Raw genomic sequence first — 144,179 nt, 5'->3', positions numbered from 1 at the left:
AGCCTGGAGGAACGGTGGACGAAGCCCAAGAAAAAGGGATAGATGAGAAGTTAGATCGTTTGGGAATCAAAATGTAGGTGTTACCCTGGTAATAGCCCTGAGCCTCCAAGAGAGCACGTGCCACCCAACACAAGGAAATTGTGGGCTTTGGAGGAGTTTGACGACGTCGACTCAGTTGCCGATGCAACGGCTTTGAGGGTGGTGAAGGTGGAAATGGAGGTGGTGAGGGGAGGCGAGGTCGCCACTGGAAGTGAGGAAACTTCATAGGCGTGGGTTTTGAGGCGCGACTAACAGGAGTAGCATGGTGATGTTGGGCTTGCAGCAACTGATGAAATAAGGAACTACCGGACTGAGAAGGGGTGGGAAGAGGAATTGGCATTGGCCCCGCAGAAAGATCCCCTTTACTGAAAGCAGAAACTACATGGGCACCTGGAAATTGCAATGTAATGCGCTGATCAACATAGTTGATAGTGCATGGAACCTGATACTTGAAAGGTCGGCCCAAGAGAAGTTCCTTGCCCACATCTTCGCGGTTCGGAAGAACATAAAAAAGAAGAGGGATGCTCTCAGTTGCAATAGTAAGCAAAAGCTTACATTTACCCAAGAGCGAGTAAGGTTGGCCACCATAGGGGTTAAGCTTAGTGTGAGTGGGTGTCAAGGTGGGTTGGCCCAAATCCATCCAGAGGTTATATAGAAGGGTGTTGAAGTCAGAACCTTCATCAATGAGAGCGTCAATAGTGACCTGCTTGGCAGCAGTCAACTGGATTCGAAGGAAAGCCGGGGGAATGACAAGGTCATCCTCAGGGTCAAGTAAAGAAATGGAAACAGCTCGTACATTAAAAAATGAAGAGGAATTCTGTGTGGTGCTAGATGAAGCCAACTTATGAGCATCTGCCTTCTGCTCAAGTTGCTCATACCAGGTTTGTTCAGCCACCATGACCGCACTGACAAGAACATCAGGAGGGTGCATGGGGCGTTCATGAAAATAATGGTTTGGGGGGTAATACTTCTTAATGCGGCTGCCATTGAAATGTCCTATGCCTTCCCCCTCTAGGGTTTCAAGCTCAACATTGCCCGTCCTGCTAATTTGATGAACGCGATACGATCCTAGGCCGCGAAGTTTCAATTTCTGTTTATGGCCCTTAAGTGAATACAAGAGCACCAGGTCACCTTTATCAAAGGAACGTTGTTGCACATGTCGATCAAACCAGGCCTTACGTCGGGCCTTTTCAGCAAGGAGAGCATGTGTGGCCAAAAGGCGAGTTTCGGTGAGACGTTCCAACTCCACAAGGCGGTTGGTCCAAGCACCAGTGCCTTCCCAATGCTCCTGTACTGCAATGCGAAGACTGGGGATGAGAAACTCAACTGGCATAACAGCGTCAGTACCATAGGTGAGTCGAAATGGAGTCTAGCCAGTTGCAGTCTTGAAGGCAGTGCGATAAGCCCAAAGGGCAGCCATAAGCTTATTATCCCAATCAGAGCGTGAAGCAGAAACAGTCTTGGTCAACACATTAAGCAAAATCTTGTTGGAGGACTCAGCCCGGCCATTTGCCTGAGGATAATATGGAGATGACTTGCGGTGGATAATAAGAAAGGTGGAGAGCAAATGCTCAATGACTTCATTCAAAAAGTGAGTCCCCTGATCACTAACCAACTCAATCGGGCAGCCAAAGCGAGAGATCACCTGTTCCCACAAGAATTTAGCTGTTGTACGAGCATCATTCTGACGGGTGGCACGTGCCTCAGCCCATTTTGTCATATAGTCTGTTGCGACTATGATGTAGCGTGCTTGTGAATATTGAGCAGCTGGAGTGATAGGTCCTACAAAGTCAATCCCCCATTTTTCAAAAGGTTGTCTAGCAATGATAGGTGAAAAGTACCTGAAGGGTTCTCTCAATATTGGTCAAATACACACATTCTCTTCATCGCTTCCATTTTTAAAGAAAAACACACGAAGTATGAAATCAAGCTTTCTTCCTTTCAAATACAATGTGCATGGGGACAAGCAATTCCGCCAAGTATCACAACCGGGTCATGATGACAATATGGCAAGTAAGGACGGCACTTGATACCAATACTTAAAGCAAGAGGTTCAAATTTAGAATGTGAGTAAAACAAGTAGGAGTGAAGCTTAAGGCATAGGTTAAGAGACTATGGGTGGGAATGTCAGTGAGAGTTAAGAGAGGATGAGTGAGTAGGGATGAGTGAGAGATGAGTGTGGAGAAGTGGGGGATTAGTGAGAGAGGAGTATGAGTGAGAGATGAGTGTGGAGAAGTAAGTGGGGGATTAGTGAGAGAGGAGTATGAGTGAGGGGTGATTGGTGCAAGTGATAATTAGGGTTTGTGAGGGATTAGGGTTGGGGTGGTACTAGTGAGTGATAAGAGGTGGTGCGAATGAGTATGACCTAGGTGGTGCGAATGAGTATGACCTAGGTGGTGCGAATGCAAATGAGGTGGTGCGAATGCGAATGAGGTGGTGCGAATGAGTGTGACCTAGGTGGTGCAAATGAGGTGGTGCGAATGCAAATGACCTAGGTGGTGCGAATGAGTGTGACCTAGGTGGTGCGAATGAGTATGACCTAGGTGGCGCGAATGCGAATGACCTAGGTGGTGCGAATGAGGTGGTGCGAATGAGTGTGAGCTAGGTGGTGCGAATGAGGTGGCGCAAATGAGTATGACCTAGGTGGTGCGAATGAGGTGGCATGAATGAGTATGACCTAGGTGGTGCGAATGAGGTGGTGCGAATGAGTGTGACCTAGGTGGTGCGAATGAGGTGGTGCGAATGCGAATGACCTAGGTGGTGCGAATGAGTATGACCTAGGTGGTGCAAATGAGGTGGTGCGAATGAGTATGACCTAGGTGGTGCGAATGAGGTGGTGCGAATGAGTATGACCTAGGTGGTGCGACTGAGGTGGTGCGAATGCGAATGACCTAGGTGGTGCGAATGAGTATGACCTAGTGCAAATGAGGTGGTGCGAGTTGTAAGATTGTGCAAACCCTAGGCGGTTCAAGGATGGTGGTGCGAGTAAGTGAGGTGGTGCGAGTTGATGTGTTAGAGCAAGGGTGAGAAAAAAAAAGAGAATATATATATATATATATATATACATATCTCTCTCTCTCTTTCCTATTCCCCTACCGACCCTTCTGGCCGACTTCCCTACTTATTCTCGTTAATCCGCTTCTCCTTCTCAACTGCTTCCACTTCCCTTCTCTCCTAGTCTTCTTCCTCAACTTCTCATATTCTCCTACGCTTCCTCTTCTTCGTACTCTTATCTTCTGCTATCCCCTTCTTCTTATTCTTCTTATTCACCTTCTTCCACTTCTCTTATTCTTCTTCCTCACTCCTTCTTACTTTCTTCTTCTCTTGTTTTTCTATCCTCCTCTTCTTCTTCTTCTTCTATCGTTCTTCTATCTCAATCCTTGCATCTTCTTCTTCTTCTTCTTCTTCTTCTTCTTCTTCTTCTTGTATTCTTCTTCTCTTCTTCTTACTCTTCTTCTTCTAGCTCTCTTCCTCACTACCTCTTGCCCTTCCTTTTTCTCTATTTCACCCTTTTTTTCATCTATCTCTTCTTCTTCCCAACCATCTTCTATCTACTTCTTCTTGGCCTTCTTTGCTTTCTCCTTCCTCTACCTCACAAGCCAAGAACTTTAGAAGACGAGTACAAAGGCAAGCAGTATATTTGGTTAGATCTCAACCATAAACATGTATGTAACCAATGACAAAAGCAAGAACGATGAACCCTCATCTCCCAACGTTCCCACACAAGATGTCCAACAACAAGAAGAGCGCTTTGAGTTTTGAGTTTTGAGTTTTGAGTTTTATATTTTCTTGTGTTTTTGTGTTTTTGAGTTTATGGTTTGTGTTTTCTTCTATTCTACCCTATTCCAATCTCAATCCAACAAACCGCTTCCTTCCGATTTGGCCCTTCCTAACCTAGCCGCATGGGTTTCGGAAGCTAGCCACAAACGCGGACGATCGGAACCACATCGATCCTATCCACGCCCATGCACAAGCCTCCTATTCCGCCACACGGTGGGAGTGTGAGAACCTCGGCGGTTGCACCATCCTAGGTCCCGGCAACGGAACCAAAATGTTGAGGCAAATGCACCAACAGTCGGGACTTTGGACGGACTTCTATTCTTTCAGAAGCCGCAACTCACATTGGCGACAATCTCTCACCTTGTCTCTCACGCTCCGCTCTAACTAACCAAGCATTCTCCTCTCCAACCCAAGGAAGCAAGAACACAAGACTAGCTCGAGTTGTAGTGAACTCACCTAACTTACCTTTCAAAGGCTCGAAGATAGTTCCACGACCACGATCAACACGATCTGATGCCGTCGCTCCTTCGCATCCACCACCAAGCACACCAACGAGTCGAAGAGCTAGTAGAGATGACGAGAAAAGCAAGAAGATGACGAAGAGCTTCACCTTCCCTCAGTTCCTCATTCAACACACCTCTCACTCTCTCCCTCTCAGTCACTCTCAACACAATGGAAGCAAGATGATAGAATAGAAAGATTGAATGGTTGCACTAACAGAGCTTCTGCAGCATGAATGTGCCAAAGGGGGTGAATACAACTGAGACCTCCCACCCTTATATAGACATAGAATTAGGGTTAGGGTTTGCGCCCCTTTTGCATTTAGGGTTAGGTTTAGGGTTTGCGCCCCTTTTGTGTTTAGGGTTAGGGTTAGGGTTTGCGCCCTCTTTGTGTTTAGGGTTTCCACAACTGTGAATTAGGGTTTGCACCCTCTTTGGGCATCCTACCCACATAGTGGGCTTTAGGCCAGTCAATCCTTGAAACATGCTTGAACCTTAGCCTAAATAGACCAAGCCTACACTATTCTAATCACAATTACATGTGCGCAACCCACGCAACACATGCGGGTGCGACAAATACAACTATGTGTGATAAATACAATGTGCACGAGAGTGGGCCCGGCTCTCACAAAATAATACAACCATGATAGTCTGATGATGTCCATGAGTAAAAACTAATACACAAGTGCCCAAAGTAATACAATGAAGCTCCACAAAATAGTAATCCACCAAAAAATAGTATCCAGCACTTGCACTTTCTGCAGCCTTCTCAAAATATCGTTAACAGAAGGCATAATTTAAATATAAGGGAATAGAAAAAGAGAATCTTGGCAAGATGGTTGGTCATGTAAAAAAAGGGGATGAGCACCCAAAGGGATAAGGGCATGTATAAAAGCCAAAAAGTGAATAGAGAGACTCATTCATGGCTTGTGGCAAAAGTGTCTCTCCTTTTTCTTCTTCTTCTTCTTCTTCTTCTTCTTCTTCTTCTTCTTCTTCTTCTTGCTGCTTGATTGCTTGCTTGTGCTTGTGCTTGTGCTTGAGAGAGGAAGTGTGAGAGAAGCTCTCCATCTTCTCATCTCTTCTTCTCTTCTCTTTTCTTCTCTTGTCTCGCGCACGCTGCTATGGAGCATGGATCTTGAAGGAGGAGGATTGAGCTTGCTTGAGCTTGCATCTCAGATCGTGGAGCTACCAGTGTGCTTGAGAGAGGAGGATACTCGATCGAGCATTAAGATAAGCTCACTACACTCGTAGGCTTGAGAGTACATATGGCTATGTGAGAGATAGCCATTAGCATTCAACTTGAAACACTTGAGCAATAAGTGGTCCATGGGTCGTGGCGATCGAGCGAAGGCTCCCACATTTTGGTTCCATTGTCATGACCAACAAATTTGAGCCTTGAGTGCCTACGTACTCTGAATTGAGCATTGGAGGGTTTTTCCCAAACCAATGCTTGAGCTAGATAGGTAGGAAGGAAGGGTGTTTGATCTTCATTGCAAGTAATTGTTTTGGATTTTTGAAGTTTGGATGAGTTAGTCTGATTAGCATGAGGATTTGCTTGTGTTTTCTAGGTATTTGTAGGCATTTAGGTAGGAAAAATAGGGGAAGAAAAAGAAAACCACAATAGGTGTTTGTGTAATAGCAAGCTTAAATTGAAGGAAAGTGGGGTTGTAATTCGGGAAAGAAGAGGAAAAGGCATCCAAGGAGTGTTGGAGAGGGAAAGAAAAAGAAAACCACAACAAGGTTTTATGTATAAAGAAAAAGGCATCCAAGGAGTTTTGGAGAGGGGGTCTAAAACCCTGAGGAAGGGTGAAGAGAGCTCATTTTCAATTTCAGGGCTGAGAGAGAGAGAGAGAGAGAGAGTGTGTGTGTGTGTGTGTGTGTGTGTGTGTGTGTGTGGCAAGTGCTAAGATTAGTTTGACCTCTTGCATTTCTATTTCCTGCCTTAGCCTTTGAGATTGTTGCTCCTAGTTGTACGCAGATATGCCTTGCAGCACCTTCTTGGCCAATCTTTGCTCTTCCTCAAGGTCAACTATGATATCCTTAGCTAGCCTACCATGATGCTCCATTGTTGGTTTGTAAATCGTATCGAATTAATCATTTGTTGGATATTGATGATGATTGGGAACTCTCCCAAGTTGAGCCGATCATTTTCATGATTGGAGCTTGGTCCTAACATCTTGTTGACCTCTTGATCCACCAGATTATCGATCAAACTGATCAACTGAGGTAAGGTTCTGTCCCTAAATCACACCGGTCTTCTCACTCTCCAAAAGGCTTGCTTTTGATACCTCATATCCTTGGCCACGCATTTGAGATGTGAGGGTCTTCTCCTATTAGTGGGTTCATTCAAAGTTCACTTATCTTGTTGTGAGTTCCCTGTTAGTTCAACCAGTCCTAAAATTTAAGTGCACTCAAGTGTTTCTGGCATGCTTCTTTTCATACATAGTGTGAAATTAGGCTTTCTGCTTTCTAAGTATACTTCAAGTGATTGTTCAGGCACTGTGTGACTATGACAAAGACAACGTGGTGCAACACACTTTTCTAGTTTGCCGCTCCCTCATGTGGTGGTCACTCTAGCAAATTGTTTAGTTGGGTCCTTTAAAGTGTTTCAGATGGATGGTCTAGGAGGCTTTGTTTGAGGCCACTTCCTAGGCGATTGAGTCATAGTCTTTATAGTCTGGAGGCTCTATGATCCGTTTGATATGTGTGGATGCCTATATGGGCCTTGCCTTACTTTGGGTTGAGCTCTACATGGCTTGGAATGTGCTGGATTGGTCAATCTTCAAGTTCAAGTTAGTGTGTATGATTATCAGAGGTTTGATTCCTAGAATTGAGTAGTCCAATTTTGGGTATGTCCAACTAAGAAAATAGGATGGTCTGAGTCCAAGTCTAGTATCCAAATCGATTGTCTGAATCGAACAGTCTGAGTTTAGTCATCTGAATCTGGTTGTCCAAGTCCGAGTCTATCCACCAACAACTCGAACCAAACTAATGGTGTCTGATCAGGTTAAGATTGTAGGTGTTCAAGTGGCCAAATCAGACTGTTCAAGTCCGATTGGTCCAACTCTGGGAATTGGACTCTATGACATGCATCTAATTCTGGCGGCACAAATAGCCCACGAGACAAGCTTTCAATTTGATCGACCTTCATGGTTGATGCCAAGTGCTAAGAACTTCTAGAATTAATGATTAGATGCTAAGAAAGTTTTATGTACCTAGGGTAGTCAGAAAATTCCAAATAGGACGGCACCCAATGCGGAGAGGGCACGACCGCTAGAAGCCGATCTCACATTGAGCAAGATTCTCATGAGAAGAGACTTATAGGCCAACTGAAAAGTAGAGTGGAGTGGCCCTAGAAACTTCGTTGTTTTGCTAGTGAGACTAGGAATCACTCCAAATTCAAGGAACCAACCAAAGATACACATAGTTTCCAAGCAACTCAACAAGTATCACCTCACAGTGACCCATATAGCTTCGTAGAGCAATTTGAGTAGGTGTGCAAGGTGAAGGGCCTAATAGACCCTACTCAACATGCACAATCCTTTAGTCTTTATCTCAAAGATAAAGGATGGATGTGGTACACTAGTCTAGATGATGCAAAATACAACACTCACAATACTCTAAATAGCCTCTTCATCAAGAGATTCTTTGAGGTAGGGTACTCGGATAACCTCATGGTTCGACTAGTCAGAAGGACAAGGAGGACATTAGAGATTATGTCACTCATGTGCGGAGTCTCTTTAAGAGAATCCTAGCCACATAGTGACTTAGTGAGGGAGAAATCTACATCATATTCATAATGAAATAAGGAGTGAAGAGATCTACAAGGCCTTGGTAGGCAACTCAAACTTGCAAAGGGATGTGCTAGCTAGGGTCTTTGAAGAAGCCATACACGTAGATGACCTACTCAAGGAGAGGAGTGTCAAATGCCTTATACAAAAATTGACATATCTAGTTAGAAAAATTGTGCCTTAGTCACAGCCTTAGACCATGAAGTAAGCCACAAAGAGAAACGATAAGTAGAGCCTCTCTTGTAAGATACTTATAGCCCTCTAATATGGTTGCATAATCCACTCAAAAGACAGTCACAAAACATAAAGGCATACATAGTAAGTATGATGGAAAAAAGAACAAAATCTGACATTGGTACAAAAGAGTGTCTCACGAGCTATGAGGCTCATGAGCATCATGAGAGTCAGTGATAGATTGCTCTTGCTTATGTGATACAAGAGGTAAAACATCCATGTCGTGAATTTTGTCCACTGTAAGCTCCCTAATCTTTACCTATTCATTGATGTCATGCAATATATCATTGATATCTGCCTTGACAACATCAACATCTGAAAATTGATTTTTAGCATGATCAATATGCTTAATACTCTACAAACTAGTAACCATTTCCACAAGTCCATGATACTCAACCTGCATCATCCCATCAATTTTCTCCTTAAGAACATTATTTTCATGAATAAGTACTTCCATATTTTCAAATACAAATGACTGCTACAACACTACATAAGGCCAAGCAATAACCTATGACATCCTATCAGCAATAGCAACCCACTGATCATGCATCACACAAATCAAAGTAGCCCTCATAGTAGCCAAATCCTACTCCATGAACACAGAACCATCCAAATCCACTTCCATATCATGCAAAAGTTGTTTCTCAACCTTAAGTAAAGGTTGCAACTAAGCATCTAAAAGAATCTTGTCAAAGTTTGGCATTCTCTTGAGCTACTAAATCAAGCTCATTCTGAAATTTTTCCTGCATATTTGCTATCCATTGCTTAAAAGCAGCCAAGGATGCCTTACATTTAGACAACATATCACCATATTCATCAATTTGACTCCACAAGGCATCCACTTCACTAGCATGCAATTCTTTCTTTTTTTTCATCTCAATAAGCATTGCATCCCTCTTAGATTTCATGCATGTCAACTATTATTGCAAAGACTTCCAATTTAACAGCACCACTTGCATGCATATCAACCATAAACCTATGTAATCTTGACATAAGCAAACAAGCCTCCTCAAGATTTTGAGGCACATAACTTGTTGCAATAACTTTCCTATCATAAGGCATACCATCTCCTTACTGTATAGAATTAGATTGCTTGGACATATTCTCCAATTTTCCCTTAAAGAATCTAACTTTCTTTTATGTACCTGTTATGAACACATCCTCATGAACTAGACGATGCTTAGCATCCTCATTCAGCCATTCAAAAAAATCCAAAGACATAGCACTACCCATAACTGAACATTTGATACATCATGTGAAGAAAAACCCATAGACAATGGAGCAAGAAGGCATTGTTCTTGATCCTTTTGCTATGGATAGTAATGATTCATGTCTCCTAATGAGGTTTTGTTGCTTATTTCCTTTAGTAGATTATCCATCCTTATGGTCTCATCGAACATGTTAGCCAAGGCATCTTGCTGCGGACTTGAATTGCTTGCCAATGCCTTATATGGTTGTTTGTTTTTATCATGTTGATAAACACTGTTGACACTGCTTTAGCTATATGTCTCTCAAGTGCAGGGATTCTTTTATAAGGACTCCTCACATGGGTGATGTAGTCTTGAATCTCCTCCTTGTCTTTCTATCTCACATTCATGAGCTTGACAATCATGTTATCAAAGTACCCTATCTCTAAGAAGCACTTGATGAATAAGTTCTTAAGCATATCAAAGTTGTTTTTCTCAATGTCATCGAGGCTTGTGAACCAAGTCCAACCTTTTTCCCCAAGACACAACCCAAAAGCTTGCACTCTCTTATCTACATCCATGAGGTTGTTTGCATCACAGACTTGTTCAAACTTCTCAACAAAGCTATAAGGGTCATCTCCTGCCCTATACTTGTCCACTTGTTTTATGACTATCAATATTTTTGTCTAGCTCCTAATCCTGGGTGCTTCCCCTAAGTCAGCACTCAGAAGTGTCATAGCTAGTGCACTGCTACCCTTTTCTATTGATGTACAATCTAGCAAGAGCTTAGATGGGCTAAGGTCTACATTAGATGTTCTTGCTTCTCTTGTCTCTTCTCCTACAATGGTTCTTCTTGCCAGATCCAAGATGCGCTGGTGGATTTAGTTCAATCTCCTTCCTTCACTTATCTACCCATTGGTTGCATGTGAATCTTGCAACTTACCTAATGAGGTCCCTTTTGAGTTTCCTTTTCACCTCTATGTTTGCTATGATTTCTTCTACCTCTCTTCCTCTCTGTTCAATAGGAGTATGTTGGTCATAGAGTGACACTAACTACTGAATATCGATTGGAAAGTCCATTGTATCAAACTCCAACGAGTCATTATTTAAGCTTGTTCTTGCCATGGTTTCTGGGTGTTCTTGCATGATAAGCATTTCAATGAGGCTAATGAGCCTAGATAAGGTGCTAGGGGTTCCTATGGGAATTATTTGCAAGCTCGAAATACTCTCTACTTCCGGTCAATGAGGTGTGGCATTAGCACCTGCAAGGGCTTTCACCTTGTAAGCCTTGCAACCCTCTCAATGGCTAGAATGGCACTCTGAGTCTCTTTTTCTTTTTTATGGTAGTTCTCTTCAAGGTTTGGATGTGTACACTAACCTTCTCTCTTTTAACAATCCCTTCACTTAGGTTCCTTGTTTCAATCTTACTTTGTTACCCACATCGATTGCAAGGTCTATGTCAAGGACGTGTAACCCCTCAATGGCTTTATAGTCTTTTAATCATTAGGAAGTTCTTGGTGCCTCTTGTCATATTTTTCCCTATGAAGGTACACTTTCCTATCTCCTTCTCACTTCTCAAGTTGTGGATTCTTTTGTCTCTTACCCTAATCAATATCCTCTTCTTACACATGGCTATACTTCCTTTCTTTCCTCAAGGTCGCAATATTGTAGACTGTCCTTGTTGCTTACTCTAATGTGTGCATGGTATCACTAATTAATTTGATGTTGTTCATAGTTTTGTTTAGCTTGTACCTTCCTTACTACTCACTCGGGTTGGCAACCCTCCCCCTATGGTGTCCTTGTCAAGATTCCCATGGTTGCAACCAATGGGAATCTTTCAATTGAAGTTACCTAGAGACGGTTATGACAGTGATATTGATATCCTTCTCACAATGTTGGTATTGGGCTCCAGTGCAATGTGCTCAATCTCTCCCTTCCAACAAAAGTATCCTCAAGTCACTATTATGCTACCTGAGCGCAATGAGTGAGGCTCTACTCTTATGGTTCTTCCTCTAGCCAAGGTGCTTCTAATACCCATGAGGGTGTGAACTAGTCTTTAGGGTGTTGTGATAGCTATTTTCAATTGCCGAGCCCCTCTAAACACAACTGCCCTTTATTTGAAAAGTCACATGCCGTGTGGCCCCGAATCGATCCTAGACCCCACTTGTTGTGGGACGAAGTCCTTGGTAGTGTGTGAAGTCCTATCAAACTTCAATCACGTTTGACCTAATCCCTAGCTTGGCACTTAAGCTATTTTAACTTTCTAGTAGTGTGGTTTGCAAGCATCAAGGTGTTGGCAATGTTGGTCAAATGGTTTGAGTTACCATCGTGCACACTAATGTTGTGGATCCCTGCTAGGTTTTGTAGTGATCAGTGTAGTGTCGGTGTCCTTGCTTTCCTAGGACTTCTTAGAAGTCACACTTATGAGGCAATACAAGGGCTATTCAAGGTAATTGGCCAAGGTCTAAATTACAACTTGGGTCACTTCCCACACCTAAGACACTCACAATGAGATGTTTTAATGTTTACTCCCCAACACAGTTAACTTGTTTCGCAAAAAAGAAAATCTCTACTAACTAAGTGGAGATGGAGATATCTTGGAAATGTAAGTGTGATTACCTTAGTCCTACGTCACGACTCTTGATTCACCCCACCAGTTTTGTGGTCGTGGTTGCTTCTCCTGGAGGTGCTCACAATTTTCTTCCCAACACTACGGTTTGAGCCAAGCCCTCCATCTAATATGATGATGCTTCCAAATTTTGATTTTGTGTTCTAATGTCTTTGGGGTAAACATTAAGGCTCCCTTAGTGTGCTTTAACAATGCACAAGCCTTTATCACAACCTTCTAGAAACTTCCTTATAAAGAAGTGCTTCTATGTGACACTACTTAAAACAATGGGTTAATATCTAGGGTCACTCTTGGATCGTTGAGTCAATGCTATGCTTGGATCACTAGACAATTACCTGAGGTATTGGGTGATATGAATTGAACCATTGGAGCACTATGAATAAGAGCATTGGTTGCTCATAGTCAACTTATCATGCTATTAATCGGAGCATTGTCTTATCATTACCACTTACTCGAATCATTCGAATCATTGCATTATCATATCATCTCACTCAGATCATGACTCAAAGCGATGATTTACTCAAAACATTGGCTATCATTACTCTCATGAATCGAAGCAATGGATGATGAATCTTTTGGCTCAATCCTTGATTATTGCAAGTCAACAAGTTGACATGTTGAGGCAATATCATTCGATGCACTTGGAATGATACAAATTACTAATTGATTAAGCTTAATGATCATCCCAAGATCATAGCAACTGTGCATATGGAGAGAGGCTATTCTTGCTCTTCAAGGTAATTAGCCGCCTTTGACTCAGACCAATGAGTTGATCTCCAAGCTTAAATCATTGATTTGATGTGTTCATCCCGCACTCGGAGCAATATAATTTGATTGTGTGAAGAGGTCCAACCCAAGTTTAAATTCAAAGGTCACATATATATGGTTGGAAACCTTATTGTAAATCATTCCTATGACTAATGCAAAGAAAGATTATCTCCTTCTTCTCCACTATCTTTGCTTCCATCTCTATGTTGTCATCTCACGCTTGCAAAAGTTCTGAGAGATAGGAGAGCTTGTGAGCTTGCTCTCGGTCCTTTGCTGCATTACTCCATCGCTTCCCCTCACCTTCTTGGGACCTTCCCAATTTGCAGGGTGGAAAAGTAGAGAATGTATTGTAAAGACAAAGAGCTAGAGGGGGTTTGGGAGAGGGAGAGAGAGAGAGAGAGAGGAGGAGGAAAACTCACAAGAGCTTGGAGGAATAAGTGACAAAGGCTGTATCCTTGCACTCGAAGAATAAAGGGCAAGAAGTGTAGAGCTTATCACAGTGTGCATCGATGGAGTCATCAGAGCTTGGGATCTCACATAGATTTCTAGACTACACGAGGTGAGTTCTCTTGCAACGATTAATATTCTCGAGTTGCCTTCTTGCTTGATAGGCTGCAAATCTGTATTCATGGCACATTGACAAAGTGAGATGAGATGGTAGGAAACCTCACAGGGTAAGAGACTGTGAGTGAAATTGACTTGAGGGATCACATGATTTATATGTATCATTCCATCTAGATTCGACATGTAGATGAAGTTGTCCTACACAATTCTTCCTATGCTAGGCAACACATAAAAAATAGTTGATAGAGTTTCAATATTGACATTCAAGAAAATTTGACATTTCCCCAACAATGTGTAAGGACTTCCTTTGTATGGATTCACTTTTGCAATTGTCAAAGTTAGCTGAGGTTTCCCAATGCTCATCTTGTCATTATATGTTATAGTGTTACAATTAGCACCTTCATCCATTTATTGCCATCAGTGTGACCCTCAAATAAGAGGTGGGTACAGGATCTTCATCTTTTGGTCTAGCTCATTTATTCTAACAATGCTTATGGCAATAGGAAATAGTGTCATTGGGAATTCATGCAAGTGATGTGCTAGTGGATAATATTTTTTTATTAGACTCCCATTGAAGAAGTCTATATCTTTGTTGTCCAATATTTTGAGCTTGACATTGTTGGTTCTAGTAATTGCATGCACTTGAAAAGGGCCAAGCCTCTAAATTTCATATTCTACCTATGCCCTTTGATTAACTGAAGTAATACAAGGTCTCCTTCCTCAAATTCTTGTTGGTTGACATGTCCATCAACCTAGGCCTTTCATCGTGCTTTTTTGCAGACAAGAGCATGTGTTTCCAACAATCTAGTTTGAAGTAATCATTTTGATTCCTTCAAGTAGTTGGTCCAAGAATCTTGGCCTTCCCAAATCTCTTGCATAGTCACTTGCAAGCTTGGGACAAAGAATTTTATAAATGCTCCCATAAGAATTTGATTGTATTAACCTTTGTTCCATTGGCTAGCCTAACATTATGCAATTTTCATAGGTGGATTTCCCTAAGCCTACAAAACTACATGGCTAAGGATACTAACCCCTACTCCTATGTCCACAATCCTGTTTTTAGTAGAATCCCCAATGCAATGATAGAATGGACTATATGTATCTCCATTTCCTCCCATAAGGCATTTACTTTGCAAATTTCCAATAGTGGGGTTTTAGGGTTAGACTAGGTATGTGTGTGTCAATGCTATGGTCTTGTGGGGTTGGTACCTCTAGCTCCATTAGTCCTTTTATCCACTTTTCAATGCATTCCAAAGTGAAAGACTCTGCGTCAACAGCTGTCTTAGTGGTAGGGAGATTGACATTGAGGTCCTAGTAGCTAGCAAGCCAACACTCAATTTCTCCTACTTGTATCCCTCAATATTATATTTCCAATGGTCATGTCATGGTTGATGTTCAGTTATAGCACCACTTGCCTCTAGAGGAGATGCATCAGACATGTGGTTTTTCTCTAGCCCCATATAGATAGGATAAGTGGGTGGACTCACTGTCAACAAGTCATGCAACTCCTCTTCCACTATGGGTTCAACATCTTGGCTATGCGCTTGAGCCTCCTTCTCACCTTATTAATGATAACCAATTGTTTCTTGGCATCGGGGTATTCTCCAACTTTGGAACTCCCCTCTCATTCATTTTCGGAGCAAACATATAGAAACTTATTTTTCTTTCATTAACATTGTGGCATTGTCAATCTTAAGCATTAGTTTCACTTAAGCTCTCTTCCTTCTTTTCTTTCAGTTCTTTTTGCCTATTCATGAGGCATCCAAATTACTAGGTCCATGCACTAAAAAATCAACATGTTTCACTTAGGCCCTCATTATTACATTTAAGAGAATTGTTGTGGCCTCAGCATCGAATGTTTGACACTAAAGAGTCTAAGTGGCACATATGGTATGATTGTCAGATGAGCTAGTGGAGGGTCTTCCCCTATGACAATTTGCATATGGGTGTATGACACACATTTTGGACATCTCAAGTTGGTTTTATATTTATTTGGTTGTTCTCTTCTTGGACATCTAGATTATATATGTCTAGGTGACCATGCGTCCAACAAGTTAGATGTTCCTGCAGTGGATTTCCCTCCATGCCTTGACCTCATCCCTTGCCCAAATCCAAGAATGGAATTGGTCTAAAATCCATCAAGATTGGGCATCCTTCTTTACCGTAAGTGACGTAAGGATTCACACAAGGTTTTTGTTCTAGTTGCTCTTCCATGAAGAGCACAAGAGAATCACATAGTGGATGGGTGACTATGGGTCCATGTGGTCTATGCATTCCTATCGCTGCCCTAAGAGATAGTGGATCATTGCTTGTTAGGTGCCAATAGAGTGAGCATAGCTCCTCTTCCATAGTTGAACTACCTATTAATGGGATAGTACAGTTGTGGGATAAAGCTGTGGATATGGAAGTCTCCTCAACAATTGGTAATGGCCTCATGGCCAACCCTTCTACAATTTGTGCAGTCTCATGGGCCATTGTAGTGCATTTTGAATTTTTGCAAGGTCCAACTTAATGTCTATATTCTTTCCCTTATCATGTATATTTGCTAGAGGCTCATCACTACAAATATTGGATCTCTTTCTATGGATAATAATGCTACCTGTGTGGGTAAGGTAATAGATCCATCTTCTATACTAGAAAGTAAGAGGTAGTATTTACCTTGGAATGCTATATGATAAGGTAATAGGATCCTATAAACATTTACAAAGAAAAAAACCTCCCTTATATACTTTATCCACTAACTTCCAATCTTCTCCAAAGATTTTAATTAATGTGTTGGATGAAATTTTCCTACACAGTGACATTGTTTTTGTTCTTCGCAATCCTAATCCTTGAAAGATTGACCCAAAAGCATAAATTGGAATGAACCAAGATAAACTAGCTCTCCTTGATAGCCTCCCAAACTTCATTGTAGTTTGAATATCTTTAATAATCTTTTACTTGAAGCCCTAGATGGTTTCATCATTGGGATTATCCCAATTGGTCAATCAATCGAGACAGTGACAAAAGTGCTTCCAACCTTCCAAATGGAACTGCATTTGCTGAAACAACATAATGTGTAAATAAGAAATATAAATTATTTTCAATGACAAAGGATGATAGACTATCATGGTAAATAAGGTTGCCAAATTCAACATGCATGATACTGAATGTACTTTTAAGTAACTCTAGTGGCTACCGTACCATACTTATTGATGGAAACACATCTACACAAAGTACTCACAATTAGCCTACAAGCTCACTAGAATAATATAAATTAAATTAGAAACACATATCAAATGTTAATCTTAATTGAAAGGTAAATTTAGATGCCTTATAGTGAGGTGGGAAGTGTTGTTACATGCCTAGGGAGGTTAGTCATAAATATATGTATGTATCACGTGGGTTCAACCTAAGAGATTTTTTAAATGCTATTTTTACACATTTTTTACACACGCAAGGGTCCCATATAAAGGGATTACTTACAATTTGAATAGAAAAGGGTTATGTTTTATTAAGAAAATATTCACAAATAAGGATATTTATAAATAGGCCTTGAACGCACGTGATATCGAGGGTCAACATATTGTGAACTACCCGGTGTTACATGAAAGGCACCAAGTGAAGATCGTTGGTAGAATACATGTGTTGAATGTTTGCATACAATTTTTTATCATGTAACTTAAACTCTAGAATTCATCCCTTCCAATGAAAGCTCACAGTTTCTCTTTTCCATTTGTTAATCTTGTGAGAGGACCTTTACAAGAGGGAAGTATTGTTATCAAATCGTGGAGCTTGTAGGTTGTTGGAAATCACATATTATTGTCTCTTATATTGTAGCATATATAGGCCTATATAGAGAGACAACCACCTAGAAGAAGCCATGGAAGAATAAGTCTAAGGTTTTGATGAGAATTGAGATTGGAATACAGTAGGGATAATGCAAAAAGAAGTTTGGAGGAGCTAAGGTACCAAAATAATGAGAGCTACGATATGAATGCACATAAGACAAAAACTTTTAAAATATCTCTAATTTGAAATTAAAACTGAAAGTATTTTAGTTTTTCTAATTTTGAGATGACTTTAAGAGACCCCACTTTTCAAAAGTCACATCAAGGTGTTGAAAGCAAGAAAAATGATCCAAAAAATATCGCAAGAAAAATGATCCAAAAAATATCATTATCAAGCACAAATCCTTTAGTTGGAATTATCTACTGAGGATAATTTTGGAGACCCATTTTTACCTTTTTGCTAGTGTTAAAAAACGTTTGGCCAAATTAATAGAGAGTAAATGTTTCATAAGACCACACATGGCAATATCCTATTGGTCTATATTTTCTAATCTTGTCATCAAACACTAATTAAAAGACGTGTTTTTCCTTCTAATGACTCTTTCTTTGAGGATAAGTTTTGCCATATGGCTTCCTTTGAACACTCTCTTTAATATTGAGCTTGGCCACATAACCAAGCTCATTTCAAGACTCTCACTTTGTGACCTTGCTTTGAGGTTCAGCTTAGAATTTTGACTAAGGTCATTACACTTTTTTCTCTCAAATCGAGCTTAGCCAACTTGGCTCCATGGTCTAACTCAATTAATATTTCTTTGAGATTAAGATCCACAAGTGTCTCCTAGATGTTGGGCTTGGCCCCATGGCCAAGATTGTTTCAACCCTCTCTTTGAAATCTCTTTACAGTTGAGCTTGGCTAATCTCATTTGAACTAGTTTCAACTCCCTCTTGGAGATCTCTTTGAGTAATGAACTTGGTCATGTGCCCAAGCTCATTTGAACTTTCTCATTGAGATTGAGCTTGGAGATATACCCAAGCTCATTTCTAGACTCTAACTTTTAAATCATTCTTGTGGTGGCCATATGGCATAGGGTTGAGCCAACTTTGTCTTTGAGGCTGGGTGTAGCCATGTGGCCAAGGTACTTTTCAAGGCTCTCTTGGAGATCTCACTGAGGTTGAGCTTGTTGGCCAAGCTCATTAAAAATCTCTCCTTACATTTGACTAGTAGTTTGGCCTTATGGGAAATATAGTTTCAACTCTCTCTTTGATATATATCTAGGGTTGAGCTTGACCATATGCCTAATCTCCTTGATTGGGCACAACCCTATGGGAAAGATAGTTTCAACTCTATCTTTGATATATATTTAAGTTGGGCTTAAACATGTGCCTAGTCTCACATGAATGCTCTTTTTGAGACTAAGATATACTCAACCTCATTTCACAACTCTCACTTTGAGATCTCGCTTTGAGGTTGAGATTGGACTAGTGACCAAGCTTATTATAATTTTATCTTCAAGATTGATCTTATCCCCTCTAAGCTGCTAGAGCTTTGTCTCTATGTCCAAGCTCAATTAAGATCTCTCTGAGATTAGGATTGGCCATAGGGTCACAAAGCTCACTTACAATATCTTTACAATTGAGCTTGGGAATAAGCCCAAGCACAATAAATTTTTCTATTTTGTTGGGTACGGCCCTATCGTTAAGATAGTTTCAAGTCTCTCTTTGAGTTTGAGCTTGGCCATGTGCCAATGCCCTCATGTATGCTCTCCTTGAGGCTGGGCTTGGCCATATATGCAAGCTCATTTTAACACTCTCACTTTGAGATATCACTTTGAGTTTGAGCTTGGCCATGTGCCAATGCCCTCATGTATGCTCTCCTTGAGGCTAGGCTTGGCCATATATACAAGCTCATTTGAACACTCTCACTTTGAGATATCACTTTGAGGTTGAACTTGGACTTGTGGCCAAGCATATTATAGTTCCATCTCTAAGATTGAGCCTAGCCACACCAAGCTCTCCTTGAGATCAAACTTGGATCAATGGTCAAGATCAATAAAGATCTCTCTATTATTAAGATTGGAAGTCAAGGCATAAGGCTCAATCATACTCTCTTTACAATTAATCTTGGTGGGCACTAGTCTAAGCTTAATCAATTTTCTATATTATTAGGGATGGTGGACCTCTTGCATAGATAATTTTTAGTATTTCTTTAAGATCTATTTGAGGGCTTAGCAATGTAATCTCACTTGAATGCTCTCCTTGAGGTTGTACTTTGGCCTATGACTAGGATATTTTCATTCTCCTTCAAAATCTCTTTGAGATTGAGCTTGGCCATGTACCCAAGCTCATTTCAACTCTCTCCTTAAGGTTGGGCTTGGCTCTATGGCACCAAAATAGTTTCAACTCTCTCTTTGATATCTATTTGAGATTGAGATTGGCCATGTACCCAAGCACATTTGAACTCACTCCTGAAGATTGTGACCTTGGCCATGTATACAAGCTCATTTCTGGACTCACTTTTAGATGGGGCTTGACCACAAGGCTAAGCTCATTTTAGCTCCGTCTTTGAGGTTGAGGTTGGCCAAGATCAATCAATCCCTCTTTAAGAGTAAACACTGCCCTATGGCCAAGATGGTTTCAACTCTCAACCAAACTCTCTTTAAGATTGGACATGACCCTATGGCCAAGATAGTTTCAACTCTCTCTCTAAGATCTCTCTATGGTGGCTAAGCTTGACCATATGCCCTAGCTCATGTAAAATTATACAACACAATGAATATAATTTGAGCAAGGAGTAGAGAATACACATCAAATATGAGAAGAACAATGACTTATTTAGTTCCAAACAAATTAATATAAAGATGTCTCTATTCATTGGTTCCCTTCCATTATGAAGCTTAGATGGTGATCTAGATAACTAATATGCGAAGAGCTTAAGGCTAGCTAGAAGAACTCTAACTGGTGAAAGATAGATTGATAATGACTTTGAGGGATCTTCCTTTTATAGCTCGAGAAGGTAGTTTAGCCAGCATGTTAAACAATATTATGAACCTTCCCTAGTCGGCTAGAGTATATTCTAAGGAATATTTCCTTTACTATCACACCAACAACATCACCCTTGGATCCCCATGAGGGGGTGCTAGTAGTCCCCCCTAAGACCCCTAGCCAGGGGTTGCTTTTGTGGTCCTTGAACCCCAAAATAAGGGTCCTTGATAACCTCCACACCTTGCAACTCAATGTAGTGTATCTCAAGTTGCTACTAGCTTAACTACTCTATCTAACTAAATGCTAGACCCACAAAGGTTACCTTTTTAGCCACATAGACCCATCAAACATACAAGTCATGATCTAACCAATTTTTTTGGGCTCACACATGGATTCTCCTCATAATGATGGCCTTATAACTTTGGGTACCATGGATCATCGGTGGCACCTTACAAGGGTGGGGCATTAAGCATATCTAACACCCCCCCTCAATGTCCACATATAGGTGAACTACATCCTCAACCCAATGTTCAATCTCTAAAGATGAACTTGAAGGAGATCCTTTGTAAGAGATTTAGTAAAGATATCTAGTCCACTCTCCTCTGTTCGAATAATAGACAAGTCCTATTATCCCATCCTTGATTAAATTATGCACATAGTGATACTAAATTTCAATGTGTTTGGTGCATGCATGAAACACTAGATTTTTGGCAATATTGATGAAACCTTAATTGTCACATCTTAGCAATATTTGATATTTATCCTATACTTTCATATATTATACAATCCCCCTTACCCATACTACTTCACATGTAGTAATTAAAAAAGTATCCAAAATTTGACTTCATGGAGAACCAATGTCACTTGCCTACTCTGAGCCATAGTTTTGCACAAGAGAGCTTCCAAAATAGTATGTGTTACCATATTGAAGAGTTCCCTTCATTAACAAGTATCTAAGCACCTACACCCAAGCTTTCCAAATGACTTTCTTGTGGTTTATTTGAGAACTTGATCAAAACCCTAACAATAAAACTAATATCTAGCTTGGTGTTGCATAAATAGATGAGACGGTTAACTAACATCTTGTATCTTTCAATATCTACTTATGCTAATGTATCCTCAATGGAAAACTTCCCATTAACCTCTATAGGTGTAGCTATCTCCTTGCACTCGATCATGCCAAATTCTTTCAAGATCTCCCATATAAATTTCTCCTAAGAGATGTCAATCCCCAAAAAATAGTGTAGCAAGTGTAAGCCTATCATTTTAAAGTTGGATCTCAATGCCTTTAAAGTCTGATTGATCATATATAAGTTAATATCTAAGGCACATCTATCGAATTTTAAGCTTAAATATAACTTATATATATGCTAATACCATACTCTAGGGGCTTGTTTCAGCCCATACAGTGCCTTTTTTAGCTTATAAACTTTGTTCTCAGAATGGGGGGTTTTAAAACCTAATGGTTAAGCACATATACCTCCTCCTTAAGGTCACCATTTAATAATGATTAATTAACATCCATTTGGTAAGCTAACCACTTCTTGTGATTGACCATTGTAAGCACTTTGCGAATATTGGCCATTCTGGTAGTTGGATCAAATGATTCTTGAAAATCAAATCCTTCAACCTATGAAAATCCATGTGCAACTTGTCTAGCATTGCACTTTTTTGCTACAATCAACCTTATAATTTACCTTTCAAACCCACTTGATGCCAATAAACTTCCTCTTTTCTAGCCTATCCACTAGCTTCTAAGTGTCATTGTTCATTATGTTGTCATGCTCAACTTACATAGCACTTTGTATACTAGATTGACAAGTGCTTCCAAGTTTGCTAGCTTTTTTACTTCTCTCATAATCTTAGCAATCAAGGCCATCTTGACTATGTGAGAAAAAATATTCCTTTGCTCCTCTTTTCTCTGAGACCTCCTTGATCCATCTACAATTTCCTCAATAGATTATTATGATCATTGAGTTGCTTCACCCATAGTAGCAATGGTTTTTCCGGTGGGCTCGAATGTTACTTTCTTCTCCAACTTTAAGACGCAACTCCTCCTCCATTACCAGTGCACAAAATTCATCAAATGTAAAAGGTTGGGATCTCACCTAAGTGTTTAGGACAATTATTACACCAATCCATCAAGCTTTGGTTGACAAATCCAAAGATACCTTTGAGCTAGCTCCTAATCTTTTGTATTCCAACACAACTGTTTGGTTATATAGATTCTTGATTCAAGTGCCAAATACTTCAGCAATCTCTCCTATAGAAAACTTCTTCCTTGCTAGTTGATTCTCTAGGTCTTGAATAATTATTTGAATTCATTTTTTTTACTAACTCCTCAATACATTCCAAGCCTTTGATACATGTTAAAATACTATCAAAATAGTTTGTAACTAAGGCGTATAACACATCTGTATTCCTTTGTTTCTAAGCCCATAAAATATCTACATTTGGAGGAATCATAACACTCGAATTTTATATATCGAGGATGGGTTGTGGTTCTAGGTTAGTCCCTAGCACTCTCTCTATAAGCTTATAAGAATCAAGAATAGTTGTAATTATACCATTTAATGCCTTTGTTGAAGATTGGTGGATGATTTATCAATGTTTGAATTATTGGTACCATAGTACCACTACCTCACGCACTAAGTATGCTTCCAAATGATGACATTGCTCCTCTTTACTATTGATACCCTTATCTCTCTGTCTCCTCTACTCCTTTAGAGTCCCCTAGTCTCTTTCCCATGTAGAAATTAAACAGTGCGTTGAAATCGAAGCAAGGAATGGAGAATACACAACAAATATTGGAAGAATAAAAACTTCTTTGATTCCAAATAAACTAATACAAAGATAACTATGTTCACCCATGCACTTCCACTATGAAACTTAAATAGCAATCTAGATAGATGATAGGTGAGAAACTTAAGGCTAATTGGAAGAACTATGACTATGTAATGTCCCCATTACTTAGTTTATTTTAATGTGCATATACATTCCAAAGAAAATTGATTTATGTTGCACATTTTAAAAAAATTAGCTCTAATTATAAAATTGACTCTCATTATAAAGATAATAATATTTATTAATGAGGTATTATATACCAGTTCATGGAAGAAAGACTTGGGAGACCCTCCTAAGACTAGTTTATTAAAACTATTTTTATAGTATAGAACAACAAAAAGAACTAGCTTAGTGGATAGTCACTTGGCAGTTAAGTGCACTTGGGTGACAACACTACTGGGATGGGTGACCTCCCAGGAAGATTAGTTGCCAAGTATGCCAAGGCCAAGATGCCAAGGTCTATGCCTTGGTCGCCGCCTTGGTCGTAAGCCTTGGAGTGATGACCACTTGATGATGCACCACGCAGTGCTCGCCCATATATTCATTTATCTTCACGCTACAAAAATGGAGCTCCCTCTCTAACATCATCAATGATGTCATCAGAAGTGCTAAAAGAAAGTGTTCTCTCTTTGTCATCGATGATGTCATAGAAAGATGCTAAAAAGCAAGCATCCTCTCTTTTAGCCCCCTGCAAAACTATAAATTGAGGGCTTGGGAATGACCAGGAGGAGAAATAAGAGCAATCTTGATGAGGATGAGATGCTGATCAAGAAGGAGGAGACTCTATTCCATGAGACGAAGAGACATCATTCCATTCAACCCAAGAAAGGGGATACATTGAAAGTCTCTCATCCTCTTCTACTCTAATCCAAGAAGAGAAGACACTGAAGAACTTTATCATATTCTATCAATCTACTTAGAAGCCATACCTCTACTCTCACCCCTATTCCGTCTACTAGAGAGAGAGAAGTATTGCTCTCCACAAGGCAAGAAGAACAATCCGTGAGGCCTACATTATTGCATCCCGCAATAGCCATCATCATCATCGAGAGTCTTACAACCTTCCCAACCGATATTACTGCTATGTTCTTCTTCTTCTAGAAATCATATTTCTGTCTCATGGCCCTGAAGAAAAAGAATTCAAAAGTGGAAATCACGATGTTATATGAGCGGTGAACGAGAACTAGCCTCTCTCACAACCCGATAACAAGATGTAAAGGAGTGCCGGTTAAAGTATTTGACCTTGTCGAATGCACTACTCAACTTGGAAAATTTAAATATTTGACAAAACTCACAACCACACAAGACAACTCACAAAGAAAATATCCAAAATTTTGACAACAACCAAATAAATTATATTCTCATACCTTGATAGCCTCGATCTGAAGCTTGGCACCACAAAGTCTAACTTCTTCCTTTTCCACAATAGCACGTCCAAAGATCTCTCGCATGCGACCCTCCTCTCACATCACTCACAAGATGATAAGAAGATACAAGGGAAGGGCCCCTAACTCTCCACTCTCCTCCCCTTTTATAGTTTTTCCATCCTCTCTTACGTTGAAGAAGTGTTTGCTTTTCCCAAAAAGCCTTAGGCTTTTTACAAGGTGGAACGTTAACACGCTAAGGCACACTATTTTTTTAAACTTTGAAAGTTTAAGCTTTATAAAATAGCCTTTAAAGCTATTAAAACTCCATGCTTTGCTCTCTTTTTTTTACGCGTTTGTTTTGGCTCATGAGATGGTTCATCTTTTTTTTTTTAAAACTAAAACTTTGACAAACAAGGTGTCCTCCACTACGGCTACCTTTTTCCCCTTTCACTCTGTCTAATCTCTTCGTCTTTTTCTGTCGCTTTTCTTCTCTGTTCTGTCTCTAAAGACTCAGAGCACCAATTTCCATGCTCAAAGTATCGATTCGGCAAGGTTTACTAGTAACTCGCCTCAGATGGCTGAACTTGGTGCCAGCGAGGTCCACAGAGGAATCAGGAAGCCTCTTCCGCTTGGACGAGGTCTCCATATATCTCTCTCTCTCTCATCAGCACTCCAGCTTCCACATCAAACGCTTAATCTTCTTCATCAGTAAGTGTTTGCAAGTCTCTTCTTCTCAGGTTCTTCTCCGTCGAGAACGAAGATACAAATAAATCGTGGAACTATTCTTCTCATCAACATCATCTCGAACGTCTTCACGACAAGATTCTGTCGCATCTTCTTCTTCTTCTCTTCAGTCCGCAGATCTCTGTTACTCCAAACTTCTCTTCTTCTGTTTATGCTCTCTATTACTCTTGCCTGTTGAAGGCCACATAAATTTGCACCTGCACCACGACTGAAAATGCATCACCTTCAAGTTCTCCATACTCTGCTTGCAGAAAATCTAAGCTCATTATCTTTCTTTTCTCTATCCTTCAACTCCTTCTGCCTCAATCTCGTCTATCGTCTTCTTTCTTGAAGTTGTTCCCGCTTTTTCTGAGCAGCTTCTTTTTCTTCAACAAGTTCTCTTTGATATTGCAATGCTTCAGCATTCTTGTCGTCCATCCACATTTGCACTAGTCTGAGCTCTAGAAGAAATCCCAAAGAAGCAACAAGATTATTTGGTTCCATCCCAAACCTTCTTGGTTCCCCATCAAATATACTCCGCTACAATGAAGGCGAGTTTAGGCAACTAAGCAGATTCTTCTCACTTGCTTCATCGAGAATCTGGAACAACTTTTCTGATTGCAGGGGAAATGTAGACGGCTTGTTTTGTACTATCTCAAGAAGTGCTTGCGCTATATGTGACTGAGATGAAGCCAGTTTGCCAGGTTGCTTCAAATGAGCTAAAAGGCTTTGAACTATAGAATCTGCAGAGAGATCCTTGTCCAAAAAAAAACTACAATATGCTGCTTGTGCATCCTCCTCGACTACTATTGATGCTTCGTACTATTGTATCTCAAAACTAAATCCCCTTTTTTTATATTTTTTATTTTTTATTTTTTATTTAATCTCTTGTAAAAAAAATTCTTGAGTTTTTTCATATTGATCACACACTTCCTATCTGTTTAATTGTGCTTCTTGTAATTGTATCAACCTTTTTGTGAAATAATTTTTTTCCACTCCTTCAGTCAACTTTTCAATCATCCTTAAGGCCGGTATTTCTACCTCTATAGGTAATAAGGCTTCCTTTCCATAAACCAGTTTAAAGGGAGAATACCCCCTACTTTCTTTTCTTGCTAAACGATATGCCCACAAAGCACTTGGCAATTCAATATCCCATGTTTGTGGATGATCCTTTGTCATTTTAGACAGCATTCTTATTAACTCCCCGTTAAATCGCTCGTTGAGACCATTACATTGAGGATAGTATGGTGAAGCAAATCTTTTTGTTATTTTCATTTTCTCACAAAGATAGTCTATTAATTCTCCCTTAAAACCTGATCCTCTATCTAACAAAATCTCTAAAGGTGTTCCAAATTTACAACATATATCTTCATAAATAAATTTTCCCACATCTATGGCTCTAATGTTTTTTACAGCCTTAGCTTCTGCCCATCGAGAAAGATAATCAACGACTGTCAAAATATATATTTTTCCTCGTGAAGTATGGGGTAATGGACCAATTGCATCAATTCCCCATTTTTCAAAAATGTCATATGCAAGAATTGTTTTTCTTGTTTCCGGTTTCAATATCCTCTTACTCATTCTTTGACATTCATGACAGGATTTGCACCAATGATTAACATCTTTTTGAATGCTTGGCCACATATATCCTTCAGTTAAAATCTTTTGTAAAGTTATTTTATAAGAATAATGTCCTCCACAAGCCCCCTCATGATTTGTTTCTAAAATGTAATATATTTCTTCCTTCCAAGGTACTCTTCTTAAAATTAAATCCACTCCTTTTGCATAAAGAACATCGTTCACCATTTTATATCTTCCAACTCTTCTTAAAAACCCATACTTTTTGTTTTTTTGAATACTTGAAGGTACTTTTCCTGTTAACTAAAATTCTTCTTCCAGGTCAAGAGCTTCTCTTCCCCTATAGAGAGGAAGATCTGCTTTCATTACAAACACTTGACAAATTGCTAATTGGGCTGCATTGTGAGCTTCCTGATTTTCTTCCTTGGAAATATGTTTCAAACTCCAGGCTTCAAACTGCTTTAGATCTCTTCGAATTCTATTACACAATCTCTTCAATTTGGGATTTTTTATCTGCCAAACTCCGAGTATTTGCTTTACTAATAGTAAAGCATCACCTCTAATTATCAACCTTCGAATTCCCATTCTTTGACAAAGCATAATGGCTGCTTGTAAGCTTGCATACTCAGCTTCATTATTACTTGTTGCCTCAAGTTTAACTGTTTCTTTTCTTATTGAATTTCCTTGAGGATCATAAACTACTATTCCTCCTGAAGATGCTTGGTGTGCCTTACGATATGATCCATCAAAATACATCAAAAATGAGTTTTCTATTTCTGGTTTTTCTTCTTCTTTCTCTCCAAATTTTCCTTTAAGTAAAAAAGAACTTCCTCTATAGGTTAAAAGGTCTGCTATTGTAGGCCTAGTTGAATCCTCAACCTGGAATTTATATTGAAATTCTTCTAGTTCAACTATCCATTTCATTACTCTTCTTGATAAGTTTGAGTTATTCACCAACTGTGGTAATAGTGTATAGCTTGTTAAAATAGTAAAGGATTTTGGTAGTAAATATCTCCTAAACTTTCTACAAGCAAATATTACACTTAACATTACCAGCTCTATTTCTGTATATGTTTTTTCTATTTGCAACTTTACTCGACTTGCGAAATAGATAGGTCTCATATATCTAGAATTCCTTCCTTGTTGCATTAGAACTGCTCCAATAGCATCTTCCCCAACTAAATGATTCACAAAAAACTCCTTTTCCCAATCAGGTGCTTGAACTGATGATGCATGACTCACAGTTTCCTTCACTTGTTGAAACACTTCTTCACCCTCTTTAGTCCACTCTAAAGGATCCTTCTTGGCTACCATCTATAATGGATAAAGTAACTGAGATGCCTAAGGAATGAATCTTGATAGGTATCTTACCTTATGAATGAATGTCATAAGTTCTTTGGTATCTATAGGTGATACTAAGGTTACTAGGGCTTCTACTTTTTCAGGATCAGGTTCTATTCCATTTTCTGAAACTACATGACCCAGAAGTTTCACTTTTGGTTGAGCTATTTTACATTTTTTTGGATTGAGTTGACAACTGTAACTATCCAATCTTTCAAATACTTTCCCAAGCTTTTCACAATGTTCTAATCTTGTACTATGGACACAAATATCATCAATGAAGTCTCTAACAAACTTTCCTAGGTAAGGTGCTAGCACTCTATTTATCCTCCCTTGATACTAGGCTGGTCCATTACTAGGTCCAAAAGGTAAAACTCTATAGCAAAAACAACCCCATGGTGTTATGAAAGTCATTTTCTTTTGATCTTCTGGAGCAATGGGTAATTGAAAATATCTAGAATATCCATCACAAACACTATACCTTTCAAAACCTGCGACGACTGAATCTAAGATTTCTTCTACGAATGGCAGCGGATAATGATTCCTTTTTGTGACAGCATTTAGAGGCTTATAATTAACACAAATTCTCCAACCTCCCATTTTCTTTGATGCTATAACTATTGTGCTTTCCCATTCTGAATCTTCTACAGCGGATAATGATCCCTTTTTGTGACAGCATTTAGAGGCTTATAATTAATAGAAATTCTCCAACCTCCCGTTTTCTTTGATGCTATAACTATTGTGCTTTCCCATTCTGAATCTTCTACAGGATAAATAAACCCGGCCTGCAACAATTTATCTACTTCTTCTTTCAAAACTGATATTTGTTCTGAAGTTAGGGGTTTTAACTTTTGACATACTGGCTTGGCATCTTCTTTCAATTCTATTTTTAGCCCTTCCCCTTTCATTCCTCTGATTTCTAAGTATGAAGTTGCGAAAAGATTGGGATATTTATTTATAAGTGAATGATATTGTTTTCTTTCTCCATCCGTCAAATCTTGACTTAACATTTTTTCCAGAAACTCTCTTTTTTCTATTGAAACTTGTGGTGATTCCATTAATTTTTCTAATTCCTCTAATTTTCCTTCTTCATCATCTTTAAAAAACCCATCTTTTTTATTTCCTTTGGTTTTAACATTTATGTTTTGGACTTTTTTTTAATTTTCTTCTTTTGAAGTTGATCCTTCATCTTTTAACAGGAACAAGAGTCCTTTTTCTTTAGAAGGAAGATTTAAATTAGGACTTTTTTTGTTTCTTGATACCCTTGTAACTATTGATGGTTATATATGAGTTATTGACCTTATTCTGTTTCCTAGAGATATTTCCTTCTTTTTTAATTATTTTTTTCAATTATTATAGATGAAATTTCTGGATCTGAATCACTTTCTGAACTACCCTCCTAAGTTTCATCTTCTTCTTCTGTACTATCACTTTCCTCTTCTTCTTCCTCGCTAGTATCCTCATTCTCTAATTCCTTTCTCGAGGCCATATCAAACTTCTTTGCTACTCCTCTACGGTCATAAATTGTTAATATTCCTTTCCCCCAGTCTTGTATTGCTCCTGCTTTCCTAAGCCAGGGTCTACCCAGAATAAGCGGAAACGCTCCTAACCCTGCTGGCATAACATGACAAGTAATTTTCATGGCAACTCTATAAACCTTGATCTCAAGACTTTGAATTCTTCCTATGCATTTCACTTTAGCATGATTTGCAAGCCTAATTCTAAAACTAGATCCTGCCACTATTCGAAGTCCAAACTGTTCTACACATGCTTGGGTAATCACACTAACTTGTGCTCCTCCATCTATATATGCCTCTCCTATATTTTGGTTTTTGTACCAAGCATCTACTACATGACAAATATCCGGTAACTCCTCTACACTTAAAACTCTTACAGTACCTTTTTTCCTTTCTCTCCCTTTCAGATTTACTAATTTCTTCCATTGTCCTCTCGTCCTAGGGCACAAATCCATCAACTGAGCAAAAGATATATCAGCTTTCCTACCCATCATATCTTTATTTAGATCATAGTCACTTTCTCCTTCTCCCAAAGGAATATCAGTAGTATGATAATGTTTTCTAGGTGCTCTCATTTTATTTTCTTCTTTTCTCTCTTTCTTTTCTCCTCTCTTTGTTTTTCTCCCTCTTTCCTCACCAGCCTTACTAGTTTCAGGTTCATCTCTCTCAGCATCTCTTCTTCTTTTAATTGCAGGCATAACATCAACAGTTTTATTTTCTTCTTCTTTTTTATTTTCTAAAAGAATACAATTTATGGCACTTTTTCCTTTCTCTTCCTCCTTTAACTTAGATTCTTGAGAAGTAGAATCATTTTTTATTTCTATCCCAAAATCATTTTGTCTGTTAGGCAAATTTTGAGGTAAAGGATACATGTCCCCCCTTGCCCTAGGTGGATATGGACAGTTTGTACTTATATGACCTATCTCTCCACATGAATAACAAGTTGCCATTGGTCTACGAAAATATCCTCTACCATTTCCTCCTCTTCCCCCTCTCAAATTTTCTTGATTTGGTTGTCCTATTAGTCCTCCATTACCTCTTCCTAAGGGTCGACCTCTCAATGCTCCTAGCCTCATGTTTTGCATTTGTCCAGATAATTGATCTTCAACTTCTGGTGCTAGTTGAGTATTTTGTTTAGCTAAAACTTGAAAATTATGTTCCTCCCTTTACCAAGTTTGGTCCCTATTTTCTATAGGTGTTCTAAATGACTCTCTTTTTTTAATTTTCTCAAATTTTCTTTCTTTTTCTATAGCAATCATTACAACTTCATCAAAAGTACTAGGTTCTTTAATTTCCAATTTTGTCCTCGCATCTCCTTGTAATTTTTCAATAAAATTTTTAATTTTTAACATTTCTGGAGCTCTCTCTCCTAGGCCTAAAGATACATTCCAACGATCCCAAAGTCTAGCATACTCTATGGCAAAAAATTCTATGGTTTGGTCTTCTCTCTTTTGGCATGTCTCTATTTTTCGCCAAAGGTCATGTGAAGTCTCAGTTTCTTTAAAACGGTCAAGAAATGCTTGTTTAATTGCTTTATATTCCATAGGAACAGGAGGATTTCTTAGTCTAAGGGTCTTTTCATAATCTTCAAACCAGTTGCAACCTTCATCTAACAATTAAAATTTCAAAATTTGAAGTTTCAGTGCTGAGTCATTCATTCGTTGGATAATACATCCAAGCTCTAATTTCTCGAGGAATCGCTGAGGATCTTCTCATTTTTTACCATAAAATTCAAGAAAAGAACTTGCCATTTAAAAATGATTAAAAACAAGCAAACAATCCACAAATCTTGAATAAAGTCAAAATTTTGGCACTCCTCAGTGGGGGCACCAAAAAAGAGATGTTACATGAGCGGTGAACGAGAACTAGCCTCTCTCACAACCCGATAACAAGATGTAAAGGAGTGTCGGTTAAAGTATTTGACCTTGTCGAATACACTACTCAACTTGGAAATTTTAAATATTTGACAAAACTCACAACCACACAAGACAACTCACAAAGAAAATATCCAAATTTTTGACAACAACCAAATAAATTATATTCTCATATCTTGATAGCCTCGATCTGAAGCTTGGCACCACAAAGTCTAACTTCTTCCTTTTCTACAATAGCACGTCCAAAGATCTCTCGCATGCGAACCTCCTCTCACATCACTCACAAGATGATAAGAAGATACAAGGGAAGGGCCCCTAGCTCTCCACTCTCCTCCCCTTTTATAGTTTTTCCATCCTCTCTTACGTTGAAGAAGTGTTTGCTTTTCCCAAAAAGCCTTAGGCTTTTTACAAGGTGGAACGTTAACACGCTAAGGCACACTATTTTTTTAAACTTTGAAAGTTTAAGCTTTATAAAATAGCCTTTAAAGCTATTAAAACTCCATGCTTTGCTTTTTTTTAAAAACGCGTTTGTTTTGGCTCATGAGATGGTTCATCTTTTTTTTTTTAAACTGAAACTTTGACAAACAAGGTGTCCTCCACTATGGCTACCTTTTTCCCCTTTCCCTCTGTCTAATCTCTTCGTCTTTCTTTGTCGCTCTTCTTCTCTGTTCTGTCTCTAAAGACTCAGAGCACCAGTCTCCATGCTCAGAGTATCGATTCGGCAAGGTTTACTAGTAACTCGCCTCAGATGGCTGAACTTGGTGCCAACGAGGTCCACAGAGGAATCAGGAAGCCTCTTCCGCTTGGACGAGGTCTCCATATCTCTCTCTCTCTCTCTCATCAGCACTCCAGCTTCCACATCAAATGCTTAATCTTCTTCATCAGTAAGTGTTTGCAGGTCTCTTCTTCTCAGGTTCTTCTCCGTCGAGAACGAAGATACAAATAAATCGTCGATCTATTCTTCTCATCAACATCGTCTCGAACGTCTTCACAACAAGATTCTGTCGCATCTTCTTCTTCTTCTCTTCAGTCCGCAGATTTGCTTGCGCTATCGCTGAACCTCCTTTATTCTCACAAAAAAACGTAGAGAACGACACAAACCGCCCGTTTCTTCCCTGCATCGTCGTCTCCGAAGGTCCTCGCCATAAGCAAGAATTTTGCTGCCGTCTATCAGAAAGATCAAGCAACATATCATCTCTCTCTTTGCAAACTCCAAACTTCTCTTCTTCTGTTTATGCTCTCTGTTACTCTTGCCTATTGAAGGCCACATAAATTTGCACCTGCACCACGACTAAAAATGCATCACCTTCAAGTTCTCCATACTCTGCTTGCAGAAAATCTAAGCTTATTATCTTTCTTTTCTCTATCCTTCAACTCCTTCTGCCTCAATCTCGTCTGTCGTCTTCTTTCTTGAAGTTGTTCCCGCTTTTTCTGAGCAGCTTCTTTTTCTTCAACAAGTTCTCTTTGATATTGCAATGCTTCAGCATTCTTGTCGTCCATCCACATTTGCACTAGTCTGAGCTCTAGAAGAAATCCCAAAGAAGCAACAAGATTATTTGGTTCCATCCCAAACCTTCCTGGTTCCCCATCGAATATACTCCGCTACAATGAAGGCGAGTTTAGGCAACTAAGCAGATTCTTCTCACTTGCTTCATCGAGAATCTGGAACAACTTTTCTGATTGCAGGGGAAATGTAGACGGCTTGTTTTGTACTATATCAAGAAGTGCTTGCGCTACGTGTGACTGAGATGAAGCCAGTTTGCCAGGTTGCTTCAAATGAGCTAAAAGGCTTTGAACTATAGAATCTGCAGAGAGATCCTTGTCCAAAAAAAAACTACAATATGCTACTTGTGCATCCTCCTCGACTACTATTGATGCTTTGTAGTTTCTCTCTTTAACCCCTTCCTCTTGTTGTTGTAAAAGGAGTAAGCCTTCTTCTTCTTTAGATCATCATCCTTTTCATCAAAGATAGCACTACTAGGAATAACACCATCCAGCAAAAAGAACACAGAATTGTGAGAGCTTTTGCACGGATCTCCATCCAGACTTCCTCACAGATGTAGATAGTTGCTCTTATTCTGTAAGTCTTATCAACGAGATATTGATTGAGCTTAGGCTTTGAGTCGCCCTTCAAAGTGACAGACTAATTCTCTAGAGCTATCCTAATGAGCCGGTTCCTTTGAATCTCTGAGAGGGTAATGGTTTTTCCGTTCCCAAAATTCCTATTTAAACCTGAGCAACTGCATTCTTCTGAATGCTAGGAGCGAAACCATTCTTGGAATTTTATTTTCATGAAATGTGCCCTAACATAAATATGATTTGGAAGGGACTTCGTGCTCAACCATACATGATTTGATAAAAAAATGCAATTGATCTATGATATTCAATCAATCAATCCATGCTACACACAAAAATAATGTATTCATTGAAGAATCGTGCCTAGCCTATCTAAATGTGATCGCGCGTCATGAAAAATGCAAACAAAATTACTTATTAATTTAAAATTCATTATTCTCACCTCTCAACTCTCATAAGAAGATATGATATGCTCCGCTCCACCCACCCATAATCTCACATCACTCTAGAAAATGGTGGTTCTCAAGATGTTGACCAAACATGAACAACCCTTCTCACAATTGATGGCGTCCTTCACGACCCTCGAACTCTCCCAACCACCTTACCCTCTCAACCAGAGGTTCATAACTTTGTGATGAACATCCCAAATGGTGCATGCAAGAAACGTGCGTGCTCAATGATAGGTGCTCTCTCATGTGCGCGTGCATCTAAAATTTACTGCATATAGTTGCAGCGGACCTCATGCTGTGCTAGTGCTCAATGATGGTGCAAAATGTTCATAATCCCAACCCATGGCATGGGAGTATTTGATAAGGACAGGAGATGACCCCGGAGTGCAGTGCATCAATAAGTGCAGCGTGAAGTGCTTGTGAACCCATAATCCCTGTCATGTGCATGAGTCACAACAAGAATACATACCTAGCTCCTCAAAGTTAGGTAGCTAATAACGAACTCCAACTTTATCCTGTTCAAAAAATACCAAACTCAACCAAGGCTATCAAGTTTCACACTCAACAAATCAAACAAAATGACAGAAACAAATCCTAAGCTAGACAAACACAATAAATCAAATTACAAAACAACAAAACAAACTGTCACACAATAACTAAACTAGCAAAAAATCAAACCTAACTACAATTTGACTAGGGGATTTCAGTTTTCAGAAAAATGCTTGACAACGAATGACCCTACTAATGTGGAAGAAATATTTGGAGTTGTGAGCACAGGAGTCACAACGAAGTCACGGGCGTGGATAATAACCCTTTACCAACCGTGATACCATGGGTTTTTCTAAAAATTTCTATCCAAATTCAATAGAAATAAGATAAGTCTCTTGAGAAATACTATGATATTTGAGTGGTCACTTAGTAAATTATTAGAACATCTTATAGGCTAGAAACTGTTAGGGGAACTATGAAAACCTAGAACTCAAGAGAAATCATGAGGAATTTTAATGTTAACCCCATAGAAAAGAAGACTAGTGAATTCAATACGAATTTACTAAGAATGAAACCTTGAAGAAGCTAGCCTAGGATATAGTTTTAATCTAGAAGCTTTGATAGAAGATTTTTTTTAAAAACCAAAAATAACTCTAAGTTAAAGAAACTGACTTAAAGCCAAGAATTACAAGAATAAACCTTAATCTGGAAAGTTAGAGACCCCAAAGTCTAGATACTCTTAGTTAAATTCCAAGGGAAAGAGTTCATTATGTGAAATTCAAGTGTCGATTGCTCTTAGATTAATCATCACTTGAAAGTTGCATGATTGATTGAAGTCATAACTGCTTGAAGACATCAATCTTGCTTGTGATTTTCTAAATTAGATCCTGATTGAATTAAGTATTGGAATAGATAAAAATTGAGGAGCCCTATACCTCCCCCAAGGATAGGTGCTGAATCCCCATACCAAGAGGGGATGTTTTTACTGCTGTGAAAGTATGGACCCAGCTTCGATGGTGAGAGGTCTCCCAATAGGCATCGTATTAAGTAGGAGGTGGATAGGGTGCCAAGGGGGCTCTGGCTAGTAAATCCTTTACGCACCTAGGAACTACTTGGTCCCCTATATGGCCCAAGTTCTACTTGGGACACCTAAAAACACTAGCTATAGGTGGATTTGATCTTGGTGATGTGCAGATGCGCCAGATGAGGCAGCACATGAAATTGTAAATTTTCTCATGTATGGGCGAGAGAACACACATTATGGAACATGATCAATGAATTTGTTTTATTTTGATTGTATGTCTGTGAGTAAATTATGTAAACGAACAATTGTGCATAAAAGGATCATATTATGAACCTTTCCTAATCCCTAATAACTTGCATACCCCATAACTTGATGCAATATGCCTCAAGTTGCTACCAACTTAACTACTCTATCTAACCCAAAATTATATAATATGGTTCATAATATGGTCAGAGAAGTCCATAAAACTACCTTCTTAGGCTGTAAAAGGAACCCCCCTGTAATGCTATCATCAATCTATCTTTCACCTAATCACAACTTTTCTATCTAGCCTTAAGATCATTGTCTATTATCTCTCAGAATTGCCATCTAAACCTCATTGTAGAAGCATATAAGTGGACAAAGCAATCTTTGTATCAATTTGTTTAGAATTAAATAAGTTTTTCTTCTTCTCATATCTATCGTGCATTTTTTACTCCTTGCTTAGATTTTGCTACGCATGTAATTTTTACATGGTATCAAATTTTAAGGGGCTCTAACGAGTGAAGAGTACATGAAAGGAAAGGGCTTCAATAACAAAGGTAAGTAATGTCATCATCCAAAAGCGAAAGTGGTGTGTAATATCACCAATTCAAAGACTAATGATTCGTCCACCAACCTTCAATAAAGACAGGGTACATGGTACAAACTACCCTTTTTGAAAGTTTAAAATTACAATTTTGATTCTTAGGAGCTTCTTAAGACAGTATTGGGGGCTAATCCAAAACCACAACCTATCCTCGACCCATCAAATTTGAGTATTATGATTCCTCCGAATGCAAATGTTCTATAGCTTGGAAACCAAGGAATGCCGATGCATTGTGTACCTTAGTTATGAGCTATTCCAATAGTATTTTGACCTCAATTTAGTATACAAGCAAGGTATTAGTACTTGCAATGTACTAAGGAGTGAATAGGAAATGCAACACCAAACAAGGATTCTGAACCTAGAGAATCAAATAGCAACGAATAAGCTTATTAAAAGAGAGAGAGATGAAGTATTCATCCCTCATACTAAGAATTTATGAGCAAAAATGGTTGGCATTGGGATACAAAAGACTAGCAAGGAGCTAGCTTGGAGGTGTCTTTGAACTTGTCCACCAAAGTTCAATGGACTAGTAACTACCTTGAGCACTCAGACCCTAAGGTTTGACATTTGAGGGATTAATGCACTACTAATGGAGGAGGAGTTGTAGCTTAAAATGTAAAAAGAAAAAGGTGATTCCTCTACCAATGGTGATAAAAAGAAAAATGGTAGTAGGAAAAAGTTTCAAGGAGAGCACTTTTATTGCAACAAGAAAGGATATATAATTGCATATTATTGTGTCAATAAGGCATATGAGAGGAATGGCATTCTAAAAAGTAAAGGAAATGAGACATCCAATACGGCTAAAGCAAATTGGAGTTATTCATAACAACCATTGAGAAAGTGTGTTCCTTGGCATAAGAAGTATCTACCAATGGCTCATGGTGTTGGAGAGTGCCACTTCCTATAAGAAAGGTATGTATAGCCCTATGCAAATTTTGCAAGAATCCATCATTATGTGGATTGGGAATGATGCAAAATGTCATACTAAGGGCACATGTACTATTTTCTTTGTTGTTGCAAATAGTGAAGTCAAATGGCTTCCAAATGTGTTGTATATTCTACTGATCATAAGAAATCTATTATCAGTTGCTTCCATAATTGATCTTGGACATGAAGTAAGGTTCACCAAAGCAAGTGCAAAAATTCTCAATAGTGCTGGAAAAGTTGTCGCAGTAAAGAAAAAAGATGGAACAACATGTATGAGCTAAGTGCTCTTACAACTATCATTGGTGTGCACACAAGTAAAGTTTGGCATAAAAGATTTGGTCACATTGGATTTGTAGGGTTAAGAAGCTACATATGTAAGGTATAGTTGCTCACCTACCTATAGTAATGGAAAAAAAGAAACCATATGAAGGTTCTATGATGGGCAAGTAATAAAGAAAGGTAGTTCCACAAGAAAGCAAGAATAGAGAAAATCTTGTCTAAAGTTGGTGCATATTGACTTGTGTGAACAAATGTCTACACAAGCCATGGAGGGGGATCTTCTTATTTTATATTGATTCTTGATGACTAACTAAAAAGATGTAGATTGATGTGCTCTTCATTCCTCTTGAAGCTGTATCATAATTAGGTCCAATTTTTGCTCCATTTTTGGTTTCGATAAATCACCTTCGGTCATAAAATCTTCCATATTTTAATCGGTCATCTTACAAAATTCCAAATAACCTCACACACTCAAAATCTTGCTAGTAGGATGAGCATAGCTCAATGTCGGGTTTACAAGGCTTGTTTCTCTTTTTTTTAAATGGCTTTTTGCGATCTTTCTTCTTTTTGCAGATACGAAAATTGATAAAAGTCTTCTTTCAAGCAGGAAATAGACTGTGCGTGTCAGTTTGCTTGCGGAAACTGTCTCTGTTAGAGAGTAAACACAAACAGGGGCTTGTTGGAATTGAAAAACCGGTTCGGGGCTAATTCAGTGTGAACAATTGCTGCTATGGAAAAGACTTAAAGTTGAATTCTTAAGCCTTAGGAAGGCTTGAAACTTTGAAGCTTTAGAAAGAAAAGCTTTATGAAATTTTGGAAATCGTCCAAGACAAGAGGACATCAACAACAAATTCGGTGGCGATCAGTACATGCTGCCGCCACGAATGACTGAATTGTGGGGCTTAAGCTTTTTAATAAAGCTAAGAAAAAATTGACTTATCTTCTTCTCTAAAAAAACGACTTGATGAAGGAGCTTGAGAAATGGTCCTCCGCCGTCAAAGGGTGGTCCTTCGCGATCCAACAGCACAACAGCGGGTTCTTCACTGCCAGGAACATGCTGGTATTGGCAGATTGTCACGAGACTGACTATAGAGCCCGTTCGTTCTAGGAGCTTTGCCTTCACGTGAGATGGTAAGCGATTAGAAGCCCTTGATCTCAGCTTCGTTCTGATACCACTGGTGCGCAAATCAGATGCTAGATGTGTACATAGCGAGCGCCAAAAGGTCGCAAGAACAAAAGAATTCTACTTTTGCACAAAAAACAAGAAGATAGACTTGCACGACACGAGGCAAAAAGACCAATCGAGTACAATCTCCCCCCATGCCTTGTGCGAGCACTCCACAAAGCATGTATTTAATAATTTATTCATCTCCAAGCTCAAAAATAGCCCAATTTTACAATTAGTATTATTTAGCTTTTGTGTTTGCTTTTGTCCAAATAAATAATAAAGCAATTGAGCAGCCCAAGAGTCGGGCAGTGCCCAAATACAATGTCCAATGATGAATATTTAAACTATGCACCCATGCACATATAAAATAATAAATATATGTCAAGTGCTTCAATAAATAAGTGGGCCAAAATAAATATTAGCGCCACACCTAAGAGTCATGCCTATCAAAATGATAATTTCTTCTAAATAACTTGAATACACGCTATCGCCCAGTGCTTCCCAGTGCCACTGTTGCCTGGTCTACACATCAACTGGAGCATTCACGATTGTTAGAAAATAATAAAATTAATCCGACAAAAGTAAATACCTAGCAATCTTCAACTACAAAATAAATAAATAGGTTGGAACTCTGTCCTAACCTTAATTTAATATGAGTGCGCACTCTAAACTCATAAACGTCTATTAATTTAAATATGTATTTTACGAAATCACTCGCTATGGAATCACCCACTTGCACATTAAATTAACGTCACACCCGAAAAGGACAGGCGTCCCCGTCAGCTTTTCGCACAAGGAATCCACCTTGTGTACGAGCCTCACTAAATAAATATAATTTTACGGAATCCACTGCAAAACCTCACAGAATCCACCATGGAATATGCCTCATGGCATCAGCTATGGAGGTTGATTGTGTGAGGTTCAACGACAGTGAGCTTAGAGTGCCAAATGAAAGGTGAGAATGATCGAAGCTTGCACGCGAGAGCTATGGCGGGAGAGCAAGAGCAAGAAAGAGAGAGACAAGAAATGGAAACTCCAACAACCACAATGTGTGGTCGGACCCTCCTTTATTCAAACTGTCACTAAAAGAATAAAGAATAAGTGACTATGACAGGCGTCCCGCCACCTGCAGTGTGCAGTGGTGGGTACTGTCACTGTAGTAATACACGGGCGGCTAGGCGGAGGCACCTTTACTCCCGATAGCCTCCCACTTAAAGGCAAATCTGCCCCAGTGAGAGAGAAAAAAGAAAAGACACTACAACATGTACACATGTACACATGTACAACAAGATGAGAAAAAAGACGTCATCTCATCCAATGCCCATCAATCTCCTAAGGAAGGCAAAGCACTCAGTAGTGAGGCTCTTCGTGAGCAAGTCTGCAGGATTCTACTTGGTCGGATCTTGACAAGGTCAACAGACTTGTCCTCAACGACCTCACGAATGAAGTGATACCTCAGCTCAATATGTTTCGTCTTCACATGGAAGACCGGATTCTTGGCCAACTGAATGTCACTCATAGAACCTGAATGCAGTGTAGGCATAGCATCAGTCATACCAAGGTTTGCAATCAAACGGCCTAGCCAGATAGCCTCCTTGCAAGCCTCTATGGCTGCAATATACTCGGCCTCTGTAGTAGAAAGGGCCGTAAACTTCTATGCCCTGGACATCCAAGAGATAGCCCTTCCAATATAAGTGAACACATAGCCAAAAGTGGACTTCCTACTATCTGCATGTCCTGCGTAATCAAAGTCAGTGTACCCCACGACTCATGTATCCTGGCTGCCATAACAAAGACACATATCTATTGTGCCTTTCAGGTACCTCATGATACCTTTCACGGCATCCCAAGGTTTCTTGCCAGGTGTAGCCATATAACGTGCCACAACCCCAACTGCAAAAAGCAACATCTGGACGAGTAGCTATCATGGCATACATAAGATTGCCCACAACTGATGCATAGGGAAGCTTGGCCATCTCGGCCCTCTACTCATCTGTCTGCGGACAATCAGCTTGTGAAACCTTCACATGAGAAGGTAATGGACATCCAATAGACTTAACATCCTGCATGTGGAAGCACTCAAGGACCTTATGTACGTACTCCCTATGTGACAGATAGAGGAGTCCCTAAGATCTATCGTGTGTGATGTGGATACCAAGTATATGAGAAGTGTATCCCAGATCTTTCATCTCAAAGCTCTTTTTGAGCTAAGCCTTAAGAGTTTCGAGCTCCTCATGAGATGTCCCTGCTAAAAGCATGACATCCACATAGAGTACTAAAATCAGTAAAGAACCGTCACGGGCTTTCTTCATGTACAAGCACAAATCCATAGCACTGTGGCTGTAGCCCTATGACTGCATATGAATGCATCAAACTTATGGTACCCCTTCCCTAGGTGCCTGCTTTAAGCCATATAGACTCTTCTTTAGCTTGCACACTAGGTGTTCCCTGCTAGGGTCTGCAAAGCCCTTAGGCTGCTCCATGTAAATCTCATCATGCAAATCCCCATGTAAAAAAGCCGTCTTGACATCCATCTAGTACAAGTCCAGGTCAAGCTGTGCAACCAAGGCCAAGACTAAGCGTAGGGTGGTCATCTTGACCACAGGAGAAAAGACTTCATCAACGTCAACACCATGATCCTGCTTAAAACCCTTAGCAACCAATCGAGCCTTGTATGCCGGCTTGGGGTGTCCAGGGGTACTTTTCAGCTTGTATCCCCTTGGATGGCAAAGCCTTCTTACCCTGAGGTAAGGAAACCAAATCCCAAGTCTCATTCTTATGCAATGAGTCAAGCTCAGACTGCATAGCCCTCTCCCAAGAGTGACAATCACCCTTGCGCATAGCCTCATCATAAGTAAGAGGCTCTCCTGCATCTATAACCAGTACATAATCCACAGAGGGCACAAAACGGTCAGGAGATTGTCTATCTCTAGTAGAACGCCTCAACCCTGGCTCTGTTGCCTAACCAACATCCTGTCTAGCATCAACATGTCTAGCATCTGGGCCATGAGCATCAAGTGATGCTGCGCGATGTCTAGCTGGCCGTGGAGCGGGGTGAACGGGAGCAGGTGGCTCCTCCTGAAAGATAACTCTGCATACCTCAACCACTTTCTCAGCCTGCATATGCATTTTGTCCTCATGAAAGATGACATCATGGTTGCGGATCATGGCTGTGGATCACTTTTCGCACCTGCGGATCCCATAGATGGTAAACCATCTCTCCTGCATCTCCATAGCCAATGAAAATGCATTTGACACTCTTAGGATCCAGCTTATTGCGTTTGTCCTTGGGCACATGGCAGAATGCCTCATAGCCAAAGACACGCAAATGATCATAAGAGGGGGGTTTGCCTGCCCATGCCTCGCCTGCAACGTGAAAGTCAATGCTACTGCTAGGTGACCTGTTAATGAGATGCACTGCAGTAGTAACTACCTTAGCCCAAAAGTGCTACGGTAAGCTAGCTTGGCTAAGCATGCTACGGACCCTTTCCTAAATGGTCTTATTCATGCATTCAGTCATACCATTCTGAGGTGGGGTGTAAAGGGGGGTCAACTGACGCTTAATACCCCTCTCATCACAAAACTGCTCAAAAGCACGTGTGATACATAGTCACCCCCATTATCTGATCTTAGGCATTTGAACCTTTTCCCAGACTGGTTCTCTGCCAATGCAAGCCGACACTGAAATGTGTCTAAGACATCAGATTTTCTCTTTATGGGATAAGACCAAACCTTACGTGAGTAATCATCTATGAAAGTAACAAAGTAATTTGTCCCACCAAGTGACACGGCATGGGTCCACATACATCTGAGTGCACAAGAGTCAAGGGCTTACCCATGCGTTTCTTACCATACTTTTTATGCATATTTCTAGTATACCTGCCATACAAACAATGATCACAAGAATCAAAATGCGAAGAGTCAAAAGGCGGAAGATACTACAAAGCACTGAGCATTTTCATTCCTTTAAGAGACATATGTCCCAAACAAGCATGCCAAAGGGATACATGGGGAATAGAACCCATAGACAAAACATGATCCAATGTAGCTCCAAATACAAGTAAGGGATAGAGGCTGCCAGACTTGGCACCTCTTGCAAGCACAAGCCTGCCACGAGTAATCTTCCATGCAGAGTCTCCAAAAGACACAAAATACCCTGCATCATCAAGCTGTCCAGTTGACATAAGGCTGTGAGTCAACGCAAGTACATGGTGTACATCATGCAAAACAAAAGAGCTGCCAGAAGGAAACTACAGCCTAACATCTTCAATGCCCACAATGTCAAGAGACCTATCATTACCAAGGCGCATAGAACCGGACATAGTACGTAATCATCATCGCATGATAAAGTTGCAAGTATGTAATCATCATCTGAATCAGTAGCCTGCGTGACATTAACCTCTTCTATCTTCACACTAGACTTGGCAAGTACTATGCTGCGCTCAGAAGACTTTTCCTGCACTTTATCTTTTCCCTTTTCCTTGCGCTTATCATCGTGCATTTTATGGCACTACGGCCTAATATGTCCTGCTTTCCCACAATAATGACAGGTAAGATCAGCAGACTTCCATCCACACGACTTACTGCGACCACGTGACTTGGACCTGGACTTTTGAGAGTCCATGCCCTTATGATCATTATCATGCTTGCCATGACTGCCCCCTCTAACGGTCAATGCATGTGAAGAGCGGGAAGCATCATTGTTTCTCCTGTTAATTTCCTCAGTCAATAAAGCACTCTCAACATCTTTGATTTTCAACCCATCAAGCTTGTTCGTGCATATGGAAGTACGGAATACATCCCATGATTCCGGAAGGGTACCAAGCAGAAATAACGGGTGCAAGTTATCATTGAACTCAATACTCTTTGACAACAGATTCTTCATGAAAGCATGAAACTGACTGAAATGAGATTATAGGGATGATCCCTCCTTCATGTGAAGGTCCATTAACTGCTTTAGCATGACGCAGGACTCTGCTACACATAAATCTCTTGAATTTTCTCCCATAAGTCCCATGCACTCTGACTCTCATCTTCAACAACATTATGATGGACCTCTTCTGAGAGTGACAAAATATTGGTAGACTTGCATATCTCATCAACTTCCATCCAAACATCATCATTCATATCCTCAGATTTGACACCTTTGAAACACAAAGGTTTAATCTCCAACTTCTACACCAAAACCTGCCAACTTTGGGACTTCCAATACCCATAGTTTGTACCATCCAACTTGGCAATGTTAAAGAGAGCTATGTCTTTTAGATGACTAGCCATACTATCCCAAATCAATGCAAAAAATGAAAAAATTGTAGGTTGCTGTAATTATCAAAAATTGCACTAAAACCACTGCTAAACTGGCTAAAAGAGTGGATTTTACCAAGAGAAGCACTTGTCCACCAAATATGACCAAGATAACATCAAATAGTAAGCATTACCTGTAGAGAAGTATTCAAAATCTGCAAATTTTAGCTTGCTGTAATAAATGATAGATTTCAGTAAATGAGAGCTAACTGTGCCAGAAGCGGATCCCAAGTCAATCATATATTGCCAGGACCATAACCAGCATTATGCGGACATAACATAGGCATATGACAGTCAATAAGCACGAATCCAACACCCAAACATGCCATGAAATATCTGCCAGTGAGTAGGCACATCTCCCAATCAACGGAGCAAAGTGTGTCTGCTACTACCAAGACTTGACACAAGTAGGTGTTAGCTCACAAGGAAAGGGACCCAAGTCAAAGATTCAGCTCATAAGCATCGAAAGGAACCAAGACATATGAACCATGCATCATCCCAAAGGGTAAGAAATCCCAAATAGTCTCAAAAGCTCAAATAGCATAGACTACTTGCTCAATGTCTGTCAAGCATCCAAAGACGCTTCCACTAGCACAAAGGCCATAAATAACAAGCAACAAAGCTCGAACAAAGCATGTACAAGCACCAGTGACAAGTGTCCAAGATCAAGCATCAACGAGACATCCTGGACATGAAGGTGGTGTGACATCCATATGTAGCATCCATAGACATCAAGTATATCCCAAAATAAACTCTCGCAAGCCAATAAATCTCCAAAGTATGCTTTAGAAAATCGAATGTCAAGCCCAAGTAAAGCTCGAATAGCATCCAAGCTCAAACAATGTAACTGACATAGGTAGGTGACATGAGCATAAGTGCATGTCCAAAGCGGTTAAGCATAGACCGATAAGTGCCAAGATACATCCAAGATAAATATCCAAATGCTATGAAAAGCGGAGCTCAAGCTCAACCAATGATTAAGAAGCAATGTTGAACTCTTTTCCAATCCCCAATGGTCAACACATCAATGTACAACTCCAAGACATGACCCGTATAGCATAGGCATAAGCATACATGAGTAGAATAACTTCAGTCCAACTGTTTACAGCAGCCATTCACTTCTCCAAACTGAGTATTTCAGGACTCAAATCAGTACCAAAATGATAGCAATCCATTAACATAGCATTTCCATATATGTAGGCATCAATATGCATCAAGTGATTAATCCCGGTAAGCATAGACTTTAAGAGATAAGTGCTGCCCTATTTTGGCCAAATCTAGGACTGTTCAAAACAATCAATGGCTGAGCTAAATCAGCTCCAAATGTGTCTCACATAAGAGGCATAACATCCACAAGTGATTCGGTATCAATAGACATCAGTAGAAGCATCACATAAGCCATAGGCATACAAATACATGCTGTCTCAGACTTGAAATCTATTGCAAAATATTCTGTCATCAAAATTTGGCAAATCCGACATCACCATCGCATCAAGCGTGCCAAAACCCTAACTTAGACTCTTACCTTGCCTGAATCGGGTTCCGAATGCTCGAGATATGACAAAAAGAGTGCTTTTAAAGCCATTTTTGCAAACATGCGCAAATAAAACGTGAGCATGTTGATGTACTTGAGGGGCCAAATCAGGGTGGGTAGGGGATAAGGAAGAGCCCAATGAAGGCCTACAATAGGCCTACACAAGCCTAGGACAAGTCCAAGCAAGAGGTGAAGAGAACAAGCTTCAATGATGGAAGCTATGGCTGCCTCTTCATGAAACCCTGCTGTTCATGTCAAAGAATGGCTGAGAACTGACCGGAAAGCACTCGCGAAGGACCTGCTCTGATACCAGTTGAAAGGTGAGAAGGATCGAAGCTTGCACGCGAGAGCTATGGCGGGAGAGCAAGAGCAAGAAAGAGAGAGACAAGAAATGGGAACTCCAACAACCACAATGTGTGGTCGGGCCTTCCTTTATTCAAACTGTCACTAAAAGAATAAAGAATAAGTGATTGTGATGGGCGGTCGCCACCTACAGTGTGTAGTGGTGGGTACTGTCAGTGTAGTAATATACGGGTGGCTAGGCGGAGGTGCCTTTACCCCCAATATCAAAGAGCCATTGTCGGCCCATTTTAGATCCTGCCACTCCCTCCTCTTCTTTGTGTGTATAGAAGCTCCAAATACTAGATCTTTGCTTCCTAAATCTATTTTGGTCACAGCTTTCTTGCTATGCTTGACAATCTTCTCATAAATATTTAGGATCTCTCTCTTGCATATGCCAAATGGATAAATAATACATGGGATTAAAAAGCATTGCATTTCCATGTTCATATGCTTGTGTTACCTCAAAGCAAAAATGGAACAAAAACACCTCATAGAAGATAAGGGATGTTGAATTTGCAATATGATAGAAAAAGGTAAGCTAAACATACATCATATGTTACTTGTGAGCATTTGTGCATTTGAAATTTAAGTTTTGATAGTTCATTTGTGTCTATGTGTTCTTGTACACATGCATGCGATGTATAAGTAGTTTTGTGTTTTATGGGATGGGGTGCATGTGGTAGTGTGGGTGTATGTGTATGTCATAGATTTAGCATTTAAGAAACATGACTAGGGCCTACCAATGTGGATTTCAAAAAGTGCATGTGTATATGTGTGGTTTTATATAAGTGGTTTAATGTTTTATGGTGTGCATGTGGTAGTCTAGGTGTATGCATTTATGCTAATGTGGTTGTTAAGAATGCAAGTGTGTTCAAATATGTAACTTTAGATTTATGTGAGGAGGGGTCATAGGAAGAAGATATCAAGAGTCTCAATTGTGGGTGTACATTGGGGGGAGAGAGAGTTAATGAGAGAAAGAGAAATAGAGTGAGACTTGGAGAGAGAGGGCAAGTAGGAGAAAGTGAGACTTAAGAGAGAGAGAGAGAGAGAGAGAGAGAGAGAGAGAGAGAGAGAGAGAGAGAGAGAGAGAGAGAGAGAGAGAGAGAGAGAGAGAGAGAGAGAGAGAGAGAGAGAGAGAGAGAGAGAGAGAGAGAGAGAGAGAGAGAGAGAGAGAGAGAGAGAAGTTAATAACGTAGAGGCAAGCAAAGGAAAGAAAAAAAAGAGAGATAATAAAGAAAGGGTTGGAATGCATCCAATGCATTCCATGTAGCTCGTGTTTTTATTTTGCCAAATTTGGTAGATTCTCTTGGCACTTTGTGTTGATATTCTTCTAGTTCTTCGCTCCACAATGCAATATCAATGGACCTGGCGGGAACAAATGTACCCTTGCCACCACCTAGCAATTCATGTATCGACTTTTGTTGGTCAAAAGCAATGCTTGCTTTTGCCACCAACATTAGGCTTCACTTTCTGCCTCTTGTGATGTGGGAAGGTCCTTGATCTTGTTAGTGAGGCTATTGATCACATTGGAGATCTTTGACTCTCATGGATCTGTCATGGTGATCAAAACCTAGAGATTGAGAGCAAGCACAATGAAAGACCAAAACTTACTTCAAAATAGATCACAACAAGCATTAGGGGGAAATACGTTTGAGTTGGATGGTTGAATATCTACTCGTTATACTTCAGAGAGAAAGGCTTGTGAATATGCTCTTGATAGAAGTTTCTTGTGTGTCAAATGGAGGCATAGATACGCAGAGAGCTTGCAGCAGATGCAAAATTGCTAGGTTTTCAATAAAACAAAGATAAAAAAAGAACAAAGAAGAAGAAAATGGAGAAAAACAACACAGAAGCACACAGTGACAAAAAGAATATTAGAGAGATTAAAGACAAAACATCTTTTAACACATTAATTAATCTAACACACTCTCTCCTTCGTATTTATAAGATGTAAAAATATGGAAAATTATATACTATTTTAAAATAATATAACAAAGACACAAATAAAATTTAATAACAACATACCAAATAATAATAGGTGAAAGAAAATGTAGGTATATATTGATATTTAAAAGTATGGGAGACAAAGTTACTAATATAATATGTAACTATATAGAATTTAATTAAAAATGATAAGTTGGTTAGACAAAGCTATTAATATATTTAAAATTTTGATTAACACATAAATATATAGAAAATATTATTTTAAAAATGATAAGTTGGTTAAACAAAGTTACTAAAATGCTAAAATTTTTAATCAATTAAATAATTAAGAATACAAAAATAAAATAATTTCATTACATAAGTAATAATACAAAATTACAATAAGAAAGTTATTAACATAAATACTAATATGTAACAATATGAAAAATAAAAACTATTAAGAAATCATTACTTATAAAAAGTCCATTAAAGAATCATGACTTCACTAGACATAAAGAATTCTAAAGATACAAAACATAAACAACATGCAATAATATTGAAATAAAATCAATAACAATACATTATTTCTTTTACGATAAGAACACATTATTCAAATAAATTTTAATGTATTGAAGGGCTTAAATGAAAAATGGATAGCTTTCATGGGGGGGTGCGTGTGTGGGTGAGGGGCATACAAAGCTACTAGCATTTAAAAAATGATAAGTTGGTTAGACAAAGCTACTAACATTTTAAAAAATTATAGCAATACATAACTAATAATAATAACAAGATAATAATAATATCATTGCATAAATAATAATATTGAGGGTGAGTGGGGTGGAGGGGGGACATGGTTATGGGGGTGCGGGGGCAGGGCGAACATGGTTATGGGCATACGAGTAGGGGGCATAGTTATGGGGTATACCTAGGTGGTATACATCTTTTATTAATACTTAACTAATATATTAATAGTTATATATATATATATATATATATATATATATATATATATATATATAATATACAAGTAAATTATATGTATTATTATTTATTATACATGTTAGATATAATACCTATAATGATATGTATCATTAATTAATATATATATCATAATTAAAATTAATTTAAATGTATCTTGATTATAAATATACATAATAAATCAAGTGTTAGTATGTGATATAAATAGTGTATTGATTATAGGTTAAGTATAATTTACATAATAATAATTAATATTCTATGATTAATATGTCATCAATGTGTGGATGTGTGTGTGTGTGTGTGTGTTAGAATGATACACACGTACATACACATTTTTTTCATTTTGCCTATTCTTGTTTTTCTTATGTCTTGTATATTGTGTGTTTCACACACACACACACACACACAAAGTGAGTGTGTAATACGTGCAAGTCTATTTGTGTGGTCTAGTGAATGTGTGTGCTCTCTCTCCTCTTATTAGATTTATTTTCTCTCATTTCTTTTTCTTCCTATTGTATCTCATCTTTTCATTTTTCTTGCTTATATATATATATATAAGCATTTGCACATGTGTGTGTACATGTAACATGTATTTTTATAGTTTATGTGCATTTGTGTATGGTTTTAGAGTATGTATTCATTGCACGAACATGTTCCGCCATTAAAATTATTATTCCATCCCATAATGTTCAATAAAAGAAGAAATTCAACTCCTTTTTAATAGTGTGCTTTTATGGATATTTTTAAGATATTCACATGTTCAACAATTAAAATATTATATCACTTAGATGTCATTAAAAGAGAGAGAGAGAGAGAGAGAGAGAGAGAGAGAGAGAGAGAGAGAGAGAGCCACACAATTTTTCCCTTTTTATGATGATATCCTATATTCAATTTTGAGAGAGAGAGAGAGAGAGAGAGAGAGAGAGAGAGAGAGAGTGTGTGTGTGTGTGTGTGTGTTTGTGTGAGTGAGAGAGCGAGTGTGTGTGTAAGTGCATTCAATTGGGAGGGGAAATGTGTTCAATTGGGTGGGGAAGATAATAGAAAATAAATATAATCCCCACTCACCCTTAAAAAAATGCCATTGGGTGGGGAAGATAATAGAAAATAAATATAATCCCCACTCACCCTTAAAAAAATGCCATATTTATTTCTTGAATACCAAACTCCTTCTCCTTGTGCTACATAGGCTTGGGCCTTCTGGTTGATTGGTATTCCCAAGGCAAAGCTCTCAATAATATATAGAATAGATACATGACAAATATTTATATAAATCATGATAAGGTACGGACACTTCTTAGCTAAGAGGACTTAGCTAATTTCTTAAGTCCTTAGTAAACCACTCTATAAATAGAGCGATACTTGGCTAATCCTTTGAAGGCCACTAAAATTGACTCGAGCTAAGGAATGGAAAAGGAGACGTTGGACAGCTTAAGTGTTATAGGTGGGGAAAACAAAACGCGTGTGAATGTGCCTGACTTTGATCATGGTGTGCTAAGTGGACGCGTGGCAGGAGCCGGAGCCAGCCAAAGAAAAGGGATAGAACTTCATTTTTATTTTCGTGCTACCATGCGATTGTCTGCTCTTTTTCTTCTCCGACGTGGCAACTGCTATAAAGCCAAAGAGCCGAGCGCTCTTCCTTTTACCGGCGCTGTGATTTTGATCTCGATCATCCAACCAGCAGCGATGGCGGAAAGCTCCACAGACGCTCAATCCTTCGACGACGTGGACGAACTCATCCCTGTAAGTCCCGCCCGCTGGCCCTATGTGCATCTCACACAGATGGCTATCTCCACTGCCCTATGTGCATCTCATACAAACGGCCATCTCTGCCACCTCCTTGAAAGATATCTCTGCCAATCACTGCCCGTTGCCGTCCCAAATATTTACCGTGCATTTATTGCCGCAAGCACCTCTTCTTTCGATTGTGCAGGATGGACAAACCAGAGAGGCCGTCGCCGAGCACGTGCGGTGTGGTAACACCGCCTTTCGAAAGGGATCGTTTGAGCAGGTAGTGCTTTTTGAAAGTTCCGTGATAATCAGTGAGATCGAATACCTGTGTGTCAAGAAACTCTAGAATTGAAGAGATATGCAATATCTCGCATAGAGAAACTACAGCTTATCTAGGATCAAGGCGTCAAGACATTGGGGCTGAGCCAGTCAGTTGCCCCAATTGCATGAGGTTCCTCTTTGGCAGGTGGGACGCGGTAGGCAAAGTGACATATGGCCACATGGTACCTTGTGAAATAGGACTGCCAAAACTATATTTTATGGCACACAAAGGATACGATGTAGCATGGTTGTTGACATTTGTCCATTGCTTGGATGAAGAAACTAAAGGCATACGTAGAGTCAAGAGTCAAGACATGGAAATGCAACCATTTGGCAAAGTGACACATCGCATGTCTATTGCCACCCATATGAAATTGTGCAAAAGAGAATTGTCAAATCAGTAACTTGAAAGTTGTTTTATCTTATCATAATCAAAAAGAGGCAGGCCACTGTCCACACGTTATGCATGCAAGCACCTGGCCACAAAATGCACAAGAGAGAGAATACTATCTCTTGGGGTGTTTATACAAAGGGTGTTTTTGTGAATAGTATCTTTTTAGTTTAAAGAAAACTTAAAACAACTCTCTCTTGTACAACTGAATGCAGGTAATGGTGTGTACAATGCTGCCCAAGACATTGACCAAACATGAAGGTGCCCAATGGACATGACCAAAATGGAGTCATGCACAATATCTTAATACCCCCTCTCTAACTTTTAGAAACAAACCAGTCATGACTGCCCAAATGAAGCCGAGGAGTTACAAAAATTGGTGGGAAAAGAAGTGCCTCTCTTGAAGTGCTAAGGTTGAACCTATTTAAATTGAGCATGTCCAGCTCCATATTTGGTCATAGACAAGGTATTTAGCCCTGTTTTCATTGCTCTTATGCAAAAAAGCCCAAGCATCAAACTCTGAACAGCCTTGGATGACCAAAAATAATTGGTCCATTTTGTGGATGGTTAGCATGGATGGATGGAAATCCATATGTGCTGCATCTTTTCCAGCTGTTGCCATCTTCTCTCTCCTCTATCATCAGTCAAATTTTCTCTCTTGTTTTGCAGTCTGGTGCCCTCATTAATGTGGCCGTGTTCACGTGTAGGTGCTGCTTGTGTTTCACTTTTCTCATTTTCATTTAGATCAGATTTTTGTTCCTTCCTCATTGTTTGTGTTCCTCCTCTCTTGTGTTTCTTGATTCAGCACATATGTTGAAGAGTATTCTCCACTACTGATAGCTTTGAGCCTCTCTATTCAATGCAATCTTGCTGTCTAGGGCTGTGCAGGCTATGTGCTACACTTTTTGCAACCGCCTTTCCTTTCAAAGAAGGGCGGTGAATCCTTGATTTACAAGTAATCACAATAAGCAAATTTTACGTGAATAAAAAAATTCAGCACTTTACCAATCGATCAAGAGAATCCAACACCGATTGGCCCCAAATCTTGATGCCGCTTGCGGTATTTCTTTAATCTTTATTTAGGAAATCGATGGGTATAACTGAGAAAGGCCAAAGCTCCGAAATTAGGAGACCAAGCTGAGAACTTGAAATCCCTCCAAATTTCTTCGACGGAAATTGTTCTAGTTCCAGCAAATCAAGGCACTATTTCTGACAATTCTAGAACCATTTGCTGTCTACAACAATTAATGACCCTAATTCCCAATTTGTCTCTTGATTCGAGTGCTTGGGGATGCCAACTTGAGTCTTCTCCTGTTGCATACAAGTCACCCTTGTTGTAGACCACTTAGAGTCTTCTCCTGCTTCTTGGGGATCACCCTTGTTGGGGACGATGCCCCCACATAGGTGGCTTGCTTTAGATTAGGGTCTAGGTGAAGTCAATTGCTTTAGATTGGCTGTCGCCAATTGCTTTAGAAGGTCCATTAGCTCTTGTTGCTTGTTGTCCAATTACCCAAAAGTGACCTCTCCTACCTCTTCTTGAGCCAGAAATGCATTACAAACTGATTGGCTCTTTAAAATAGCCCCAAAACATGTAAATTACCAAAAGTTTCATTAAACGGTGCATGATTCTAGAGAGTTTCTGTGTCCCACAAGCAAAACCCTAATTTGGGAGGATCCTTCTGCATCTATACATAGACAAGCTGTCTACCATTGAGCCCATACTTCTCTTGCAAGTTTCGGCCACTAGGCTTCTTCCATTGGCTGTCCAGCCCCTAGTGACTACTACTAGGTGGTCTACAATTGTCACCCAGGCTCTTGCTGGGGATTGGTTGCCATCATCTTTAGGTAGTTATATTGCTGCGTTTACGAGTTCCAACCCCAGAGATTACTATGTTCTGGTTTTGAGCCCGTTGCCCTTCCATTTCTAGCATTGGTCAGATTTGCATTTGCATCTATAGTAGGTTTTTTTTGTTTTCAACATTTTTCTTTATTAGCCCGTGCTTTGATTGGTAATTATTGCACTTGGGATCCATCTTTGGTGGAGGACACACATTGATAATTCCCTCAACCCGTTCCCACAAGAGCCATTGGTTGTTGGACAGCTTTGCCCTTGACCATTCTATGCATTCTCTCATTTGTTTACGACATTGATTCATTCACTTCAAAGTTCTCTTTTTTCTATGTTTGTTTTTTTGTTTTTGCGTTTTGTATTTTGCTTTTAGGGTTTACGCTTATTGCGTTATTGTTTGAGTTATTGTGTTTCAGTCGTGTCCATACATTCTGTGTTTTCTCTATGTAAACCCTAGCATATTTTCACACTTCCCTGGGCCTTGAAATTTAAAATGATTTGGCCTTCCCGAGGTTTTGGCCATTGGCCAGCCTCAACTTTGAATCTCTAACCACTATGAGCTTGAAGTGTTTGACCTCCCACAAACCTTAGTCCAAGATAGTAAAATAATTTGATTCTCTTACCCCTTCAATAGAGAGAGTCATTCCCAAGGTGGAAGTCGATATCTCTAGACCAAATTTGCTCCACGTACCCATTGACACTTGCCCTTCACAACTTTTGCTAATGTCCCCCACTACCCAAATGGAGTTTACTTGTCACTGTGACACATGTTTGGAGTAATCTCACATGTGCACAACTTAATTGTCCTAGGAGAAATGAGGTAAAAGATTCACGACCTCGAGACACTCTCTCACCTAAAGGCATTGTAATTGCTATTGATAGTGGTCTTGATTTCCATGCATGTGCTTTTTGAGTAGTTTATGTAGACTTTGATGTTTTTATGGTAGATCTAGTCAATCTTGGGGTTTGTTAGTCATGGTTAGTGAGAGCAACTAGTGGCTTTGAGAGTAGGCAATGTTGGGCCAATTTGTGAGAATAAGTATAGAAAGACAAGTTACTAGGACTGCTGGCGGCCGGAACTCAAGGTCTTAGAGCAATATCTGGATCTATGTATCCAATTAGAATATCTCTTGTAATCTTAAATACCGCAAGGGGAAACAAGATTTGGGTTCGATATGAGCCTTTGTCTCTAAGAAGGAGCACTCTAGCTTCCATGTGCATGTGTGCTTCATTTGCTTAATTGTGATTAATTGAAGTGCTTGTTAATTAATAGTTAATCATTCTCCTTTGCATTTGTGAAGGTTGGCTTCACTTCTTAGTATTGCGAGGAGCTCTTTTAGGGATTTCCACTCCTATGGGGTCTTTTTTTTATGCAATAGCCTCTTTTCCTCTTCTCTTAGCTACCCTTTCATACTACTTGTGTTGCATTCTTTCCCCTTTGGTCTCTGATGTTCATCCCTTTGAAGGGGATGCAATGGCAGTGGAGAAGGAGAAGAGGAAGATGTAGGAGAGAAGAGCACACGCAATGTAGGTGTTGTCTAACTGAATTGACAGCCTTATTGCACTATCTTATTATATATGAATAAAGAATGGGCGGTCACAGTGTACACGGGTAGGTCCAGAGGCCTTTAACCCCAACAACCTCCCACTAAAAGGCCAATGTGGCTAGGGAGCGAAAACAAAGAAAAGAAAAGAAAAGACAAGGTGAGGAATCATGACATCTCATCCAACGCTCAATCAGAAAGCGAGCTGTGCAAGATGTGTCGGGAACCTTTGCAGAAGAAGAGTCAAGCATCCCCGAGGTCATGACATCCAGGAGATAAGCGATCCCGCAGCTCCATACAATGGAGTAATCCAAGAATGCTTCTCATGAAGCAAACACAACTCATCAGTGCACGGCTGTAAAGCATCAAAGTTGCACATAGTATCACTGTGGCGCATACAAGACAGCGGAGAGTAGTCAAACTCTCCAGAGTCAATCATTGAAAGAGAGCCAACATCCCGGAAACTCGTCCAACGGGGTCTTAAGACTACATGTGGCCTCAGCAAAGCGGAAGACTGATATATGGTTGGCTGTCCAGTCTGCAAAACTACAAGAAAACAGCTCTCATGAGCCTGCAAGGGGTCTGTAATGGCACTATAGCTGCTGTAAAATCAGCCATAAAGCGTACTGAACGCTCATCAAGAGGCCTGAGAGGTGTCTGCGTCTCATAGAAGACAGCATGATGGCTGCGTATGACTTGCTGGGCATCCAAATCCCATAATTTGTAGGCCTTAAAGTCGCCATCTCCATAACCAAGGAGGATACATCTACGTGACATAGGCTCTGGCATATGTACAGATGCCTGGCAACCAAACATCCTCAAGTAATCATAGGAGGGCTGCATGCCACTCCATGCCTCATGGCCCATGGGGTGTAATACCATCCAAGGTCAAGCATGGCATCCTATTAACCAAATAGACTGCCGTCATAAGGGCCTTAGCCCAAAATCCATAAGACAACCCAGCTGTGGTAAGCATAGAAGCAACCTTTGCCTGTAAGGTCAGGCATATGCCATGAGCAATACCATAATACTGTGGGTACAAGAAATCAATGCCATACTGCTGACAAGAGTTCCGAAAGATGGGAGAGAGCACGACTCCCATAATCCATCTGCAAGCACCTAGGCTTGCTACCAACAGAATCCATAATCCTGTCAAGCATAACTGCAGTATCCTCAATCTGCACCAAGGGAAAAGCCCAAACATGGTGGGTAGCATGATCAACAAAGGTCACAAAGTACGACGCTCCACCAAGTGACTGGGAAGGCATAGGTCTATATACTGCACAATGGACAAGATCTAAAGGAGTGTGCCTCGTACGATTGCCATAAGCTAGGGGGCTCTGCAAGGACCAAGAGTATAATCAAGGCAAGCATCAAGATCTGTAAGTGACATAGGAGGCAACAATGAGTCTAAACGAGACAAGATCTCCATCTCTTTGTGGTGCATATGGCCTAGGCGATAATGCCATAACAATGCATGTGGTATCCGGATAACTGCAACCATAGAATCTCCTACATGAGAGACATGCACTGGGTAATGAGAACCAACTCTAGAACCTTTGGTCAAAACCAAGTAACCACGATAGATATTCCATGACCTATCCTGAAGAGAAATAGTATATCCTGCATTATGCAACTGATTGACAGAAATCAAGCTCTTACTAAGCATGGGAATATGTAAAACATCCTTGAGTATAAGAGAAGTCCCATTAGGTAAAGCCAGGTGTATATCCCTTGTACCAACAATAGCATAAGACTGCTCAAGGTCCAAATCAATATATCCGTCAACCTCCGTGTAAGAAGAGAACCATGCTCTATGAGGGTTAACATGACAAGATGCCATAGAGTCCAAAAGCCAATCAAACGCATAAGCCCGATCATTGAGCAAGTAAGCTGTAGGGAAACAAGACGACAGGAGTACATGCTCAATTGCATCATCATGGGTAACTGCATGTACCTCACCATTAGTAAGAGTGGTAACACCTGCTGCATCTGCTGCATCTCTGTCTCTCTGCTCATGTCGAGTCCGTCTCTGTCTTTGCTGCTCTCTAATCCGTCTAAAGCATTTTCTTTGAACATGCCCAAGCTTCCCACAATATAAGCAAACAACATTTGAAGTAGAAGAACTTGTAGAAGACGACAAGGAATCCAAGTCATCATGAATAGGGCTATCCATAGCATCCACGGAGCTCAAGCAGCCGAGGGCTATTCCAACGGAGGGAACCTGCTCATAAAGACAATCATCTGCAAGTACATCAGTGGTAGAAGCATACTGCAAAGGCTCATGAAACCTCAACAGACGGGAGGACATAAAGGCATCAACCAAGGATGCAAAAGCTCCCACATGAAAAAGAGTCGTAGCCAACTGCATGACATAACCAACCACAGTACGGTAAAGCATAAGATATCTGTCATAAGAGCATATGGTATTCAGTATGAAATTAGCCCATAACCATAATGGTAAACATGATTTTGCAGTACATCAGACCACATAGTAGCATCCAAGTCAATGCAAGACCGGTAAGTGGCATAAGATCCTGCAATGGTCAAGCTCCAGGAGAAGCCTAAGTATCTGTACAACAACATCCAAATAAGTGGCTTTGTAAAGTACATGACAGTAGACAAAGTGCATAGCTGGGTAAGCATCAAGAGCAACTGCTCTCTGACCTATATGAGCAAAAGGAACCCAACGAGCATAGAAGCTAGGCAACATAGAAGTAGTCGGGAGTACCCGTAGACCATAGGCATAACCAAACTGGAGGTAAAATAACTTGTCAATCAAGGTAGCATAAATCCCAACCAACAACGAAGTGTCCGCATCCAAATCAAGGCTCAATAGCTCTCAAATAGCATATGCGGGCATAAACCATGATGACCAAGCATCAATACATTCAACAGGACACCCGAATGTCAACAAAGAGCATTATGCATAAGCTGTCCCTGATAAAACCTTGCTGTCTAAACAATGTACAACAGTAAATCCCTGCATAAATCGAGCTATGGAAGCTCAAACCAAGTCCCAAAGCATCTCAAAACATTGGGCAAACATCCCCAAAGCATTTGGGCATCAAATACCAAGCCTCGGGAGCATCAATACGCTAAGAGCATGACATTTTCTTGTTGTAAATCAACTCAGATTTGTTATAGAAAATTTTGTGATCAGAATTTGACAGATCTGACATCACCATTGTGTCCGGAGCGTGCCAAAACCCCAAGTTAGACTCTTACCTTGCCTAAATCAGGTTCCCGAGATATGAGAAAAAATGGGATTTTTGAGCCAGATTTTGAAACAGGCGCAAAAAAACGTGTGCTGCTACTATGGGGCCTGTAGGTTATGCTGATGATAAGGGGGCAAATGGAGGCATACAAGGTGCCCAATGAAGCCAAGGAACGACATAGGTGCACTACCATGCCGCGTTGGATCCCCAAAAATCTCTTGCGAGCACAAGGATACTATGAGGGCAACCCCTGGAGGGAGATGAAATCTTACCTTGGGGGGAAGAAGCCATGGCTGGCATTGAAGCTCCAAGCTCTAGGTCTTCAATCCGGGCTGAAGTAATGCCGGGCCAAGCTCCATGATCAAACTCTGATCCAAAGCTCTGATACCAGTTGAAGGGGATGCAATGGCAGTGGAGAAGGAGAAGAGGAAGATGCGGGAGAGAAGAGCACACACAATGTAGGTGCTGTCCAATTGAACTGACAGCCTTATTGCACTATCATATTATATATGAATAAAGAATGGGCGGTCACAGTGTAAACGGGCAGTCCCAGAGGCCTTTTACCCCAACGCCTTTGCCCTTTGGTGTTTGATGCACACTTGCACCAATTGATCTAGAAGCTCCATTCAGTCTCAAGCAAGATGGGTGCAAAAAGTGAAGAGTTGGCTAGTCTCTTTTTTGAACATATATTCAAGTTGTATGGATGGCTTGATAAAATAGTTAGAGGAGCCCAAGATCAATGACCATCTCTAGCGGACGGCCTTCTAGAAATCGGAGGTGTATCTATGTATGTCATGCTAGGAGTATAAAAAACAAATGGATTGACTAGAGTGGATGAAGTTGAAGGATATGCTTTGCATTGTGTTCTTGCTGTCAATCTAAGTGGGAGTGTTGCCTTCCATAGATTGATTTTGTCTATAACAATACGAAGCAGTGAAGCACTTGGTTGAGGTATATAGCCCGTTCATGCTGAGATGATGTATGGTTGATTGCAGCTAGGTTCCAAGGAGTGACAATCCATAGTTGAGTTCTTGCGCTACATGCTGAGATGGTAATGATTATGAAGAATAGATAAAACAACAGCCTAGGTTTGTGTTGGATTTTATGCTCACCAACGTCGTACCTGTCTACTACTAGGTGGCATGTATCATTGGCCAAATGTAGCTGGACACTAGCTTAATAGCATAGAGGGTTTTTGTGAAGTGTCATGGAGGTCACAAGGATATGAGGGCTTCTGTTTATCACCAATGCCCAAACGATGCTGCTTACATCATATATGTGGTGTCTAATGTACTAAACAAGCATTTTTTGTATGAGGTTAGTGGGCTTGGTGGCACTCACTTGTGTAATTATGGTATGCCTTGAGCGTGTTCTTTGAGGATTGTCTCAATAACTTCTTTTTCTAGTAAAGATGATGCCCATTGCCCATGTATAAATATGATCACTATTTAACCAGCTCGGATATTTGAAAGACCATGAACCTTCACTTTGTGCAAAATTATCTGATGTATCTGTGTGCCATGTATAATCCTGATTGTGAATCAGATAACAGTTTAAAAAGTGTTGGGGAGAGTGGTGACCGTAGTGGTGTGTATGTCCTCTGCTCAACCACTTGGTCATTTGACTTGCTCTAACACAACACCCTGTCATATAGTGCGATTGTTCTCAGTATATCATCTTTGATGGTACCCTGATGGGTTGTAGTCTCTAGGGGAGCCATTTCCTTGGCATTATATCATCTTTTAAGGGGAAAACATCATCTTTTAAGAGGAGAGAGGGGGTGAGTGAGAGATTCTTATGATCATTTTTTCTTGCAGGCAATCAATGAGTACTCAAGAGCTTACAAATTGCAACCTGCAGGAGCTGTGGTTACGTTGAGCAATCGTAGTGCAGCATTCAGCAAGTGAGTTCTTGGAATTTTTGTTTGTCTTGTGCACTGCACAATATTTATTTTCCTCCCTCCTTAGACAATGAAAATTTAGAGACCAAAGCTCTGATGTGTTTGAAAGCAGTGAAAAGGCCCACATACCCTTTTGACTTGCCTATGTGAAAGATGATAATATCCAGCTAGACTTGGTGATGACCCAGATCTATAATGGTAGCCATTTACAAGTAAATGTTATTTTATAAACTCTATTTAGGCAGCTTTTTGAAGAAACAGCATAATGATGGGTATAGCACATGTATTCAACATACCTATATTGTGAACATAACAATGTCTGTGATATGTTTCACTTCCCAAATTTCCTAAGCTTGGACATATACTCTGTTCTTGCCCATAGCCTAGGTCACAATAATCTATACCTTTTGGGCATATGAAAGTATTCTTTGATATGGTGGAAGGAGAAATACTATGACTGGTGTGGTACAGCTGTATCTCCCATTGGCACCAATCCCAACTTGATCTCCCATTCTATTCCCAGCATGATGAAGACCTTGCGTGGGTCTTTATGAAAGTTCTATTTGATATGGCAGAAGGAGAAATACGATGATTGGTGCATATTTGCAGTTGGAGTTGAGAGCAAACCTGCTGATGGGCGCCTCATGCAGCTCAAACTGTTGCGCTACCCTTGCTGCCACCACCTTCCTTCTGCCTTCTCCTCCATGCAAGACCTCCTCCCTCCTGCCCCGTCCAGCTCTTCCCCATCTCTTCTCCTGCCCTCTGCCTACTCCTGCTCTTCCCGCCTCCTCATGCTCCTCCCTTCTCCTCCTCCAGCTGCCCTGTCTCCTCTATTGGCCCTGCCTGCTCCTGTTCTTCCCACCTTGTCTTCTCCCTCCCTCCTGCTCCCACTTGCCTGTGCTCTTCCTCCCACATGTCTGCCCTACTGTTCCAGCCTTGCCTCCTTCCTCCATTCTACTCCTGATTTCTTGTCCTGCCTGCTGGCTTGCCCTGCCAAACTGTTTGCCTTCTCCTCTTCTAGGATAATGCTATTAAGGTTCACTTCCAAAATATTGGGTAGTTAGATAGGAAAAGCTGACCATTGCAAGCTTGAATCTAATAATGAATTCCATTCATTATGTTTACATGAGATGACGGTACCTGTTTCTGCATGTTATGTATGATCGTTTGGAGGTCTTGCCACATGGTCTGCATTCTATGTATGATAGTATAGAGGTCTTGCGACATGTTTACTTATAGGCTTACTCTTTCTAGATGTAGAATACATGAGATGATGATACCTGTTTAGGTATAGAATACGTGACATGTTATGTTTGATAGTGTAGAGGTCTTGACACTTGTTTAGTCATAGGCTTACTCATTCTAGATTTAGAATGACTTGGTGGTGCTTTGGGCCTTTCTGTGGTTGTTCTTTCAGGTTAAGCAAACATTTGCGAAATATTCCTGCAGCAGTTTCAGAGAGGCGTGCTTTGTTAGCGCTTGACCCTACATATTATGCAGAGGTATTGTTTTCATATTTCTTCTGTGAGTCCTTTGCTAGTCCTGATCATTGTTTGTTGCAGGTGTGGAGTCTTATGAGAAGCTTCTCCTCTTATAACACCTTCAAATTAATGGTTGTTCTTTTCAACTTATGGATGATATAATGTTGCTTTTGCCTTTTGTGCAGTTGGCTTTAAAAGATGCGGAAAAGGTAGTTAACATGCAGGACACATGGATCAAGGGTTACTACAGAAAAGGAACGGCTCTTATTCTGGCATGTTCAAACTTTTTTTGCTATATGGAACGCTTTTTCCAAGTTATAAGTGATCTTGATAAGCCTTGCACGTTAGAGAGATAAATCTGCTTATTTTTCTGAACTCTTGTTGACCTTCTGGAAGAACAGTTGGAACGGTATGATGAAGCTCAAGACGCATTTCTGGCAGGCTTGCAGATAGACCCTAGCAGGTACTGATCTTACAGTAAAGCTTCTTTTGTGCCAGTTATTGCGCTGCAAGTAACAATATGCTGGCTATGTAGGACTTTGAAGTCTTATTCCATACCCTTTATGATGCATTCAATCAAAATGATCGGAGAAGAGCACACAGCTTATATTCTGAGTGTGGGTGTGCGATAATGCATTGTCTTGACATGAGTTGTAATTTGCGCACATGCTGTTCACTTTTGTGCAGGCTTCACACAACATCTTCCTTATATTGCTGACTTTGTGCTCAGCATAAATGGCTTACGCTGTTTATTGTAACCTCGATACGAATGCATTTGTGTCAGGACTTTTTATTGAGTCATTTAGCCAAAAAATTGCATTTCCCTCCCCTGCCTCTCTCTCTCTCTGTGGATCCAATCTGGAGGGAAATCTGGCTGACGTGGATGGTGCAAAACTGTCCAACCTGAATGTACCACATGGCATAAACTTCCCTGACACACATAGGGACCAGGGAGGTAGGGCCATAATGCACTGATGAACTTGCCAGAGTAGGGACCAGATACTTGATCCATCCAATCTTGGAAGGTGGAATAAGCATTCAATAGATCAAAGGGCATCTTGTTGTATGCAAAACAGCCTAAGGTGTGATTAAAGTTTTCTTCAACTGATCCTACTCTGCTATCACTGAATTAGTTGGCTGTGGGGTTCTCTTCAAGTTATTTTGCAGCAAGAGGTGAGCGAGAAAGAGAGGGGAAGGCTGGGGCATATCTTTTGGTTTTTTTTTGGGGCTACCAGGTGTTTTGGTGTTTGGGGGGGGGGGGGGGTTTGCAGCTCTTACAATTCGAATGACTTAATCGTGCAATTCCTTTTTCTCATTTCAGACCATGTTGCAGCAATTAATATTGTATTACAGAGTAATAGTGGGTAAATTTTTGATTTTCAGTGTTTTTTGATTGTGCAGTTCTCCTCTTCAATCTATGCTGCAGCAACTAATATCAGATATCAAAGAAGGAGACCCTGGATCTGTGGGAAAGAGTGGAAAACGTGCAAAGCTGCAGCGATTAGACGACTTTGATTGTGTTCTTTGTTTGAAACTGTTCTACAAACCTGTGACAACACCTTGTGGCCATACATTTTGCCGTGCTTGTCTTCTTCAAGCAATGGATCATGGTAAGGAATTCGACTTGATTAATACGTGGATTATGGCTCAACTATGCTATTCTGGCTAGATCTAATATGTTTGTGACCTTGATGAGGCAATGGACCATGGTGCTATTTGGGTTAGGTGTACTGTCCTCGTGACTATGAAAATGGGGCAAGAATCAAGATTTGCAAGTGTTTGACATAGAGATGACTGTAATTGTGTGTCCTTGTTTTTCCAAAGTAAATTCTTGAAAAACCAAGCTGTTGCACTAATTTGATTTTTGGTGGCTGCATCGTAAGTTGACCCATAGAACAATAAATTAAATGACAGCTTTAAGTGAGGTGTGTTGACAAGATGACAAATAAACCTTTCACTAAAGTCTTAAATCGTGATTCCTGTGACTAGAAAACCGAGTAGTAGCTCTATTGCAGTAGATATGGTCCTGTTGATTATACAAAGAAGATTGCCAGCTGTATTTTCACACAACCACACCTTTCTTGCGTAGTTGATATCATGGATTATCATTCTGTTACTGATCTTGCAGTTTAGTCACAAAATGGAATGTGCTTATCAGTCTTGTCAGTCAACTGTACAACTCATGCATCAGTCAACTGTACAAAGGGTACCTAATTAGCAGCAGGAAGTCTAAAAGCCCACAGTCCATAGCTCAAGAACTTGCACAATTGCCTCTCCTATGGGACCTGCACATCCTTTGCTAGGGTCATTAACATTTATGGCCTGTGAAAGTTTGACAGATTTGGAGATATTTGGTTGACCTAGTTGTCCTTGAACTTTTGAAGGAGTATATAGACAGCTTCAAAACAGGCAAACTTACATAGTTCAAGCACCACCACTGTTAAGTGATGGCTATGAGGATATCCTCTGATACATTTGGTTGCACATGCATGGAATGCTATAGGAAAACAATTACACCGTACTATTGCAGATAAACAGCCATCTACTGTGGATGCTTCATACCATGGCTGAGTTAAAACAAATAAAATCAGTACTAGGAACATGGGAATCACCAGCCTAGGGTAAACATACCGTTAAGTTCTATCAATGAATCTAGGATGATCTCAAGATGCGTTTTTATCACAAGCAATAAAGTACATGCGCTTAAAACATGCTTGCAATATGAAAAGAAGAACTCTCAAGTTATTTCCAAAAAAAGCTTTATGTAAACCTTTTAGATTGGTACCCTCCTGCATTATTGATTCCCAATGGTAAATCTTGTGTTTCATAACCTAAAGGTTGTGAGTTCAAGCGCGACGACATGCATATGGGTAGGGACACCTATGTTCACTTGGAGTGTTAGTGTAGTCGGGACTCTTGTGTCAAAAGTGGATGCAATGATCGAAGCTTGGGAAACTGCTGTAATAGACCGTTGAACACAAGAGACGAAGGAAAGGGAAACACTGTAAAAGAAAAGAACACTGCACAAAGAACTCAGAAGCAAACAGATGCTCGGGAAATTGAATCCATATACCAAGCTATCAAGGCACTAGCACCTGCTCCCTCTCTCCCCAAAACTTGTAGGAGGTGAATGATGATAATGATCAAGGATGTCAATCTCAGCTTCACAATTTGAAAACATGCCAAACTTCAATCGATGTGTTAAGGAAACCCCTCTTTGGATCTTGTGCACATCTATACCTGTATAGATGAGGCACAACGGCCCCCACCTCACCACCCTCTCACACTCCCTCTCGAGATAGCATCCTCACAGAAACCTGAGACTGAACATAGCAAGTCTCCAACATAACACTTGTAGATGAGTAAAGAATATTTGTATGCTAATCATCAAGAAAAAACTACGTGTGGCCATAAAATTTCAATGGGGGAAGACTACTATAAAAAGCCCCTTTTTCATTCATTTCAAGGCACCATAATTACCTATTTCTATGTGGTGATTTCTCCAAATCCATATATATACTTCAATATCCTTGTTTTTATGCAAATGAGTTCCGGAATATTATCTATTCCTATGTAGCATAGGAATTTCATTCTGCAGGTTTCCTAAGAGATCTTTTACACAGAGTATTTTATTCTGTGGGTTTTTCTAGGGGATTATTAATATGTAGTGGGTTTTCTTCAAGGCTATTTCTTACACCAAAAAACAATGTAAAACAACAGTAGGAACAAGGATCTTGCAATCTGATATCGTGCCAGAAGTGGATGCAGTGATGGAAGCATGGGATAGTGCTGTAATAGACTACTGAACAAAATAGACAAAGGAAAAGAGAAACACTGTAAAAGAAAATAATATTGCACAAAGAATTCAGAAGCAAAGAAATGCTCAGAAAATGGAATCCATATACCAAGATCTAAGACAATACAGATCCAACATGAGTCCCTGGTTGTCAAGGCATTAGCAACCACTGAAACCGGCCTTCCTTCTCGGATAGGGTGGTAGTAACTTGATTTAATACTTATTACAATAATATTTCTTTACATACACTGAAAATACAAAGGTTACCACTTAATCTTGGATAATGGATAGCTTGTTGGCCACAAAACTGGCACCTCTTGTTGTACTTCTTTAACTTGCAAATCGATGGAGTGCAAGTGAGATCCTATGATCTCCGTTAATCCAAGTTCCACTTGTTGCCAAAATCAACTAGCAAGTCTCCAAACAAATTTACCCCTTGGTTTGCTCGAGGATTGGCCTTCACCTTGCTCCTTGAAAGATAAAATCAGTCCCAAAGTTGATATTAATTGGTTGACCTCTTGAATCTCCCTCACATTCCTCAATTTTAATTGTTAGAATTCAAGTCCTAGGCCCTCAATTTTGAGCACACATCTTGAGGTGGTTGTCAAACCCTAATTTTTGCTATAAATTAGGGTTTATAGCAGAGATATTTCAATATCTCCACCTCTGATGACTTAAATGGTTGGATTTTGCTGAGATAACTTGAGAGATGGTTGGGGGATGAGAGAGAATGCTATAGAGAGAAATTTCAGAGTCTCATCACAAGAAGGTTGAAAAACTATTGCTACCTTGCTCAAGCAGCCATGAAAGTTGTCATCTACAGGTTAGGACCACTAGAAAGACTATTGTTCTCTTGCGTATGCTATCGTCTGTACCAGAAGGACCTTGAGTTGTTGTCACCTGCTCCTGCAAGGCTCCAAATTGTTGTTAGCTGTTGTAGGAATGGTCCTTGGTGGCTGCAAATCACATCAACAGCATCTCTTTGCTCTCTAACAGCCTCCTCTCTCTCACAATGGTTGGAATAGACTTTTATTAGCACCGAAACCGTTTTTCCCAGTTGCATGTGCAAGTTTTACCAAGTGGTAGCCTTCTAATCCAATTTTCTAGCATTATAAAACTTATTAAATTAAATTTTAAAATATTAATTTTGAAAGTTAATTTAATAATTATTGTAGTGCTCAAAAAATTAATTCCACCAGTTAATAATTAAATTGACTAGGCCAATTTGTCTTCCAAGTATCCTTGAGCAGTTATTGACCCTTGGACTGATATTAATTAATTAATTAATTCCTAGTCTCTAATGTCACCATTGACATTAGTGGTTAATAAATTAGTCTAGGCCTAAATTTGACATTGGGTACCACCTAGTACCTGTCAAGCATAACTTATTACAACTTTTGCCCGATATCCATTGTATCCTCGGGGCCCTTGGCCTATTACCATAAAATAATTGCCATTGATATGTGCTAAACAACCTTGCACTTTTGATTAATATCTTAATCATATGTTATTAGCAAGATGAGAGCATCTCAAAATTTCACGTCCCCATGATAGACCTCCCCCTTGAAATCTGTGCAGTTGCCCTTGATGACACTGCACTGTGCCAAAGGAAAAGCATCCTGCACTGGAATGTCCAAAAGGCATCATAGTCACAACATTGGCCATTGTTGTCCAACCATGCCATATGTCCCAAACCTGCTGAAAATTTTCAGCCAGCATATACATAACATAGAACTGGAAATTAGTCTAGAATAGTTGCTAGAAACCCATTTGATGCACATCCATAGCTCCTGTTTCTCAACTATTTTGACTATGAACCATAGAAAAGCATTAATTCAGCATAAACCATGGCTAAAATTGTCAATGGCATTTACTAACATGCCATTGTCCATGAAACTAGCTGTAAACTATTGAAAACTAAGCATAATCTGATCATAAATTGATTATTTGCTGATTTGAGAATTGATTATTTGCTGATTTGATGACAAATTGTTGCAAACGTGACCTCAAATTGATCACAAATTGATGGCAAAAACTGAGAAGTAACTAAAACAAAAACTGATGCAAAATTGATCCCAAAAGTAACCATAAACGGTTCTCAAAATGATAAGTAACTAATACAAAAACTGATCCCAAAAGTGACCGTAAAAGGTTCTCAAACTGATAAAAAAAAAGCTGAAAATAATCAGAATTTGATCTCAAAATTGAGGTAAGAGTTCATACCGGATTGATCATGAACTAATGCAAGCGTTAGTTTTAGTGCCTGGGTGAAACTTGTACTCATCTGCCCACATATTGTCAGTACAGTACCTTGGATGCATGCTGAATATATCCGAGATCAGTACATATACGAGAGCTGCCCACAACTGGTGGGGTGGAAGTGCTATCTCCCCCTTGAGCATCAGGCAATGCTCGGACCCTTGCTTTGCTAAGCCTGACCGAGCCTGAACCAAAGTTGGCTCTAATTGAAAGGCTTCTCGATAAAGTTGCAACAATTGAAGATAGCTTGCCAAGTTGTCCTCTTCCATCCACTTTGTATCTATTGGTGAAACAATGTTGAAGCTTCACGAAGAAGTATATGGAAACTTTACCTCTAACTTTACTTGCCTTGAAACCTCCACTAGGTTGTAGATCTTTCTTCCCCTTAAGCATTGCAATGCTTTATACTTTCACATTTTTGCAATTTCAACTTAACTAATATGCAACATTGCATCGAGTTGACATGCTAGGAGTACCAGATGCATTAGGAGACATTCTTGTTTGCATAATTTGGATCATTGCAATGTGATTGTGCATGGGAATATGCATTTTACCAGCCATACCAAGATACATTTTCCCATACATTGTATGCATTAATAAGTGCATTTTCCTCTTGACCAACACTTATGGAGCATTTGCATCACCACATTAATACCATGAGTCCCAAACATAGTGATTGCATGTATGCATTGCTAAACTTGCCACTTTTTTGCCCCAACATCATGCCAACACTGTTATACATGGGGTTATGCATATTACCGGTCATAACTGTATACATTGGGCCTTGCACACCACGCATCGGTTGCTACATATGATAAGGAGTTGTGTTATATATCCTCATATGTGGTCTGTGATCTACTATAGTATGGAAACTAGTGCCACTACCAAAGTACCTTGGCTGCCCTATCATTGCATGCATGCCTTGTTATCCCAAAAAAAAAAACATTGGTTTGGCACTTTCACGTTGGCCTTGCATATGCATCAATTGTTCCACTAGCATCATTTTCTTATTTTGACTACTTACGTTTGGAACATCATGCTATTGTATTGGCTCTTCCTTCGGTGTGTTTTGCTGTCCTGAAGTTCTTGAAGATGATTTCCTCTTCTTGCCTTTCTTTGCCAATTTCATAAATATTTTAGTTGCTCTACTCAGCTGATCTTTAAACTGGTCATAAAATAACCTCCTCCTCTTGTTGATCATCAGCTTCTAAAGGCCTAGAAGGACCCACATTTTGGTCTAAACCAACATTATCAGCTTGTTGTCCATGTTGCGTGTCTTGTCCAAGATCAGGCATTGCATTTTTCCCAACACATTGTGAATTTTCAGATCGAGAGGCATCATCCTTGCTTGATCTCATCTCACAATCTAAAGACATTCTTGTTGTAATGCTCAGTTGAATACAATTTTAGAGAGCAAAGCTTTTAACCTTCAATCAGATGCCTTGGGTCCACCAATTCAAGAGAATTGATGGTATCCTGGTGATGGAAACCATGAAACTAGCCTTTCTCCTTGGATAGGGTGGTAGTAACCTAATTTAACACTAATTACAACAATCTTGGACAATGGACAGCTTGTTGGGCCCAAAATTGGTGCCCCTTGTAGTATTTCTTTAACTTTTATTGCAAATGGATGGAGTACAACTGAGATCCTTTGATCTCCTTCGTTAATCCAAGTGCCACTTGTTAAAATTGACCTGCAAGCCTCCAAACCAATTTGCCCCTTGGTTTGCTCAGGGATTGGCCTTTACCTTGCACCTTCAATGACAAATTCAGTGCCAAATTTGATATTGGTTGGCTGGGCCTCTTGAATCTCTCTGAAATTTCTCAATTTCAGCTCTTGGAATTCAAGTCCTAGGTGCTCAATTTTGAGTATGCATCCCGAGCTGGTTGTCAAACCCTAATTTCTTCTGCGAATTAGAGTTTACAATAGAGATTTTCCGGTATCTCCACCTCTGATGACTCAAATGGCTGGATCTTGCTGAGATAACTTAAGAGATGGTTGGGGAATGAGAGTGAATGCTGTAGAAAGAGAAATTTCAGAGTCTCATTGCAAGAAAGGCTGAAAAATTGTTGCTGTCTTGCTTAACCAGCCATGGAAGCTGTCATTTACAGCTTAGGACCATCAGAAAGACTGTTGGCCCCTCTTGTATGCTCTCACGGTGGCTATGAATCACATCAACAATATCTCCTTGCTTTGTAACAGCCTTCTCTCTCTCACAATGGCTGGAATAGACTTCCACCAGCCCAAAAAACGTTTTTCCCACTTGCATGGGCAAGTTTAGCCAAGTGGTAGTCTTCTAATCCAATTTTCCAGCATTATTCAACTTATTAATTTAATTTTTAGAATATTAATTTTAAAAGTTAATTTAATAATTGTTTTAGTACTTAGAAAATGAATTTGACCAAATTGTCTAGACCAAATTGTCTTCCAAGTAACCTTGAGCTGTTGTTGACCCTTAGATTGGCATTAATTAATTGATTAATGCCTAGTCTTTAATGCCACCACTGACATTAGTGGTTGATAAATTGGTTTAGGCCCAAATCAGACACTAGGTACCACCTAGTACTTGTCAGGCACAACTTATTACTACTTTTGCCTTTGACACCCATTGCATCCTTTAGGGTTCTTGGCTTGTTACCATAAAATAATTGCCATGTGCATCACATGTGCTAAATAACCTTGCAGATTTAATTCTTAATCACATGTTATCGGCAAGATTAGGGCATCTCAAAATTTCACATTCCCATGACATCTACTTTCTCTCTCCCCAAAACTTGTAGGAGGTGAATGATGATCATGATTGAGGAGGAGGAGCCCCAATATATAGGCCAAATCTAAGCCATAGATGATGTCAGGTCAGCCAACAATAAATGCTGGTTGGCCAGCAATAAATGCCCTAAACACCATGAAAATGACAAGTATACAATGCCTAAAATATCTAGAATGTGCCCAACCCTCTCTAGCATGCACAGACTCACACATGAACTGACATATTTGCTAACATCTTGTTCCTTGAATACTCTTGTGAACCCTCCTCTTTGGTGGGTGGCCCGAGGGGGAGAATGCTGGTTGCAATCAAGCTTCTTTGTTTGCTTGGCTTGTGGATTATGGTGTCCATAGGAGATGCTTATGTTGTTTCATAGCTAATATTTGGAGGGGAGGTGCCCCCCTTTGTGGTTGTTTGAGTGTGTGAAAGTAGTTGGTCCATACAATAAAAATAGATAGGCCACAATGTGTGTTTCATCTTCCATGGACAAGTTAGGGAGGATATACATGATGCCCTAGTACCCAACAACCCAAAACAAATGTGAGAGTATAGAGGGAGTATCCGTTGCTAGTCTAATGGAAAGTAGTTGGTCCATATGATAAAAATAGATAGGCCACAATGCGTGCTTCATCTTCGATGGACAAGTTAGGGAGGATATACATGATGCCCTAGTACCCAACAACCCAAAACAACAAAAGTGAGAGTATAGAGGGAGTATTCGTTGTATACTCGGGAGTATTTGCTGTATACTCATACAATAAATCCAGGCTATATTCCAGCCTGTTTGCAATCTTGCACACTCATGCACTATGTATTCTTGGAGTAGTGTATTGTCTTGCCCATGGTAGATCCATGACCATCGATGAACAAAAATATTTACTATCACTAAACCACAAACCACGAACCATGAACTTGCACCATCTAGCTGGCTGCTGTCCATAGTCTCTAGTTCTTGATTTTGAGGACTTTGTGCCTTATCAAGATTGGTATTTCAATTATCTTGATGAATTCCTGCAGCATTCAGCTAATGCAATAGATCATAAGGTGATAAAGGATAAATGATGGGTTATAGAAAGGCTCATAAGTTGTAGCTGTGTAGAGGTAGTTGTACAAAATAGTGGCTTGCCCATGGCAGATCCATGACCATACATGAGCAAAAATGTTTACTATCGTTAAACCACGAACCACGAACCTGCACCATCTAGCTGGCTGCTTTCCATACTCTCCCATTCTTGATTTTGAGGACTTAGTGCCTTGTTGAGATTGGTGTTTTATTTATCTTGATGAATTTCTGCAGCATTCAGCTAATGCGATATGTGATAATGTGATAAAGGATAAATGATGGTTTATAGAAAAGGCTTCTAGGTTGTTGTTGTGTAGAGATAGTTGTACAAAATAGTGGGATAGATTGCTATACTTATGGAAGTCAAAGATCCCATATTAGGGCAAAGTTCTTTTTGGAGAGTTTCTTATTGGAGGCCCTTGTTGGATCAACCAATAGTGGCACAACTTTACGTCCCTATCTCCTTTGTGCGCGCGTGTGTGCGCACGTGTGCGCACGTGTGCACGCACACGTGCGCACACACGCGCTCACACACACACACACACACACACACACACACACACACACACACACTCTTGTATGTACGTACATTTCTATGCAGTAATCGGCCTATGAGACCAAAATGTTACATCTGAAAATTCAGGGAAAATTTCCCATGTCCCAAAATAGCTGACATCTTATGCTATGACTATCTAAATAGAAAATAAATAGTGAACAATACATAGTTGATGAGTACAAAATGATAACTAAGCCAGATATAGTATGGAAGTGCTCAAGAAGCACTCTCATTTGCGGATCTCTCTCATGGGTCTGTCTAGCATAGAGAGGTTGAAGTAGGGTCCCCCTATGATGGTGTAGTATCCTTTGTATCTGTAGATGATGCCTTGTGCAAGGGCGTGGACTAGCTGGACATGGATGGTGGGCTCTACATCTCTTCATGGTTGTGTCTAAGGTGATCCCTTGTGGTAGGGTGTCAGTTGGGACACCAGGGAGGGCTTTGTGGTGGAGGGAGTAGTTGATGCTCTATAAAACTCCGTGAGTGCATGCTAGTGTGTGGTTCCATGTCTCGGTCCACTTGCTGCTTCTTGCTTAGGGTTTGTTGCCTTGCTTGTGGGTGCCTCTTGTGGCAGCCCACTGCCCTGTTTGTCAGCGCTAAAGACTAGACATATCACTTGCTGAAGACTAGACGTGTCCCTCTACTATTGTGGTTTTGCGTTGAGGTGTAAAGAGAGATAGAGGGCCAATGCTACTCAAATGGCCAGTAGTCCACCCTTGCCTAGCGATGCTAGATTGTCCTGTAGCTAGACAAGCTCCCTCAACAGCCATGACTTGCCTTCCTTGTTTTGTCCAGCTTGCAGTGATCTCCCGTTTGACTGGATTGTGTTGCTTGTATCAGGTGAGGATTTGTAGCAGATGTTTGCTCCCTTGCCTTGACGGTAGAGGCGAATTCTGAGGATATGGATTAGGTTGATGTTCTCGTGGCCCCCCTCGACATGGACATGGAAGACGATACGGTGGAAGAAGATATGGTACCTTGCATTGATGAGATGGTTTTGCTCCCGTTAGATGCTTAGCCATTTGTCAAACACAGCAAGCATCTCCATGATGAATCTACCGCAGCCTCAGAGGTCCCGTCATTGGGTGATTCTCCACTTTGCTCATATGTCCATGTGACTTCTAATTCAGAGGATTTTCCTGAACCAATTTGGGAACACTTGCTTGAGTTTGTGAATTCACTCTTGGAGGAGTTTGTTGAGCACAATCATTGAGCAATTCTTGCTTGCATAGAGAAAGAGATCTTGGATACCCAAGTTGATACTTAGGAGGTTCTTTGCTCTATTTTTTGCTTTTCACAAGCGATTGGTGTCATCCTCTTCTTCACTAGCCGGATTTCAATGCTTGCTCACATTCGTTAGAGGCTGACGCCTCTTCTTCAGGCTTGATTGTGTTGAGGAGATATTTGCTGGCCCACGTGGTTTCTATGTGGTTGTGTTCCTCTTTGCTTCGGCACAAGATTTTCTTCTCCATCAACCACCTCTTCTTTGATAAGTAGTTGGTACATATTGTTTCATGGCGTTCAATGGCAGATTTCCAGCGTCTACTCAAGCGCTCATGTCTAGTATGGGTGGAAGTGGAGAGTTGTCCGGCTGTTTATTGGGCCCTTCTTAAGGATGCAATGGGTCACGTGTTGGTGCCCCCAAGTTTGAAGGTAGCAAACATGAATAGATTGTGTATGCTATGGAATACCACCAAGAAGAGATCTAACAGGTTGTGCCTACATTGCACTAGTACGCGACCTCATTGGTTTTGGCTCAAGTGGGGTACCTTTGCTCGCCGCTGCTTCTCTTGTGGCCAACTGGGTCACTTCATGGTTGAATGCCTAGACAGAAAGACTATCTTTGCAGATCAGCCCATGTATGCTATGGAATACCACCAAGAAGAGATCTAACAGGTTGCGCCTGCATTGCACTAGTACGCGACCTCATTGGTTTTGGCTCAAGTGGGGTACCTTTGCTGGCCGCTGCTTCTCTTGTGGCCAACTGGGTCACTTCATGGTTGAATGCCTAGACAGAAAGACTATCTTTGCAGATCAGCCCATGGATAAGGACCAAAACACACCCTTGCCTTTTGTAGAGTAGGAGATGATTCAACCCAATCAATCCAAAGACAAGCAAGCAACTCCTACAGATCCGGAAACCTAGGAATGGATGGAAGCCTGGCACAATAAGTGAAAAGGGAAGGACACTTCCGTGCCTACAACATCTAGCAACCTTTCTGCTTCGTACGATCCCCTCTAAACTTACTTGTGTCATCGAGACAAATCATCTAATACCCACTACTTGAGTTCTTGTTGCTGTCAAAGACTTGTTGGCCTCCAAACAACAACCACAACAATAGTAATTGAACCAATCACCGCGTGCTCATGGCCCACATAGCAAGGATCTATAGCCCCCTAAAGAGGGATAGCAAACCCAATGCACCCATGACCCTCCAGCCTAGTTGGCTTTTGATATTACTGGCAAAGTCATCACTCCGTGGGATCGCCAATACCCAGGCTCCACTTCCCACACTGCAGATGCGCTTTCATTCTCATGGGCCAAACATCAGAGGCCCAACCCCTTTATGGTATTGTGGGATTTCTTTGAAGATGGTGTGTTGAAGTCTTTAGCAGCAAAGGCATAGGCCCATGCAACAAAATCTTGATCTCTTGTGTCTATCTAGTCCTCAGGTGCCTTTTGCATGCTCGTCTTTTGTGATTATTGAATCCATTGTATTTGGTTCGCATATGATGGCCTAGTGCCTACACTTTGTAATCTTGTTTTCATGTATTTTTTTCGTAATTAATATAATGACTTGTTATGAAAAAAAAGAAGAGAGGGATTTTGCCATTGGGGTTCAAAGTCATCTATACCATCAATAGGGGTGCTACTTCCCGTGTTATGCTAAATGGTGGAGTCACTCAGCCCTTTTTCCTTGCACACTTGGTTTGATAGGGCTATCCTCTGAGCCCACTCCTTTTTGCGCTTGCTACTCACTCCATTCTTTCTATATTATGGCATCTTGTTGATATGGGACACGTTAGGTTAGGATTCAACAAGATGCACAAACTCACATACACTCACAATGAACAAGTGAACAACAAGAAAGAAAGAAAGAAAGAAAGTTATATTAACATCTACAAGAGGCCAAGTTGGTGTATGAGACAAAAGGTTACATACGAAATGTCTGGGAAGTTTTCCAAGTCCCAGTAAAGCTACTATTTGGTGTTATGGTGAACTAGGTCAGTAGGTACAAAATGGTATACAGACTCAATACAATCTAGATGCACTTCAAGTGCAGTGCAGAACTGCTCATGGAGCGTAGTCATCTTAACTTGCATGGGCCTGTCTAGCATGGAGAAGTTGAAGCGGCAGGATATGGCTCCCCGATGGCGCTGTAGTATCCGCTGTATCTGTAGGTGATGTCTCCTGCGGTGGCGTGGGCCTGCTGGGTGTGGATGGTGAGCTCTGCCTCTCTTTGTATCTCTATCCAATGTGACTCCTCGGGGTGGGGCCACTGGTCGGTTGGCTGCAGTCCTCGTTGTAGAGGGGGTGACTGAGGGTCTGTAGAACTCTTGGAGGGTGCATTGCTACGTGTTCTAGGCTGTTTGGTCCCGAACCCGTAGAAGGTGGTCCCTATGTCGGCGTAGCTCCAGGAGGAAGAGCTCGATGCATTTCTGGTCGGGGAAGTCTAGTGTTTGGGAGAGTGGTCCAAATCCCTCTTTGAAGAGACAGTGGAAGTGGCCTTTGATCTTGTAGTACACCGGACATCTACATATGTAATGTTCTTCTGTCTATGGCTCTAGTTGTCAGGGTTGGCAGATCCTGTTCTCTAGGGGGAGAGAGTCTGCTCCGTATCTGCCTGTCTCGATCCGTAGCTAGTGTGATGAGGTACAGAGTTGCCCGATGGCACTTCGGACCCCATGGGGTAGGTGTACATCCATGTATCTCGGGCGTATAACGAAGCCATCAGGTGTGAGGCGTAGGAGGTGCTCTCGGCAGAAGGACATCTTCTTCCCCATCCTCGGCCAGTAACACCCATGTCCTGGTTGTGTGTAGTTGAATAATGTCCGCCTTGATGACGTAGTTCAACTTCTCCCAACTAATCTTCAGGTGGGGGCAGTCGAGACTATATTGTAGGGGCGGGAGGTGGTCCATGTGTAGCCCATGCAGCTGTAGCCATGCCTAAGTACGGGCGTACCAACATTTAGTGTCCCCTTGCGATGCGAGTTGTTTGGATGATTCTAGTGCGAGGTAGGAGTATCTGTGTTGAGGTAGGCTCCAAAGCCTATGCAGGAAGGTCACCGTGTGGGATAGGGCCTCTGCCACTATAGGTGGTGCTCCCAATTCTGCCCTCACATTCTCATGTGGTATTGATGGTTTACTCCTGATCAGTCGGGAGATCATCGTCACTAGGGGGCGTTCCATGTGCTTTCATCCTTCGTATCTCTCCTCCCCTTTGGGCAATGGCTGATCTTGTATGGTTCGCCGTGTATGGTAGAGGCTAGACCCCCATATCGGGACCCCATATAGAAGTGCTGGTGTGACCAAGGTATCAAAGAGCCATAGCTTCATCCGAGGTTCTTGAAATTGTAGACGTGCACATTGGCTTTCCATAGATCCTAGGGCAGTGTAGCCACATATTAGTCTGTTTGCCACAGCCTTCCTCAGGGTGAATCTTGGCCTTGAGAATGTGATCCCTAGGTAAACATATTTTTGGACCACCTCGACTATATCCTCTCCGTATTTGAAGTGGGGCATTGACTGGTGGATCCATTGGGTGGATGTGTTGAATACCATGATCTTGGTTTTCCCCAGGTTCACTGTGAGGTCCCTGTCGTGGCAAAAGGTTCGTAATGCGTTTAGGTGGCATTGTAGTCCCTCTGACGTACTAGAGAAAAGAACTATATCATCTGCATATAGTAGCATGGGTATTAGTGTCCCCCCTAGGTAGGACCCCTCCCCTCCAAGTCTGTCCACATAATCTGATATCTCGTCGATGTAGAGCCCGAACAGGGTGGGGGAGAGGGGGCATCCCTGCTTTACCCCAATAGTGCTAATAATCTCCTCTGACAGCCCTCTCAGTGCTTAGACCCATTCAGTTTGACAGACTCGTATAGAGCCAAGATTCCCCATCTCATCTTTGCCGAGACTTTGAGCGCCTGTAGTCTCTGCATGAGTCTGGCTTGGGGAACTGTATCAAAGGTCTTGCGGAAGTCCACAAAGCAACGGTACACCCGCTTTCCTTGTGCCCTATTCTCTTCAATGATAGCTCGGAGTGTGAGGATGTGGTCAAGTGTAGAGTAGCCTCTCCTAAAGCCGGCTTGCCCCCGTGCCCGGTGTTGGTGTGTCTCCGTCCATTTGCTTAGCTCATGCTCCAGGATGGATCTGTAGAGCATAGCCAACACATGGCCAACCATGACCGTCCAGTAGTTTGTGAAAATGGGGTCTCCGGCCTTTAGGATTCGAGAGAGAAGAGAGTGATGGAAGGTCACATCCACTATGTGAAAATGATAATGAAAGTACAATACCTAAAGTACTAAGTACCACATCCATTGATGGGTGTTCACACCACCTCTCTAGAGAGAGCTTTTGTAAACACATTGGCTAAGTTGTCTTGTGTAGGGATATAAACCAAGTCATCTCTCCCCTACATGGAGCCTCTCTCTAACATATTGATGATGCACCTCAATGTGCTTAGTACAAGCATGAAAAATTCAATTTCTTGCAATTGCCATGGCACTCTGATTGTTAGTATAGATAGGAGTGGGTGACTGTTGTCCCATAGTAAGATCGACCAAAAGGCGTCTAAGCCATACACATTCCAATGTATCTATAAATGCTGCCATGTATTCAGTCTCATAGCTAGATGTGGCCACCGTAGATTGTTTCTTGCTCAGCCAAGAAATACATAAATCACCAAGCATGAAACAGTTTACCACTAGTAGACACCCGCATGTCAAAACAACCAACCCAATCACTGTCTATGAATGCATGCAAGCAAAGAGAAGTTCCTTTAGGATAGGAAAGGTCCAATGTTTGAGTGCCTTTAAGATAGCGAAAGACACATTTGATTGCTTGCCAATGTGTAGTATCAGGGCTATGCATAAAGCATGTCCATTGAGACCCCAAACTGAATATTTGGCTGTGTATTACACAAATTCAATAGACAGCCAACAACCTGTTGATAAGAGAAGCATCAAATGGATCTCGTGCATCCTCAAGTGCAAACCTATGGCTTGTCTCAATTGGAGAAGAGATAGACTTGTAGTCTTCCATATGAAAATGCTCAAGGAGCTGCCCAATATACTTACTGTTGCAAAATAATGCCCCCCTCAATCGTAGTAAATTGTATGCCAACATAGTAGTGCAAGTGGCCAAGATTTGTGACATCAAAAGTATGTTGTAGTTCAGCCTTTAAGGCTGCAATCTGTGTTTCATGAGGTCCAGTCAACAGTATATCATCCACATAAACAATGAAAATCAAGAGGTTATTCCCATCTTTGTGGATATAAAGCGTGCTTTCAGTGCGTGAATTATTAAAGCCAAGAGCAATCGAATATGCATTTATCTTTTCATACCATGTCCTAGGTGCTTGTTTCAAATCATAGAGGGCCTTATGCAACTAGCTCACTTTGCTTGTTGAGCTTGTTTGAACAAAGCAGAAGGTTGTGTGACATAAATGTGCTCATGAAGATCACCATTCAAAAAAGTAGTTTGCACATCCAATTGATGCACATACCAATCAAAATGGACAGCCAAAGCAATGACACTGTGAATGGTGGTCATACTTGAAGTGGGTGCAAACGTCTCATCGTAGTCAATCCCATGTTATTGGGCATACCCTTTGGTAACAAGATGTGCCTTGTAGCAATCAATGCTACCATCAGATCTGCATTTTAATTTGTAAACCCACTTTGTGCCTATAGCATGCTTGCCAACAAGCAAGACACATGCCATTTTTATGGATAGAGCCCATCTCTGACAGCATAGCTGCCATTCAATGCTCATTCTCTAAAGCATCACACAAAGAAATAGGCTCCTCGTTGCATGTAGTAGCTACAAGTGCCTGTGCAACTTAGTTGTCCTCTGCATGGTGAGTGGCTATTCTAGTTCTATTGGGAAGTGGAATGGAGTATTTATTGTCCCGTAACGTATCTAGCAGCCATCTAGGACTGTTTTACCTTCCCGAATAGCAGCCCTCTCATCACCCACTTCATCATTTGCAATACATTGAGCAATGGGCTAAAAATTAGGTTGCTGTTCAGCATGTGTCTGCTACTGATTTTGTTTCTATACACCCTCAATGGGCTGCTGAAATTGACCAAGATCGGGTGCACTTTGCTAAAACAATGGTAACAAACTGTCAAACATAGCTATAGGCTTGACATTGGGCTGGTTTTTGCAGTACACAATCCTAGATACACAATCCCAAAGCTGCTTGGCAACTAAAACATGCTTTATCATGTATGCCCACATTGGAAATTCGTGGCATTCAATTTATTGGAGTCCCCAACCATGTTTAGCAAATCATTTTGGCTTGCCATTGCTTGTTGCATACAATTGACTTTTCACAACAATTACTGCCAAATGTGTAGTTGTAGGTACAACAATATGAAAAAGCAAAGAAAATGCTAAAAACTTACAAGTTTTTGCACAATTGATAATGGTGAAGAAAAATTTGCATTTGAAAAAGGTTGCAATGTTCGTGAATATGTCGGTGCAGGTGTAATTGGCCTCAATGTTGATGGATTTGGAAAATTTCACAAAAGACCCAAATTTATTTGTTGAAATTTGGGCTTGAATGTTAAAAGCCTCAAATTTATGGCATGAAACCGGGCAAATATTGAGCACCAAACACATAATCCGTAAGGTTTTGGTGAAATTTGGGGCCTTTAGACAAAAGCCTTAGTTTTTTTGAAGAAATTGGATAGAAATTGATGAATGTTGCAAAAATTTTCCAATTTTGTGCTTGTTAAGAGATTGTGCATGAAGAAGGATTTAATGTTGATTGAGGCTAAGCAATAACAAGGTTATCATTATATATTAAAATTTTAATGTTGAGGCTTGCAAGGAGAAGCAAGGCGCAGTTGCATGATGTAGTGGAGCTGTTGGGGCTTGTCATTGAAAGCGTGGAGTATCACGGATCATGCGTTGCTTGTTAGGGGCTCAAATGTAGTTGTCGGGTGTATGCGGGTCAAGCGATAGCACAATTGTGGGGCAGACAGGATAGGTAGGTGGTAAGCAAGGTAGGTTGTGTGGTGGCAAGCAGGAGAGGCAGCGCGCAGGATAGGCAGCGGGCAAGATAGGTAAGTGGTAGGAAAGGTAGGCTGTGTGGCGGCAGACAATATATGTAATGGGTACAAGGCTGATTGTGTGGCAGGTCAGAATTCATGACAGGGTGACTGAAGAACATTGTTGGATACTAGCACAAGGATGGGAATGCAGGAGGAGAGTAGGTGAGCTCGAGGCTCAACAAAGGCTCAGGTGGTGGTAATGGCGGCTAAGAGGTATAGCTGTGATACCACAATTAGGTAAGGATTCAACAATATGTGCATACTCATGCACACTCACGGTGAATAAGTAAACAAAAAGAGAGAAGAGAGTGCTGGAAGGTCACATCCACTGTGTGAGAATGATAATGAAAGTACAATCCCTAAGATACTAAGTGCCACACCCAGTGATGGTTATTCACATGGGGAAAAAACCTTTCTCCAGCTATATGGTACTCATGGATAAGAGAGTGTTTACACCAGAACTTTAGAGGAACATGATAAGTGTAACATGACGGCTGGCTAGTTTATCTTTGTCTTCACACCAACATTTTGTTGGTTAGGCGCTGGCTGATGTTACATTCATGGTTCTAAAAGCAAATGCTTGTAACCTTTGCAAAGCTTTAGATGTTTGGGAATTGTTTGGACATGTGTTGGGTCTCCGTATTAATGCTGTCAAATCCTCCCTTATTACTTGTATTGGATTGAATTTGCTAGATTTGGGGTGGGAGGGTGTGGTTGTTCAGCAGGGAGACATTGTAAGGCATCTTGATTATCCCTTGGGTGTTGATGTGTAGCGAAGACTCCTGCTGAAATGGATATCACAAAAATTGGAAACCGAGTTTGTTTATTGGAAATCTCAAGCTTGGCCATTTCATGTGTCTCTTAAATTGCGTAGATCATTATGCTTCTAATATTGACTTGAAGGGTCTCCCTGGCACTTGCGTTTCGTGTTCTGGAAGAAAGATTCTGTGCCTACTGGTATATCTTGGATATTTGGGAGCCATGTTTGTACCCCGAAATTTATGGGAGGTGGGGCTGTTTTGGATGTTCACGCCCATATGGCAGCCCTTCGTTGGTCTCTTTTTTAGGTGATGTGTGCTGGTCAACAACCCTTTGCCCATTTTTTCCTTGAAGATCAGGGTCTTTTGTATGGTAATATGAAGGTTTAGGGTTCATGGTGGCATGTACTTAATGCTGAGGTTCAATTTTCTACACTTGCTTTCGTTCTTCTCAACCATTTGGTGTGCTTGTGAAAGATAGTACTTTGCAAGGTCCAATGGCATTTGGCAAAGGATAGACAACGAATTCATTGCAAATGGAAATTCTGGTGGTGTCTTGTCTACTTGCTTGGGAGGACAAATTAGAGGAGAGACCTAAGTTTAATTGCATGGCTCATATTGGTCTCGGTGGCTAATGCCATCCTCTTGCCTCGGGGGATAGTGATGTCTTTTCGCACCATTAGACGGGTCTTTCGGGTCACATGTTGCTACTATGATATTTGGGGTAAGGTCTCTAGACTTTTCTAGGATTGGCAACCCTTTCCTATCCTAGATTCTGATTGTTCTTGGCAAGATTGGGAGCTTGTAGGGCGTTTGAGTCTTGAGTCTTCTACGATTAATTAGATTTATCATCTCATGATCAAAGATTGCTCATGGTTGACCATCAAAGCCAATGTGCTTTGGGGATTGCACAAATCTAAAGCCTAGTGGAAATTGACAGTGATGGAGGGGTGGATCAACAAGGCTCCATTTAAATGTAAGGTATTCATTTGGAGAATGCTGGTGGGTGGTCTTCCCCTTGCATCAGCTCTTCACCACCGGGGTATTTCCAATGGGAATTGCTTCTTTTGTACCACTACAGTTGAGTCTTCCCATCACTGATTCATCTCTTGTCCTTTTGCTTGGAAGATTTGGGTCCTCCTTTCTGACACTTGGCATGCTGTGGTGGGGACTAGCATGCGTCCTTTTGATTGGGTCTTTGGCAAGGCTGAATATCATGGTCCATATTTGGGTCACTCGCAATGTGTCCATTTTTTATGCCGCTTTGGGCATCCAATGTCATGTTGCGAAACTTAAGGGATTTCTTCAGTGGCAGCTTGAACTTAATTCAGCACGGTGACGGTGATATCTTCACCAGAGATGATTTAGTTTCTTTGCATTGGGTGGTCTCTTTAGTGACCCTATGCAGACTTTTGTATTTCTTTTGTGACTAATATACATACTCAGTAAGAGAGAGAGAGAGAGAGAGAGAGAGAGAGAGAGAGAGAGAGAGTCACGAAAAGAGAGAGAGAGAGATCAATTCAAAATTCTTCACAAAAAAGGAGAGAATATTTATTGTATGCAGGTAATAAATGCCCAATATGCAGGGTTGTGCTGTTGCTTAACCCAAAGACCTACCCTATAAGGTTCACTTTTGAAAATGAAATATCCTTTTTGTAACTTGTGCATCTAGAAACTATTTGTGCACCTATCCTATAAGATTCTTTTTGTTTACACAGTGTGACCCTAAACAACATCATAGAGAAAAATTTCCCAGAGGAATATGCAGCACGGAAGGAGGAAGCCGACACACTAGCTTTGGCTAGTGGAAGGGAAATACTACCACTGTTTGTTATGGATGTTGTAATTCCTTGTGAGAAGATGTCACTTCATATTTTTGAACCGCGTTATCGGCTCATGGTACAAGTTACTTGATTCTTTCTTGAATGTGTCTTTTTCATTCTTGGTTTTCCATACATTTTCTCATATTTCATTGCAGGTTAGGAGAGTCATGGAGGGAAACCGCAGGATGGGCATGGTTAGCCTTTACCTTTGTGAATTATCAAAATGGCTTCTGCATAACCTGGATGCTCTTTGAAAATGAAGCTAATGATTATCGTCTTGTATCTTCCAGGTGGGGATTGATCCAGAAACTGGCATTATTGCAGATGCCGCCTGTGAGGTGGAAATAACAGAGTAGGGCATCCAATAGCTCACCTACTGATTTAATATGGAAACTCTACAAACATTCACTTCAATTTCCATAGTGAAATCGCTTTAGGTCCAGACTCCACGGGCAACTGTTTAGACAAGTCTGATGGGAATTTGTTGAATGCAAAATCTGCAACTCAGTTTGTAACCTCTTTCTTCAGGCAGGTCTGATTAGAATTTGAGAAGTTTCTCTTATTCAAAATTTCTTGTGTTAAGGGAGGCTAAAATCACAGTACCTAACTGAGCCCCTCGAGCCCTCTTCTTATGAAAACAGGGGAATTTTAAAAAGGAACAATGAAAACAATCTATTCCATGAATCAGAAAAGAAAGGACAATATAATGTTCGAAAAAGATTGGTGTAGTGCAAGTAGAAAAGCTGTATGATGGGTGGCTTGAATCGTCTGGAGAGGATTTTTTAAGCCTTCACGATTCATTTATGTAGCTTGGATGTCATTTAAGAGACATAGGATTTTTTCTGGCTTCTTGAAACTCTAGTATTCATTTTGAGTATTTCCTATTGATGTGCGCCACCACATAGATGAAATGGTGTATGTGGTGTTTCAACAGACAATCTAATAGACTGCCGAATTGTCTCTTATGAGCAGGTGTGATCCTCTTCCAGATGGGCGGTTCTATTTGGAGGTTAGTGGGCTCTTTTAGGGTATGAAATAAAGCGTGTAACCTGAAAGAAAAAGGCATTTCAAAATTAGCTACATCCAATTCAACTAATTGTATGATATGCATACTGCATGTAAAAGAAATAAGCAGGTATTTGTTTCAGAAAGTTAGAGGCAGTAAGGAATGTATGTCTCTGGTGTTGAGGTGCTGCTTATCCTCTGTTGCCTGTCATTGCTAATGCAGCACCATCTCTCCTATGCATCCCTTGTTTTTTTGTCCTTTTCCTTCCTCTCATCTGTTCAACCTGATCACATTTTGGCTTGTAGTCTAAGTTTATTCTCCTCTATTCTTACAGTTTATGGCACTTTCTCTGTCTTCCCAGTGTCAGGTTTGTCTAATAAAGCCCCATCTTTATTCTCACTTTTGTTATACACTTGGTATTTTGTCCTTTTTTACTCCGTCTCAGCTTTTAATGCTATTCAGCTCATCAGTTGTGACTCAGCTTATAATCAGGTCTTGATTCTGGGAACTTGAGTTAATGTACTCAGCGTTTTTCCATTTTGTGTTATCACACACTTATCGACTTTTATATGGTGCAGAGGCCTCATTTCAAGAGACACTGTGTGGTCCGTGTGTGCCAATTCCCAAGTTGAGGAATTCTTAGACATGTTGTTTGCACATGATACAGGTGCTAATTTCAGGGAGATATAGTTACATGCTTTTTACTCCACGACACTTCTTGTATAAGGTCCACAGATCAGAAGGTCCCTTTTCTACATAGCATTTGTCACAAATTGGCTAGTGTTGGAGCTCTTTCGTTTTTCTGTCTTAATGGATATTACATGACAGTCTAAGTTTAGCTTCCCATAACGTGCTACAGCACTTTTTGTTGGATGCTGAGATCCAATCAAGCGTATGGGGGTTATGGATGCCTAACATGAGGAAAGGTTGCTTGACTGGCCAATGTCAGCTCTCCTTACGAAGGGGCTTGTGTTAAGCTACAAAAGGTCAATTAGGTTTAATCCCTTGACAAAAGGTTAATTAGCTTTAATCCCCTTTTTCAGCTCACTAAAACATCCCCAAAACTCAAATATGAAATGTGCCAAAAGTGTTCGGGTGCCACCCTGTTGGTTGGCTCATGTGTCTGTGAATAGGATACTGTCCAGCCACTTTGCATATCCTTGTAACCATCAGCACCCACACCCTTCCTGTCACCTGCTGCTGGCTGCTCCACCTGCTGCCAAACCTGCTGCTGCCGCCAGAACAACTGCTTTTGCTGTCCAGCAGGCCATCTTACTGCCATCTAGCTGCCACCCTGCTGCCTTGACTTCTCCTGGCTGCTTGTGACCTGTTTGGAGTTCTGTCTGGCATTTCCAGCATCGGAATAACTGCCACTTGCTGCTGTTCTGACTGACCAGGCTAATGTCATCATTGGGACTGTCTGCTTCATGCTGCTGCTTTGTTCCCAGATCATCCAAACAGCTGTGTTTTCTGCTCTTGAGGCTGTGTTTGCTGCTGCCCACTTTTCTAGGGCTTCGACGGCTTTGTTTTCTTCTTCTCTAGCTGCGGTGGCATCCTCCGATGTTTGAGCTTGTGTGGTGTGTTGCTTTGGGATCATCCAGAAGTCCTCTCGATTGACTCCCTCTGCTCAACATGCTCCTAGAGAGGGAGTGGTTTGAGTTTTTCTTTGCTCTTTGGACATATATTGTTTTATTCTGTTAATTAATTATTCCTTCACTCTACACTTTTGTGTTTGAGTTTTCTTGAGTTTCTATTTGAGTTCAGTTTTAGTTGAGTTCGTACATGCTTTGTGTTTTGTTCACAAACCCAAGGTATTCTCTTGACAACTTGTGTATTACTGATCTTGCAATTCAATGTTATGCTTCCTCCAAAATTTGTGGTTGTGGTCTGTAGTCTAGAGCAGAACCATAGAAGATTGCTACCCTCTTGAATATACATTGTATGCTTAAATCGTTTCTGCATTACTTTTTCACTTCTCTTGGCAAGCATAAGTCTTCTAGACAGTTTAGAGGACAAATTTATCTCACCAATATTTGAAGGATAGAGCTATATTGAGATTGTTATAGACAGAGGTAATAACTTGGCAGCCATTCATTTCCTTCAGGCCAATTGATAGATTCCTACCTTCCTTTGCATATTCAACTGCTCCTCTTCTTTGTTTTCTTCTTCTCTGATAAGCTGACTGTGAAACATTTCACCCATGAAGTGTTGTGTTTCACCATGAATGTTTCATCTCTGGGTAGGTCCTAAGTGGAATACCACATGAAATGATAGAATAATGTAAAATACATTTGGCAAACCTTTTCATAGAAATCAATTCTTTTCCTTGGAGTGAAATGTGTAAGCAAAATGCCGCATACTTCTCCTCCTTCCTCATTTTACCACTCTCGGTCCTTCATGCTGGTCCCTATATGTGGAGTGTCCAAAAACCTCAAAAAAGCATGAAAAAACAATTTCTTTTCCATTTAAAAGTCATGTTTCACTCATGCTGTTTTGCGTTTTAGTGAAACGTTTCAGGCGTTTCAAGTTTCAATGCCAGTGAAACGTGTTTCACCGTTACCATGCCACTGATGCACCATTCTTAAGAATGTGTGTGAGATGAACTGATTGCAAGGCAGTTTTGAGTACCTTGCATTGTATGTAGTCCTCCAAGGGGGGCACAATTGTGCCCTAGGCTCCCTTAGGTCTTTAAGAACCTGTTCTTCTCTTTGGAATTATCAAGATATTCATGTCCTATAAAAGATTATGATGTGAGGAAGAACTTCGTAATCAAACATAATGGTGTTGAGAAGAGGGTGCAAATTGGAAGAGAGTGTGTGCGACAATATTGCTCCATGCTTCACTCAAACAAATATAGATGTGTTAGAAGACCTGTGCCTAGCCTATACTATAAATGCAATTGTGGCATGTACAATGTAGAAACAAAAGTTCCTTAGTTAGAATTATCATTTTAATACTTGTCTCACCTCTCAATGAGAGAGAAAATATCTCTTCATCCTCCCTCTCACTACCTCTCATTGGAAACAATTGTGATTTGATCAAAAGCCGTGGGCTCACAATCCGTGTAGTTCTTCATGTCCCTTAAGTCACCTATCTCCTTACTTTCTCAGCCTAGGGTTCATAACTAAGTGACAAAGCACCCAATATTGCATGTGATAAGGCATGCATGCTCATTGATGGTGCTCTTAAATAGTGTGCATGCATCCACTACTTATAGTCGCCCTCATATGCCAAGTTGCTACTTGATGGTGCGATTCAGTGTGTTATCCCATCCATGGCATGGAATTATATTGCAATTTAGGGGGATGACCCTCACATGTAGTGCCCAAGTACAATTTATTGTGGATAGTGCAATTCCATCCCGTGATGCATAAGGCTAAGTTTAGAGTTTACTTGGATTGTAATTGATGTTCTCCCTTTTGCCTTTGTGATTTGCCTGCAAAAACTACTAATCTCAAAGAACCAAGTGAGATGAGAAACACAAAAGAACTCTAAATGGAAAACATAACTACTAGATGTACTACCTTGACAACATTTATTTAACTAGATAGACCCTAGATTGCAAACAAAGCGACAAACAACATTCTACTTTCCTATGCACTATACCTTTAAATACAACCATCCTGAATCTATTAGCCACTTATCCTTGGGGTTCTTTGGTCTTTTATTTGATTGTGAGACTATCAATGAATCATGTGGAAAAAGAGAATTCTATCTACACTTATTCCTCTAGGTTAACTTAGTCCTTGGGTCAAAAACGGCTTTGTGTGTTTCTCATGCGATGGATTCTTGTGACACTTTGAACTCCTAGGGCCTATAGGGAAGCAAGACATGTCTACAAGTTCGTGCAAGATATTTTCCATGTTATCTACTTTCTCTTTTCCATCATACTAGTTGTCTAGCCCCACTTGATATCCACACTGTCATAGGACAAACCTCTAGCAACAACCTCGATCCAACTATATTGCTCTTCGTTTCCTTCTCATCTTTGAGCCTTATAATTCTCTCAAGAGCCTTAGTCAACTCGCTCACAAAGCATCATTAATATCGCTCTCTAGGGTATGAAAACCTCAATCAAACTCATCATTAGACAATATATAACCTTGTACAAGAAATGCCTTATTCCACAAATCATCTAGAGCGGTAAAGGAATCCTTAAAGGCATACAAACTAAGATATACCTCATTGCTATTGTCATATCCAAAATCCCACTTAGAAGTGCTATGCATGGGCTGATAGACTCAACTGTTTTGTGACCAATGAACTCATTCACAATCTCAACTCAAGCCTCTCCAAGACTCTATTCACCTACAAAGCAAACTCCGCAACTTTGTTACCCATATGGAACTCTTACAATTGAACCACCTAATCTACACTCAAAGAACTAGTATCACATGCTATAGCACTCTTAGAACATGCATTTGCACTAAGCATCACTCTCTCTATCCCATCCCCATTAGGAAAGTGCCTAGACAGCAACATCCTTTTGTGATTGACCAATTTGTGGGTACTCCTCCTAGAGTTTGGGCTTGAAGTAAGCGTACAACATATGCAAGTGTAAGCTAGACTAGAGATAGGCTAGGCTAGATGTAATAGATGGTGTAGATATAGCCATAGACCTAATATAGCTAAGCATAGGCTAAACATAGGTCTAACATAGGGGTTGCCTATGTGATGCACAGGCTAAACATAGGCTACACATAGGTATAGCTTATGCTAGCCTATGCCTATGCATCCATAGACTAGTTGCAAAGAGATACTCAAGCATAGAAGACAAACACAACGATAAATGGTAGAACTCAAAAGGTGAAGAATAACTTAAGAGTGAATGAGAATGAAGGCTGAAAACACACTATGCAAAGTGAATACAAAACCTCGAACCTCCGTGTCTTAGTATGGACCAGGCCAATTGGTGTGTGTCCTACTTTGAATGGATCCCAAATTGCAGCAGGCAGACGTTGTATGCAATCAGCTGCTGCAAACATAGATTAGAATGAGGAAATTGTTTGGATTAGGCTGATGAATGGCAGTGGCAAAGGTGACATGCATAATAGGACAAATGCCAGGTGGCAGCTGCAAAATGCAGGCTGGGCAGCTTCCAAAGATGGCTAGCAGGTTGGAGATGAGCAGTGTGATGCAAGTGGCTGCTTGCTGATGAAAACATAGCCTCCTGCTGCCTCAGAAAATCTTGGCTGTCAACAGGTCAAATGCTGACGACAGCAGCCTGGAAGACTCGCAGAGTGTAAACACAGCCTAATGATGATGGTGAAAGCTGCAAAATTTATCCAGAATGGATGGAATCAGGGTGTCTGCAGCAAATGCAGCATGCATAGGTGCTGGGGCAGGTAGACTGGAGCTAGGCAAGGACCAGCTATACCAAGAACTAAGGTATTCGCTAGTGGATGAGTGTAGACAGTAGTGGATGTAGGTGCTAGGTGGTGGAGATATTTGCAAATAGGCAGCCTCTCTATTTATAGATGTGGATCCTTCTAAATGTTTGGGTGCTTGCATAAGGAGCCCAAAGAGGCCTAGGCATGGGACAGAGGGTGCTTGTCACCCAAATTGGCCACTCTTTGATGAAGAAAAATGGAAAATATGCATAGATGTATGGAGATTTTCATCTATAGATGGGTGCTTGCCAAAAGACATATCTTCTAGTATTCAATGCGTGGGCTTGACTAAACAATGGGAGCTGTGCCTAGGGAGAAGGTGTAACTACCATGGAAATGCAAGTTGCTAGGATCTCTTGCCCAATCAGAGTTAGTGTACCCCTGTAAAATCAAACTTTTACCAAAATATAAGCTATAAGAATAAGTACACTTATGTATCTTAGCACATGCAAACAAGCAATCCATCATGTTAGATGCATTGAAATATTGACTAAGAAAAGAAACTGAATATGCGAAATTTGGCTTAGTGTGAATTAACCATAAGAGTTTTCCCACCATAGATCGATAGGTGTGCTTATCAAAAGGCTGGCCATGAGAATCCTTAGAAAGTCTCACAATAGGATCAAGAGCAATCGTAATGGGCCGTGTTTGATTGGTACAATATTGATCCAGTAATTGAAGGGCATGTTTTTGCTAAGATATGAAGATTCCGTCCCATGTCGGATAACCTCCATGCCAAGAAATAAGATAGTTGACCAAGTCCATCATGCCAAATATAGAGTAGAGTTTGACCTTTATATTTGTCATGGTGGTAGAATTTGAGCTCATGATCACAAGATTGTCAACATATAGTAAGATATAGTTGACCCCCACTGAAGTGTGTTTTACATATAAGTTCGGGTCATAAGGGGTAGAATGGTAACAATGAGATCTAAGGAACTCATCCATTCTATGAAACCAAGCATGTGGTGCTTGCTTTAGCTGTTAAAGAGCTTTTTGTAAGCAAAAGACCTTGTCTTGATGGTCTAGAAGAGAGAATTGAGAGTCTATTGCACATAGATCTCATCCTTCAAAGAACCATTAATGAAGGTGATTTTGACATCCATCTGGATTTTGAGGGATAGGCCAACTATGATGGGTGGCCAATGCAACAAAATACAAAGTTGCGGAGGTTATAGAGTGCGATGTTGTTTCCCCAATTGAAATGCTTTATAGATATCCTTGGACAGTTTTAGGCATAGAAGGATCTCAACCATTTGACAATGTAACACCTCATGAAGAGAGTCATAGTAAATGTTGTCCAATGAAGTGAGATTAGTTAGTGTTAAATTTGATGTGATCAATACCTTGAATCTTGGCAGAGGAGTTGTTGTCGCATTGAACATTCTTGGCTGTAGAGGTTTGAGAGATGAAAATGTCACCAAGTGAGGTCATACGATGTATAGCTTATTGTCCACAATCCACAGGGCTAAATAGCCACAAGTTCGTGTAGGGTAGGCCTTTGCATCATCTCATCAGTGGGCAATGTGCAAATGTGGACCATGCTTGCAACCTTTGATATCTTTACAAAGATGAGATGGGCTTGAGGATTGAAATCCATGGAAGGTCTGATAGACCAATTCGACTTGCCTTCTCAAGTTTAGAATGATGTAGATTGTGATTGCTGACCAGTGGTAGTATGACTTTGAGATCTCCATTGCCCTTGATTTTGTTGGTTGCTACCACCCTGCCTCTACTATGGGGGGTTACCTTGCAATTGTGGGTTGGGGTTTTGTGTCTTTTTTTTGGGGGGGGGGGGGGGGTTTCTTTGGTTGTGTGCCTTTAGCCTGTGAGCTACACTCATCATCAAAATAGTTAGGCTTTTGTCAGCGTTGGCAATACTTGTTTTTCTTGGGTACATTTTGCCATCCCAATTTGAGTCGTAACTAGGTGTTTCCTTGTACTCACTAGGCATTTTAGATGAAGTTTAATCCTTCTTGCCCTTTTGTTTCTTTCTCTTTTGGGAAGTGGAAACAAGGGTGCTCTCTATAGGTCAAAGAGAGTGAATTTTACAAAATTGTTTGAACAACTGAGCACAATGCAGTAGCAGACACTCAAATTCATAAAATGTGGGCATAGTAGGTAGTGAGATCACTTGTACGACAAAATTGAAATATTTTTCTGGTAGCTTGTTCGTAGGATGTGGCATTGGGACATAGCCAAAAGGTCTACTAGGTAATGCCGTGTGGGCAAAATATGGTTCCAATTGGTCAACGTTGGAGGGTGGGTAGGTATGCTTCGGTTTGGGATCTGTTTCGGGTATGTCATGATCTTCAGTTCATGTTTGCCCCAGTCGGTTCTAAGGCAAGGAAGTTCAAGGTTTTGTATTCACTTTTACATAGTGTGTTTACTGCATTCATTCTTCTCTTACTCTGAGTTAATCTTCTTCTTTGATTTCTACTGTTTTGTCATTGTTTTTGTCATACACTTTGTGTTTATCTTCTATGTGTGAGTATTTCTTTGCTAGAATGGAATCAATTGCACAAGGGGACTTCTAGCTGTATACTAATCTCATGTAAACCATGTAGCTTATCAAAAACCGGCTAAGAGAGCCACACACTGCTGAAAGAATCTGGTGTTATAAAAAAAACGAAGGCTATGGATGAACATTGAGCAGAGTAGTATGATTTATGCTGCAATGGAGCAGCTGTCTTGTGGAGGCAGACAACATTTACAGATATCATAGAAGCCACTTGATTGAACACCTTATCTAACCCAACATGACCATTACTGCCTAAACATGCATCAAAGATGAAGGCACTCCAACTACACCAGATGTGGCCAAGCCCAATTCATCTTAGAATATGTGACAAGTGGCAGGAATGTTGCTGCAAATTATCATCTCTAGGCATGCTTCTTACCCCCCATTCTTGGCAAGACCAATGTGCATTGCTATCAAGCATGAGATGAAAAGATGAGCTAGTCTCCTAAGTTACACATACTGTGAAAAACACATGCTCCCATGCAATCTTTTTCCCTTCACTATGGCATGTCTTGGTAGACTAGGAATGAGCACTTGCTAAATAGAAACTGTACTTTGGTAATGAATCTTCCCTTTCCAAGCAAAGAAATTCTACTTAAACCACATGACCTCAGCTGAAAAAACTCATAATGCAAAATATAGATTAGAAATAGAAGGTGGTAGACATCTTCCAACTGACAAGTCACTTGCTTTCAAGGAGAAAGTCCTGTACAATAGGCAGAAGGTAGCTCCAGCAGGTATTATGGCACCTGATATGGGAGGCGAGGTTGAGGGAGAAGGGACTGGCCGTCGGAGTATGGAGATTTTTCATCAACTTCTTAGCCATGCCACTGTCAGAAGCATGCCTTACACACAGTTGAATGTAGTCACAGCAGCAGAAGTCTAAGTATCTTAAATCCTTTAGCACCACTAGATTTGAAGCACTAGGTAGTTGATTTCTCTAATATCCCAGGCTCCCCCCGCAAAAACTACCCAACAACCCCCCCTGCAACACCCGCCCCCCCCCCCCCAAACCACCACCGGGTGGCACCGCCACATCAAGCCAGCCCCGCCACTCAACCCACCCAACCACCACCGGGTGGCACTGCCACATCAAACCAGTCCCCCCACAAAAACCACCCAACAACCCCCCTGCACGCCCACCCAACCACCACTGGGTGGCACCGCCACATCAAACCAGCCCCCCCACTCAACCCACACCACCCACCACCACCCCCTGCGCCTTTTAGAGGGGTTACTAGCAAGGAAGGACATGCAACATATCTATGCAGAATAATTATACCTTTCTAGCTAGTCGTTTAATATAAGAGTTGAAACATGAAAAGGTTGGGTGTCTTGGATGTTGTGCATGGATTTTAATTGACACATTACTTTTTTGTGTAGGTGGAGGGTAAACGCCGATGCAACATAAGCAAAACTTGGGAGCAAGATGGGTAGAATTCCTTTTGTACTTTTGTTGGAAGATATTTAGGTTAAATATGCAAATTAAAGTGGAATATAATCACCTGTCAATAGCTTCACCATGCAAAATAGGCCAAATGTTCAACTTTACTTTGCATCAATAGATTTCCTTGACTAAATTTATATGCTTTCTTTTTTGAGAAGTCTTTAATTTGTGACAATTGGCCCACCAGCATTTGTAAGTAGAATGTGATATGGTTCAAATTTTCTCTCATTGTGTAGTTACCGCATTGGCCAAGTGACATGGTTACAGGATGTAGGTGTTGAGGACGAATCTTCATTGAAAGAGGTAAGTTGGTGAAAAGTATACTTATATTGAGCATGTAGCAATGTGGCTTAGAAGATGTAGTTGACAGTAACATGGAATTATGTTTTGATACAAGTTATGACACAATTTTGAGGATTTACTCTCTCATAATTTCATTTGCTTAAAGTCGAAGAGGACCTCAGTTTCTTTTCCCTCAAAAATTTGTGCAGTGAGCCAACTACCAACTGCATATTGACAACTACAAATCTGATAACTGAAGTCAATTTTCATGTGCTTGTGCACATTGGTTTTCTGCATTATTGGTAATGGTTTTGAATTGGATTGCCACTACTTGGATCTAACACCATCGTTCCTTCTGAACTCCCCTTATTGGGTCTCCAATTCTGATTTGCATTGGGCCCTCATTCCAGTGAGTCTGTGATGCAAGATAATTGTTTTAATAAAGTGACATGTGCTTTTGGTCAGACAAATGGATCTGTATCACAAATATTTTCTTGATTGTGCATTTGGAAAATGAAAAGAGTCTTTTATTTTGTATCCAGAAAACTGTTCAGGTTTGAAAGGAGCTCATACAGTGTGGGAAGAGACTTTCTAAATCTTCTAGTTTTTCACTACTCAAGAAAAAAAACCTACTTCCGCTGAACTAGCCTTGGGGACAGCTGTTTATAATGAGGAAACTGTCCTAGCATGGGGGGATTATTGATTGCATAGTGTTACGTCATTTAAAACTGCTTTTAAGAGATGATGATAAGCCAGGCTTCGCCTTTTGGATAGATAGGGCATGAGTAATAAGAAAGGACACTGGTATCTACCCATGAGCCATTTAATGTAATGAATGGGATACAAGTGTGGTGCACGTCACTGGGAGGTGAACAACAACTTGAGATACAAATGTAGTGCAAGTCCACTGGGGGGTGAGAAAGGATAGAGGAAGTAGCTAACTGACAGGTGGCTTGTTATGAGATCGGAAATGTAGAGGTTTGAAGGAAAGGAGACATGAGACTTGGGAAGAGTGCCATAAAACTTTTATTGTGGTACAGAGGGATCAACGTGGAGCAGTTGACTTGCAATAGAACTGTCGTCATTTCTGAATTCTCTCCACTTTCTTGTTAAAGGACTTTGGGTGCCCTTTGGCTTTGTGTTTCTGGCCTCTCTTGCAGTGCATCTGTGCCTAATCTTATTATGACCATGTCTTATTCTCTGATTCCCACATACGATTACTAACCAGCACAATATATACATTCATAAATGATGTCTTTTGGATCTTGGCCCTCAAAACCTTCCCAATCTGATACTGTCCATTACCATGTGCAGCTGCAGGATGTAACAAAATCAACAGCAGAGTTGTTTAAAACCTGGATCAAGGGTCAGTACTTTTTATCAGCATTGTAACAATTGTTTGCATGCGGAGATCTATTAGATGCTGTTTAACTCTAAATCTGTTCAGATAGGCTTAATGGAGCTGCAAGTGTGCTGAGTCAGGTAGAAGGAATGCCTGACACTAGCAATCCAGAGCACTTTAGCTTTTGGGTATGCAATTAATCTTCTTAAGATGCTCTAGTATGAAATGAAATTTGGTCAATTATTCTAGCTAGAGATTCCACATTCTGTAAATGGATATCATTTCCTCTCAAGCATGCCATCTATTATTCTGTCTTTTTACTGACCTTACATAGTATTCAGGCGATGCTTCTGCTTGTATTTGTTGTACTTGGATGGATTTGACAGCTGATGTATCCATAAACTGAACATGCAATACATTGACTGGATGTGGATTATCTAATGGATTGTTCGATATCGAAGCATCAATGTGAAAAAAATTGGATGATGTTGACAGCTATTTAGGTTAACAAACCATGGTCTAGGTTGAACAAACTTCTGTTTTGGTCTAAAAAATCAGGTTGCAGCTCTTCTACGTTTGAGAAGTAGCGACAAGCTACGCCTTCTTCGTCTAACTGACACACGAGAAGTGAGATTTCCTTCCATCATTTCTCTCTTGCACCCTCCTCTTTCATATGTAGATGGAATGTTGTTTTCTGACCCATGCTCCATGAATGCGTTTTAGCGTCTAGTCCAAGTCCTGATCTTCTTGGGAGCTGGGACTTCTAGGGGATGCCGTTTGCAATGAATGGGCAACACATGGCATGCCAGGGTGCAAATTGGTGAGCATCTGTAACCTTTGTCAAGCGTTTGAGTGACCTTCCCCTTAATTGTATTTGGTTCTATTAGTGATGTCCTGGTCTGACCACCTCAAGCATGTATTGTTCATCTAGATAGATTGTACATATTGGCAGGTAGGCACATTGATATCAAAAGTGTACGGGTGCTCACAACGTCTTCTTGCAATGACAGCACAGTGTCACCTGTGCAGTGACCACTCGTTCTCCCTGGTCTCTTCCCCCCCTCCCTCACTGAGGAACTGTTCTGGAGTACTATCAAAAGTACCTGAAGCGGCTATGAACAGTCTACTTAGCTAGCTTTCAGGTGGCTAAAGATATCTGGACGTCCCCCGAGGTTGCGACATCATATTCAAGTGTAAAGACGCAATCTCTGCTTGTCCTCGAGAGTCGTCATCATAATACTCATTCACTCGTATGACCTCTTTTTGAAGAGGAACGATATGTTTGTTATTATGTAGTAAATTTATACTTACAGCCTATATAGGTGCCATCACCATGTTCCTTTTTTATGTGTACAAGCTATCATCACCACGTTCTTTCGTTGTTATTATTCTTGTGAACAACGTGGTGTATGTCATTACAATTCATGCATCTTTCCACATGAGATAACAAATTTCATGTGGGCTCATGAAGTTCATTTCTCTAAGCTTTGTCGTGGAGTGTGGAGGCGGTCTTTCATATTCTTAAACCTTTGTCATAAGATGGGGCAATATTGGCTTGCATTCAAAAGGAAGGTCCTTGGGAGGGCATATAAAAGTTTACTTCTAATGGTGGAAATATATGCCTTAGCAAGGTACTACCAATGACAACGACGTGATAGCTGGTTGCCATCTTACACATTGTGATGATAACACAATTAAACCTTTAAAAACTTTACAAGTGAATATCTTGAATATTTTAGCTTTGCATGCCAAAAGCACAATTTTTTTTCTCATTTTGTCTTTGACATCTTGTATTGTTGAAACACATCATAATTGGTTGGTGCAAGAATTGATCATGAAGTAGATGGATAGATCATAAGGTGGTTCTTAGGGGTGTGAAGAAAGGTACCATGTGTGAGAGAGAGAGAGAGAGAGAGAGAGAGAGAGAGAGAGAGAGAGAGAGAGAGAGGGTATATATGTAGTATTCCTAATTATTTGTCCACTAAAAGAAAGAGTTGTTTATATGTTCAATAGAGTATAAAATGTGATTCATGAGCATATTTTTTCATCATACTTTAAGATCGAAAACTATTAACTCTTAGGAAAAATGGAACAAGAGAAGATCCTATTTTTAAGGGCAAATGATAATACATTTTCATAACATAAAACCACACCCAACTAGTAACATGTACTAATAAAGTTAACCGTCGAGTAACTAAATAAAACATCTACTCTTCTCAAGGATCAACAACTTAATTATAATGTTTATAAACTACCCTAAGCTCCACCAAGACTTGTCAAAGGCGATTGCATTCTTTGATGCCATACCATTGAACAAATGAAGGCCTTTAAGTATTAAATGATCGTATAAACTAGAAGGGGAAATACTTACTCCAATGTCTCACTCAAACAATTATTTTGAAGCTAAACTTTCAAAAATCATGTGTTATAATAAGAGCTTGAGTGAGTACAATGACTTCCTTTCCAAGTTTTTGAATATGCTTTGATCACATCATCATATTGATAACTCCAACGATCATTAGCCCTTGGTGCTAGTTACATGGTTTGGAAAATTGACATAATAAATATTAACATAATGGTTGATCAAGTTGTGTACATTTGTTCCAAAATTGGGCAATATCAAAGGTGGGTGTTGAACATTTGACATTTAATGCAATATGCTCTATTGAATGGTAAAAAAAGAGAGCATCTCTATTTTCTTGTTAAGTTTCTACAATACTTAAAAAGGCCCTATAAGAGGATTGTTGGATTTGATGGTTAGTTTATATTGGACATTCTAAGATTGTTGGCATTTTGATAAATTGTCTAAGGAATATGTTTTACGATTCCCAAGCTAGATATATGTAAGTTGTTAGCAAGAAGAATATTGCTATGGAACGTAGACTTTCATGAATAATGTCTAATATGCCTTGATAAATGTGTTTGAAATGAATGAATTTGATGTTGCTTTTTAAAAATAATTCATCCACAAAAAGAATTTTATGCCATTTTCAACTCAATGCTTACAATGTATGTTGCTTTAAATTTGAAAGAAAGTAAAATTCCTACACAATTCATTTGGTGGTAAGATTGTGAAACCTTTTAATCGTATTCAATGGGACTTTATTTTTCAAGGTCATGGGCTACTCTTAGGTTTGAGCCTAGATCATCTAGGTTCATCTCATTTCTCCCAAATGAAGCTCAAACATCACTTGCTATAAGTTGACAACTCTTCTTGGTATATCATTGCAAATATGGATTAGGTGGGGTTACTCATCCATTTCTTTGTGCTTGGCAAAAGATTGTGAATTGAAGCTCAAAATTTTGAGCATCATGGATGAGCTTTAATATTGAGAAATACTCTGTCAGTTTGCATGAACAAGATATAAATGAGTTTTACTTAAGGGCCCTACTGTCTAGCGTTGCTAGTTGTCCCTAGAGGTGTCTTAGTTATAGTAGATGAAGAGGATGTTAAGTAAGTGCAAGAAGGAATTTCAAAATGGATGGGGTGATGCTTGGGGTTCCTTTAAGAGTTTGATAGTTGTTCAAGAAGGAGAGGGAGAAATATAAGGTTTTTTTTTTCTCTTGAACAAAAATCTAGACCAAGAGCCAAGATGCTCGAGAATGCGAAACAACCTGACAAGTTTGTGGCAAAAAATCCCACACTTGCCTATCAAAGAAAGACACTTGACCCTACACATATTCAAGTGCAACAAAATCATGCAAATGCTAGTTGTCAGATAGAAATTGGAGGTGTCTAAAAAATCCTCTACTCACAAACTGGAAATGAAACAACAACATCCTTGTGATATTCCTTGAACAGAAGGAGATAAACCAAAAAAGGAGACAATAGAATCATCCAATGTAGACAAAGTAACTATCCAAGGTCGTTGCTATTTTAACCTAATATTTGAAGTCTTCCAAACCTAAAGAGCCTTCCTCACCTAACAAAAACATGAGAGTGAGTAGTTGTACCCTAGTGCCAAGTTTTTCAACATGTAACTACATGTATATGTCTCATAACTTAATTTGACAAGAAACTATGTTTAGTGTAGCCTTGGTCATGGTGCTTAGAGGCTAGGAATTGAAAGTTGGGGAAACACATGCTTATCTTTCTACCTCATATATGTTTCTCTCTGTTGTAGTTGAGAAGGGAAATTACTCCTCTTGGGTAAGGCTACCTTGAAATGAGAAAATTATTGTTTATATTTCAATAATGAATCTCTATTTTGGATACTTTGGCCTATAAAGGGATGCTTTTGATTGCTCAGATATGTGGTAAGAGAGTGCCCATGCCATTTAGAAAAGTTAAGATTCAAGTTCTTGCTCTAATATTTGAGAGAGAGAGAGAGAGAGAGAGAGAGAGAGAGAGAGAGAGAGAGAGAGAGAGAGAGAGAGAGAGAGAGAGAGAGAGAGAGAGAGAGAGAGAGAGAGAGAGAGAGAGAGAGAGAGAGAGAGAGAGAGAGAGAGAGAGAGAGAGAGAGAGAGAGAGAGAGAGAGAGAGAGAGAGAGAGAGAGAGAGAGAGAGAGAGAGAGAGAGAGAGAGAGAGAGAGTGTGTGTGTGTGTGTGTGTGTTAAAGCTTCCACCATAGACTAACAATAATTTAACTAAAATCGAAGTGAACGTAGGAAATTGAGAGAGCAAGAGAAAAGGAAGACATGGCACAACATTGGGTACAATCTTGCCCCATGCATGTGTGTGCATCTCCCTCATGCATGTATTTTATGTATTGCAAAAATCTTTTGCGCTCAAAATAGACAATTGCATTTACTCTAAGGTTTTCTAGCTCCTTTGCATGGATAACCTTTCTTTTCCTAATAAATTCCTAATGTCTAGATGACATCCTAAATCGTAAATCATACTTTTGCTTAAATAAAATAAATTGCTAGCCATAAGGCTATCAAATGAATGTTACTAACATATCAAATAATCTTATGCATAAGCACATTAATAAGTAATACATCATGCATGAATAGGATCCAAAACATTATTTTCATGCACCAAATCTCCCACTTGGTAAATATAAAAATAATGAAATCTTCATCAACCCTAACCATTAATGATTTGCTCAATGGAGATATGAAACCTATTAAATTCTCAATCATCCTCCTAGCACAATATGTCACAGGTTACGTGTTTATAAGTGTGACTAGTCACTATCATGTAACAAATAAATAAACTAAAAATCATCTAAGACTGGCAACCTTATAATTAGACTTGGTCCTCTTAGAAAATAACAACAATTGGTAGCCTTGATGAGACTAGATGTCAGTAACCTCCTCCTCTTGTTGATGTTGATTGATTTAGTTGATTGAGGGAAATGGGATAATTGATTTGGACTTGGGAAGGGGTGCAATCCTAGATTGATGTAGGAAAGGGTGAAAGAGAAGGTAGTGATAGATGTCCTTTAGAGTTGAGGCTAACAAGCCCATGTTTGGTGCCAAAGAGAGAAATACAGTGTTTGGTCTAAGATAGAATAAAAGAGAACCATATCTCTTTGTCTTTATATTGATCGCCTCTCATGTTCATACTTTTAGTATACCAACATTGGGTGGAGATAATTATTCCAACGTGCTACTTAGACCTAGAAATAAGTACTAGGATCTAAGTAATAAAGCTTATTTATATGTATAGTTCCTTGCGCTCTAGCCCTTCCAAAATTCTATCCAAATGACATTATTGATATCTACTTTCTTTTTGAATAGGTTGTAAGTGATCATGCCCTCATATACCATGTATTACAAGGTTTTGTTGCCTATGGACCATGGTTGTGTGATTTCATGGATCTATCATATTATTCTACAAAAGAATAGGGATTGAATGCCTTAAGTCCCCCAAAATCTTGGTTTCTTGCATTCATTAAGGTTGGTTGGGTTTAGAGGCTACTCAGAAATCTCTTGTATTACTCTTTTGAGTTCCAATCTTTTTTGCACATCATGATGCATCATAAACTCGTATGACTTCCCACAATGCTAGGAGCTCCTCAATAAAGAGAGCATGATAAACACTTGTATTCTTTATTTTTTTCCTTTGGAACTCTATCAAGGGTAATCAGAGACACAATAAAATATTGTAGCTCATTAAACATACTAGCTAGGAACTGCAGGATGAACTCTTTACCCCAAAGAATGCCTTCCATCTAGAGAAGGCTAAGGCATATAGAACAATATATTCTTCAAACTTCAAACATCTATTCTCAATGTGTATGAGAGGATAGTGTGAAGGATAGTAACACAAGCTCCATGATATAGTGGCCAAAACATGAAAGCCTATGCAATGCTTGCTCTTGTCGAAAAGTGTATGCCACTACTAGTGTTGGGAATAAAGGGCCACCGTGCTTGCACCCACATTGGGTGTGAATATCCCTTTACAAGACATTGTACTATATGCCTATTTGAAATGAATAATTGTGTGTGTCTCTCTCTCAACCTGCATCTCCATTGACACACCTTTGAAGTTCCATCAAAGATTAGTCTTCAAAAAATTGGTATTAGAGAAAGGTTCTTGGTGGAGGAGCTTCTAACATTTTGATTCAATAGCAGTCAAGCCTACAGATCCAACTCTTGGCAGATATATATCATTCTTGGAGGTTTGCCTTGATCTCTCCTTTCTTGGCACTCATCAAGGAAGCAGTGGAGCTTCATCAGGGTATCTTTGAGCCAGTCTTGAGCTCATTTTTTGAAGAGCATTTGAGCACACAATAGGGTAGTAGCTGATGCTCCATACCTCTCATCATTGGAGATTGTCAACTCTATGCTCAATGCCTTGCTTCAAGGCTTCTTGAGGAGGCTCTCAGTGGTTGATTAGAGCTCTAAAGGCTCTCTTTTGAAGCAGTAGCACGCTGTAGGCCATCAATACAACATCACGTTGTTTGTGCCTATTTTGTAGGCTCTTCTTCCTGGCCTTTTGATAGCCACATACATAGGCTATAACTACTCTTTTTTGGCTTTGGAAAACCATTGGCATTGGTTTGGACATTGGCTACTCTCCTAACATTGATATCAAATCTTGGCATTGGTGTTTATAGTCCTTCAATTGCAGACAGTGGTGACTGTAATACACATGTAGCCCCATGTTTTGAATTGACATTGATAAATGATTATGCCTATTGGGGGATGCCAACACATGCATATATGATGTGACAATGATGGGAAATACATGTCTGAAATCATTCAAGAATTTTGTGACAGTAAAGGGATAAAGAGGGAGCTCACTGCCCCTCATAATTTGCACCAAAATGGAGTCGCAAAGCATATAAAGAGGGATATGGTGATGAGGGTGAAATGGATTATCAATTATGGGATCCCAAGAAAAGAAAAGTAGTATGCATCAATGATGTTAACTTCATGGAAGGTCTCATGCACAAACAACTCGAAAAGAGAGAGGAGCTTAGAAGGGCTGTATTTTGGGAAGATGGAAGATGTATAGATTAGACATTAAAGAATGCCCACTAGACAATAGTAAATACCTATTGTAAATTGCCCTAAAAATGCAGGGAATAATGCTGAAAATGATCAACAAGTAGTTGCCCATGATGTCACACGGTGTTAACAGGGTAACACACAGTTAGGACAATTGGAATTGATAGGACAACATGTTGAAATTTCAGGACACCAAATTGTAAATGTGGATTTGCACGCCTAGTAGCTAGCAAATGCGAAACCTTTTCTTCATAGGTCAACCCAACCTTCAAGGCATCCACTCAAGTTTGTTCCTAGTGCTCACTATGTTGTAGATTATGTCATGTTGACTGATTGTGGTGAACTGTCATGCTTCAAGGAAGCAATGGACAGGAAGGACAACCAGAAATGGCATAAGGCTGTGTTGTCAAAGATTGAATCTCTTGAAAAGAATGGTACTTGGGATTTGTTGCATTTGCCTAAACGACATAAGATACTACTATGGAAATGGGTTTATAAGATGAAAATCACTTCTGGCTCCTCGCCAAAGTACAAAGCATAGCTTGTTGCAAAGGGGTACAAGAAGAAACTTGGAGTTGATTTTGATGAAATATTTTCTTTTGTAGTCAAATTGACTACTTTGCAGACCATCTTGGGCTTGGTTGCATCTGAGGATATGGAACTCATGCAAATGGATGTCAAGATTGCGTTCTTACATGGTGATCTACATGAGGATATCTATATGCAGCAACCAGAGGGTTTTGTGGCAAAGGGGAAAGAGAACATGGTATGTAAACTCACAAGGAGTTTGTATGGGCTAAAACAAGCATCTTGAGAGTGATATCACAAGTTTGATACATTCATGTAGTCTCAAGGCTAAAACACAAGTCAAGTGGATCACTACTTGTACACCAAGAAGGTAGTAGATGATGGTAGCCCGTTGATTCTCTTGGTTTTGTATGTGGATGACATGTTGATTGTAGGGAGGGATGTTCATGCCTTGGACAACTTGAAGCAAAGCCTACATAGTAGTTTTGACATGAAGAATCTTGGTGAGGCAAATCATATTCTTGGGATGTGGATACTCAGGGATCATGTCAAAGGGTCTTCTCTATTTGTCAGAGTAGGAGTATGTATCCAATATTTTGAAGTGTTTCAATATGGAGGGGGGAAAGTGATTGGTGTTCTATTTCCACCATATATGAAACTCAGTGCAGAGGATAACCCTACATTTGACGATGAAAAGGTTGAAATTTTGTTGGTCAAAAAGTTATTAGTGTGAATGCATTCCTATGTCTCTATGTTCGCTTTGCTGCTTGAAGTCACTCTTCAATATTTCTCCATGTGCATGCTTAGCACATTCGTACAAGAACGCCAAACATTTTCAATAGGAAATGTTGAAGTAAACATATATAACAACTGATGAGCACAGGAATGAGCACGTGTGCTATAGAGAAACATAAAAAGATTCTCATATGGGGTTTTCTCCATGTCATCCTCAAACTCCAGTTTGTATTTCATCTTATTTCCTATTCATAAAAAGGGGAAGAAGCAAAAAGGATCACTACCAAGTGATACAAGGTCTCTACGTGTGAGGGAGAGACCCCTCTCACTTGGGAGTGACCCATATAGGCTTCACTAGAAAATTGGTCACTACCAAGTGATTCGGGCTCACTTCAAAAGAGGGAGGGGCGTCCCTTGCTTGGTGGTGACACTGAAGGGCTTCACCACACATAAGGGTATCTACCCATAAGAGATACGGGCTCTCTCCACAAGAGAGAGGAGCCTCCCTCACTTGATGTTGATGGTGAAGGGCTTTACTATATACGACTATATGACAATTGCTACTAAGAGATACATGCTCTCTATGAAGAGGGAGTGGCCTTCCTTCGCTGGTGGTGACAGTGAAGCGCTTCATCGCACATGAAGGTCATTACCAAAGCGATATAGTCTCTATTCACAAGAGATAGTTGCCTCTCTTTCTTGATGATGATATTGAAGGGCTTCACCGCACATAAGGGTCATTACCGAGGAGCGATACATGGTCTCTTTGCAAGAAACAGGTGCTTGCCTTGCTTGGTGGTGATCTGTCATCACACACGAGGGTTTGTCAAAGCTCTTGGCCCTGCCCTGTAAAGACCAAGGCCTAATTTTAAATTTTATACTTCATGTTTTTGGCATCTTTGGTGTTTCTATAAACTTAGCTGTTAATGACATGTCTTGTTGGAGATGATGCCTATCATTTTTCACCGGCATCACAACTTGTATTGGATTTGTAGATATCTCCCACCTCAATGATTATTGTCTAGCTCCAAGGTTCTAGATTGAGGTCCACTACATGATGCTCCCAACCCCCCTTACTTACATTTGGGACTTTTAGCAATGGATACCCAATCCCTTCCTTGCATGGAAGCCCTCTAGATACACCAATTGTACAAAAATCCAACCCTAGGCCTTTCAACCAATAGCAAAACGGAGAGACTCAAAAGATTGTGTATGCTTCGGCAAGATAAACTTGCCAAAGTCTGTGCAAATGATAACATCACATGGATTGATAAGCCTACTTCTCTTGCCTTAGCTTCAAGCCATTCCTAAATCCAATAGACTTGGGATGCCAATGCTAGTGGTACAACTGATGCTATTGCATGCTTTAGCTTGTACAGCCTATTGATCATGGCTCTCTCTACAAAGTTATCAGGTCAAAGAATATATTGTTATAACTATTGTAATTTATCACTCTCTTATTTCCAAGATAGTTATCTATGATATGAAAGGGTTCATAAAAGGCTTCCAAAACTCTTTGCTTGATGTTGCATCTTGTTTGTTGAACAAAGGATGGCATTGGAAGCAGAAACCCCTTCACCCTTTTCTTCTTCAATGTCTCTTGCTTGACTTTGAATAGTTAATTGTAGATTTGCTTGCTAATCCTCACCTTGTCCAGGGTGCTTTGGATGTCCTGTTTGTCTAGGCAAGACCTTTGTAGGAACTTTTCAACACATTGTTCCTTGGCCGTCCTAAATCTCTTCTCAAACAACACATTTCCTAGAGCTTTGGGAGGAATGATGTTGCTATAGGCTTGCAATGATGACTCCACATTCCTCATTATTTTGTTTGAATGGAGAATGACCCTATTGATCACACCAAAAAAGACAACATGCATATGAGCATGTATTCGTAATGCATCCATAGAATACTCCTAAAATACAATATAAGAATATAACTAGTTTAACATGATTGACCAATTATTATTGTATTGTTGTTATTCTTCTCCTGCAATGTCCACTTCTAGGCTTGGGTATCTCAATATTCTTTAGAATCATATACCTTTTAGGTGACCCGAGTGCTGTTTCCTTCCATGTGGCTGCAAGTGCTTGGTTTCTAAGACTCATTATTTTTTATTGGCTCTCCTCTAGTTTTTCCTCATTGTATCTATTTCCTTGCGTAACCACTGATTTTCCAGCTTCAAAATGCTAGAATGGCCTTCTAGATTCTGAGTATACATTAGAAGAACTTGACACCTATCTCCAAAAAAACCTTAATAATGAGGAGCATGAGGAGAATGGAGGGGTACTTCTTGTCATAAGATCCACAATATACAACATACCATTAGTCTATAAATCAATGTTCTTTCTACCCTCTAATCTCATTGCTTCCAATGCACTTAGTATGTGACCAGACACCCATTTCTTTTGCAAACATGTGCATACTTATCATCCAAATCATCTTGCAACTAATAAGACCATTTAAAATTAATAGACTTATATTCATCAAGCCTCAGGAAGTGGTGACCAAAAAAATGTGTGATAGATGTTCTAAATGTCATCCACACCTCAATTGGTGAAGAGCTTTATAAGGGAAGGACCAAAGCAACACTCATCATCCAAATCACCTTGCAACTGATAAGACCATTTGATGTTAATAGACTTATATCCATCAAGCCTCAAGAAGTGATGACTAATAAAATGTGTGGTAGATGTTCTAAATGTCATCCACACCTCCATTGGTGAAGAGCTTTATAAGGGAAGGACCAAAGTGGCACTTGCTGAGAGGGACATATTCTTGTACAACCATTTTTATATACCAATTCCCTCCAATGAGCAATGGGAAACTTTGTTCAAACTTTCCCTTCTAGATTTCAAGAACAAAGAGTGGTCATTGCCAAATGAAGACATTAAACTTCCTTCTATATATAACTTCTATACTGATGATACAAATGTACATTGTTTGTTTTGCTATATATTCACATAATCAAATGATTTGTTTGCATCACATTATCTTTGATTACTCTCACTTGATGTTTGCCAAGTCCTAATGATTAAAAAAAGAGCTTTATGTGTAAAGAGATAACAAACAATGTTGTACATATTCATAGAGTCATTAGTTGGACTTTGCATATCTATATTAGTAGAGGCTATTACACATGTATTTTCCACATAAGAAAGACAAATATTTCATAGGCCTTTTCTACTCAAGAAAGACAATAATACAAAAAAATTGTAATAAAAAATCTTAGTAATATTAATGAGAGCCTTTTTCTTTGCATTTTCATTTTCTCACGTGTTGTGTACAAAAAGTGATGAATTAATGAGCCATTGTAAATTGGATACTCTTTAGAGCAGAAACCCTGTCACATGTAAGTTCAAAGTGAGCACGGATGTCATCTTTGATGAAATGAGCAGTTGGTATGCATCTAGTGGTGATGCATTGGATGATGGTGATGATCATGACACTCGTGTAGGCTGAAAAGCAAGAATCATGGACTCTTAGTGGACCAGAGACATCATTTGGTAGTCCTTGGTCTGGGAGACTATGGAGTAGCTCTACATCTTCAAGTGCATCTAGTAGCACTACAGGTAAAGACAAAGGAAAGAATAAAGTGTCAAATGGCACTGATGCAGTTCTTGATGGAGACTCCAGTGGCTCAGAGAGCTTGGATGATGAGCTTGGCATTTCTTCTGTCAGGACACCAAGTGTACAGAGAGCTCATAGTAATGTAAAGGCTCCATTGAGTGATCCGGTGGTACGCAAATCTAGCAGGGTCAGATACCCTATTAAAAGATTTGGTTTTGAAGGCTATGCAGCTCACCATTATGCTTATATGGTGAAACTAGTTGAGGATGTTGAGCCCACTTGTTTTGAGGATGGTGTTGGTCATACTCATTGGGATGTAGCAATGGATGAGGAGATGGATGCATTAGAGGCCAATAAGACTTGGGATCTAGTATCATTGCCGAAGGGCAAGAAAGCTATTGGATGTAAGTGGGTTTATAAGATTAAGCACAATGCAGATGGTTCTATTAGTAGGTACAAAGCTAGGCTAGTTGCAAAAGGCTATGCCTAGACATATGGCATATATTATGATGAAACCTTCAGTCCAGTTGCTAGGATGGCAACTGTCAGATGTGTGATTGCTTTGGCAGCAGCCAAAGGTTGGAGGTTGCAGCAAATGGATGTGAAGAATGCCTTCTTACATGGTGATTTGCAAGAAGAAGTGTATATGGATCAGCCAGCAGGTTATGAAGATTTAGAGCATTCCACGTATGTGTGCAGGTTGAAGAAGGCACTCTATGGGCTCAAGCAAGGACCTAGAGCATGGTCTGACAAGATCAGAGAGTATCTTGTCAATATTGGCTTTTATGTTTCTGATGCTTATGACTCACTTTATGTGAGAAAGGGAGATGCAGGTTTGGTCATCATAGTCATCTATGTGGATGACTTGATTATTACAGGTGATAGTGATAGTGGGATTGCTGAAGTCAAGGACTTTTTGAAGAAGAAGTTTGAGATGAAGGATTTAGGTGAGCTAAGGTACTTCCTTGGCATTGAGGTTATCAGATGTGATGATGGTATATGTCTATCCCAAAGACAGTATGGCTTGGATATGTTGTCCAAGTATGGTATGACAGCATGCAAACCACTTTCAGTCCCGTTGGAGCAGAATATAAAATTGAGTGCTGATGTTGGGGATGAGATAGAAGACCCTACTATCTTCAGGAGGATAGTGGGGAGTTTGATCTACATGACCATTACAAGGCCAGACTTGAGCTATGCTGTTGGTCTTGTGAGTCAGTTTATGCAAGTACCTAGAAAGCAACATTTGGATGTAGTCAGACGCATATTGAGATATGTGAAGTCCACATTACATTATGGACTTTTCTATGAGGCAGGTACAGATGTACATGTGTTTGGATACACAGATGCAGATTGGGTTGGTAGTATGTCCGATAGAAGATCTACCAGTGGATACATGTTCTCTCTTGGTAGTGCACTAGTTACTTGGAGCAGCAAAAAGCAATCTGCAGTTGCTTTGTCAAGTACAAAGGCTGAGTATAGTGCTGTTGTTGCAGCATGTGAGGTAGTATGGATGCAAAAGTTATTGGCTGATTTAGATGTGCAAGTGGAAGGTCCAATTGTCATTTATTGTGACAACATGAGCAGTATACATTTGGCTAGGAACCCTGTGTTCCATGCCAGGACAAAACATATTGAGGTACACTACCACTTTGTGAGAGAGAAGGTACTAGCAGGTGAGATTGACTTGGTGTATGTCAGCACACAGGATCAGATAGTTGACATCTTCACGAAGGCATTGGGTACAGAGAAGCTTCAAAAGTTTTGAAGCTTACTTGGAGTTGCAAAGATGCAGTTGAGCTTGAGGGGGAGTGTTGAGATGACAAGCTCAACACATGCGGACATTGATGATAGACTGCCTGGTTAGATGGGTCCACACATCTACACTTAGCATGTTGGTGGTCATTATGACTCTCACATGGCCACTGACTCATTACTTATTATATTCAGGTTGTTACACCTATTTACAGCTGGCATAGTTATAGCGCCAGTCGACTAGTGTAGTCGGTTATGCATTGTCTGACTTAGTAGGCCACTTTTCTTTATGTTGTATCTTATCTATACTTTGTGTACATTGTAAAGAGTGTGGAAGAAGAAGAAGAAACCGGCAAGAAAACGTTTTGGCCTCCTTTGTTCTTGTCTCTTGAATGAGCTTCTCCTTGTGCATTCTGTGTGTGTTCGGTGCAGCATCTTGAGTAAGTCCCCCCACCACGCGATTCTTGATAGCCTATGCTTCAAGAAAATTAAAGATCCACGAAAGAAAATATGCCACACATGACCTAGAATTAGTTGTTGTAGTTCTTGCCTTTAAATTATGGAGACATTACTTGCTTGGTAATAGGTTTTCTCTACTCATTGATCATAAAAGCCTAAAGTGGATTTTTACTCAACCAGATCTCAATAAGGATGTTAATGGATTGAGACCTTGCAAGAATTTGACTTTAAAATCAAATATAGACCAAGAAAGGAGAATGTGATTGTGGATGCCCTAAGCTGTAAATCATTTCTTAATGCTCTAATCCTAGAGGAACCCTCTAAGGCTTCAATGCCTAGTAACCCTCTCATAGAAATGGCTAAAGAAGAGGCAGTGAAGGATCCAAGCTATCAGAGATTGTTAAGAGAAATTTCCATCAAGGATTCAAATTCAAAACTCAAGACTAAGTACCAAGATTTTTCCATAAACAAGGAGCTTGCCTATTACAATACAAGACTATGTATTACTGCAAGTTAGGAACTCAAAAGGAAAATACTTTGGAAAGCTCACGATTCTCCATTTTCGGGTCATTCTGGTTATGCTAAGACTCTTAGTATAGTCAAAAGAAGCTTCTGTTGGGAAATACTTAAGGGTGATGTACTCAAGAAAATCACTGAATGCCTAAACTGCCAAAACGAATTAAGGCTGAGCATGTTAAGTTGCCATGAAAGCTCCAGCCACTTGATATCCCTCAAATGAAATGGAAGTATATCAACATGAACTTCATAGTTGGATTACCCACGGTACAAGGAGGATATAACTCCATAATGGTAGTCATTGATATGTTAACAAAAGTTGCACACCTTACTCCTATAAAAAATAATTACAAAGCTTTCGATATCGCGTAAGGGCGGTTGCATGGGTAGCAAGGTTGTGGTTGGGATTGGTGGAAGGTTATGGTTGGGATTAGTTTTGGTGAGATTGTGATTGGGATTAGGAAGATTGATGTATGACTTCCTCCATATCATACCATAAAGCTTCCAATCTCAGCTCCCCTCTCTCCATTCTCTATGCATTATCCAGCACTTGCGACCCACTCTCCAAAGCCACCCTCAATTGAACCCATTCTTTCACATATGCCATATCAGTGCCAAATTACCATTTGGCCTCTTCATGTGCTTGCACAGTCCTTAATTGAACTTCTTTCTTCTTGCACTTCCTCTGCTCTCTCTCTCTCTCTATTCATCTCTTCACACCACCTCCTCCCTACAGTGTTTGGCAATTGCAGCTAGAATATATGAAAGGGCACTGATTTTGAAAATTTTAACTTTAAAATCAGAGTACCTTTGTGTATCAATATTATGTGCCAAAAAAAAAGTTACAAAAATGTAAGCTTGAATTGGAAAAATAAGGTTGTACTATAAAAATCACTCACATTTGAAAGATCATATATGACATTTTGGAGAAGAAATGTGTTAAGGCGTGTTCTCCACCCATAGTTGACGTCTTGATCAAGCTATTGTGGGACTCACATAATTTGTGTAGTCATGGAACCTACGAGGTCCTCTTGATGAACTACAAGGCTCTCTACGAAGCTTACAAGATTTTGTATATCCCTAGAAACACAAGCCAAGTGTATTCTCTTGATAACACCTTCAAATAGCATAAACTAACCTCAAAGGAGAGACATAGATACTTAATATCAGGCTCTTCCATGGTAGCATGTGTCCCAATACTATTTGTAAAATAACATATTTGTAAGAATATCATACGTTATGAGACTCCATTGATCCATATTCAATCATAAAATATGATCATAATTCCAAAGCCCTAGCACCAAAACTAGAATAGAAGAAGCCAATGAACATAAATAAGTAATACTTTTGGAAAACTAGGATATAAGAAGTCAATGAACATAAATGATGAAGCACTTACTATTGATAGTAGAAAATGAAAACATAAATAAGTAATACTCTTGAAAAACTAGGATAGAAGAACCTAATGAACATAAATGATCAAATACTTACTGTTGATAATAGAAAATGAAAACATAAATAAGCAATACTCTTGAAAAACTAGGATAGAAGAAGCCGATGAACATAAATGATCAAGCACTTTACTATTGATAGTAGAAAATGAAAAAAATTCATGCACCATCAACCTCATTTAAGGAAATAAACTTAAAAGATTGGGATATGAGGTGGAATCATCTTGTAAACCCATTGATATCAGCAAGTCAAGAGAATATGTGACACTTTGCAGGTTTGATGGCAACAAAGATACCATATAGCTATTCAAAAAAATGGGGGACTATAAAATATGATTAAAGAAACATATGTAATGAGATCAAGGATTAAGATGCTCAAACAACAAACAGTAACAACTTACTATTGGAGGGAAATAATAACAAAGTCATTCAATGCCTCTTCATTAGGCTAATAAAGCACGAGAATATCAACATTGTCAAGCTCAACCACTTGTTGCTACCCTCTCAAGGCTACAAGATCTTGGGCAGTAGCCACTACATGCTCCAAGCTGGCCACACACTAACTGAGGATATTGTTGATCTCTCTATCAAGAGCACACTCCTCTTCTATCAAAAGTGGTGGTGGTTGGTGATGTCTGGGACAAGTTGAAGTAGATGTGAGGAGAAAGAAAGTGAGAAAGACATAGGGGGTTGCTCACATCAAGACTCTCATATATGGTGGCTGGCGGGGGCCTGATCTAGCTAGGGTTGGGGCTAGAGTTGAAGGGAATCAAACTCGATCTAGTGGGGCTTCGTCTAGGGCTTTGTTTGGTGGGACTTAGTTGGGGGCACTTGGGACTCAAACTAGGTCTGGTAGGGCTCCATCTAGGGCATGGTGAGTCTGGTGGGGCTCTATCTTAGGCTATGTTTGGGGCTTAGACTGGGATGCTACTCATGTGCTCATTATAAGCATGTGTCCCTCTAATGGGAGATGGCAGCTCATCTCATCAATAAAGAGACTAGAGTAAGAATTTCTTGCATATGACGAATAAAGTAGCATGTCCTTAAAGATAGTGCACATGAGGTATTGGAAGGTTACGAGGGCATTAGTTAGCCCAAAAGGCATGATGATATATACAAACACTCTCCACTTAGTGTCGCAAATGCAGTTTTTGCTCTATCATTTGGGTGGACTTGGATGTGATGATATCCTAAAAATCAATCTAAGAAGCTATAAGCTTGCTTCCCTGCCACTCGCTCAATATTATGATCAATGTAGTAGAGTGGATAGTGGTTTCATGCCATTACAACATTCAACTTTTTATAATTTATGCAAACTCAAATTTTTCCATTTTACTTGAGCATCCCAATAAATGATGATACTTAGTCAATGTGCTCATATTTATAGATGAATCCTATTGCTTATAGTTTCTCAATCTCTTCCTTGATAGGATGGGCACTTCATTGAGGTCTTTAGCAATATATACATGTTTAGGGGATTTCTGATGTTTTTCTATGTTCACCTCTTTGAATTTTGTTGGTCTTTTAATGGGTTCACTGGATGTTGTTTCTTGTTTACCTCCAAGTAATAAGATTGCTCGATCACTTTTCTTGAATTTCATGAAGCATAGAGGTAAATCTCTAGGATTCTTCTGACTACGAGATTTTGATGCAGCGCTGCATGTTCCATTCTTCAAATGATTTCTTTGCAAAATGAATAAAGGTCTCATTTTAAAGTGCATAAACTAGGTGGGTTTGGGGTTAGAATTGCTATCGGACTTTGTGTTGAAGTCAAAACAACTCGCTTTGGTGGCCACCTTAGCTTTACGATTGCCACTTTTTGCTAGTAGTATCACAATGCCTGAACATGGATTATTGCTCTGATGCCCCATTTGTTCATAGTACAAAATTAAAAGATTTTCAAGTCATTCAAATTCAAATATTACCCTAACTACCCCAGAATCAATGAGCAAGGTCTTCGATTGAGAGGGCTTGGGATCCATGAAAATTTGCTTAGTGGTGCAACCATCAATGTCACAATTTGTAGAGCTGGAATTGGAATCTTCAATGTCCTAGATTGACAGGTTGTCCTTGAAGTCACTTAGTTCCTCAACATTGACTCCTTAGTCTTGCATCAACAAGACAAAAAGGTCATTGTGGAAGTCAATAATACTTGGTACAAATTAGTCCATCATTGTGTGGGGTTGGTTATGATTTCTTCAAAGAAACTTAATTTTGTGTCAATTCTATTTCAAAAGCATAGTTGCAACTAGTTAAGGATTTTATGCAATGTAAGCTTGTGTCTAGGGATTGGGTAGCCCCAGCCCTTGAAAGTGGTGGTGGCAAGGTCATCATATAAAGGGACACTAAAATGGACTCTATTAAAGGTTTGCTGGTGAGAGTTTTAGCAAGTTATGAACCTTACTGGCTTAAGCATTTGTGGGCTGAGCGATCTTCTAGTTCCTCAGTGAATGACAATTCAAGGTTTGCAAGTATGTGCATCCAATCTTGCTCATCTTTGAGGAAGGAAATATATTTAGTCATTGGATGTGTGGTCGGAAACTCATTAGAGTCACCTCGCAATAATGTAGAGATAACATTTAAGTTGAAAAGGGACATTTTCCAAGACTCTATCTCAATGTGGATTGCCTCTTTAGCAATAATGTAGAGATAACATTTAAGTTGAAAAGGGACATTTTCCAAGACTCTATCTCAATGTGGATTGCCTCTTTCAAATTTCCATGAAAGACTAAACCATTGCCCTTGTCTTCAATGAGATATGGATTGTGCATCCAAGGTCGACTAAGAAACAAGGCGGCAAAGTCTATGTCACAACAAAATTTTATTTGAATTGTACTTTGGAAATTTTGACGACTAATTTCTTGAGTCCCAAGGGTCTGACTTTGAATCCATCAGCCATAGTCAAATTAAAATATACTGATTCAATCAGTGGTTTTCCTCAGGCTTGGAGTATACTTTGATTGATGATACTAAGATTAGCTCCATTTTCCACTATTTCTTGCCATGTAGTGTCCCAATAGGTTTCTATTAGAAGCATAGCATGTTGTTCAAATTATTCCCAAAGTGTATTGACCCTAAGGCATTGAAGATTGGAGGGACACTAGTGTTGAATGGTATTATCTCTCTGTCAAGATGACCTATAATAATCAACTCATCCACATAGATGACTATGATGACCAAGCTTGCATCTCACTTTCGCATATAAAGTGAGTGATCAGCATCAAAACCATAAAAGCTAATGTCCACAAGATACTCTTTGATATTGTCAAATCATGCTCTAGGTGCTTGCTTTAACCCATATAGTGCCTTCTTTAAGTTGCACATATATGTGAGATGCTCTAAATTCTCATAACCTGCAATAGCAATTCCAAACAAGCATTAAGGTCCTTTTTTTTCCGCTCATTTATTTCATGGGCGTTATTTGCAATGGGGGATTAGCTTGAGGAAGGCATCTTAGAGAGCCATTCATTATACTAAGCAGGTCTTGTTTTTGTAAGATGATCTCTATTGTCATCTTCCTAGGCTAGTAGTTTTTATCATTTAGTTTGTTAACTTTATAAGTTTTTATTGGCTTGTTTGAGCCATGGCATACAACTATTTTGGGCCACTTGTCACAAGACTATGTAGACAAGATTATTGGAAAGAGTGAAAAAAAAAAGAAATTAATGAAGGCATCTTGAGCATTGTGGTGCAAGTGTCTAGTTAATTCAATGCATTTGATGATTCCAAGATGAAATAGTGGGGACAACTTAGAAATTTTGAGAATTTCATTAGCCTCATTGAGATGAAATTCTTCTTGTGTTGCTCTTACCAATTCTTTAACCTTATCGATTGCAGCGAGCTGTCACACGAGGTTAGGGTAGGAATTATCCTTAGCAAGGTTTTCTTTAGTGGTCTGAGATCCAATTGTAGCACTCTCTATGCTAGAAAGAGCAATTGTTTGGGGTAGGGATGCAAGCCCTTTTCGCTTGAGCTTATGGTCAGCCTTTTTTTGTATCTTTTTTGCATTATTCTTACTAATTGCCATGCCATTCATCATTGTAGCTCCCTTGAGATTAAGTCCCCCTAGTATGCTTTGAGTGTGAGTGATAGCATGGACTGAATGGGAATGCTTTCTTCATCATGTAGCATTTACACAATAAATAAGATTAAGGATACTGACGTCACAACAATTTGTGTTGGCCTTACAATGGGGGCAATTCGGGTACATGTGTGTAATTTCACATTTAGGATGATGGGGGCCTAGAAATACCTGAGGGGTTGATCTCAATGCACTAGTGGTTGCTTTGTGGTGTGGAGGAGCTGGTAACAACAATTGTGGAGCAAATGGGGACTACCTTGGGTAAGCAACACTATGATTACAATGCGAATAGGAAAATTTAGGGCCCAGAAGTCTTTATGGGCTTTGCAATATGCAACTTTGTGTCCAAAATGTTTGCATTTTGTACACATTCTAGGTGGTCCAGAGTATTTCAAGGGGAGATGGTCTCCACCACAATGCACTCATTGCACATTTCATCAATATGGTTTTGAGACTTTCAGAGACTCTACCATTTTAATCAACTCTTGGTGTTGTTTTCTGACACATCACCCATTAATTCCAATGTCTCCTCATTCTCTATCTATGTTTTCTCTACACAACTTTCTAAATGGGATCCTATAATTCATTTAACCCTATTACTCCACACAAATAGCATCATCGAGGACATTGTTGATGAATACCGATTTAGTTTTGACTTTTTGACTAAGGTCTCATGAATCTAAATTTCATCCAGCAGATGTTTTTGATGAAGCCTTTTGTGACTACCTTGGGTGTGGGTCTCTCTGCTAGGGCTATACATTTGAATAGGCTTCTGACCTTAGAGACATAATCTCTCATGCTCTCCCCCTCTTACTATTCCATGTTCATTAGCTAAACAATGAGGTTGTCCCCATAACTAGCTTCAATGAAGTGCTTGATGAATGAGGCTTTTAGCAGTACAAATGGGGCCTTCTCTATGGTGTCAAGTCCTGTGAACCAAGTGCACCCTTTTTCACCTAGGCAAAGTCCAAATGCGTGAGTCTACATGGCATCACCCACAAGGTTATTTTCCTTACAAACTTGCTCAAATTGTTCTATGAAACTATAAGGGTCACCACAACTAGCTTGGTATTTGTCTAATTATTCAGCCACTATAGGGATTCTATCTTGGTCTCTATGGGTTGACGTGCTTTCTATTCTAGTCAGGATGGTTTGTGTGATATGCCTTCCAACTTGGAGCATCGTTGACAGGTCAAATAGTCTTTGTTGTACCAAATCAGAGAGAAAGTCCTGTGATAAGGCAATTGCTCTAACATTGAATAACATCCTACAAATGTTACCCATTTTTACTTGCATGGTGACATTGGTGTCATTGTTGAGATAAACCAAATGGTTGAGGGTAAGTGTACAATGTTCTCTCAATTATATGGGTTTTTGTTGTAATGCTTTGGGAGTCATGGTACAAACATTGAAGCTTGCACCTTGTTGGAAGCTATTGACTATGGCTTGGAAGTCATTAGAACTTCCTCCTAAGTTATCCATAGAGCTTGCAGTGGTCCACGTGGTTTCCAGATAGACTAGCTTGATGATTGATTAATGAGATCATGCACATGCATGGCTGTATAGGTCGAGAATGCAACTAGGGCTTGGGTCCCTATTTATAGCCAGAGTACAAAGCTCATAATTGTTTCTCAAATGTATGCACCCTTTCATGGATCTTGGTACATGGGTTAAGATGCTGTCAATATGTTTTGTGACTCTGTTTGTTGGTTTTTATATATTTCTTTGGGTGGAGATTTAAACACATGCAAGTGTACCCATGGGTGTCATGCAAAATGTGACTGTGTGTGAAGGAGCCCTAAGTGCAAGGAGGCATGCAAGTGCATAGTGTGCACTAGTGTAGTGCACATGCACCTATACGCTTTTGTGCACTCGAATGTACACAAGTATTTTAGTGTGTGTATGAATGCACCTAAAGTGTGCTTGGTTAGAGGCTAAGACACGCATACCAAGAGAGTACTATGTTCTGCGGCCACTAAGATGATGTAAATGTAACGTGCACATAACTAAGGTGTGTGGGAGTGCATAAGGGTGTCATGTGGATGTGTGTATGTATGACACACCATATAGTGCTTTCTAATTGCAATGCACATGTGTACATGTGAGGTTGACTTGCATTCATGGGAGTGCATGTGTAAGTATGTGTGAGTGTGGTATGTGATGTATCTATGTGCAAGGTTGTTGCATGCCTATGCAATGGTTCATGTGCTTGTGTGCACGTGTCTTTATACATGTGCCATGGTCTATATGCATGTGTACATGTGTGAAGGTATTATGCAATGTCCTAAGTGTGAGTGCCTAAGTGCAAAGATCTATGTGTTCGTGTGATTGTAAGAGGCATGTGTAAGGGACTATGTGTAAGAGTCCTAGTGCTAGCGCCTATACGTGATGACCTATGTGCACATGCACTAGTATGTGCACATGTGTGCAAGTGGAAGTGGTAGAATTTGCCAGTGATATCAAAAAAATGGCTTCAAACTGGGTTCAAATGCTATAAAAAAATCATTCCCCACATGATGACAATCTAACCAGAAATTTAGTGCACAGAAATATTCATAAATTTCTCTCAATGCATATGACTGGCTATGGGTAGATATGCAAGTGTAGGCTTCCTAGAGATTGTGTACATGGGTTTATGTGCACATGTGCATGTCTGTATGTAGGAATCTATATGCACATCGATGGGTGTGTGTGTGAAAGGTCTTACATGCACATGCACAAGCTACATGAGCCTATGTGCACGCATTTGTGTGCATGTGTAGGGGTTGCGTGCAAGGGACTATGTGCACATGTACAAGTGTACATATGAGAGTGTGTGAGCAAGTGTGCGTGCACACTTACCTATCTGTAATGACCTATGTGCACGTGCAAGGGACTATGCATAAGGGTTCTAATATGAGAGGTTGTGTGTGCATGCACATGTGCACATATGAGGGTGTGTGTGCAAGTGCACATATGCACTTGCCTATGTGCAATGACCTATATGCTCATATCTTTATGCACATGCAAGGGACTATGTGCAAGTGTCCTATTGTGTGTGCTTGTATATGTGCACATGTGCACATGTACACATATGAGGGTATACGTGAGTGTGCACCTATGCACTTGCTTGTGTAATGTCCTATGTACACATTTCTATATGCACGTGCAAGGGACCTAATGAGAGGGGTCGTGTGTGTGTGCATGTGTACACACATGAGAGGGTATATGCAAGTGCACATGTGCACTTGCCTGTGTGTAATGACCTACGTGTATGTGCATGGATGCTAGTGCAAGTGCATGTGCATGTGCAAGCGACAATGTGCACATGCGGCCATATGCAAGCCATGTGTACATGTGCTACGTCTATGTGCAAGTTTGTGGATACAAGTTTTGTCGTGAGAGTCTTGGTTTATGTGCTAGTTTATGTATGCCTACGTGCCTATGTGTAGGGGTGTTGTGTATATTTACATAGGTTACATGCACATGCGATGGTTTATGTGCAGACATCAAGGTGTATGTGTAGGGGTGTGCAAGGGTACCAGTGCATGTGTGTGGGAAGTCTTATGTGTAATGTACCTATATGTAGATGGACAGCATCCAAGGCAAAGCGGATGAAATTTCACATGAATTTGATCTTGGACTTGGCTCTGTGCGAGAGCAATAGAGGGCGTGCCTATATCACGATATGGAAGTTGTAGAGATAGAGATGATTTTGTTAATTTTTTTAAAAGGGGTGGAGATGGAGATGTGATGGGGGGGTGTTTAGAGAGATGGTGAAGAGGTGGTAAAAGTGGAGGTGATACGAAGGAAAAAGGGGTTAGAGATATAGGGGGTTTTTAGAGGTGGGGATGGTGGTGGGGAGGAAGCGTGGGAGTTAGAGTGGCGGGGAAGGCGAGGAGGAGGAAGTGGTGGAAAGGACAAGGAGGAGGGAGTAAAGGAGGGGGGCTATGGAGAAGGTGAGGGAGGATGAAAGTGGTGGAGAGGATGAGGAGAAGGGAGTGGTGAAGAGGAGCTATGAAGGAGGGAGTGAACGAAGAAGGCGAGGAGGAGGGAAAGGGGAGCTAGCCAGATATAACGAGTGGCCCAACGGTGGTAGGCAGCCTAGGAAAGCAGCGTGCCTCAAGGGCAGGGCTAGTGGTGAGCAGTGCAAGCAGCACGATGACGAGCCGCATTGATAGTGGCAAGCCAAATAGGGGGCTGATATGCCTATGGGGAGGGGAATCCGGGTGGGGTGCAATGATTGAGGAGGGGTGATGGCATGGGGAAAACTATGTGTGAAAGTGCTGAGGATAGATGTATATAAGGGGCCCACCGTGCCCCTTTACGTGTAGGTCTTCCCAACCGGAAGCGCTGGTTTTCAAAAGCAGGAAGCTTTTTCTGCATTTCTTGCACTAAGAATTTTAAGACGAGCATATCTATCACATACAAGCGTGGGCACAGTGGAAGCATCGCTGACTTTGGAACCAGCGGCATGCAGGATCAATACCTAGATGTAGTGGGCAAAGCTGCTTGAAACCACTCTTTATAGGGGCCTTTTTATTCTTAGGTTACCCATTCACCAGGAATGGGATGAACCCATCGGCTTTGGTGGGCCCCATAAGTACCAATATCCTCCGCTATGTGAGAGGGGGACCCTAAGTTTGCTTTTTTTTTTTTGGGGGGGGGGGGATGCAGTCTTCTTTCTTCCTCTTTTCTTTCTCTTCTTCTTTTTCTTTTTCTTCCCATCTTCTTTTTTTCCCTTCTTCTTTTCTTTCTCTTCTTCTTTTTCTTTTTTCTTTTCCTTCTTATTTTCTTTCTCTTCTTTCTTCTTCTTCTTTTCTTCTTTCTCCTCTTTTTTCCTTTCTCTTAGTAAGATGACCAACAACAAAACCAACCTCCCTATCACAATACAAAAAAAAAAAACATAATAATAGGAAAGTATTAAAACCACTTAACAAACATTTAAACCCTATTTGTCATTGTATTAACCATCTCTTTAAAAAAAATCAAAATAATTTTCAATAATTCCACAATGAAATAAAAATCTATCTAAACGCATGCATTTTGGAGTTGGTACCCACATGCACCCCTCCTATTCCATAACAAAGAACAAATGAAAAAAAAAACTAAAATATTCTTTTTATATGTTTTAGAGTCAATGTACAAGCATCTCCATGTGAGTAACTTCACAATCGATGTATCCTTGGTCTTGGCACAATAGAACCACAATGTTGGGTAACACATACTCAACATCTTGGAACCATTGGACACACTCCTATTAAATTAAGAGTTTTAGCACATGAAATTTGTTGGCTAACTCTCACCTAGCCACTCTTACATTGTAAGAATTATGAAACCATTGTAGTAAGCTCCCTTGGTCCTCGTTCAAGGAAAAGGTAGCAGTTAGAAGTTTCTATGACGACTCGTGCATGCACTCCCTCCTTCACATACCAAGAGGGAGCATGAAGATAGGCATAAGAGAGCACTCAAGAGAAGAGATGAAAGCTTCACCTATGATCTCTCATTCTCACACTCTAATCTCTCACTCTCACACTCTCCCTCTCTTAAGCTCATACACACACACATATACTCTCTCTCTCTCTCTCTCTCTCTAATGGAAAACAAGAAAGTGAGAACAAGAAATGACCATACATATAAATAGGCTTTTCTATTTTCTTTCATCCTTTTATATGATTTTTCGAATTAAGGTTTTGCCATCTCCCTTGGACATACATCCCACTTTTTGGGCCAAAGACTAGTCTTCCTTCTAAGCATGCACTCAATTCTATGTTGTGCCGTCGCCACCTCGCGCTACTGTCTCCAACATCTTGGAGAATCTGTAGCCTCCTCCCTAAGTTGGCGCCAGTCCTCTGCGTCTAGCCACTTGGGCTTTGCAGTCCCACTCTTGAGTGCCTTGTGTGTATCCAATCATCTGTGTGACATATATGCATGCATGCACTCCATCATCCAGCCCATAAAAAACCTATATGCTGTGCGGCTGGTACCGAAAAACTCCTCATGCAAGGATGCTACTATGTAGTTCTTGCTCCCCTCCAGTATGTTTTTCAAATGATCCAAGACATTGTGCCGAAAAAATTATTGGCACAACTCTCTCATGCGAGCCATCACCCTCCTCCCCTCATCATTCATGATTATGGCTCCTGACCTATCATCTACAAGGTAGGCATACCCCTGTGGGGTATGCATAAGATGGATCCTCTCCCACCTACGACCACGCTCCTGGGCATATCCAAAAGACCCCTGTGCATCTGGTATACTGACCGGGGTAGTATCTATCAGAGTAGCAACCATAGGGGTGCCACCTGGCGGACGACTGAGCCAAAGCCGGAGTGAGTGGAGTAGATGTCCCCACAGGTATGACAAATCTCGGATGTGACACAACTCCAACAGAACGACGAGATGGAAACACTGCGTCCGTGCCTCCACAGCAACCACCTGAGCCACGCTCTCTGGAACTGCCACGAGAGCGAGGAGTAGCACCTGTATCCCGAGCCGACCGTGGGATCACTACATCTGGATCTCTGCAGAATCCCCCTGAAGCACTCCCTCTGTCTAGCCCAAGTATGGAGCATCGACCTCGTCTGCTCGAAACTGAAGCATCAGATTGCACCAAAGTAGATCTAATAGAGTGGCTTGACGGTGTCTGCTCCTGGTTTGCTATGTCTCTGAATCTCACCATCTGATCTAGAGACATATGCGTGAAGATCTCCTACAACTCCTCATCGCTCATCCCTCGACTCATATTGATTATCTAAGTATCCATAAAGGTCACCTACACAGAAAAAATGATGTTAGCATAATCAATTTAAATCATACAAAGCATGGTAATATAAACCTTTAAAAAATGATCTTACTTAAAATGCATATCTTATGTACCCTTACAAGCGATTCGTCAACGAATTGAGTAGGTGGATGCTCCAAGTATGAAATATCCTATGGTCCCATGTCAATCTCATGACACAACTCGGTATATACTGGAAGGTCGATAGACATGTCACCATAAAAGGATGAGTCCACCTCGTTCTCAAAGAATTCTTGGACTCCTATATGTCCATCATTATTACCCGATGTTGGCTCCTCTATATGCTCCAAGCTTTCGGTAGCCTCTATCCCCTTGCAATATCGACCCCTCTATTTGTATATTGTCATCATCTATACTCGGAACATCAGTTTGATCATATACTCTCGCACTTCAGGGAATTGAAGGTATAACATACCACCATCGAGGTTGTTGGGGGTTTGGATAGAAGATTACATGTTCACAATCACGTACAAGAGAGATTTAACTATTGTGACATGTACCATGTTGTAATACAATTAAAAAACACATGAGTTCATGCACGTATTCACAATGGGCTGGCAATACAAAGGTGTCGCGCAAATCCGTCCATTTTTTTTCGGAATCTATTTCGAAAAATCTAGATGAACCTCGTCAAACTATTGCTCCAATTCCTTCAAGTACCACTTTGAACCATTGCACATAGAGTAATATCATGGAAAAGCTATGGTAATCCACTGTAACAATACTTTGCAAGTTCCCAAAATACACCATCTCATCTATAACCATGTCTGGATCCATTGCTCGTTGTCGGCTCTCTTGCTCGAACCTTGCCATGATACCACAGTCTGTTGTGGAGCGCATTTTGTCAATATGCTCCATGCAGAAATGCCATCCGCGCGACCATGCTACACTATATATTTTGTACTATATATTGAAACACTCAATTAGTTATCGCATATAAAATATAGATATGACAAACCCTAAACATGACATCACCTTTGGACTACATCCCCTCGAGAATTCCCACTCCTCGGTTGAGACCTCCCCCCCTTCGCTAGACGCTGGCGGTCAAAGCTCCATGCAACCATCGCATTGACATAAACTATGGCATCTCCTCCATGCCCTTGGGATATCAAATCAGTCGATGGCGCATACTACATTGAAATTTAGATCGTGCTTCCTCTCGATCTTGCCTAGCTTGCTGGTACCTAGTGAGCCATGTCTCCATAGAGGCATGGTGCAACATACAAAAGCGATTCACTTTCTCCTCCATTGCTGCATCCATTCTTTTTTCTACCCCATTTCCAACCACCAATCCCCACTCTTTTACATTCCATCCCGACCTCGAAGGTTTTTGCCCTCAAAAACAAAAAGAGGACCTATGGCTCACAGTGAAAGGGGGGGGATTGCAGAGTACTACTCTGCTCAGCATTGCAAAGGAGAATATAGGTATAGGAAAGTACAATCTCATGTGGAATTGGGGCATAGAATTGGATATATGATGTATATGACATGTGCAAGTTAATAGCATATGAGTTTGGCCTCCAATTCTTGACAATTAGGGGCTGACAAGCAGTGGACAACATGCTGTCTAGAACATGCCTATTGGAGAAAACTGGTCATAACTTCCTATGGACAGCTCCGGTTGAGGCATGTGACATGTCAAAACGAAGCTCATGAAGCGTACTTTCAAGCCATACAGGTGACACTTGACTGTCATTAATGCATGGTAAAAAATTCTCTGAAATAGTATGCTGTCTATAAGTTGTCTGCATTTCAGACTTGGGCAAATTTAACTACTGCTTAATCAAAATTGCATCCTTGAAGTAGGGAAAGAACTGCACTGGTGAAATGCTGATCAGGATAGGCTTTTCAAAGACCATTTCGTTCCTTGGGATCAAATGGATAACCTGCATAGCATCAAGAGCACAAGGGTCATCCATACAAGCATGGGTCACCATACTACCACCGGGGTCAAAAGGATAATTGTGATCCAATGCATCCGTTGTATCATAGAAGTAATTCATGGTGTCATTGTCAAGCAGTGATGGTGGCACAAGATCCTTACCAACCCATACAGTAGCATGCATTGACTTGTCCATACACTCATTGGGAACCACTAGGTCAAATCAGACCGGAGCAAATGAGGCTGCAATCAATACAACATTCACTGCATCAATCCCTTAGGCATTTCATGTCCATGAGTTTCACATGCGTGGCTACTACAAGGGCCTTGGGCTGATGGGGCATCTGCTCATGAGCCTGCAACAGTGAGATGCTCTCATCATGGCATTGTGGCTCGATATCATCATGGCATTGTTCTTGAGAAGTATCGTGTGGCTCATAAGGATGCGCATGTTGCTTATAGTAATGATCAAGTGGCTGATGATATCGAGCACTCCATTGTTGATAATGATGTTACTCCCCATGTACATACTCATATACATTTGCATGATGTTGTCCATGTACATAATGCTGTCTAGATGGTTGTCCATGTATGTGACCAGAATGTAGTTCATAAGAACATATATAGTCATCAGATGCATGCTGCTCAAAATATTCACACTCATCATATGCATGTCGACCATAAGTAGGCGCATGCACTTGCCTTTGCACATAAAACCCATGCCAATGGTCATGGTACTCATAATGTCCATGAGAATGCCCATACATGCCCTGCTGACCAAAATGTCCATGGGTGTGCGGGCCAAATTGATTATTAGGGCCTTGCTGCCCAAAATTCCCATGCTGTCCATTTGCACTTGCATTAGGGCCATGCTGGCCAAAATTTCCATATTGCCCATGCAATACATGCAAACCAAACTGAACATTGGGTCCTTGCTACCCAAAACTGCCATGTGCATGCTGCCCATGTGCTCCTCCTTGCATACTATGCTGCCCAAAATTTGCATTTTTCCCTTGCATATAGCTTCCACTACTAGGGAGTTGCTGTCCCAAGGATGGGCTAGAAGGGTTCATCATAGGTGATGGTAGAATGGGCTCATCATGTCACATAGGGGGCTCACCCAGCTCATAGGTGCTATGGGGAAGGCCATGGGTGCCACCAAAACCTTGTGGGTTATGCCCGGTCTCCAAGGTAGGAGGGGAATTGGCCTCACGGGGAGGGACATGCTCCTTGGGCTGAGCCGAGGAGGGTGCGATGGCGAGGATGAGGGCACCCATGCACTTGATGAGTAAGTCCATCGTGGCCATCATATCAGAATGACGTTGATCTTGGTGGGTTTCGATCTCCCTATGGTGTTGTTCCATCTCTCGATGCCGGTCGGCATGACAGGTCTCATGTTGGCATAAAGTATGGTTAAGCATAGCCAAGCGGTCCATCTCAGGGATACATCTTCAAACATGTCATCATGATCCTCTTGGGCTGAGCTAGGATCATTCATTGAGGCACGGGAATCCCTTATTTCACGCTGGAAGCCCTCTTGGGCCTTTGCTTTTCCCTTGTGGCCTGCCATCCTAAGTGCAATCCACTAGACCCCTTGTTACAGAAATTAAAGCTGGGAAGTTCCGATCGCCAAACTTTCTAATTCAAATTAAAGCTCTTGATCCCCTCTACGAGTCTATGTAAAAATACCTGTGATAATAAATGATCAAGTCTTTGTTGTAATTGACTTTTGTGGGCTGGCTGTGTAGGACTGCTGCCTATTCCACAGTACCTCTAAGCACAAAATTAGGTGTATCTCCCAAATCTTAGGGCAGAATTAAGAGATTTTTGGCTCAAATTGAAGGGAATGATGCCCTCTTTGAATCGAGCTATGGGTTTTGCACTCAGTCACACAAAAAGGCTTTGCTATAATTGACTTTTGTAGGCTGACTGTGTAGGACTGGCTGTCTGCAATACCCTGCAAGGACTCCTTCAATGAGCATATCTTATCCCAATGCTGAGGTGCTTATTTCAAGACATCCAGGGCCTCAATGGTGGTTCTCAATGCCACATAGATCCATACATCATTTGCATCAATAGTTCTCTTGCTGAGACCATTTTCATGACTGCATACCCTGCCCATCACTGCATACATCCACCATACATTCATCATACATCCATCAAGTCATACAGTTGCTGTCCATACATGTGCAAATAGTGAAGTTCTTGCAAATTCATAAGCATCCTGTGAACCAAGACATATACTCAATGCAACATCCAATTGTCGGAGTATAATCCCAAAGTCTCAATACATCTGTAACTGCTCAATGACATAGATTGCTCCAATACATGTAACTCCTCCAATAGCATGTAATCCCTACTCAAGGTCAAGTAAGCATGCAAGATGCTCCCACTGGCACAAAAGGCATACAAACGAGCTCAAGGGCTCAAGCAACCCAAGACAAAATACCAGTGACAAGTGACCAAGTCAATGCGTCATACGCATCCCAAGAGCATGACATACATGAAGCAACTGATGGAAGCAACCAACGAGCAATACATAATTCCAAAATAAGATCTCTGTCAACTCAATGACATCCGATAGCAACCAAGTAAATGATCAAACTAAGTCGGAAATGCTCAAATACATCCACGGCAAAGCTCCCAATGTGGGTAAAGCATATATGAACCAAGTGGCATATATCACGAACCAAAGCATGTAATGTATGAAGCCTAATTGTCAAGCATAGACATGAGGCATAAGCGGTCCAAGAGCATGCCAAGTTGGTCCAAATGCCAGTGAATACCAACCAAGACGGAGCTTATTCATAGCTCAAATACATTCCATAGACTCAAACATGAGCTCAAAGTCATCCCCAAATGTCAGATACATGATGGCAAATCCCAAAGCATACATCCGGTACCAATAGGTAAGTGACAAAGCATCCAAAGTACCTTCAGCCCACTGTTATTACAGCCAAGTTTGACTATCAAAACTGAGAAATTTCAGCCAATATTTCAAGCCAAAATAATGGCATAATCATATGCATACATTCCCAAGGTAGTAGGCATCATGTAGGCCGCATACGGGCATCAAACAAGGTAATTGGAGTAGAGTATAAGCATCAAATGCCAATGCTAAGTGTGGCTGCCCTGTTTCCAGCACTACATAACAGTAAATGACAGTCCCAAATCAGAGAATGTCAGCCCCAAAGCTTCAATGCCAAGCACAAGGCCTAAAGAGGCTTTCAAAGTAGCTCAAATGCCTTCTAGAAACCATTGTTTAAGTGCTCATTTAGGAGCCAAGACATATAGGCTGAAAATGTGATGAGTAGGCATGCAGAAATCTGGTGCAAATTCAGTGCAGGCTATCCTGGGAAGTGGCTGCTCCATGTGGCAATGTTGGTGTGGATGAGAGGCTCAAAGAGGCCCCAAAGAGGGCACACACAAAGCCATGAATGCCCAAAGCAAAGGGCAAGGGAGATATGGGGCTTCGAAGCTTCAAATGATGGCTGCCCCTCTTCTTCCACCTGTTTAAAACTGAGAACTTAAGTAAAACCCTTCAAACTCTAATGCAATACCTCAAGGGCAAGGCCCTGAAGAAGCCCAACAATGCCGGGAGGGAGCTCGGGAAGCCGGGGAGTGTCGGAAGCTCGGGAGATCGGCTATGGTTGCCGAGATGGAGACCCAATGCGTGAAGGGAGTCGATGCGAAGGTAGAGGCGCACTGAGTCAAGCTCGAGCAAGAGGAAGCCAAGCTCTGATACCAGTTGAAAGGTGAGAAGGATCGAAGCTTGCGCGCGAGCTATGGCGGGAGAGCAAGAGCAAGAAAGAGAGAGACAAGAAATGGGAACTCCAACAGTCACAATGTGTGACCGGGCCTTCCTTTATTTACTAGTCACTAAAATGAATGTAAAGAATAAAGTCACGCGACGGGCGCCTGCCACCTGTAGTGTGCAGTGGGGGGTACTGTCAGTGTAGTAATACACAGGGCGGCACGGCGGAGGTGCCTTTACCCCAACACTATAAGCCAACCCCCTAAGGAAGCAGAGTCACTATTAACGAGAAAATATCACTTATTTGAGCTTGAAGTAACCTCTAAAATCAACTTGGATACGTTTATTGGTCATATAAGGACCTAAAAAGGATAAACCCACGGTATGCTACCATCACATCAATTTGGAGCCTGATGCTAAGCCTATACAACAATGTCAAAGGTGCATGAATTCTAACTATTCTACTTTGGTTAAAACAAAGTTTTTGAACTTTTAGGAAGCTAAGTTCATCTATTTAGTAGCCAACAATGAATGGGTTTCACTTATCTATCTAGTGGCCAACAATGAATGGGTTTTACTTTTTGTGGTTGTACCCAAGAAGAATGAGAAGTTTCACATTTATATGGACTTCAAAGAGCTGAATTCCAGGATAAAGAAAGATAATTGTCCTATCCCTTTCACAAATCAACTACTGGACATAGTTACAAGATAGGAGCTTTATTCTCTCTTGGATGGATTGAATGGATATAATGAAGTGCAGATTGCAAAAGAACATTAGTCAAAGACAATCTTTACAATATAATAGAAAATGTATGCCTTCAGAGTGATGCCATTTGGACTCTATAATGACCTAGCTACCTTTCAGTGAGTCATGATGGCCACATTCCAAAATCATCTGTATGATTTTATTGAGGTATACCTAGATGATTTCTATATCTTTAGCCTACTCTACAAGCATTAGGGGCACTTGCAGTATGTTTTGACCTATTTAGGGAGTAAAGAATCTCCCTTAATCCTAACAAATGTGTTAACCAATTGAAAAAATAAAGACTTGAAGAGAAATAAAAATATGAGAGCCATACATGTAATGAATGATGCTTAACTAATCTAACTAAAAGAGAGAGAGAGAAGGAGAGAAGGAAGAAGACTGAAGAAGAAGAGAGCAGAGGAGAGAGAAAGACTAGGAGAAGAGAGAGAAATACAGGAAAAGAGAGAGAAAGAGGAGGCAAGCCATGAAAGCTGGAAGGTGAAGGTGAGGAGACAAATTTGTATTTATCAAATTGTGCCCTAATCAGGTCCTTGTACACCTTAAATACCCCATCAGTGTAACCGGGTATTCGCATGTGCTAACCCCGTGTAAGACCCTCTAATCCCCATTCTTTACATTCCATCCTGACCCGGAAGGTTTTTGCCCTCAAAAACAAGAAGAGGACGTATTGGTATGGCTAGGTGGGGGAGGAAGGGGGGGTGAAATCTTGTGGAACGGTGGCCTATGAGCATGTATGCAGTGTGAGCATGAGGGAAGGAGGTAACTCAATACAAGGATAGGCACCAATTCCAAATAAGAAGGGCTGGACAACACTGGACATCATGCTGTCCCGAAAAAGCCTGCAGTGGAAAACTGATCATAACTTGCCATGGGCAACTCCAAACGAGATGCTCTGCATGTCAAAACGAATCTTGTTGAGTGTACTTTCAGTCTAGGTAGGCCATCCATGGGTGCAATTAATGTAGGCCCAAAATTGTTTGAAAACAGATGGCTATCTACTGCAAAACAAGCCCAATCATGTTGTCCCGAACAGGCCTGCAGTGGAAAACTGATCATAACTTGCCATGGGCAACTCCAAACGAGATGTTCCACATGTCAAAACAAAGCTCATTGAGTGTACTTTCAGCCAGGTAGGTCAAGTACGGGTGTAATTAATGCAGGCCCAAAACTGTTCGAAAACATATGGCTATCTACTGCAAAACATGCCCAAATCAAGTTGTCCTTGAGCCAAGGTTGCCGCCTCAAGGTGAGGGGACTGTACCAGAGAAGTGCTGATGTAGATAGAGTTTTTTTAAACCCTCGGGATCAAATGGATAACCTGCATGGTAAGCATCACCAGCATATAGGTCATCCATGCAAACGTGGTTCTCTGCACTACCAATAGGGTCAAATGGAAAGTGGTTATCCTTTCCATGCATCGGGTTACCATCCACAAGTAAAGCTAGAATGGTTAGTACCACTAGTTGTTGCATCGAGTCTGCCATAAGCATCATATGATTAAGCTCGGTCTGTGCTTGGATGCTGTCAATAACACATGGGGTTGCATAAGCTGAAAAGTATACTGCATCAACCCTTATATGTGACATGTGTACAAACTGAAGGGTCTCCTGAAAGGACATGTTTTCTTGATCCGTAATATGAGCATGATCTTTAAGATCTACATGATCTTCTTTCTTGCATGAAAGTTTGTTTTTCTTTGGACCCACATCAAAATGGTCTTCAGCAAGATCTGTCCTATCCTTGGCATAATGATATTCGAATACAAATAGGAGTTTTGCATTTTGTGCTCTACATTTGTCTTTATGATCACAAGATATCAGCTTACCACATCGATAGCATAAGCCTGCAGCATGCAGTTCCCGTATTGTATCACTAGTAAGGTGTCTAATGCGTTTAGCCTTAGATAGCAATCTACACACACGCTCATCACTATTGGTCAGCTCAGTAATAGTTCTAACATACTATTGATAGTCAACTTGCTGCTCATGTACAACAGATGGCTACCCATGACCATAATGCTCATGCTGTTCATATGGAGGGTCATACCAATGTGGCTGCTGCTCATAATGATACTCATGTCGTCCATACTGCATATGGTGATAATAGCCCTGCTGCTCATGTACATCTATTTGCTGCTGACTATTACCAAAACTTTGGTCATATTGTTGCCCATAAACATGCTGCCCAAGATTGCATGATGACTGTCCAACATGACTACAAAGGGGTCCTTGCATCCTAGGCTGACCATAAATATGATGAGTGGCAAGTCCATGACCATAGGTATCAGCATGATGTTGGTCATAATCACCGGCTTGCTGCTCCTGCATTGCATAAGAATCTCCATATGCATGCTGGTGAAAATATTCACAATCATCATATGCATGTTGACCATAAGTAGGCGCATGCAAATGGTCATGGTACTCATAATGTCTGTGAGAATACCCATACATGCCATGTTGACCAAAATGTCCATGGGTGTCATACTGCTCATGCATTACATGTGGGCCAAACTGATTATTAGGGCCTTACTGCCCAAAATTCCCATGCTGCCCATGTGCACCTGCATTAGGGCCTTGTTGCCCAAAATTTCCATGTTGCCCATGTAATACATGCGAACCAAACTGAACATTGGGCCTTTCTACCCAAAACTACCATGTGCATGATGTCCATTACCATGTGCATGATGCCCATTTCCATATGCATGCTGCCCATGTGCATTTGTATTAGGGCCTTGCTGCCAAATATTTGCATTTTGCCCTTGCATATAGCTTCCACTACGGGGGAGGTGCTGTCCCAAGGATGGGCTGGGAGGGTTCGTCATAGGTGAGGGAGGATGAGCTCATCGTGTTGCATAGAGGGATCGCCCAGCTCATACGTGCTATGGGGAAAACCATAGGTGCTACCAAAACCTTGCTGGCCACATCCCATCTCCAAGGGGGAAAGGCAGTTAGTCTCACAGGGAGGAACATGCTCCTTGGACTGAGCCAAGGAGAGTGTGATGGCTGGGATGAGGGTGCCCATGCACTCGATGAGAAGCTCCCATGGATTCTCAATCCAACGAAAGAAGGGAGAAATCTTCTTTGTTTCTGCATCACCCATAACAGGAGTTAAGGAATCTTTCGAGTAGCAACATCATAGGCTTGGACCTCTTCTTCAGCTATGTCAAATAATTGTTTCTTTCTCTTGGAGTTTGTGTTCTCAATAGGTGTTCCTGCTGTGATAGACGAAGGCATAAATCAGGGTGGAAAAACGTTTTTGTAGGGGTTCCTGTTGCACTTAAGATCATCTCGCAATAGCTTGATCATTGCATCTTTGCTGACCAAGCTTTGCTGGTCGACAGTTTGAGGATGGACGTACCCTTTCCGAGTATAACATTCAGAAGGAAAGCACCATGCACCTTGTCTTACGGCTTCGTGGTGGCATGCAAATCTTTGTTAAAACCCTAACTAGCAAGACGATGAATCCAGAAGTTGAGAGCTCTAACACCATTGATAATGTGAAGACCAAGATTCAAGATAAGGAGGGAATCTTGCCTGACCAGCAGAGAGTGATCTTTGCTGGCAAACAACTTGAGGATGGTCGCACCCTGGCAGACTACAATATTTGTGAAGACATTTGTGAAGACACTCACGGGAAATTTGTGAAGACACTCACGGGAAATACCATCACTCATGGGAAATACCATCACCATCGAAGTTGAAAGCTCGGATACTATAGACAATGTCAAGGCTAAAATTCAAGATAAGGAGGGTATTCCTCCTGGCCGATAGAGGTTGATCCTTGCTGGACTTTATTACAAACTGAATTTGTTCAGAGCAATGAATGCCTTTGCATCAAAGATGCTGGACCTCTCATCCCCAACAAAGTCGGTAGAGACCACATCATCCTCAGTATATCCAAGGATCCCCTTCAGTGAGCTTTCAGAAGCACCTTTGACTATTGCCTTAACTTCATCATAAGAAGCATATTTTTCTAGTCGGCAAGTCAAATCAGCAACTGAAACATTAGGAATCGGAACTCTAAATGCCATGCCAGTCAACTTGCTATTCAGCATAGGTAGAACCTTTCCCACTGCCTTTGTAGCACCAGTTGAGCTAGGGATGATGTTTTGTGCCGCACCCCTGTCTCCTCGCAAGTCCTTCCCAGAGGGACCATCCACTATCTTTTGAGTTGCAGTAGTTGCATGGACCGTAGTCATCAGTACTATGGGGTAAGTGCACTGAAGGACAACATGTCACGAATTGGTGGAGCCCATGGCATGCCCATGAATAGAGAATTGGAAAAGAATGCAATTTGTCGACGTGCTTCAAGGCATGATATCCTGTCCTATAACAATGCTCGTAACAACTAGCATTCCTTGAGTTCCGATGCCATCTTCTGGAAGATGTAGCAAAGGCACTCCGGCATGAAATGTAGATTGGCAGCTTCACCCCAAATTAACAGATAAAGTCCCATGTACAGCAACATGTGTTGTTAAGTATCTCTGTGCTGACCATGCCTTTTTCTTTCAAATCCTCACTCTGTAGTGAAGTATTACCTCTGCGTTGTTGAGCATTGTGTTGGCTAGAAACAGGAGAATCTAGGTCTTTGGGCACAGTGGTAGGGTTAACCTTGCGAGGTTTTGGTTTTGCAAGTTGTGACTAATGCTATCAGCCTTGAATTCTGTAACATCAGATTTTGAATCTTGACTCAACTCAGACTCTGAACTCTTGTGAAGACTGTGAGCCTATGCAGTAGAGAAGCTACTTGTTGATGGCTTCTTTTTCTTGCTTTCCATGACCAAAGAAATCACAATCTGTTTCTTTATGGATACTAGCTTGCATAGACTCAAGTGATTGGGAAGACTCGTCAATGGATAGCTTCAGTCAAGGCCATTCTCTGATGGTCCAATTGAGGAGTTGATGGTGTAGCAAATTTCTCATTTGGGGCAGAAAGTACAAAGCATTGAGCACTTGGCACTTCAGTAACTAAAGAGGCAATTTTACCAGACACTTTCCCCTCCTCATTCACTTCAGATGTTTGTTGATGCAACTCTACAGATCTGTTCCTTGCTTCAAGAAAACCTCATAGTAATGTGTCTCTTGAGCCCAATGCCTTTCGAACAACACGCTGCCAAATATTTTTGAGCTTGTCCTACAATAATGGCATGAGCAAGAATTCCACATCCCCAAGAGAAATTGAATTCACCATCATGGGCATATTTTCTGTTTTGCTGACATCATAATAATAGGAATATCCTTTGCAAATTCAAGTATCTTGCAACCATCAAATTGCTAGTGTCTATGGTAGCCAATGCAACATGAAATAATTGTAAATATCCCGATTTGGTGTACCGCACCTAGTACTAAGTGGGCTGCATCTTTTGGCACACTTTTCTCGCCATTTGGAGCTCATTTTAGTGGATTTTTGGGCATTTTCTGCAGTAAAACAGCAAGCAGTTTTAGACTGTCTATGCATTTCCAGCCTGCATTATGGCGTCCTCTTTGACTGATAATGCCATATTTAACATCACAAAGTTGGATGGTACCAAGTAATCTTATTGGAAGAGTCAAATTTGGCAGGTCTTGGTGCAGAAATCTTAGATTAAGCCACTTTAGTTGAGCAGAGAGCAGCCTGAAACTATGAACAATGACGACTGGCTTGAACTTGATGAGTTATGCAAGTCCACGATTGTATTTTCTCTCACTGAACAGGTACATTATAATGTATTTGAGGAAGCACAAAGTGCATGGGATCTATGGAATAAGATCAAGAATCTTTATGATAAGAAAAGTCCGATGAGTCAGATGTACTGGTTGAAGCAGCTTATAGATCTGCGCATGAAAGATAAGGCGGCTATGTCTGCTCACTTAAGCCAGTTCCATGCTATACTGAAGAACCTGACTTCGCAGGATATCACCTTTGGAGAGGAAGTAACCCCTCTTTTCTTGCTTGGGACTCTGAATGAGTCATGGGATGTATTCCGCACTGCCCTATGTGCCTCTAGTGCTACTCTGAAACTGAATGATGTTGAGAGTGCTCTTCTGCAGGAAGAGGTTAATCGCAAAAACTTGGATGCCTCTCGTGTTTCATGTGCTTTGACAGTTAGAGGCAAGAATGACAGGAATGATCGTGGTCATGACCATGGTCGTGACTCGCAGAAGGGTCAATCTAAATCTCGTGGAAAGTTGCATAGTAAGTCGCGTGGGCGCAACGCTAATGTCACTTGTCATCATTGTGGGAAAAAGGGTCATATCGGACCACAATGTCATGAGTTGCGCAATGAGAAGCGCAAGGATAAGGGGAAAGAGAAAGTGCAGGAGAAGTCCTTTGATTGCACCATAGTACCTGCGAAGTCCAGCGTCAAGATTGAGGAAATTAATGTCACGGAGACCGAGGATTCCGATGGTGGTGATGAGTTCATACTTGCAACTAGTTCTTCTGATGCCTCACACTTGACTGAGACACCTAGTATATATGCACAATGTTGGTTATTGGATTCAGGTGCGTCCTTCCATGTGACGTCTTACCATGAGTGGTTTCACTCTTACCGTACTGTATCTGGATCAGTCAGACTTGGAGATGACATGTCTCTTGATATCGTGGGTTGTGGAGATATTCAAATGCAGTTTTCCACTGGCAGTTCCTTTTTGCTTAGGGATGTACGTCATGTACCTGCGCTTACGCGCAGTCTTATGTCTGCAGGACAGTTGGATGATGTAGGGTTTCATGTCTGTTTTGGGGATTCTGCTTGGAAGATTACCAGAGGCAGACTTGTGCTTGCTAGAGGCGCCAAGGCTGGCAGCCTCTATCCTCTTGTTGTATCTGGGTCTTCTGTAGACCATGTTTTGGCAGTGGGTTCTATCCCATATGTATCACTTTGGCATGCCCGTTTGGGGCATATGTCTTTGAAGGGAATGAAAATGTTATCTGGTTTGCAGTATCTTCTGCCTTTGGACTATGCATGTTTTGACTCGTGTGATCATTGTCTTTACGGTAAGCAGAATAGGTCTATGCATAAGAAATCGGGTAGGCCATGCATGAGTGAGACCTTGGCTTTGGTGCATTCAGATGTTTGTGGGCCCATGCCGTGTATGTCTATGGGTGGCGCAAAGTACTTTGTTACCTTCATTGATGATTTTTCTAGGAAAGTGTGGGCTTATCCCATAAAGCAAAAGTCTGATGTCTTGGTAGTCTTTCAGCATTGGCTTGCTCTTGTTGAGAACTAGACTGGGTATAGGTTGAAATGCCTTAGGACTGACAATGGGGGAGAATATGTCTCACGTGCTTTTGAGCAGTTTTGTGATGATAGGGGTATTAAGCGTCAGTTGACCGCCCCTTATACCCCACCCCAGAATGGTTTGGCTGAGCGCATGAACAGGACTATTCAGGAGCGTGTATGCTCTATGCTTAGCCATGCAGGCCTACCACAGAGCTTTTGGGCTGAGGCAGTTAGTACGACAGTGCATGTCATAAACCAATCGCCTTCTAGTGGATTGGATTTCCAGGTTGCAGAGGAAGTTTGGGTTGGTAAGCCACCCTCTTATGCGCATCTCCGTGTCTTTGGATGTGAGGCATTCTGCCATGTGCCCAAGGACAAGAGGAGTAAGTTGGATCCAAAGAGCATTAAATGCATCTTTCTTGGTTATGGTGATTCAGGAGAGATGGGCTATTTCCTATGGGATCCGCAGGTGCAGAAAATAGTACGCAGCCATGATGTAGTCTTCCATGAAGACAAGATGCACAGGCAGCCTGAGAAGGTGGTTGAGATCCGCAGAGTGATCTTTCAGGAGGAGCCTAGAGCTCATGCACAGCAGTTGGACAGCCTACAGCTGCAGCAGATGCTCATGGTCAGGGTGTTGGACAGGCAGCTGGGTAGGCAACAGAGCTTGCAGTGAGACAGTCTGCTAGAGACAGACGTCCACCTGATAGATTTCAGCCCTCTATGCATTATGTTTTGGTTACAGACGCAGGAGAGCCTTTCACTTATGATGAGGCTATGCGCAAGGGTGACAGTCACTCCTGGGAGAGGGCTATGCAGTCTGAGATCGACTCCTTGCATAAGAATGAGACTTGGGATTTGGTTGCCTTGCCTTAGGGCAAGAAGGCTTTGCCATGCAAGTGGGTGTACAAGCTGAAAAGTACCCCTGGACACCCCAAGCTGGCATACAAGGCTAGATGACAACATAGGATATTGGACCCAAGCTTAGGGAATTCGGTCCTAATTTTTGTCCAAGGAGGTTTCCCTCTCAAAGTTAGGTCAAAGCAGAATCAGGCCTCTAGGCATTCTCCCTTATGTTGAGAATCCTCTAGCTAGTAGATATTATTGGTTGACTTACATGGTGGTGAAGCCCAGCTCTTATGGAACCTTCTACCCACTATTTTGCTAGAAAGACCATGGTTGTTTGAAGTGCAAGCAAGGATGGATTGGTTCAAAGAAACCCTAACCCTAGGTAGGGGGCTGAATAAAGTGGTGTTGAAGCTATATGGTTTGCAAAGAGGAAATGGATCCACTTTCATAAAAGTATAATCTAACTCTTCCAACAAAGTTATAGATGAAACTTGGGATGATGAAGAAGTCATCAAACAAATCTTTCTAAAGAAAACAAAGGCAAGGTCCCTAACGATGGGCACTATATGAAAGGTGAGAAGGATCGAAGCTTGCACGCGAGCTATGGCGGGAGAGCAAGAGCAAGAAAGAGAGACACAAGAAATGGGAACTCCAACAGTCACAATGTGTGACCGGACCTTCCTTTATTTACTAGTCACTAAAATAAATGTAAAGAATAAAGTGACGTGACGAGCGCCCGCCACTTGCAGTGTGCAGTGGGGGTACTGTCAGTGTAGTAATACACATGGCGACACGGCGGAGGCGCCTTTACCCCAACAACCTCCCACTTAAAGGCGAATCTGCCCCAGTGAGAGAGAAAAGAAAAGAAAAAGACAATACAACTGTACATAGGTACAAGGGATGAGGAAAGGAAACATCTCATCCAACGCCCATCAATCTCCTGAGGAAGGTAAAGCGCTCAGTAGTGAGGCTTTTCGTGAGCAGATCTGCAGGATTCTCGTCAGTGGAGATCTTGACAAGGTCAACAAATCTATCCTCCACGACACCACGTATGAAGTGATACCTCACCTCAATGTGTTTCGTCTTCGCATGGAAGACCAGATTCTTAGCCAACTGAATGGCACTCATAGAATCCGAATGCAGTGTAGGTATAGCATCAATCCCAAGGTCAGCAACTAGACGCGGCCTAACCATATGGCCTCCTTGCAAGCCTCAGTGGCTGCAACATACTCAGCCTCAGTGGTATACAAAGCCGTACACTTCTGAACCTTGGACATCCAAGAGACAGCACCTCCAGCATATGTGAATACATAGCCAGAAGTGGACTTCCTACTATTTGCATGTCCTGCATAATCGGAGTCAGTGTACCCCACGACCCCTATATCCTAGCTGCCATAGCAAATACACATATCTATTGTGCCCTTCAGGTACCTCATGATACCCTTCACGGCATCCCAATGTTTTCTGCCAGGTGTAGCCATATAGCATGCCACAACACCAACTGCAAAGGCAATATCTGGACGAGTGGCTATCATGGCATACATCAAACTGCCTACGGCTGAAGCATAAGGGATCTGGGCCATCTCGACCCTTTGCTCATCTGTCTGCGGACAATCGGCCTGTGATACCTTCACATAAGAAGGCAATGGACAGCCAATAGGCTTTACGTCGTGCATGCGGAAGCGCTCAAGGACTTTATGAATATACTCCCTCTATGACAAGTAGAGGAGTCCCTGATGCCTATTGCGTCTAATGCGCATACCAAGTATGTGAGAGGCCTATCCCAAATCCTTCATCTCAAAGCTCTTCTTCAGCTGAGATTTAAGAGCATCTAGCTCATCATGAGCTTTCCCTACTATTAGCATATCATCCACATAGAGTACCAAAATAAGCAATGAACCATCACGGGCTTTCTTCTGTAAAGACACGGATCCATAGCACTCCTGTTGTAGCCATGTGACTGCATAAAGGCATCAAACTTATGATACCATTCCCTAGGTGCCTACTTCAAGCCATAAAGACTTTTCTTCAACTTGCACACTAGGTGCTCCCTGCCAGGTTCTGCAAAGCCCTTAGGCTACTCCATATAGATCTCATCATGCAAGTCCCCATGTAAGAAAGCTGTCTTGACATCCATCTGATATAGATCTAAGTCAAGCTGAGCAACCAAAGCCAAGACCAAGCGCAGTGTGGTCATCTTAACCACAGAAGAAAAGACCTCATCAAAGTCTACACCATGCTCCTGCTTGGGAAAATAAGGCCGTTTTCTCCACATCTATAACATTCCCTTCCAAATCTCTAACCACCTTTTAACTATCTCTCTCTGTAGCTTTGAGAGGAAAACCTCCTTGGATCAAAAATAGGCCTAAACTCTCTAAGATTTGGTTTGATGTATTCAATTGTTAACTTGGACTCTAGCATATTGAATCTCAATTCCTTATCTTTCTTTCTTCTTTCATGCATCTTCTTTAGAGAGAAAATGTCCTATGTATGGTTCTTCCTTAGATAATATGAATAGAAAGCTCTAGGAATGGTGGATTTTCAGGTACATTTTGTGGCTACATATCCCACTTGGTGACATTTTTTCACACCAAGTATTCAACGTTAAGGTGTCTTGAGTTGGTCATGTAGGGTTAGAAACATTGGTAGTGTTCACCTTCAGAGTCTACAACTATGCTATTATCACATCCATTAATTTCTTCTTAATGTTTGCAATTGAATTGTATAGATAGTCCTTCAAACTTTCTCCTCCTAATACATTTCCAATGGGATTTTGAGGTCTCTCTATTATATCAACTGAGTTGATATAGAAATACCTCTATTCTAATTATGATTCAAAGCTCCCATTTGGACTAGTAGGTTGCTGATTCTAGTTGTTAGGGTTCCACTAGTGTTGTTGATTTGCTACTGGGGAACTATCTAAGGCCATTGATATTGTGGTTGGACCATCATAGTAGGTCTTGTCTATGGCTACTATGGAGTTGGTACATCATATTGATGCATTATAGGCATCTATGGTGGATAGGGATAAGGGACAAATCCTAGAATTACATTAGAGGAATATGCCATTCTTGGAATTAGGAAGGTAGGACTTCTCTTCATGGCTTGTCCCATGTACCAAAAGTTCTTGTTTTCTACTATTCATATCATTAAAATACCACACCCTTGAAAGTGGTGGCGAATATCGCCAATCAATGCTTTAGGATTTTGGTATTGTTGGCCACATATGCTACCATAAACTTTGCTACATGAAGATCGGGGTCTTTATTGTATTCTTTTTTAAAGATTTGTAATATCCACGAATAGATTCTAGCTTTTCTCCTTCTTGTTATGGTCCATTGACCAAGACTCCTAAAGCTTCTTTACTATTTCCCACTTGATATTATCAAGCAACTCCTCAACAAAAGCCAAATCTACCATCTTTTACCATTCTCTATGCTTCTAATTCTTCAGTTTTCTCCTAAGCAATCTCACACCAAGATGTAAGTATCTGTTGCTTCTATAGATAGAGGGAACAATTTGTAACATAAGACCCACATCAAAATAGCATTGTGCTTATGTCATTGGGAAACTATCTCTTGAAGAAAGTGGCTTTGCTTATGAATAATTTTTCTATTGGAGTTCTTGGAATTTTATAATCTTCCACTGATTCTCTTTCTCTTTAGTTACAATGTTGTTCCTTTCATTTTCAATCTCTTTTGGGTGCTTATTGATCGAAACTTTCCCTAGCTGTACACCAAAACATAAATGTCTCTAAAGCATACAAAAAAATACAATGAAATAACTGCAATAAAATCTATCTTGTAGCATCAACAAGCATAGTATCTCACATAGTCTTCATTCTTCATGAACCAAATAGAAGAAGTATCTATACACACCATCATATAAATGGAATAAATAAGATAAACTTCATATGATCTCTTTTAAGAATGAATCCACATTTGCTCTCAAAATTTCTCTCATATACAATATTTTAGCCTCTGAAATGACTATTTGTTACTCAATATCTCTCTCTCACACACTGTCCATCACTCATACATGATGAGAATACACTAGAATGACAATCCATTTTAGAAAGAAATAGATAACATTGTGTCACCTAAGAGGAGTTTAGGCTTTTTTTCGCAAAGGTCCAAACAATGACATATCAACAACGGCAAAGGAAGTGTAAAAATGACAAGCACCAAACTCTATATTTCTCATTCCCTACTTTTCTGTCCTACTATACTTACTCTCTCATACTCTCACCCTTCTCTACCTCCCTCCCTTTCATTCTCCCCCACTCTATCATTATTCCCCTCTCTCACACTCTCTCCCCTTATGCTCAATGAATGATCCATAAAGGTATTTCATTGTTTGATAACTTCACTAATGTATGCAGAGGCCACATTGAAATGTTCTTTCACTTGCAAAGTTGACATTAAGGTCTTTCATTGGCAAATGATATTTCACAACCTAAACCAAAAAAATATTGGCCATGGAGGCTATAGTTTTGCTATGTTTGGATATCTCTACACAAAAGGTCACAAATTGCTGGCCACAGTTTATCAGGATTCCTTGGAAACTATATGACCTAGCATCTACACTAAGGTCAAGTTAAAGTTCTAAATGCCACTATATGCATGTTAAGGTTTTAAACCAAAGGGGACATGCTAAGAACAATCCTCTATACAAGACATCTCAGATCAATGTCATATTTGTGTTATTTGAGTCTCACACAAGCATACTACCAAAGTAATCAAAATATCTCGTTTAATATCTCCATTTAGCATTAGCATGCACTCAAATATTTATAGCACGCAATAATGTATGTCCGTTAGTGGTTCTGTCTGGAGCCCTTATCATGTGTGCCTCCCCATATGAACCCTTTTCATGGACCAAGGTCTCTAAAAACCTGTTTGAAAATAGCTTCAAGGAGGTGATGTTGAAGCCTGTTTTGATGTACATTTTGCTTTTAGCTCATTGATTAGTTTACATTTCTTATTTACAAATACAATGTTTGTTGAATCCTATAATTAAGCCGATCTAAGTGCTTGCCTTACTTTGGATGGATATGAGCCCAAGATTGGCTTACCTTCTGTAATGAAGTCGAGATTATTTGATCAATATATCAAATTCACAACTATCCTTATATTCATCAATGCAAAGCATGGGATGAAACAATGTTTTGATCATTGTTTCTAGGGAGGCATTACAATAGATAATGTTAAAAGCAATAGACAGAGGATTGTTGGCAACAAGCCTATTATACACACATTTTCTTAGCATCAATCGTTCAACCATCCAACTTAGTAATTTGTCTCTATATACATGCCCAAAATGTATCAAGAATGGCACATTGCAAGAAGATACCAAATTTTAATTTGCATTTTCCTAGTTCGAAGTTGTATCTTTAGCTATCACTCTAAGCATTGTCATATCAAAAGCCCCTTGAACCAATGTTAGATATGAACTCATTGAAATGCAAGGACAATTTGCACACCAACACTACTAATTTAAAAATTCATGCATATATTAGGCATGTGTGTAAACCCTTGCAATGGTGCATAACACTTGTCTTCATTTGACCAAATGGGTGAGGATGTCCTAACATCTCAATCGTTGGACTTTAATTGGGAAGAACTACATCAAGGATATGTGGAGTGTATGCTTGACATTTCATGTTAGAAGACAAGGCATCACAAGAACCAACCCTAACCCACTATGATCCCTGTTTTAAGATGCCATGGCATTCAGCTAAGGGGAGCCTTTTGTGTTTGTGACACAATGACATAGTCACTAATTTTTGTGGGTGTGGATTTTGGGTAGGGAATTTACTCGTAATAGATAGAGAGATTATGGTATATTGCATTTACATGTGGTTTCTTTGTCATATTCTGCATTAATCCTTGGGAGGAGTTCAAGTACAAGAAATTCAACATTTGGGATGGAAACCATCAATTCAATGCATGGTATGGCTAGATTCACAAAGATATGTGGCTTGCATTAGGGTTTCTAGGATTCTTAGTCACATAATGCATGCTATGATCACTACTTCACTTTGCTTGCAACATGGTCCCATATAGCATCTCATCATGTCAAAGTGAGATGTCAATTCCTGTGACATATACAAGCTCAACAACTATATACATCAAGTTAAAAGATCATTTTGAGTTGGCATTAAGGGAAACATGGACTCAAAAAGGGCCTTTTAGCTCTGCATTTAATCCCTTTCCTAATCATAAGAGATTTGAGGTGGACCAATAGGAGAGGGGGTGATGTGCACATTTTACCTAGTTTAGGGAAAGAAAAAGAAGGTTATTTTTGAATCTTGAAAATGCTCAATTTCAGCACCTTTTGGGCTAGTGGCTTGACATCATCTTAAAATTTGAAATTCCAAAGAAAATTTTATAAAATAATTTTCTTTTTTGATGGGCACAATTGAACCAAGGGGTGACATGTGGCTGACCAAGCTCATATACTTTTCATTTTCATTGAAAATTTTGAATTTTGGGTGGCCCATAAGAGGTATGATTAAATCCCAGTTATCATGTGGCCAAGTGACCCCACACAATCACGACGTGCAATCGTTTCTTAATGGCGCATTGACCCACACAAGCATGGTTTGAACCCACTAGTTGCTAGTTATAGGCCCCACCTCTTACCACTAAGGTAAGTCCCAATTGTTGAAAGCCACATCCATAAAATGTATCCATTCATATCACGTTTAGTAGTTTTTGAAGTGTTTTAAAATAAAAAACACCATCTCTTAAAAAAAAACTAAGCTTGGCTGTCATCATGGCTTCTAGGCCCACCATTCTCTTTGGATGAGAAGAAGTGATTGTCTTCCTTATCTCATCCTTATGACGGCCTTTTCTTGTCCATATTCCTCGGAATTATAGGAATATAGATTGGGTCTATTAAAAGTTGGTATTAAGTTAAAGAACAATTAATTCTTATCCCTTATAAGGTTCGTATTCGGGAAAATACGATTAGCCTTTAAGTAATAGTGAAAATCATTAACTTATAGTCTCAAGCTATGCTACTAATACTAGCATTAACAGTTTGTTGGTTTAGACAATTAGTACAAGGTAGTTAAGTAAGTTAGTGAGGTAATAGTTAATTAAAAAGTTGCATCAATTAGAAGGAATAGTTGCTGAGGTTGATCAAGTAGGTTAGTGGATCAACTCTAGTAGTAAGTAGCTAGTAAATAGGGTAGGTCTAATGACATTAGCTAGGTTAATAAAATAATAATAGTATTATTGTTATTAGTAAGAAAGGAAGGGTGGCAGCCATATAGGGCGCCGAGCTAACCACGACTCCAACTTCCTCATCAGTGATCTTTGGGGCACATCCTGCAATATCAATACAATCACATGATTATCACACGCTCCTCGCATGTCCAAGTGGGCAGCCCACATCTCCACCCACCATCTCTCCACGGCAACACCGATCATCTAATGGCATGCTCTCTCCACATAAGAAATCAAGCTGCCTTCCCTCTCGGTCTTCACAACTTTCTCCGCCTGTGGACCACGGACCCGAATCGATTCTCCATTAGGAAACAAATCTGCTGCGCCCCCTCGTGGGCTACCGATAAGACCAGAGTTCTCCCCATCCACTGTCAATATATAAACTCCCCTCCCCTTGAGAGAGAGAGAGAGAGAGAGAGAGAGAGAGAGAGGAGTGGGGGTGATATGCTTCTCCCCATCCACTGTCAATATATAAACTCCCCTCCTCTTGAGAGAGAGAGAGAGAGAGAGAGAGAGAGAGAGAGAGAGAGAGAGGAGTGGGGGTGATGTGCTTCTCCCCCTCCTCCTTCAAGCAATGGCCTAGTATCTGGTCTATCAAAGGCGAATTATTCTGTCATCGAAAACTAATCGAACTAAGGCAAATTATTGTGTCAAATGAAAC

At 40.6% G+C, this 144,179-nt stretch overlaps 2 protein-coding genes across 8 annotated transcripts; one reads left to right on the top strand and one right to left on the bottom strand.

Moving 5' to 3' along the window:
• Nucleotides 1-27,059: 27,059 nt before the first annotated feature.
• LOC148014069 (uncharacterized) lies at nt 27,060-32,988 on the bottom strand. The gene is made up of 6 exons (XM_087666511.1): nt 32,812-32,988; nt 32,590-32,655; nt 28,579-28,760; nt 28,128-28,353; nt 27,810-28,070; nt 27,060-27,635 (listed from the first exon to the last, which is right to left on the bottom strand). Exons 1-6 carry the CDS (start codon nt 32,986-32,988, stop codon nt 27,060-27,062), a joined length of 1,488 nt encoding a protein of 495 aa, XP_087522637.1.
• A 17,417-nt stretch (nt 32,989-50,405) lies between these two features.
• LOC148014068 (zinc finger (C3HC4-type RING finger) family protein) lies at nt 50,406-96,118 on the top strand. Of its 7 annotated transcripts, none has more exons than XM_087667381.1 (19): nt 50,408-50,568; nt 50,759-50,836; nt 59,697-59,782; nt 61,197-61,281; nt 61,446-61,532; nt 61,662-61,723; nt 62,662-62,870; nt 82,305-82,365; nt 82,459-82,639; nt 82,719-82,757; nt 82,854-82,915; nt 83,536-83,572; nt 92,864-92,913; nt 93,164-93,230; nt 94,524-94,575; nt 94,657-94,739; nt 95,110-95,178; nt 95,275-95,371; nt 95,581-96,118. In XM_087667381.1, the coding sequence occupies exons 1-18, from the start codon at nt 50,512-50,514 to the stop codon at nt 95,335-95,337; spliced, it is 1,428 nt and encodes a 475-aa protein (XP_087523507.1). In that variant the 5' UTR covers nt 50,408-50,511; the 3' UTR covers nt 95,338-95,371; nt 95,581-96,118. The 7 variants fall into 7 exon arrangements, 6 of the variants coding, with proteins under 6 accessions (XP_087523507.1, XP_087523504.1, XP_087523505.1 ...); XM_087667378.1 differs by having other exon boundaries at nt 95,504-96,118; XM_087667379.1 differs by having other exon boundaries at nt 95,487-96,118.
• Nucleotides 96,119-144,179: the final 48,061 nt, after the last annotated feature.

The sequence above is a fragment of the Lygodium microphyllum genome, chromosome 25 (genome assembly GCF_053477565.2).
Source record: "Lygodium microphyllum isolate KBCC chromosome 25, Lygodium_microphyllum_v1.1.10, whole genome shotgun sequence".
In the NCBI taxonomy this organism is placed as follows: domain Eukaryota; kingdom Viridiplantae; phylum Streptophyta; class Polypodiopsida; order Schizaeales; family Lygodiaceae; genus Lygodium; species Lygodium microphyllum.
The sequence above is the reverse complement of the archived record's forward strand: the minus strand, read 5'-3'. Positions and strand labels throughout refer to the sequence as shown.

Excerpts from the sequence above, each read along its gene's own strand:
- LOC148014069 (XM_087666511.1), bottom strand. The coding sequence starts at position 32,988 with ATGGACGACAAGAATGCTGAAGCATTGCAATATCAAAGAGAACTTGTT. Across the intron at positions 28,761-32,589 it reads ATGCAGGGAAGAAACGGGCG|GGATCATTATCCGCTGTAGA; the intron begins GTTTGTGTCGTT and ends TGTCACAAAAAG. Across the intron at positions 28,354-28,578 it reads GTCGTCGCAGGTTTTGAAAG|TACAAGATTAGAACATTGTG; the intron begins GTATAGTGTTTG and ends TTGTGTCCATAG.
- LOC148014068 (XM_087667381.1), top strand. The coding sequence starts at position 50,512 with ATGGCGGAAAGCTCCACAGACGCTCAATCCTTCGACGACGTGGACGAA. Across the intron at positions 50,569-50,758 it reads ACGTGGACGAACTCATCCCT|GATGGACAAACCAGAGAGGC; the intron begins GTAAGTCCCGCC and ends TCGATTGTGCAG. Across the intron at positions 62,871-82,304 it reads TCTTCAAGCAATGGATCATG|GTAATAAATGCCCAATATGC; the intron begins GTAAGGAATTCG and ends TATTGTATGCAG.